The 144,179-nt window shown below is 37.6% G+C and overlaps 1 protein-coding gene across 1 annotated transcript; it reads right to left on the bottom strand.

Moving 5' to 3' along the window:
- Nucleotides 1-42,095: 42,095 nt before the first annotated feature.
- On the bottom strand, nt 42,096-138,373 carry LOC131031670 (ABC transporter I family member 21). Its single transcript, XM_057962793.2, has 6 exons — nt 138,035-138,373; nt 85,011-85,171; nt 81,549-81,600; nt 80,989-81,125; nt 43,012-43,098; nt 42,096-42,921 (listed from the first exon to the last, which is right to left on the bottom strand). The coding sequence occupies exons 1-6, from the start codon at nt 138,195-138,197 to the stop codon at nt 42,634-42,636; spliced, it is 888 nt and encodes a 295-aa protein (XP_057818776.1). The 5' UTR covers nt 138,198-138,373; the 3' UTR covers nt 42,096-42,633.
- Between the last annotated feature and the right edge of the window lie 5,806 nt (nt 138,374-144,179).

Genomic DNA, 144,179 nt, shown 5'->3' with positions numbered 1-144,179 from the left:
AATTAGCAGCATGCACTTACAAGATTTGTAGATGAGAAACAAGGGGATGGAGTCCTCGATTTATAGGAGGAGAGGAGGAGAAATGGAGAGATAGGATTGACCCAAGATGAAGGGTTAGAATTTCTTGTGAGCCCACACATGGCCCAAGAGGAGGTGACAAGACAAGTAAGGAGACCAAGAGATATACTTTAAAGGCATATCTTGTCTCCACACTCCTCAAGGCTCCTTGGGAAGACTTCCCAATGTGCCTAGGGAAGAGAAAGGAATAAAATATTCCTTGAGGGATGGGAATGAGGAATTAAAAATTCTTCAAAAAGGATGATCATAAGGATTGGAGGAATAAGAAAGAATTAAAAATTCCTTGGAGGATGGGATGCCTAGAGAAATGTGAGATTTTAAAAAATCTCACATTCACCTAGGAAAAGAGAATTTAAGGAAGGTGATTGGATGGAAGGGACAAGGAGTTGACTTTGTGGCTAATCTTGATGATTAGCCACTAGCAACTCATTACGAAAGGGATTAGACATGGGATTAGGGTAGATGAGATTTGTAGGAGGATTTGACCAGGAGAGAGAATGAGTGGAGGGAATTAAAAATTAGAAGAGTAATGATAAGTGAGATTAGGGGGTTTCTAGAAGAATTCATTAGGTTAATGATGGATTAGGAAAAAGGTGATTTGTAGAAATCACCTAGATTAATTAATTAATTAAAAGGAGGAATTTGGAGAGAATTGTGGGCTATGAATCACTGGTATCTACGACCATCCTCCTCTATGAATTTTTAGATTTAGGCCATAATTAGGGCTTAGTTAAAGATAAAAGTTTAGCGAGGTGGACGCGCTGACCATCGTTTCAGTGCACGCGCCTCTAGGGTAGTGCCAGAACTCGCGAGTGGAAGGGGAAAAGCAGGGGTTTTGGGGCGAGCACTCACGTTTACCGCAGAGATTCACGCTTTTGCGCGAGCGCTCAAGGTGGAAGGGATTTAGGGTTGGTTTAGGGTTGGGAAAAGGTGATGCGACGCGGGTAGTCGTGCTAGAGAAGGTTAGGGTTAAGTCGGGGATGAGATTGGGATAGTGTGGCGCGTGCGCTCTTGCTAGGGTAGTTTAGGCTAAGGTCGGGTGAGGGGAAAAGTTTTCCCTGCGTGAGCGGTTGCGCTAGTTCGATCCAAGGTCCCTAACAGGGGTCTATCAGCGCGTGCGCTTGTAGAATGGCATGAGCACTGAGTGAATCAATGCGTGTGCTAGGGAAGGAAGGGAATAGAAATAGGCTTAGAATTTTTGAGGCGGGGTAAGGTATGGGTGCATCAGGTGGCAAGATAGGGCTTAAGGATGTGAATTGATGAATTGGATTGTTGAATGCAGGCTGATTTGGGGCCATTAGCATCGAGGAAGCACTGGCCAACTACCATGTGATTATATCGATAGTTGCAGTTGGATGAGTTAGAGATCCTAGTTGTTGTGGGGTTGCATTTTGTGGGTAGGTGGCCAAGGATTCGAGCCCATATTGAGATGATGATGACTTTAGTTGAGAGGTGGGATAGTAGATATAACACCTTCCACCTACCTATCGGCGAGGCCACGGTGGCTCTACTAGATGTATGGAGGATCTTGAAAATCCCCATTAGCGGCGTCATCCCGGAGTACCAATTAGATGCAGCAGACTTTTACCTGTGGGAGGTTTGCGAGTATGAGGCCCTATCAATGTTGGATAGGAGAAGGATGCATTTGGGTAGGGTGATGGGTATCTGGTATATACCTCATGTGGTACTTGTCATTTGTAGATTTTTTAGCGAACGGATTCTACTTGATTTTGGAGGACATGGGCTTCCGGTTGGATGGAGTAGGTGTATTTATTTCATGGTGCATGATTGTGCACAGTATGCCTAGGGAGACTTGATGTTGGCTCAGTTATATCACAATATGCATCTTGTGGTGTACAGGGAGTATGTCATCTTATCTGCTGGAGTGACACTTCTCCATATCTGGGCTTGGGAGCATATTGCGGTTACCTGGCCACTAGGTGTATAGGATAGGCGGGCCCGACGATCATATATAGGCAGGTACAGGGGCCTGCTACATTATACATGAATAGGATCGATATGGTTTTGACGCCTCATTTTTTATGAGCTTATGTAGTTTACATGACGTCCATTTTTGGATAGTGAGACATGGAGGGGGGACTAGCAGCTACACTAGGCTGGAGTAGAGATGTGGTTGTTTGGCAGGTCTATATATATTATGGAGTACTATGCCCCTTATAGAGTAGCGAGACAATTCGGCATGGTCGAGGACATAATGGGAGACATACTATTGTATCCTTGAACGACATGCAAGGAGAGATTGTGGGGCCTGACAATGAGTCCATTGGAGGGCAGGACCAGTTTTCAGACAGCATCATACTTGGTTTGGGATGAGTGGCTCGGGGTAGGAGAGGATCCAGGGATGATAGGAGGATACAGGAGTTGGTGGGAGGGGAATTTTCCAGTGCACGTTACCATTCTTGGGGTCCTGGAGGATGATGAGATGCAGCCGGCAGTAGATGAGATAGTCGGCAGAGAGGATGATGGATCAGGTGAGAGGGTTGTGGTTGCAGGACGGAGGGGTGTTGGCGGATAGCAGAGGAGGGTTAGGGTGGTATGGAGGAGAGATCTTGGGGCAGGAGAGGGACAAGAAGGAGCATTACTAGCAGGAGAGGCCTCAGAGGGAGAGGTTGGTGATGGAGAGGAGGTTGTACCCATGGATATTCCAGAAGAATGGGTAGAGGGTACAGGAGGAGTGTCAGAGGCTGACCTTAATATAGTCCAGCAGGAGAGAGATGCCACCCAGGCGAGGCTTCACTCCATCAAGGATGAGATAGAAATAGAGAGAGCTGGGAGGCAGAGCTTGGAGGTAGAGGTGGAGCGGTTGCAGCGGGAGATAGCAGATTTGATAGAGAACCTCCATACAACGAGGACAGAGGTAGATGCTCTGAGAGGGGAGAGGGAGGAGTCTGAGCGGATGCTAGAGGAGGCACGGACATGGACCGCCATTGAGGCTTTATAGGATGTTCTATGCCGGTAGGATGATGAGTTAGAGGAGTTGTGGGGAAGAGTACAGAGGGCAGAGGCACATGTCACACGGTTACATGGGGAGAGGGATGTGGCTCATCAGATGTTGGTCCCCACAGGGCTTGGGCAGATATATTCTGACATGATGCAGCAGAGGGAGAAGGCAGAGAGGGAGGCGGCCTACTATAGGGGGCTATACCACAGAGTAGTACCTACAACACAGTGAGCAGCCTCGTACACTAAGAGTGTGTGATCACATAAGACACAGAGTCAGAGGCCCACAGAGAGCCAACAGACAGGTGGATCGATGGGTTTTAGGCCACCTAGAGGAGAGGGAGCAAGAGGATCAGGGGGAGGAGGTGCGGAGGAGGGGGCTACAGAGAAAAGGGGAGAGAGTTAGCTCCATTTTGGCTTATGTGCTATATTTTGACACTTTAGGGTGATCATTGTATTATGACAAACATATTCATCTTTTGAGCTTATATATATATATGATTTGTGGAGATGGATGATGCATGTACTTTATTACGATGGACTCTATTTATTATTTTGTGATGTGATGCATGGATGATGATTATGGATGTATTGTGCTGACCTATTTGTGATGCAGGGTGGATGTCTATATATGTATGCTTATGATATGTTGCTAACATGTTTATGGATGCAGGATGAGTGATTATGCAGGTCTACATGTTTTGATGTGCATATATGAGGATGTTTAATGTATGATGAGTGTGAGATGCAATAATATATGTAGAGGCAAAATGATTTATGATAAATTATAAACTAACCTAGATGCAATCTATATGAGGAATGGATGATGAATGTAATGCCACTTACATAGATATTGTAACTGATCAATGTTATGCAAATGATGCGATCTAAATGAAAAATGAATAAATAATGTAAAGTAAATATAATCTAAGCGAATGAATTAATACCCTCTAACATGAATGGATAATGCAACTTAAATGACGTATGCAATGCAATCTATGTGGTAAATGCTTGTGAAAAATGATAATCTAAGTGAATAGTGTAATGAAATGAATAGATAATGTAACCTAAATGGATAGATAATGGAATCTATATGAATAGTGAAATTAATGATGCCACCTAAGTGGATAAAATGAATGGATAATGCAATGAGTGAATATGTCGGTAGTAATACAATGATCTTAGATTAAAAAAAATAGAATAATATGGGATAGTGGGGGGGGAAGAATTGAAGACTCCATGGGATTATTAGATTAGGACTTTATGGAATGATGGTGAGAGTTGTGCACAAAAGATGTGGAGAGCCAACCTAGTTTGATATTTCCCTAGGTAACTCGCACCATTGATTATAAGAACCAGGATGCCATGAGAAACCCAAGGCATGGACTAACACAGTCAAACAGGAATTCCTTACACACAACTATGCAAGTATTGAGTAACACTGATACAAAGTTGTGGGTACGTGCAAGGAAACCCTCAAACACATCGATACCTCTTGTACACGAGAAGGTAAGTGTTGATAAACACTAGTACCAAGTCGTCGGTTAATATAAGAGAGATCCAAAACACGCCATGCTATGAAAATATGCCCCAGTATGCACCTATTGTAAACATACCTAGATATGGAAGATTTGGGCAGTCGTAGAGAGATGCAGTTGTAGCGAAAAAAATGCAAGTCTAAATGAAAATCCAAGAAATCAAACAAGTCACCCATTCATGACCAACTAATGCCTCTTTCCAAGAGTAGGATTAGGATGGAGGATTAAACTGCCAAGTGAGGGAAGGATTTTACCCTAGGGCAAAGGATAGGGTTTCGTGGATTTTGAGTTAGGCAAGTGACCAGATGTCCTTGAAGATTAACTTGCAGACTTGGGACTGACCTCAAGACTTGATGAAGCTCACACAGAGGCACAAAAGCTCAGTTTGATGGGACAATCTTTATTCGCGATTTAAGCAAAGATTCATCATCATACACATGATTTATTCCAGTGGGAGTGGACGAATGTCGCGATGGGTGAATTGGATAGTGAGGATGATGGATGTGAGGTGATGGAGTACTTAATTGATAGACAATGGATCTAGATTATTTACCTTAGCACCTACATGCAGGTTTTCACTAAGGTACTTGCCCATAGCGCCACAAAGTGGTTTTCAGTAATGGACGAATTGATTTTTCTTCACTTTTTTTTTTTTTTTTTGTGTCACACAAGGCACCTATTTACCAGGTTTTCACCAGAGTGACAATCTTCTTTTTTTTTTAAGGATCTTTTTCTCATTTTTTTGTATTTTTCTTGATTTTTTGATTTTTTGATTTTTGATTTTTTATTTTTTTTTATTTTTTGACAATTGATGACTTTTTGAGGACTAGGAATAAAATCTTTTTAGGTGCATGATGTTCATTGGATCATCCAAAGGATCTCCTTCGGGAGTAGCCAACTGATATGCCCCTGATCCATATCTTGTTGTGATTACATATGGTCCAAGCCAATTAGGTTCAAACTTGCCTTTCTTTTCTCATTCTTGAAGGTTTTTCTGATTTTCCATGAGGACGAGATCACCAATTTCAAATTCCCGGGATCTAAGCTTCTTGTGGTAACTCATGTGTAGGAGATTCTGATATACCCAAAGATGGTTTAAGGCCTTGAGGCACCTTTCATCCAACAGTTCTAGCTCTTGTAGTCTGCCAATTCTATATTCTTCGTCTGGTAGGATATTCTACAACAACACCCTTAAACAGGGGATCTCGATCTCAAGAGGGAGGACAGCTTCAGAGCCAAAGATAAGGGAATATGGGGTGGCGCCTATGGGTGTGCAGATGGAGGTGCAGTAAGCCCACAAAGAAGGGTGGAGTTGGAGGTGCCAATCACGACCAACTTCATTAACCATCTTTTTGAGGATTTTGATTAGGGTTTTGTTACAAGCCTCAGCTTGACCGTTACCTTGTGGGTAATATGGGGTGTAGAAGTGATGCTGGATGTTGAAGTTTTGGCAAAGTTCTTTAACATCCTGATTTTTGAATTGTTTGTCGTTATCTGTAATGATAACTTTTGGGATTCCATATCGATAAATCAAGTAGTTCAGGATGAATTTGGATATCTGCTTACCAATGGTGAAGGTAAGAGGGATGGCCTCTACCCACGGTGATCTATTTGGTGGCAGTGATAATGAATTTATGACCATTGGAGGATGTAGGGTGGATTCTCCCAATGAGATCGAGCCCCCACTGTGAGAAGGGTCAGGGTGTAATGAACCGTTGTAATTCTTGTGATGGCGCATGGATCTTGTCGCCATGTTGTTGGCAAGGGATGCATTTCTTCACATAATTATATGCATCTACTTCCATTTTAGGCCAGTAATATCTTGTTCTCAAGAGATTTTTAGCCAAGGTGAGCCCACTTGAGTGTGCCTCGCAGATGCCTTCGTGCACTTCACGTAGTGCCCATTCAGCCTCTTGTTTATCTAAACACCTTAGGAGGGATCCATCGAAATGCCTTCTGAATAAGGTGTCTCCAAGGATAGTGCAACAATCACATCAACGGATGAAGATTTGTTGTTGGGTTTTGGTAAGGTGTGGGGGAATGGTGTATTCTTTTAGAAAAGCGAAGGTCTCTTGATACCAAGGGGATTCGGGACCAATGAGTACGCACACCATTTTGGATTATGGTAAATCGTATGTCGGTATGAATAATTGCTCGACCAAGAACTCACACTTCTGACTATGTGCTGGCATCTGAAGGAGGGAGCCATTGGTGGCCATTGCATCTGCAGCTCTGTTGTTTGTTCGTGATATTTGATCAAACTTGATTGTTGTGAAATGCTCCTTAAGATCTTCAACCATACTACGATAGGGAAGAAGTTTGTCATCTTTTGTTTGATATTCATCATTGACTTATTTTATGACAAGTTGGGAATCACCATAGACTTGCAATTCCACTATCTTCCATTGGATAGCCAAGCGTAGTCCGGTAATCAGTGTCTCATATTTTGCAATGTTGTTGGTACATGAAAAGGCTATCTTGTATGACTTTGGGATGCGATCTCCTTGAGGTGTGATCAATAGTATTTCTGTCCCCGATCCATTTTGGGTGCAAGATCCATCAAAGTACAACTGCCATGTGGAGGATGTGGTGACAGTCATTATCAATTCATCTGGCAATTTTGTAAGGATTGGATCGTCACCTAGAAATGGAGCGTTAGCCAGTTGGTCTGCGATAACCTGTCCCTTGATTTATTTTATGTCTACATATTCAATGTCAAACTCGCTTAACAACATGACCCATTTAGTGGTTCTGTCAGTGAGGGTATCTTTTGACAAGAGATATTTAAGAGGGTCAATCTTAGCAATCAGTTTTGTTTTGTTGTTTAGCATGTAGTGTCGGCGTTTCTATGTACTAAATACCAATGCTAAGCATACTCTTTCAATGGGGGTATAATTGAGTTCATACCCCACTAGTGTTTTACTGATGTAGTATATGGCATGTTCCTTTCCTCGATCATCTGTTTGTGCCAATAATGCCCCCAATGCCACTATAGTAGTACTTATGTACAAAATAAGAGGCTTTCTAGGAGTAGGAGGCATAAGGATTGGAGGTGATGCCAGATATTCTTTGAGTTTTTCAAAAGCCTATTGACACAAGCGGTCCCATTTGAATTTTGTGTCTTTGCACAACAGGTGTGCAAATGGATGGCATTTATCTCCAAGCTACGAGATGAAGTGCCTGATAGATTGGAATTTCCCCTGGAGGCTGTGCAGCTATCTGAGGGTCTTTAGGGGAGGCATTTCCATGATGGCTTTCACCTTTGCAGGATAGACCTTGATGCCTCTGTGAGAAACAATGAAACCTAGTATTTTTCCCGATGTGACACCAAAAACAAACTTCTTAGGATTGAGGCACAGTTTGTATTTTTTTCCAATATTTCAAAGATCTACCTTAAAATAGGGATGTGCTCTTGTCTTGTCTTTGATTTGCCTAGAAGATCGTCCACATAGTCCTCCATGATTTTGTGCAAGAGGTCATGAAAAATTATTGTCATTGCACGTTGATATGTAGCTCTGGCATTTTTGAGGCCAAAACGCATGACCCGGTAATAGAAAGTCCCCCATGGTGTTGTGAACATAGTTTTGTGTTGATCTTCCTCCATGATCCTGATCTGATTATATCCAAAAAATTCGTCCATAAGCGATAGCATCTCAGATCCTGTTGTGAGGTTCACAATCATGTCTATGTTGGGGAGCGAGAAATCATCTTTAGGGCAAGCCTTGTTTAGATCTCGAAAATCAGTACAGATGCGGATGCCCCCAGCAGGTTTGCCGACAGGTATAATGTTGGATACCCATTCAGGGTAGTCTATTGGTTTGATGAATTCTGCATCCAACATCTTTCGGAGTTCCGCTTTGACCAGGAGTGCAATATGTGGATGCATCTTGCGCAACTTCTATTTTATGAGTTTTGCATCTTGGGTGCACAGCAAGATTATGAACCACCAAGTCAGGATCTAGACCTAGTATGTCATCATAGGACCATGCAAAGTTGATTTTTGTCTCTATGAAGAAATTGATGAAGTCTTGTTTCTATTGATCCGTGAGGGACTTGGCAATGAGCACATTTTTTGGAATGTCTTCGGTGCCCATATTGAAACTATTTGTTTCCTCTATTAGCAAATTTAACCTATCCCATGGAAGATGACCAATGGTAGGGAGGTCAAGTCCCTCATCCTCAAGTGCCTTTTCTAGGTTTTCACTTTCGGATACGCCCTTTGTTTTTACTTTTTTCTCATCCAAAGGTGCTTCGGAGAGGTTTTCACCTAGGGAATCATGTTTTTTCTTTTTATTATCTTTTTGGTGACTAAGGGCATTGACCTGACTACCAAAGTATCCATTTTCATGCAATTGAATCTCGTGTACTCTATTGCAGTTTTCCAAATTTTGTATAGTCAAGAGAGTAACGAGAGCGTTATCATCAGCGCAGATATCTAAAGTGGATTTGTTTTGTTGGCCCCGGTCTATGAGTTCAGGGTGGACAAGATGTAGCTCGTGTGAAATGGGAGGGGTTATGGGAGTGATGATCTTGATGTGGGTGTCAAAGAATATGTTGTCTTCGTATTCAAAAGGAATTTCATGGAACTCCTCTTTGTTAGAGTCTTCGATATCCAAAGAAGGACTTGAAGGGGCACCAATGATAGTGATCTTAGGCATTGGAGTGTACCCCAAGCCCCTGTTATACTTGTAAGAGATAGGATGTATTGGTGTTTTTATTCCTTTCTCCTCTGGTCCCAAGTCGTGTCCTTTGTAACCCATTTTTTCTACTATAGTTGATGCTTTTGGATACATTTTTTTAGGTATTTTTGTTGGTTCTTCATCTTCTTCCCGGTACAACCATGAAGAGACATTTGTGTCAAGGCTCTCCTCATCAAGTGGGCCCCATTGCTGAAAGATGGTATCTTTGCATTGTATAACTGGTTTTTGATCTTTTTTTAGTTATTTTGGTTTGTCGAATGACTTGGGAGATAAGGGGAGATTGCCTATTAATAAGACATCCTCCATTTTTTATTCTTTGTAGCCATTATCCAGGATCTTGATTTTTGGGTCTACTTGGGATGAGGTGGAGACAACATTTGATGTGTCAGATGGAGGAGTTGGAGAGGGTCTATTTAGTGGGAAATGATATGGATGCTTCCCCTCTAAGATCTTGAAATATTGAAAGGGTTGTGGATCACCTTTGATAGTGATCTATCTTCCATTGAAGGGGAATTTGATGCATTGATGATAAGTGGAGGGTACGACCTGCAAAGAGTGAATCCATGGGCGACCGAGAAGAATGTTGTAAGGGAGATCAAGATCTAGTACTTGGCAAGGATTTTAAATTGTAATAGGCCCCACTTGAAGAGGCAAGGTGATCATGCCTTTAGAAACTCTTTTTGCATCATCATATGCTTTTATTGTGATTCTTCCTCATGTACCTACCAGGTCCTTAGAAAGTCCCAATTGTTTTATTAACTTGTATGTACACAAATTGAGTTTGGATCCACCATCTATCAAGATACGTTTGACCTTGTGCTTTTGGATAAGGTCTTCGATGTGCAAAGGTTTATTATGGTCTTCATATGCAGGAGTATCATTGGAAGTGAACACAAGGTGTTGTTGGTTGGCAAGGTTTCCAATGAGAGCTTGAAATTGGGTAGCATTGATATTATCGGGAACACGAGACTCAAGGAGGGCTTGTTCCAAAATTTCCTTGTGGACAGGGGAAGTCCTCAGAAGTTCTAGGATGGAGATCTGTGCGGGGGTCTTCCCAAGTTGGTCAAGGAGGTCATATCGGCACGTGGAAGACATGGGGGGAGGGTTTGGTGGGGGAGGGGATCCTTGAATAGTGACTCTGCCTCGATGGTTGGTTATATTGCAATCATTCTGAGAGTGGGAAGCAGAAGGTGTAGCACCTTGATGACTATCTTAGCAGGATTAGGTCTTCTTTGGGAAGGGGGAGGGTTAGCTCCTTGGATAGTTATGGCGTTGACATGGTTGTTTGTAGGCTCAATGTGACCTACTAAAAATTCAAAGCCTGTTATATGATTAGTGTAGTCATAGTTCACAGTGTTAGATGATGAGCCTTTTCCTTTATCATGTTTTGGGAAGGGTTCCTGGTATATTTTGAGTTTGTCATTGTTGTTACCAGGTTTTGAATTTGCTACCTCAATCTCACCTCTATCAATGAGATCTTGTATGTAGTTTTTAAGCTTCATGCACTTCTGTGTATCATGCCCCTTGATACGATGATACTCACAATACTCATTCTCATTATACCACCTAGGTTTGGGTTGAGTGGGGTCAAATGGGCAAGTAATCAAGAAGACCATTGCACCTGCTTGGACAAGCTTTTGAAACACCACTTCAATGGGCTCGGCAAGAGGAGTAAAATCTCTTGGAGTCTTTTTATTGGATCAGGGTGGTCGCCCTTGCACTGAGACATTTTTATGAGGCTTTTGAAATTGATTTTGATTATTTTGATTGTTGAATTGGTGGTTGGTGGTGGTGGGCTTTGGAAGAGCGGCCATGGTCTAGACCCGTTTTGCATTAGTCACATCATCATTGACTATGTTCTTGTTTTTGGACCAAAATTTTGGTTTATCATTATGATAAGAGGAAGAATTTTGACTTGATTTTTGGTAATGTTTCAAGGTTCCTTCCTCTAACAAGACACGTTTGAGTGCTAGGCCCTTATCAGTCAATTTTTGGAAAGATTTAATATATTGAGATGTCAAAGGTCTTGATAGTTTGGGCACCAGATTCTTTTGAAATAATTCAATTTGGTGTTGTTCTGGCATGTCCCATTGGAATTTTTTATAATATGTCACCATCTTTGTAAGAAGTTAGCAAAAGTCTCTCCAAGGCTTTGTTTTGTGTTACAAAGGTCCATCATGGAAACATTATTAGCCATGTTGTAGGCATAGTGAGCCACAAACTTCTCTGCTAAGTCCAGAAAGGAGGTAATAGAACCTCGAGGTAAGGACAAGAACCATGCAAGAGCATCCCCATGAGACTCTTAGGGAAGAGCCTTCGAAGGTGTAAGTCGTTATAGGAGACTTCTTGACATAAGATGTGAAACTCACGAACATGGTCTTGGGGGTCCCCTTTTCCCTCATACTTCATGACCTTAGGGATCTCAAACCCTGGTGGGTATGGTGCAACCAATATAGATGGGTCATAAGGAAAAGGATAGAATTCCTCAAACAAGTAAGGTTTCCTTTTGTTAGTCCCTTCCTTCATGTCTTTGATAATGTTTTTCATGTTCTGGATTTCTTTAATGAGGTCTTGTTGTGGATTTTGGACATGATGAATTATGTTCACCCCTAGAATCGGATGAGTCATGGAAGGTCCACCACCAATAATGTATTGATATGATGAGGAAACGGGGATGTGAGATATGATGAATGATGTCACATGGACTTAAGTGACAGTCGGTTGCAACCCACAAATTGTTGTGACAGGAGGAAGTGAGGCTCGAATGAAGTTAGCAAAATTGTTGAGAGGAATGGAGGATTGTTGAATAGAAACATATGGTCACGTAGAAGAAGATGGCATAGAGGCATGTTGGAGAATAGATGAGATCGGATTTGATCATGGCATAGATGCTAAGAAGGAAGAAGGTGGAATGGAGACCACGGGGACAGATATTGCGGGTGCTATTGATTGAGGTTGAATGATAGGCGAGGGCACAATTGATTGAGTTTGAATAACGGGTGCGACGGTATGAGTAGAAAGGTCTCCTTGTGGTTGTTGACCAAGAGTGTATCTATCAAAACCAGGGCGGAGTTGAGCTCCATTTTCAAGGAGAGTCTTTAGAAGAGCACTAGGATTGTGTTGGATAAATTTCTCCAACATTTCTTGATTATAAGAATCTTCTAAGAAAGTTCGCACTTCCAGAGAGAGTTCATCTTGATCAACCATATTAGGATCTTGTGGTTGATTTTGAATGCTGGGTTGCACACTTTGTGTAGGATCTTGTGTAGGGTCTTCATATAGCACACTAATGTTCGGCATACCATATTGTTGTCCGACCATCTTTTTCTTTTGAGATTGAGTTGTGACCATGAAAAGATTGATTGGAGGGGGAAGAAATTTGATGAAAGGACTTAGCAAGGATCTTGTATTTTGGGATTTGAATTTGATGAAATTGGATTTGGTTGATTGGTAGAGTCCTTGGATTAGGACATGGGTTTGATTAGGATTGCACCTTAGTCCTTAGATAAGGATTTTAGGTGGGAAATGTTGATGAAACCACAAGAAAGGTAATGACCAAGTTGGGTAAAATTTAGACCTTGGGATGATGATCAAAGTCTTTCTTCTACTAAGGGTTGACTAATGACCCTAAGAAAAATAAAGACGTGAGATAAGAGTCTTGATTGACTCAAAGGATAAGGCAAAGGTACTTGGAGAGGATTCTTCTTCAAGCACAAAGCCTAGGGATCAATTGATTAAGGATGAGATCTAAATGAAACTTCACAAGGCATAAAACCTTAACATGAGGTTAAATTGGATTAAAGGATGATTTGATTTGGATTTGAGAATTGATTTGATAATTGAAGTGTATTTAATTGTGGTCAATTGATGTGCTAAGTCCTTAGGAAAAGATTGAGGATGATTGATCAAAGAGAGATGATAGTGATGATTAGAAGAAATTTGATGACTAGGCTATCCTTGGCATGAACATGACTCAATAGATGATTGGTTCGGATGGCAAGTTGTATGAAGGGATACGACCACCCCGATTCTAACAATAGTTGGTGTTAAAAGAAAAACCAGAATCTTGATGGAGGCCACAGACTCTTAATTCATAACTAGCATCAAACTCATTGCTATGACCATGGACTTATCATGGTAATGATGTAAGAAGGTCCTATGTTTAAGCAAGAGTTTGCGGTTTGTGTACCAAAACTTCCAACGTCTAATAAGTTGCGCTTGTGTGAGCTTCTTCTTCTTGTTAGGTCGGTGGATTGACTTCTTAGGATGCTTATACAACTTGGGTTTATGAAACATGAGACAGATGGAGTTTTGACGCAATTGGGACTTTGTGTGGAAGACTACTAGGACGTGACTTGGGTATGACTATGATTGGAACTGTGACTAGGACTTTGACTTGGATGATTGTTTGTTTTTAGACAAGTGTTTTGCAAAGTGTTTGAGGATAATGATGTGTTTAGCCTACTCTTGGCAAGCAAGTGTCAAGCAAAGCAAACACAATAATCAAATGAATTTGAACTCAAAGACACTCAGGCTCATATACAACATTCCTAGGGCTAGCAAGGACAATAGTCACTGGATCCCAATTAGTTTCCCAGCGACGCTTACCCAGAGCGGACACTTAGATGCTTGACCCCACTGGCTCCCCTCCATGACACTCACTTCTTTGGGGCAACCGAGCATCAATTCCCATGAAAACTCCTCATGGTGAACTTTGTGTCTCTACTAAGGGCCGTAAAAATATGGGCGGCTTCGAAGGTCCAACCTCCTACACCAATGACTAGAAGGTTTTGGCCACCATGCACAAGGTGTTTAGTATGGCTTCCCATTAGGAGCTACCCTTCATAGTTGTGCAAGCACAATTGAGGCCTATAGCCCAACGAAGCACCAAGAACTTAGTAGTCACACAAGCATGATTGAGATCTCTAGGATCCTACTAAGCACCCAATATGAGAGTGAACTTTCAAATAGCCCCAACCATTGAGTCTTTCGATCTCAATGGCCTATTTATTATAGTGAGTTGGGAACCCCAGGTCCGGGTGTACTCACTTGGGTCGTTCCCCTCTCATCAGCTCTAAGAGAAACTCGGGAGGGCAGGCCCGCTAAGGGTAAGCATGCAATAAACACGAAAAGCTTGGAGGGTCAGGATTTATGATCGTCTAGATACACGAGAGCATACTCTCCTACCATTACACTTTTCACAAAAATGAGAAAAAATGATATGTTTACCCTCTAATTAAGTCTAAGTTCCTAAAAAATGAAAACACAAGGTTTAGTTGAATCTCCACGGCAACCTACAGAAAATCAGATCAGTAGATTTTTTTGGTTTTTTGTTTTTTTGCCTTGGACAATCGGATAAAGCTGCAAAACTCACAAAAATGTGATTAGTAGACACAGGTCTACAAAAATAGTGCACGTGCTGATCTGTAGACAACCACATTGAAGTGCCTTTGTAGGAGCTAAAACACCTATGTACGCGCTAAAGTAAGTCGAAAGTATTAAAAAAAAGGAAATGTAGGAAGAAATACAGAGACCAAAAGAAATGTCAATATATACCTAAGCGATCGTGCTGTTTTGATTCAGTCGCGCTCATGCTAAAATAGAAAGAAATCCAAAACAAGTTAGCGGTTAGAAAATTCAAATTTTCAAATTCAAAAATGAGCAGGATTTTGTCAGAAACGATTGCACTAATATAGGTCTGATCGCGCTGAAGTACAATCATACGCACTGAATCAGGTTAGCACATACAACAGAAATTTAAAATTCAAAAATTTAAAATTAAGCGGGAAACCCGGTAGAGCGCCCGTGCTATTCGCAGTGTGCTTGCGCTGAAACAAGACTACTGAAAAAGAAATACTAGTTATAGCAAAATTAACTAAATTTTTCTTTTTGTTTTTTTGGATTTTTGTCTTTTTAGTATTTTTTAGGTTTTAATGATAAAATAGAAAGAAGAATAAGAAAGAGGGAATTTTGTTAAACTAAATGAGTAAATCCTGAGAACGGATGCAATGTTCCCACGGCACCCGCGCTGATTTGTAGGCCTGCAAAGAAGCGGAAAAAAGAAATTCAAATTTCTAGCACTCGCATTAAAGTGCATGTGCACGCACTGAAAACCCTGTCACTCGTGTTGAACCTGAGTCAGTCGTGCCGATTTGTAGACGCTCGCGTTGTTCCAGTTCCTGCGATTAAAAACTCACAAAAACTTGAAAAACTTTAAATTCCAGGGACGTCGATCCCACCTGGCATGCCAAAATGAAGTAAAGGAAATATCTTGATGCAAGGTTAGATTGTCAATTCAAATCAAAGCACAAAACATACAAATAAAATACATAAACAACAATCTATTATACCTTCACAAAAGAGTTCTCTTGTTCCTCCGATTTGGACTCTTGATGAAGCCAAAAATCGCCACTCCTTGGCTTGATTGGATTGGTCCAATGTAGATATTTGGTTGGCTCTCCAATGTGTGCACAAATGACGATGGAGATGGATAGATAGATGGAAGAGTGAAGTTGTGGATGATGATCAAAATGGCTAAGTATGCAAGTCAGGATGATTTGGCTAGAGTTTGGGTATCTAGATGGATTTCACTAAACAAATTAGCAGCATGCACTTGCAAGATTTAGAGATGAGAAACAAGGGGATGGAGTCCTCAATTTATAAGAGGAGAGGAGGAGAAGTGGAGGGCTAGGATTAACCCAAGATGAAGGTCATAATTTCTTGGGAGCCCACACATGGCCCAAGACGAGGTGACAAGACAAGTGTGGAGACCAAGAGATATGCCTTAAAGGCATTTCTTGTCTCCACACTCCTCAAGGCTCCTTGGGAAGACTTCCCAATGTGCCTAGGGAAGAGAAAGGAATAAAATATTCCTTGAGGGATGGGGATGAGGAATTAAAAATTCTTCAAAAAGGATGATCATAGGGATTGGAGGAATAAGGAGGAATTAAAAATTCCTTGGAGGATGGGATGCCTAGAGGAATGTGAGATTTTGAAATTCTCACATTCACCTAGGAAAAGAGCATTTAAGGAAGGTGGTTGGATGGAAGGGACAAGGAGTTGACTGTGTGGCTAATCATGATGATTAACCACTAGCAACTCATTGGGAGAGGGATTAGAAGTGGGATTAGGGTAGATGATATTTGTAGGAGTATTTGACCAGGAGAGAGAATGAGTGGAGGGAATTAAAAATTAGATGAATAATGATAACTGATATTAGCGGGTTTCTAGAAGAATTCATTACGTTAATGATGGATTAGGAAAAAGGTGATTTGTAGGAATCACCTAGATTAATTAATTAATTGAAATTAATTAATTAAAAGGAGGAATTTGGAGAGAATTAATATTAGGGATTTTTAGAATAATAAAGGTAGATTAAATAAATCAATCAACAAACTATAGTGACAACATTAATTATATTTAATTAATATTGAGAAGGAATAGGAATTGGCACAATTAATAAATTAATTATGCGAGAAACTTAAATAAATTAAAATAATTAATTTAAGTGTCTACATTTTGCCCCTGTTTTACGCAGCAGTAAAATTGGCGATGGGTAAAAGACAGAAGAGGAAGAAAAAAGAAAAAGATGCCCCAGCGTAAAACGTGGGTGGTGTATTCCCCCTCGAGAGTTTTTTCGAAAATTGTTTTAAAAAAAAAAATTGACGAAAAATTCTCAAAATGAAGAAGGAAGAAGAAGGGGGAAAAAAGAACGATAAATAAAGATAGAGCGGATTGACAAAAATAGAAGAGGAGATAGAAGGAGCGATAGCATGAAGGAAATGGGCCCACAAAGGGGTCCATATAAGCCACAAAGGGCCCAATCAGGAGTCATTGTTACACACAAGCCTCAGAGCAACTTAGAGCCTAGAAGAAGAGCAGGAGAGATGGGTTCGCGTTCCCACACATGAGCACCGCACTAAGAGGATCCGATGGTACGAGAGACCTGCGGGCTATGGACCACTGGTATGCACGACTATCCTCTATGAATTTTTAGGTTTAGGTTAGAATTAGGGATTAGTTAGGACCAAAATTTTAGCGAGGCGGGCACTCGCGTTTACCGCAGGTAGTCGCGCTATTGCACGGGCACTCGCGATGGAGTGCATTTAGGGTTAGGTTTACGGTTAGGAAAAGGTGACGCGATGTGGGCGGTCATGTTAGAGTAGGTTAGGGTTAGCTCAGGGATGAGATTGGGATATCGTGGCACGGGCGATCGCGCTAGGGTGGTTTAGGCTAAGGTCGATTGGGGGAAAAAGCTTGCCCTGTGCAAGCGGTCGCGCTAGTTCGGTCCAGGGTCCATAATGGGGGTCTGTCAATGCGTGCACTTGTAGAATGGTGCGAGCGCTAAGTGAATCAGCGTGTGTGCTAGGGAAGGAAGGGATTAGAAATAGGCCTAGAATTTTTAAGGTGGGGTAAGGTATGGGTGCATCAGGTGGCAGGATAGGGCTTAAGGATGTGAACTGATGAATTAGATTGTTGAATGTAGGTTGATTTGGGGTCATTAGCATCGAGGGAGAATTGGTCAGCTACCATGAGATTATATCGACGATTGCGGTTGGATGAGTTAGACATCCTAGTTGTTGTGGGGTTGCGTTTTATGGGTAGGTGGTCGAGGATTCGAGCCCATACTGCGATGATGATGGCTTTAGTTGAGAGGTGGGATAGTAGATATAACACCTTCCACCTACCTATCGGCGAGGCGATGGTGACTCTACTAGATGTATGGAGGATCTTGAAGATCCCCATTCGCGGCATCATCCCAGAGTACCGATTAGATGCAAAAAATTTTTACCTGCGGGAGGTTTGCGAGTATGAAGCCATGTCGATGCTGGATAGGAGAAGGATGCATTTGGGTAGGGCGATGGGTATCTGGCAGATACCTCATGTGGTACTTGTGATTTGCGGATTTTTGAGCGGACGGATTCTACCAGATCTTGGAGGACATGGGTTTCTGGTTGGATGGAGCAGGTGTCTTTATTTCATGGTACATGATTGTGCGCAGTATGCCTGGGGAGCCGCGATGTTGGCTTAGTTATATCACGATATGAATCTTATGGTGTACAGGGAGTATGCCAGCTTATCTGCAGGAGTGACACTTCTCCATATATAGGCTTGGAAGCATATTAAGGATAGGTGAGCCTAATGGCCATATATAGACAGGTATAGGGGCCTACTACATTATACACAAATAGGATCGATATGGTTTTGATGCCACATTTTTTATGAGCTTATGCAGTTTACATGACGACCATTTTTGGATAGTGAGACATGGAAGGGGGACTAGCAGCTACACTGGGCTGGAGTGGAGATGTGGTTGTTTGGCAAGTCTATATATATTATGGGGTACTATGCCCCTTACAGAGTAGCGAGATAGTTCAGCCTGGTCCAGGTGATAGTGGGAGATATACCATTGTATCCTCGAACGACATGCGAGGAGATATTTTGGGGTCCGATAGCAAGTCCATTGGAGGGCAAGACCAATTTTCAAACAACATCATACTTGGTTTGGGATGAGCGGCTTGGGGAAGGAGAGGATCCAGTGAGGACAGGAGGATACAGAAGCTAGTGGGAGGGGCATTTTCGAGTGCACCTCACCATTCTTGGGGTTCTAGAGGATGATGAGCTATAGTCAGGAGTAGATGAGATAGTCGACGGAGGGGATGATGGATTGGGTGAGAGTGTTGTGGTTGCAGGAGGGAGGGGTGTTGGCAGATAGCAGAGGAGGGTTAGGGTGGTATGGAGGAGAGATCTTGAGGTAGGAGAGGGACAGGCAAGAGCATTGCTAGCAAGAGAGGCCCCAGAGGGAGGGTTGGTGGGGGAGAGGAGGTTGTACCCATGGATATTCCAGAGGCATGGGTAGAAGGTGAGGGAGGAGTGTCACAGGCTGACCTTGATAGAGTCCAGTAGGAGAGAGACGCCACCCAGGCGAGGATTCATTCCCTCAAGGATGAGGTATAGATAGAGAGAGCTGGGAGGCAGAGCCTGGAGGCAGAGGTGGAGTGGTTGCAGTGGGAGATAGCAGATTTGACAAAGAGCCTCCATACAGCAAGGACAGAGGTAGATGCTCTGAGAGAAGAGAGGGAGGAGTCTGAGCGGATGCTAGAGGAGGCACGGACAGGGACCGCCATTCAGGATTAACAAGATGTTCTCTGTTGGTGGGATGATGAGTTAGAGGAGTTGTGGGGCCGAGTGCAAAGGGCAGAGGCAGATGTCACACGGCTGTGGGGGACAGGGATGCAGCCCGTCAGATTTTGGTCCCTGCAACACAGGGCTTGGGCAGATCTATTCTAACATGATGCAGCAGAGGGAGAGGGTAGAGAGGGAGGCGGCCTACTATAGGGTGCTATACCACAAAGCAGTACTTGCGGCGCAGCGAGAAGCCTCGTACACTAAGAGTGTACAATCCCATAGGACACAAAGTCAGCGGCCCACATAGAGCCAACAGACAGGTGGATCGGTGGGTTTTAGGTCACCTAAAGGAGGGGGAGCAGGAGGATCAGGGGGAGGAGGTACAGAGGAGTGGGATGGAGAGACAGGGGAGAGAGCTAGCTCCATTTTGGCTTATGTGTTATATTTTGACCCTTCAGGGTGATCATTGTATTAATGTTTTGATGTGCATATATGAGGATGTTTCAGAGGGGTTTTGGACCTCCAAGAGTTATAATACAAAATCTAGTTTTTGGAGGATCTTCCCAATTTCAGACTTTGTCAAATTTCAGGGAATTTTAGGATCAGGAGTGAAAAAAAATTGTAACTGAGATTTGAAATTAGGTTTGTGCAAGCCCACCGAGAGATTTGATATTTCACTAACTTTTTTTTCTTGCGGGTTTTAACAATTTGATACAGGTTTGAAGGAGTTAAATTAGTATTTGATTTTAGTTTTTCTAAAAATTTTCCTAAAGTTGGTTAAAATTGAACTCATTTTATTTTCAAGGTAAAAAGAACCTCACAATCTTCAATTGGTTTTCTAAAAAGAACCACATCTTTTCTTTTGGGAAATTAAAAAGAACCACACTTGCAAGGATAAAATTTACAACAAACTTCAAACATTTCTTTTGCATGTTAAAGTTCACATTTCAATTTGGGTTCTAAAAATAACAAGACAAACTTTCTACTTTCTTACAAAGGTTAAAATTCACAATCAACATTTACTTGCAAGATTAAAAAGAACAATCCACATTGTGCTTGTTTGGAGCAACATATCCAATTAGAGGTTAGCAAACAATTGACTTGAAGGATAAAATGAACTTTTGAGTGCTTTTTCTTAAGTGGTAGGTATATGCTCTCCCCTTAATTGGGTGACCAAAAAGCCAAACCCACTCTTTTTCATTGCTTTATTTTACTTCAATAATTTTACAACTTTTACAGGGCCTATCTTCCCGAACGCTTTGAGGGGGCTAGTGAGAAGAGAACGACCCAAGTGAGTACGGCTAAAGCTAAGTATTCTAACTCACTATAATCAAATCGCCTTTTGAGATGAAAATCTCGGGGGATAGAGCATATTTGAGTTATCTCATATTGAGCACTTTGTAGGGCCTTGAGATCCCAATCACGCTTGTGTGACTACATCTTGTTTGGTACTTTGTTGGGCTATAGGCCTCAATCACACTTGCACGACTTAAAAGGATATCTTCGAACATAAGCCTTTACTAAAAGCCATAGCGATAGAGACTTTGAGTTGAGTCAATTGCCAAACATAGCCAATATCATAGTGCAAGGGTGGGGAAGAATCCACCCCCAAGATTACTCACCATATATCTCCCAAGATAACTACCCAATGGTGAAGATATTCACTTTGGGTTAATTTCTAGAAAAAAGGCAAAAAAATGAGCACCCTTTAGGGGGTGACAAGGTTGTTTAAGCTGACGGAGTATCGAGACTAGTGGGATATGATATTGTTAATGACCTTTGAATAAAGAATATATCTAATGTGTATTTATTGTGATCCAAACCAGTGAAAACATCGGGGATTTGAACACATCCTCAAAAGAACATACACTCAATGCTTAGCATTAGGATGGCCATTGTTTTCAGGCGTGCTATGTATTCTTGTCATAAATGCTAAAATATCTTGCAAAAACATCCAAAATAAAACCCAAAAATCAGTTCAAAAACAAGGAAAAGTCATATGTGAGAAATTTTTGAATCCAACCAAGCACCTTTGGAGGTGGTTATCAACATTTAAACAATCTTTAGGTAAGATTTCCATCCAATCAACATAGAGGAGTATCAAAAGCAAGTCATCAAGAGTTTATCATCCAACTATCTCAATGACAACAATACCTAGCTAGGCATTCAAGTTAGTCAAATCAAGTTTCCATATCGAGAGACTTTATCCATATCATTTGACATGCTTTGTCATAGGGGAACTCATGTGACCATCCCTTGTCGCTTGAAAAAGAAGAAGTTTATTCAATGGAAATGAGTCCTAGCCTAAATCAAGATCAAGATATCATGGCTCTCCAATCTAATCCCATTTTTTATCAAGATCCCACCTATCAAGAATCTTATGATGATCCCCTAAGATTTTGGTATTCCATCCACTATGATCTCCTTTTATCTCAAGAACAGAATCCCATTCAACATCCACCTCCTAAGCAAGAGCATGATATCCCTTCTATCTCCTTCACTAGTCTAATTCAAAATCAAGAGAAAAGAACAAACTCAAATGATCCTACTCCAAGTCAAGATCAAGATCAAGGAATCCTTTCATCCTCCAAATCCATTTTAGGTCCTTTCATTCCAAAGTTAGACTCTCCATCCCTTCCATCCATCTTGGGTTTTTACCTCCCTCCATCCACCAATCCATCACCTCAAATGATCCATAAGAAAGATCAACAAAGGCACCATCTTTGAACTTGTTTCAACCATCTATCTAAACACTTGTCCAAAACTATTCTTCCATCATTTACTTTATCTATTGTGGGTACTTATGTCCCAAAATTCAATTTTCCTCCATCACTTCTCGAGTTATGTACCAACACTCATCGTGAATACATTTCCTTCTATTCTTGCACAAATCTTCAAACATTCTATCTATTATCCAACACCTCTTTTCTATCATTCCATCCCTTTCATTCAATCCTTTGCATAAATCCTTCATTTGTGAGAGGCATTTGTGTCATTTTGTCACATGCTTGCCCATGCTCGAATCTCATGTTCAGTCCTTTTCCTAGATATCTATTCATGAAACACTTCAAAATATGAGGTTGTTCCTCTTTAACATTTTATTTTGGTTGGGATACACACTCAATCTAGAAAAGAACCACTTATCGTATCTTGGTACAGACATCTTTTGATTACTATATCTCATACACTTAATCAGTTGCTCTAAATCATTGTGATCTCTTAGTCGAAGACATGGCTAGTGAAAAATCAAAAATCTTACTTCATTGTCACTATAATTATCAAACCCATGTAAGTTTCATCAATTACAAGCCAATGCAAGAAAAATAAAGAGCAAAAAGACAATATCAAAAGATCAAAAGCATGATCAAGAAAAGAAATATGCAATGAAATGCAATATCAAAATGCTTGGCTATGGGAACATGCAAATAACTCCATCGGGGCTATGGACGTCTGGCTGGTAATGGAGCAATATTTGTGAGATTAGAGCGATAACCTCGTCGGAGCTATGGACGTTCGATGACAGCGAGGCCCTATCTAGGATGCTTTTGAAGTCAGGGTAACTCATGCAGCTAGCCATGTTGGATTCTGAAGATTGCAATGATCATATGAGCTGAAATGAACCCACTTGCACACACATGGGTAATCAGATACTAAATACCTTGATCTAGTTTGGGATTCTTCTTCCCTTTTGAGTATGCTTCCTAGTCACTAGATATGTTTGGTTTAATTTTTCGAAGGTTCTAAGTGTGGGTTGGGTCTCTATCTTTAAAAAGTTCAAGAACACTTATTCAGATGGTGCTAGGTGTTGTGACAATCTTACATATCACCTCTTTGCAAATGGAGACCTCTATGCTTGGGGGAAAAGTTTCATCCACTCTATTCTTCATACCACATCTCCCATTATCCTTCCTCCAATATCCATTACCCTATATAAATTCATTCAATGCTATCTATGATCTTGCTTCGCTTTATCCATACCATCTATCCTATCTATTCATTGCTTCCATCATCTAGTGCTATCTACGATCTTGCTTCACTATCTATGATCTTGTTTCTCCTATCCATATCCATACCCTCTAGTCCATATCCCTTATCCTACCTATTCATTGCTTCCATCATCCCTCACTATCTATGATCTTGTTTCTCCTATCCATATCCTATCTCTATCCATATCCCCTTTTCCATCCTTTATCTTGATCAAAATTAAGGACAAAACATTATTTCGAAAAGCTCTTGACATGTCTCCTCATAAGCTACCTTCATCTTTCTCCTATACATTTCCACCTCAACGGTTCAGTCATCCATTCATAATATTCCTTGTCTTGCTATACATTGGGGCAACCAAATACATCTTTCTTCTAATCCAAAAAGGCTCCAAAAATCACAAAATTCCAAATACTAAAAATCAAAAAAATCAACAAAATCAAATCAAATTAAAAATCAAAGCATGAACACATGGCCCATCCATCAAATCAACAACAGAAAAACTCTCGATGTCTACAATCAAACTGATCACATTTCTTGTTAATCAATTCATCACTCGAAATAAATCAACATCAACATGCCTTATACATGGATAGGTACACTCGAAACCAAACAGATCGGTCTTATACGGGGTACTCACTCTTTGAAACCAGACATTCCTATCAATCATCGAGTCTTGTTAATCAATCCATCTATCAACATCAACATCAACATTCAACATGTCTTATACAGGGATGGGTACACTCGAAACCAGATAGATCAGTCTTATACGGGGTACTCACTCTTTGAAACCAAACATTCCTATCCATCATCGAGTAATCAAAACAATGGCATAGATCAGTATGACTGCTAGATTTTGTTCTAGTTAGTCTTAGCTTTATCAATTGATGGCAGGACATGTTTCATCTTTCAAAAAATGAAAATCAAATAAAAAAGTGCAATAAAAACAAGTGGTGAAAACCTGGCAACAGGTGCCATTTGTGAGAGAGCGGCTCCTCTATCTATCAATACTTATAACATATCTTTGGCTCCATCTGATCTAAGCCAATAGCCATCATAGAATACTTATACACGCAGCATTATCCCGGGCATACTTAGCGTAGTCACTGTCCTTGATTATCTAAATCAATTATCTGACTCATTATCCCACCATGGCTTGGTGATCAATGTACATATCCATATCGAAGTTGTATCAACAGCAAGGGGCAATATCTTGACCTCGCTGCGGGCATTTTGTGTCGAGGGTTTTAGGCATCAGACCAAACACGTAGCAAGACAACAAGTATTAGAACAACCAATAGTAACCACAACAAAGAAAGAAGGCTAGACATCAAGGAATTGAATTGAATTGATTTGAACTGAACAAAAGATCTATTTTCAAGATGTTTTACTTCATAAGAATACATTTCAAATAATATGCATGCTTACTTATGGTTGTTGATTTTTTCCTATCATATCTCGTAAGCGACTCAAGGATGTCTCAACGACTAGAGAAGAAAGGAAGGAATGTGATGTTTTCTTTGTCTATTGTTTGGGAGTGAAGTCTTCTACTATGCAAATTTGTCTTACGACGTGATCAGGTAACATATCACTGAAGACATTTCAGATTTGTATAGGACAAAGGTTAGCTCTTGTCTATTATACGCAAGCAACACTCAGGTCATCTTGATTCAATTATACCTCAACACTTGTGTCATCTTGCAATATCAAAATCCATGTAAGTTATACTCAGGTCATTATGGTTTAATTATACCATGATGCTTGTATCAACTTTCAACAAATCAAGGCCCGATGATGAAAACAAGGGAAGCACTGACACTTTGATCAAAATAGATGGAAACATTTGGGAACGAGAATGCATTAGCATCATTAGTATCATTTCATTATCATTATCATATTAATTTGGAATTAGGTTGCACATCATTATCATGTTAATATTGCATTTAGGTGCATTCGCATTATCATTTTAAAAATTGCATTCGATTGCATTATCATTTTCACATCACATCATACATCTCATTTTCAAGATACATCTCATATCATTTTCAAGATACATTTCATGTTTCAAATCATTATCGCATTTTACATCACTATCATAGTGCATATCATATCAAGAACATTTGGCATTCTAGATCGCATTGTCCAAAGCACATAAAAGAACAAAAACATGTTGGAAACATTTGCACAATCATAATCATCTGCAATCATCATTGCATCCATCACATGTAGATATATCGTGTCATCATGGAATCTTTCTTCACTTTCATATCTTCACCATTCATCCAACTCTCATCTATCATGTCTTATACAGGATGTATCTTTCCCGAAACCAGACGTTTTGATCAAGTCTTATACAAGATATATTGTGCCTAAAACCAGACATTTTGATCATCTATGTCTTATACATGAGGTGTCATTCCTGAAACCGGACTTGATCTCAATCTTATCAATTCTATCAATCAATTTCATCTGATCCATTCTATCATGTCTTATAAAGGATGTATCTTTCCTGAAATCAAACATTTTGATCAAGTCTTATACAGGATATATCATTCCTGAAACTAGACATTTTGATGATCTTTGTCTTATACAGAAGGTGTCATTCCTGAAACCAGACTTGATCTCAATCTTATCAATTCTATCAATCCATTTCATCTGATCCATTCTATCATGTCTTATACAGGATGTATCTTTCCTGAAACTAGACATTTTGATCATGTCTTATATAGGATATATCGTTCTTGAAACCAAACGTTTTGATCATCTTTGTCTTATACATGAGGTGTCATTCCTGAAACCAGACTTAATCTCAATTTGATCAATCTTATCAATCCAATAAATCTAATCAATCTTGTCAAACCCATGCATGTCATCAACTATCCACTCTTTTATCTTTCAAATAGCTTTCTTCTTCTTTCGAGAGATCATCCATGCCTTTAGTGCATGAACGATCTCCCAAGGGGGCATTATCATATCCAAACTCCATATCAATTTCATATCAGTTTTATATCGACACCAACTTTATATCGACTTTTCATATCAAATCAATTCTTCAAATCTGGGGCATCATATCAAATCTTGACATCAATTTCATATCAGTCTCATATCGACACCAGCTTCATATTAACTTTTTATATCAAATCAATTCTTCATATCTGGGGCATCATATCGAATCTCGACATCAATCTCATATCAGTCTCATATTGACATTAGTCTCATGTCAACTTTTCATATCGAATCAATTCTTCATATCTGGGGCATCATATTTGACAATTTTGATGACAACATTATCATATCGAATCTCCATATCAATCTCATATCAGCTTCATATCGACAAAATCACATCAGCGCTTCATATTGAAATCAACTTTTCATATCCAGAGAATCATATCGACAACTTTGGCGACAACATGATATCGAAAAATTTTGGCAACAAATTGAGTGTTTTCTTTGAATCAACATGTGGTCACACGTTAACTCAAAGAGGGGCAAAATGTTGACACCTAAAAGTTGCACAATGAATTAGGTCAATTTTATTCATTTAATTATCCCTAATTCTTCCAATTAATTAAATTAAGATTTAATTAATATCCCTATTCTTCTAATTAGTCTATTAATCAAATTAAAGATTTGATTTAATCCATTTCCTCTAGCCTAACCTATTAATTAAACAAAGGTTTGATTAAGTACCCTTAGCCATTTAATTGAATAAATCTTATTTATTTAATTAAAATCCTCTTTTCCCCTTTTTTATTAAATTCACATTTAATTAAAATCCATTTTGCATTTAGATAAATCAAAATTTATTTCAAAATCCCCCCACTTGCAAAATCCTACATTCCCCTAATCATTCTTCTAGAAGCCTTCTAATCCTATCCTAATCATGTCCTATTCTCCTAATCATGTCCCATCCCTAAAATTGGGGGAGTCACTTCTCCAAATTTGGGGAAAGTCTTCAAAATGTGTTGAAGACTCTACCTTATTCAACAAGATAACTTGTTGAGTTCCCCAAATTTGTAAGAGCCTTACAAATTAGCCCCAAAAGCCTTCTAAGGCATTTAATGCCTCTTACAAGCCCACACCCCTTAGCAATGATGGTTTTCCCTTTAACCATTTTCCCAGGTTGCACAAGAGTTTACCTCTTGGGTAATAGAATGCATCCCTAGTTAATGACATTATCCATGATGTCACTCCTTGAGGTTATCCCTGATTGCTTGATTAGCATCTAATGCTTGTTTAGCATCCCCTCAAGCCCTCTCAAGGTGACATTTGTCAACTTGGGATTGGATTGAATCTATCCCATGGATTGATAACTTTCAATCCTATCCCTTGTTAAGATTACTCAATCTCAACCATCCATTTCTCTATTTTCCCTATAAATAGAGCCCTTTCCTTCTTCAATTCATTAAATCCTCTTGTGCATCCAAATTATAGTCATTTTGCAGGTTAAGGAGCTCAATCAAGTCATCTTCAAGCATCCAAGCATTAGCATCATATAATTTTAGCTTTATTTAGCATGTTTTAGGACATTATCTAGCTTAAATGCATATCTTATCATAGCATCTTTTCTTCATCTAGCTTAAATGCATCATCTTAACTTTCAATTTGCAATCAACATAATTTCATATCATCTTCATCATCTTGAGAATTTAGTCTTGCATCTTGCATCCTAACTTGCATCCTTAATCTTCATCTTCATCTCTTAGCACTCACTAGAATCCTAGTTGCATCCATTTCGATTCTAGTAGCATTTTTCATATAGCTCATTCTCTAGGTTGTCATCTTGAGGATCAAGTGCTCTTCCAAGTGAGGGCCACCTTGAATCTTAGAGATCTTTAGAGATAGAGGAAAATGAGGCGATTTTAGAGTTTTTAATCTATTCTTGTGTTTTGATTTCTAACATCTAATGCAATGCTTCATTGGTGTGTTTGAAGTGTTTTCCCTCTTGCAGGTGGAAGACCACATTTCCAGCATACACTAATCAATACAGAAGTGGAAATGAGGAGAAATCTGCTGAGAAGAGTGTGATGAAGTATGGTAAATCAAAGAAGAAATTAAATTTGGTGTAGGAAAGAAAATTGAGAACAAAGGAAGCGAGCCTGATGTATCAGAATCCAATGCAGGCACCTATTCTTCCGGTAACTAAGTATAGAGCTTTGGGTCAAGGGGAGTTTGTTCTGAAAGAAAAATCTTCTATCCTCCTCGTCTGAGTGGATCATGTCATTGATCTGGCATGATAGTGTTTTAAGTGTTATCCGGTAATCAAAATAATTTTTGCTGACATCATCGACAAGACAGTTCTTGGCAGCAAGATAAGTATTGGCTTTTTGAATTCATTCTTTCATATTAGCTATTTGAACTGTTTTGGCAAGATAAGTATTGGCTTTCTGAATTCATTCTTTCATATCAATTATTTGTGTTTGAGATTATTGCGAACAGTATAGGAGTAGCAAAGTGAGTAGTGCAAGCAATCATAGAAGGAAAATTTATCATCGGACAATCTAACAGCAAGGAATTTCAGATTTTGGACAAGGTGCTCCTGGATGAATTTAACCCGAAGAAAATCAGAGATGTTAAAGTTGGTCTGAGTGATGTTGAGTTGCAAAGGGTAAAAGGATTGGAAAGGAAAGTTTTGAATCTCTAGACAAAATTCCCTTGGTTTGATAATTCGGAAGTTATCAGGATGATCCTTAGCCATGTGCGGTATGACAGCATCATGTTGGATAAACCCTATCCAATCATGAAGGAAGTTATTTATCTAATCATCGGCTTGTGCGACAATGGAGAAGTTCCGGCAACGAAGTCAATCTTGAATAGAGAAGTGGAAGCCCTAACCAGTGTAAAGGGTGATCAGCGAGCTTTAATCATTAACACAATCATCAACCCTATGGTGAGGTATGTTGCCCATTGCATCTCTTATAAAATCTATTTTAGGAATAGGGAAGGTGTCACCTCGGCAATTGCAGTATATATGGCACATATGCTTGCAATGGAAAACAAATCATTTGACTTGTGTGAATTATTGAAAAAATTGTTGTTAGAGAATATCAAGATGACAAAAGAGAAGAGTTATGCTTTCTGGTTTGGGTCATTGCTTGTAAATTTAGCTATGTACTGTTTGGGATCACTTTCGACAAAAGATAATGTCGTATGGAAGTTTGGTGTTCTAATTGCAAGGCAGATATTTAGATATTTGAATAGTCTAAATAATAAAGAGGAAGCTTGTGATACCTATTTCAAAGTGTTTCTGGACAAGTATTTTGAAGCAAAAGAGAAGCAAGACAAAAGATTTTGTGATTGATGATTTGGATTCCCTTGTAACTGGAGAAGCTTCGGTTGTTGCAGATTGAGAATCAAATGATAAATATAATTTGCTGAAATTTGTTGACAGTATGAATGGAATCAAGAAGATTGGTGTGATATGGCTGACTTCAATTGAGTCAGATAGAATCGTAATCATTATGTTGAATCATTTGATCTGGAACAACATGAGCCTTGAAGATATCAGTAATTTGCTTCTGGAATCTTTGAATGAAGTTCTAAAGCAAAAGTTCTCAAAGTAGTCAGTTGAAGAAAAATATTTGGATATGCAAAATTTGATGAATGAATGTGTTAATGTGCCAAAGATATTATCCACATGTATTGAGGAATTGAAGAACTATATCTGCAGTGCTAGCAGATTCTATAGGTGTCATTTCTCTTGGTCGACTGCTGCAGTGAAGCACAAAAGAAAAATCGATGCTATTGAAGATGAGTTGACAACACTAGGCAAATCTTTTCATTTTCTGAATGATAAGGATGGTGAATAGAGGAAAAGAATCAATTCTCTTCAAGTTGAACTCTTATTGCTACAAAGTCAGAGAGAAGACTTTGTGAACATGTTTTGGAAGGTTAAGGAGATTTTTAAGGCCAAATTGGAGCATTTTTCAGCATTGCTTGGGAATGCAGTTGAGTATGAGTAGAACCCATCTACTCTGGATAGTTTTTCCCATGCAGTTGATATGTTAGTAGAGTGCAGAACCCTTTCAGTTAGCATTAAACTAGCCATACATTCTTGGGAAGTTCTTCTTTCAGATCTAAAGGAGAAAATCAAGTTAATCTTTTTGAAGAAGAGTTGTTGAAGGTTCTTGTGTGGTGTTCCGATTCTGACATTTTTGCAATTGTATATATTATGTTTTTCTTCCTTTTTTTCATTCTTTTTTCGTCAAAGGAATCCTTTGTCCTTGATGTTAAAAGGGGGAGAAAGGAATGTGGTTTCTTGGATTTCAGGAGTTGCATGAGTAAGAGGGAGTTGTACGCAGTTATGTTTTGGATATGTTTTGTCATCAATGATAAAGGGGGGATTGTTAGACTTGTGTGAAAATTGTTGATATTGTTGTCATTGATGTCAAACCAGCTATTTGGTTTGGATTGGACAATATATGTAGCCTGGATAGGTCTGGATATTAGTCCAGATGTTGTATACAATCGGTATGTGCAGTTGTTTTGTTATGGATAGATTTTGTTATGGACAGATGTTATGGTGCAGTTTGATGGAGGTAATATAATCTGGTAATCTCTGGAAGATCCTTGTTCCAAAATTTTGAGTTCTCATTGATCGTGGTATCAGTTATGTGTCCCTGTATTAGTTGTTTTGGTCATATCAGTAGTATCTCTTCGACTTTTTTGTTGCAGTATCCTTGGTATGTGTGGAGTATAGTTTGGAGATATTGTGTTAAATTTTGTTATGATGGGTCAGTATTCTTGGGTCCGAATGATCCAGCCCCATTTCGATAATCTCGGCATATGCATTAGCAAATGAGGTATATAAAGGGAACCGTGTAGAGATCTTGCGGAGGCTGACATGAGTGTCTTGCTAGCGTTTTGGGCTTGGTCGAGACACTACTTTGTATTTGTGCCCTTTGGTATATATATACATTTGTAGTAGAATGATGCAATGTTATTGTATGAAGGTGTGCGTGAGAAAGAGATTGAGGAAGTTCATGAGATATGTGAAAGAGAGTTAGCAACGAAGGTAGATGTGTGTGAAGTGTGAGTTGCAGTTGGCAAAGATAGATAGTGTTGTGTAGTGCAGTAGTCCTTCACCGGATCTGCTGCAGGATAGTTGTACAAAGATCTCTAACGAAATCTATTGTAAGAGTTTGTAAATTGTAATATGAGTTTAATCTCAAACTAATCATATGCATTTAAGATGCAATCCTTTTTAGTTCAACATTTTATGTTGCAGTGAGCATTCAGGCAGTAAGTCGTTCCTTTGTATCTTTGCAGTGAGTAGTTCAACAGTGAGTCGCTTTTGTAATCTGGCAGTGAGCCACCCCTTTTGTAAACACCATATAACTAGTTATATTCTCCTGAGAGTTAACACTCTGTGGTTTTTTCCACTTGGGTTTTCCACATATAAAATTCAGTGTTTGTCTTGTGGTTGTGTTCTTCATGTTTATTCTTCATTTGTTTTTGATAAATAAAGCAGCGATAACAAGGGCACTAACCCTTTACAAAGTTGAACGACTAACTGGAAAAAATGAACCAAGAAAGGGTGAAAACCCCAAACAATCAAGGTTAGCCAAGGCAAACAAACCCACTATCAAACCATCGACAAACCAACCCAACTCAAGAGTGGGGAGAGTCCACACCTTGACGAAGGGGGGGCTGGGGAAACGGGGTAGATTTTTCTTTCCGCCTGTGACAAACAATCATCCAGGCAACACTATCATTAGGAATATTCAAAGACAAATCAGGCGGGGGAGATCCCACAGATACACTGTCAGACTGCTGCAACAATACACCAGCAGCCTGATGCTGCAGAAACATAGCAGACTGTTGCTGAAGAAGGACAGAATTGCTAGGGGAAGAGCGAAGCTGAGGATCAAGAGTAACGGGTGTAGGAGCCAAGGGGACGGAAGAGTCTACAACAGTAGTAGCCTCAGCAAAGGCATCATCAGTAGTAAGGGGCACCTCATCTCGAGAGGATTCAACCGAGACAGAGTCAGAAGCATTAATTATCAAGTGATCTTCAGTAGCGTCCTTCCACCAAGTAGCAATGCCTCTATGGTGGGAGAGAGAGCAGGTTGAAGCCAAGTGTCCCGTTGAGAAGCATCATCGACAGCGAAAGGGGAGGCCCTCATAATCCAGCGGTTGAGCCCAAGGCTTATCCCCAACCATAAGCACCACATCCCTGGGGAAGGCTAGAGATGTGTCAATATCAATCAATAGGCGAGCAAAGGTAGAGTGACCCATGGAGGTCATTGCATCATCAACCTTTAGGAAACTGCCAATGGAGTTACCAATAGCCTCAAAGCAAGAAGGCTCCCAGAAATGGAGGGGGAGATAGGGGAGGCGAACCCAAACCGGATGAATAGATAGAGATTCAGTAAGGGGGTTGAAGGAAGGAGACAAGGGCTTAATGGAGAGAGAGTGATCCCCCCAAGACCACAACTTTCCCAGCACCAAATCATGGTCAAGAGTAGAGGTAAAAGAAGCAATGAAAAAACCTTTAGCACATGGGAAAAGCTCAATGCCATAAGCAACTAAAGGCTTCCAAGAAACACTCACCTAATGATGAAGGTCTGGAAGGGAAGGCCAAAACCCAGCAAATCTGCAGACCAAAGCACTGTGTTGGTAGAAATCGATATTCTCCACAACCTCCTGGCCACAGACCACAACAGGAGAAGTCTTGGCACAAGGAAGAGGACGAACCCCCTTGGAAGGATGGGAAGCAAATCTGGCCACATGAGCAAAGCTACGGTTCCCAGCAAAAGAAGGTATAGGCAGAGCATTAGCAGCCGCAGGAGTGTCATCAGGAGCCCCATCAGTATGAGGAGAGTCACCATTGACCTGAGCATTAGTAGTAGCAGCATGGCCGTCCAAGTCCAAAACTAGAACAGAGGCACCAATCAAGGGGGAAGCAGCCGCAGAAAGAAGAGGGAGGCAACGATAGATGGTGCAAAGTAACCCCCACCGCTACCCACAGCAGCGACAAAGCCAGCAGAAGCGTCATTCGCATTGCTCACAGGAGTCGCAGATGCAGAGCAGTTTGAAAACACCTGGACAGGAACTGCAGGGACTGCGGGAGTCATCATTATCAAGGGTAGTATTTTTTTTATTCTTCATTTGTTATTTTATATCTGTTGAGTTTGTTTGATGAATATTGTTATCTTTGTGGAAGATTAAAGTTTGAGAAAAGTTTTCATATCTGTGGGAATACTGATTCACCCCCCCCTCTCAGTATTTCGGTTATTTCAACATCATTAACATATATGTACCTTCATGATGAGAGGAAATCAACACCATTGCACCACCAACCAATCACCAATAGCAATGATAGGAGCAGGATACCACCACCACAAGAGGTTGTGACCACCAAGGCAATGAACCCCAATCACACCACCTATCAAAACCAAAGTTCTCCAATATGCTTTCACATCCAATCTAAGTGATTTCGATTTTGCAATATTCCACTTTCAACGAGAGATGACAAATTTGCAAAATCCAAAGGCAATATTGGAATCTTCCAAACAATTTGATATATTCATGCAACTTTGATTTTTCAAGTGACGCCACCATCTTCTTCACCTTGAAGTTAATCTCCCTCCAATGCAATTTTGGTTTTGGCAATTAAACTTTAGAAGCTCAATTCTTGCTCTTTTTTTCGGGCAATTTTAATATGGGATTTTTTTTGTGAAGTGATGCTAAACAGATCTTATTTTGAGTACTTCTAAGGCTCTACAAAATTTATTCAAAATAATTTTGGGTGCAATATGTTTGGAAGTACGTAATTTTTTATATACTTTTCATTATTGTGATTTGTATTATCCCCTTCTATATCAAATCTTATATGTCAATTTACTAGCCTACCTTTTTACAAAATTGAGATCAAGAGCACTTTGTTGATTTGGCAAGTGACAACTATACAACAATAATTATAATGTGTTATCATATTTTGTTAGGGGGATTACTGTTTGAATTAATTGTGGAGAGTAATCCTTAGTAGTTTTTTTCTATATTTTCTTGTTATATGTTCTTGCAATAGAGAAAACCTAAGTTGAACTCTTAAGTCCATATAACTACTCCTCATGGAAACAATACCTAATGGGAAAAGGTTGCACTCACTATATAAATTAAAATATTGTTATACTTATTGATGTTGCAAAGACAAATTGGCAGATAAATTATGAGAAAACTCTTGGTTACATTTTCTCTTTAGTATCTTTTGATTTGCAATTTCATCTTGAAACATTTAAAACTCCTATAGAGGCTTGGGATATTGTTGAAAAATTGTATGAAAAAATTAGGCAATACCAAATTGATAATGATATTGTTAAATCATTATCATTAAAAAATTAACCACATCCAAGACCACATCTCAAAGATAAAGAAAATAAAAAACTAAAGAACTATTTTTTTTAAATTACAATTAATTTTGATTGTATTATGCACATTTGGTCTTGAGTATTCAATTTGTTGATCCTACATTTAATATTATCAAGTATAATAATCCAAGATGAAGCAAAGTTAATTCAAATGAACCTCAAGTCTTTTAAGCCGCAAGCATTGGTGGCTAGTGAGCCTAAAGTACAAAAAAAATCAAAGAATTTTTAAAAGAAGCAAAAGAAGATAAAGACAAACAAAGATTAAGTGCTATTAGATTTTGAATTCTCTCCCTCAAAAAGGAATCATCTAAAAAAAAAAAATCACAAATATGCATATTGCAAGCAACTAGGACATGATGAACATCAATGTTATTTAAAAAAAAATGATAAGTTGAAGCATCTACAAAAGAATGCAATTAGGTTGCCCTAAGTCAAAGGGTCAACTTCTTCAATAAAACAAAAGGTGCAAGTACCTCTTATCATTGCAAATTTTGAGTCGAGACAACTCCTTGATTTAGGAGCTTCACATTATGTGGCTAATTCACATAGTATATTTTTTTCCTTTGATACTTATTCTACACCAAATATCTTGATAAGTAACAACACATTGATGCTTGTCTGTGGCAAAGGGTCTAGTGAGGGATCCCTTAATGATGTCCTTTACATAACATCACTATCAACCAATCTCCTTTCTATCAAATCATGCATAGTGCAACAAGGAAGAGTGTTGAGTTCACATTAGATTCCATGATAATTCTAGATTTGTAGAGCAGAAATTCAATTGGGGAGTTAAATGGCCAATCAAGATTGTACACCTCACATTTCACTCCTAATGTTACTTCAAATCACACTAAAGCATTTAGTGTACATTTTTAGGAGGTAACGTATCGTCATTTAAACCTTCAAGTCCTTAGCGACTAAGGTTCTAAAGACATGTATTGATTATCCATCTCCTCCTTCTCCCACTTCTCTAAAGTTTAATGTTACTTTAGACAAGGTTTCTAACGCTTTACTATAGCCAAAGGTTTTCCATTGTCTTTTAGATATCACTACTTTGCATGAGTACTTGACAAACATTATAGGTTTATTTTGTGAGTCTTATATGTTGGTTGAAAATTTTGTACACTTGGGGAAATATACAACATTGTGGTTTCAACCACGTGTGAGTAAAACTCTCCTAATTAAGGGAAGGCTCCCCCTATCTAACTACAGCATTGAAAATAAAATAGGATGGGATAGCAATCTTTCTTCTTCTTTCAAGAAAAACAATATCCTTTTCTCTTCACAGAAAAGTGATAGCGATTTGATATAAAACAGCAATAAAAACTTTCAAAATGAAATGAGAGAAAGGAAATGAAGTTTCCTGAAAGCTCAAAGACTTTCGTCACTTCCTTCGGGACGGGACAGCAATATCAAGCTCAAAGACTTGATTATGTGAAGTCCTATCTACCCTTTTCTATATTAATGCTATCAAGAACAAATTATAACAGCTCAAAGACTGCAATATCTTATTCTTTTCTACATAAAACAATGGGAAGTAGTATAAGCTCAAAGACTCAGCTATTTCTCGCAAAATCTACTTTTAAATTCTCTTAAGAACAAGTGAAAGCATAAAGACTTACAGCTTCTCTCAACAAAATATTTATTTTAATCTATATTAACCTCAAATACTTGCAGCACAAAGACTGCAAATCAAATGTGATTAAGCTCTTTAAGAAACACTTGCAAGAAAGATAGTATAGAACACAAACTCAAGTATGTAGCACAAAGACTCAAAGCTTGAGCAATTTCCTTCTATTCCTTTCAATTCTTGAATTTACACATGAAAGCTCAAAGACTTCCTTGATGTAAATTTGGTAGAATTTTTGCTTGCTTTCCAAAAGATAAAAATTGCAATAGACCCCCTCAAGTATTTATAGAAGAGGAGCCTTGAGAAAAAGGTGGGAGGATCCTAACTAACTTGAGAGATTCTCTCAACCACCAAGACTTATTCAATAACTAACTAAGACTTATTCCAACTACAGCCCTAATTGAACACAACTTGTAGTTGCCATACATGTAATTACAAAAATGCAAGTAATGAGTTAACTTGCAATTACAAAGTTATTTTTTTTACATGTAACTTGTCAAAACAAAATTACAAATGCATAACTAAAAGTATTCCACGTGTCTAAAGACACAACTCTAACTGCATCATCCTTTGTCTATGATGATCTTCATGTCGCTTCAGGATGCTAGAGCTTGAAGTATTCTAGATTGGTAAAGACATCTTGAAACGAAATGAGAACTTGCATCCTTATCTTCTTGCTTTGTGTAGTATTAGCTTTTCAAGAGGGAAAGGGTTGCCTTCCTCTTTTTATGTCATGACCATCTTTGTCTTGAAAGCATTCTATGCTCTCAACCATGAATTGTTATTGTATGTCTTCTTTGTATCATCCTCCATTCTTGAAATCTGCTTGCAAAATAAGGCACATGCCTTAATCCATTGATTTGGTAGATCGTGTGTGCAAACCAAACTGACAAGGGAAGGGATAAATTGATTGCAAAAATGGGCTCACAAGTGAATTTCGGGTTTTGGAAGTTGCATTACATGTGTGGGAAAAACAAGAGCATTAACTTGCAATTGTGAAGAACAAACATGCAACTTCAGGTGTAATGGGTAACTACAAGTTTGCACTTGTAATTGGACCTTTAGAACTCATTTTCAAGTGTTTTTTGAGTGCATTTTGGACCAATTTCGGGTTTTGGATGGCTGACTGCAAGTAGACTTTAAATGGGGAAAATGAATGAAGGTGTGAAATGAGTGGATGAAATGGTGGGAATAGGGATCTTGATATGAGAGAAATGAAGCTTATGACCAAAAACAACAAGTGCAAATGGTTATGAATGGATTTTTGAAGAACTTTTCCATATTGATCACATGAAAAATGGGAAGAACTTTTACTTGTAATCAAGTTTTAAAAACCCGATTTTGAAAGGATGAATATTTTCCAATTTAGAAACTTGGAGTTTCACCAAAAGATGATTAAAATATTTCAGCCAAAGGGGAAGATCAATTATTTTCATCCTACTTGTAATCGGGATTTAAAATCCCGAATACAATTAAAGAGGGAAAATGGGGAAGAACAATGCAATTCACAAATTGCTATCAAAGGGGAAAATCTCTCTCACAAAACCGATTCTAGGCAAGAACAAAACAAAATATATAACTATCTTGAAGAGAGAGAATCTCTTATAGACAAAAGAAGAAGATTCAAACCCTAGCCATGTTTTTGAAAAAAAATGCCATAGTATTAAAATGCCCATTAAAAGCATGAAGAATCGGTCAAGTAAAGCACCCAACCTCCACGCCTAGGCAAGACAAGCCAAAATGATTTAGGAAAGACAAGATTCGTGGCACTTGAATGAGGCAAATCATGGCATTTTTCAAAAACGATTTTGTTGTTAAAACCCCATAAAACCAGCGATAATGTCTTCCAAATGGCATGAAGAGAGTTGGAAAATGCATGAAAATAGCAAGGAATCCAAAACGCCTTCCTCCTCCTAAGATTTCTCCACAAAAATCGGTGGAAATTGTCAACAAAATCCACCAATATTGTTGGTCGGGTTTTTGGGAAAGAACAACAAGTTTAAAATTGCATGCAATAAGGAAAATCGGGTTTTTGAGAGCAAACAACAAGTTTAAAATGTTACTTTTCTCTCAACAAGGCAAAATCAGGTTTTAGAAATCCAATTACAAGTTTAAAATTTCACTTTTTCCATCAACAAGGCAAAATCAGGTTTTAAAAATGCAATTACAAGTTTAAAATTCCCCAATTTGCACTTTATGGAGAAAATCGGGTTTTTTGGGCAAAATAGCAAGTTTAAAATGTCACTTTATTTCAATTCTAGGCAAAATCGGGTTTTGGAGAGAGATGTGCAAGTTACAAATTACTTGTAAAAGGAAAATAAATCCCTACAAGAAGTTTTAATAACTTGCACATATGTAATAGAGGTTTAAAATCCCTATTACAAGTAAAAGACATTAAAGTAGGGGTTTTAGAAAAGAATTACAAGTTTACTTGTAACTTACCAAAAAAATCCTTATTTTAACTTAAAAAACCAAAAAGCATCAAGGAGGAAATAAAAAGCAAATTACAAGTTCTTATTTTTCAATAAAATGCACTTGTAATTAGCCAAAAATTTCCCTACAAAGACCAAAACAATGGAAATCATTAAAACTTGCAATTCAAGAGAAATTTCCCACTTGCAGTCAAGGAGAAAAAACCCGAAATTGAAAGAAAGACATAGCAAGCGAATCCAGAATGCGACGAAATTTGAAACGTGGTTCGAGGATGGACTGAGGATTAAGCCGGTCCAAGGATTAGTCAAAAGTATGCCTCGGGAAGCATGCCATAGAGTAAAATTTTCATTGTTTTCACAAAAATGTCATGTAATGGTCCTTCATTTTTGAAAACAAAAATGAGGACAACACTATCTTGTTAACTTGGAGGACACTATTGAAGATATTCATTTCTTCTTTGATATTAGCTCCTATGAAGTTGCAAAACATTTTTTCAAACATCATGAGGCCACCGTCAAACATTCTTGTTCTTTGTTCACATGGTCATTCGTCACAATTTGGCATTGGCTTGTTAATCACTGAGCAACATTAGGAGGATATTTTTTCATCTTTGGATCATGATCTACATCTTTCTCTAAAGTTTTGAAAGGTCACTTAGTTAAGCCTAGAACTCTTATTTGATTTTGGTACCTTTCGGAATTAACATAGCATCACTTCAACAAAATTCATGACATCATACATTTTGATCTCCCTTCCCACATATTCCTTCCAAGAATGGGAAGATAATTTTGCATACTTCTTTAGCATCATTTCTTCCCAAAGGAAGGAACATTCAACAATCACAAACTATCTTCAACATTTTATATTAAGAATCTACTTTTGGCACAAGAGACTACTTAAAGTTGGGGTTGTATGGTCTCTCTCCACATCTCTTGAGGGAGTTTTATCCTACAATTTTTTCCTTCTCATCTTTTTTAGGGGCATAATCATTATACATGGATACCTAAGTAGTCCTAGTTATTGGGACCCATTTCATATTTTTCACTTCTCCTAAATTGCACTTAAGCAAGGATATGGTGTAATGGTTTAATTACACTTTATTATTTAAATTCACTTAGATAATTGTTTTTTGTTTAAGAAAGGATAAACAAGTACAAGTCTTTTCTCTTCCTTCTTTTGTATAATTTTTTTATCGTCCTAATTTGGAAATTTAGCTATAGCATCCCTTGTTTTTTTTGTCTTATGCATTATCATCATCCTCATTGAATTTAAAAACTGTAAGGCTATATGTTTTAACTCTTTTCTACCATTGAGTAATCAATTTCATATATCCATCTCCATATTCTCAATATTAGATTTTAGTTGACATTTACATTCTACATAATCTATAAATGTGTATCTAACTTTTGTAATCTTCTATGATCACTTGGAGCTAATATTGTATTGGATTTTTATTAAATCCTACAACCTTTTCCCAAGATCACCCCTAACTACCCCATCTAGGGACTTTAAAGGACTAAGAAAACAACAAATTCTTCCTTTTTAGACCCTCATTTGGTGACATTTCATTCAAATTTACAAGAGTTCCATAGGCAAATACCAAGCACAACTAACCTTTTAAAACAAAACAATTTAATCACAAGCTTCCACAACAACATTCTTATATGCCAAATTGGTGGTTGTCTTTGCTATAATCTAGATAACAAATGAACAATTATCATATTTACATTTTGATAGTAACTGACATGTTAGAGTGAAGCTAAAACTAACTCATATTAGGGTGTTATAGGAATCTACCTCATCAAATTTCTGTCACCTTGAACCTCCATATTATACTGGTGTACTTAGAAATTCCATTTAGCATCACTAGGAAACAAGGAATTCTAAATTCTTTATATTCAATATTATTTTTCTTACAACCATTGCTCTTAAATCTTATTCTATTTAACACCCTTGTTGAATTTTCTCATAATACCACTTTAATGCTGAAAGCAACCCACCTACCTCCTTCCATGAGGAGAATAAATAAGGTATACTACAAATTTTGAAGTTACATGAATAAATACTTCCTATAACCTTCTCCAAATCCACTCTATATAGGAACGAATAAATACTTCCCAAAACCTTTTAAAGGACCCCTCTTCAATAATAGAAAGAAATTCTCTTCCACATCATGTAACACCAACAAGACAACCACCATGATGTTGTTGCAAACAATGCTCTCCTTTAGCTGGCTGGTTTCATCTCATAAGCACATAACAATAAAATTAATTTTTATCATTAATTTTCATGTAAATGATAAAAGCCTCGAGTCTAAGGAAAGCAATCACCTTAATACTAATCTATAAATAACTGCCTTTCTTCGTATTGCTATGTGCATGGCTGAAAAGTTCATCCAGACGCAACTTTCCCCTTTGTTTTACACCACCTTATGTGGGTGTCCTAAGTATTTTGCCCTAACACATGATTTCAATTGATTTACAAGTCTAATTGAACTAGACTTAAGACCACTCAAAAATACTATTTTACCCCTACTTGGATCAATCTCAACTCTCCCATCAATAATTTCTCCTCAATTCAAAAATGCAAAAAAAAGATCAAAAATTCAACTGCGAGATTGACCATAACAAATTTTGAGAGTTACCTGATTCAGATTTCATCATCGAACACATCCAGGTTTAAATAAAATACAATAAAAAATTTATGCTCAAAACAACCAACCACCATCTATCTGTAAACCATCGAAATCAACTAAGTCCTTTCACTCTTAATTTCCAGGTTTCTAAATTTTATTATCTAGTTTGCCACAACTCTTAATTGCATTAATTGAATTGTATTGCCTGTTATGTTCATGAAACCTGATTTCTATAAAGAACCGTCTTTTTATTTCTTTTCAAAGTGATTCAATAAATATTATTTTGGAATTAGATTCTACAGCTCTGAATCTATAAAATTAAATGTTCAAGGAAAGCTGTTCATGTTCAATGCATGAAAACCGTGTGCAAGTGGATGCTCCATCGACAACAGATATTAATGGAAAAATTAATAGAATCCAGTAAAAGAAAGGCCTCTCTAGAAAAAGTTTGCAGGTTGGATAGTTTCATGGCACATTCAAAAGTGTTCAGTGATTATGCTTCATTCCAAGTACACTTTTTTTACCTTCGTTATTTCATAAGCATTCCAAATAGACTTTTATAACCTTAGTAATTTCATGAGCATGAGAAGATAAGGAACAGCATCCATGCAAACAAGCAAAAAGGATGACAACTGTAAAGACATTGTACTACCAAGCCAACTGTAACAGACAAAAAATTGGAACTTACATATATCCCACACGTTGGGGATTAAATTTTAACTGAAACGTGTATTGGAATGCACAAGGCATTCACCAAACACACTTCAAATTCAAGGTTGAGGTAAAACGGATGGTGAGAGAAACTTGAGTATAGCCAAGATAAGATGCTTAACACTACAAATATTCAAATGGGTAACAGGGTGCTGAGAGCCACTTATATATTGGGTGTAGCCAAGTATAAGATGCTTGAAACTACAAAGATACCAATGACCACACAATAGTAAGTAAGGCAAACTTAGGGAAGGTTGGCATAATATGCATTACAACTCCTTCCTCTTTATTTGCAGTGTTCACATATATTTTATTTTCAAATTTCATCACATTTGAGAATTTCAATGTGGACGCCTAAAACTCTTTAACAATAGAACTAGGTTTCTGAACTTTCAATCAATCAAGTTTTAAAAATTGTACATGAATTGAAGATAACAATTATAATTATAATATATTCCCCAACTATTCAACGATAATAAGCCATATGCCTACTTGATGTAAATGGTGAGAGATCTAATGGGCGAGTAATATTGCTCTGGATAGCTGGAGAAGTAACTTCACTATCATTGTCATTGCTTTCAGCCCGAAGCCATGACTCAACGACTTCAAACATGTTTCTAGCATTTTTCATTTCATCCAGCTTTGATAAGCTTTCAAAGCGTTTCAGTTTGCCATCTTTGATATATGCAATATGAGTAGCCCATGACTCTAAACCATCAAAAATATGTGTTGCATACACGATGCTTGCACCTCTCTGTAAGATAATCAATTCCACTCTTTAAAAATTTCACAAGATTATGAAATTTCTGCAACAAAGCCAATAAGGGAAATTACATAAGTTTACCTGTTCACACTCTTCTCTAAGGAAATCAAGCAAGTCCAGTCTTGCCACAACATCCAGATCAACTGTGACCTCATCTAACAGTAAAACCTGTCATCATTAAATTTCCTTTGAGCAAATGTTGAAATCAAAGAACAATACAAATGCATACCTAACTCAAAAATGTATATGTCAACTCTGATTCCATTGCTTGAGATCCCAGACCAATAAATATTGGTCCATATAGCTTAATAACATGATAAACTTACCCTCAAGAGTTTATAGCTTCTAAAATCCAAAATTTCTTCTCTCAGATACAAAAGTGATAAAAGTGCAGCAGTTTGAACTTAGCAGTGCATGCTTTCACTAATCCTGGCTTGCATTATTAAGGTAAAGATAGCAAAAGATGACTACAGCAAATGGGCATACTAAATATACTTACACAGATTTTTTGCACTATAAATTTAAATGAAATTCTATACCGAATAAAATTATTTATTTTCTGATTGGGGTATACTCTGACTGAATTGAGCAGTCTTCTACCAAATCTTGTCATGGCTACATTGCTAAATACTAAAATCTTGGAACTTAGCAAAGTTGACACTTGCTCCATCTCTAATAAGAAAGCATCAACCTAATCTGATTGTTACTGGTTCTTTTGATACGAGGATGCATGATCATCCAATTTATAGCTAAAATCCCTATGTTGGTTAAATATCCCCTTAAAACCATAGGACTTCCAACTCTCGCGACATTATTGTAAAGATTACTAAGGTTTTGACCAATGAAATTAATCCCTTGTTTAAAATGTACATTATAACCAATGTGAAGCTCAAAGTATTGCATACTTCCCAGCCATATTTGAATCCTTGCTTTCAGCCATCACATATGACAAACTGAAAAGAAATACTAAGGCCTACACTTACAACTGACACCCTACACAATGAAATGGAGATACTAAAACCAATTTTGGGAGCTAGTCAAATGCCCAAAATTCGCACAACCAGATGCCCCACTATGTTATATGATTGAATACAACGTTTTTATGTGATTGCAATAAAGTCACACAGCATGTCTATTGATTCTTAGTAGTGCTCAAATCATACTTATTTGTCAATGTTATAAATTCTTTGAGGTGTGGAAATTAATTAGGGCTATAATCCTGTAATAATCAACAATTGAAATTCATATAACAGATCTGGTCTCTAAAAGAATATATGTGGAGACTTTTGTTCCAAGATAATAAAATAAATGAAGCAAGGACACACTGCGGGGAATAACAAGAACCAGACGAGAAAATACAGTGAAGGAAAATCAGACCACCAAAAAGGCTTGCTTAATCTTGCTCAAAAATAATGTTTTCCTCTCCAACTCTTTTGTTCCCAGGGAAAAATCAGAGTTGTTCAATGATTTTCAATCAATTTTCCCAAGAGGCATAGAGACTACATTTATATCTTTCACAGGATTGGAATTACCTGGTCAATCCTTTTATGGACAACAATCCCACCAAACGTGGACTCTCTCAAGTCTAAATGACATTAATTAATTCCATAATTTCAAAAGAGGGGACATGACAATGAACCTTTTGTTTTTTGAACTTGTGTTCTCCTTTGGGGAAGCACACTCCTCTCCATATGACTGCAACCTTTCAAGTTTTACTCAAGTTTGTACCTTCTCAATCAAACACGTGCTCATACATATCAAAACACATTTTTGCATTTTGCCACTTGAAATTATTGCATCCCCTTGCAAAGACATGCTCTCATGGTCTGCTCTATAACTTTTTGACGTTTGAATTTAACTTATTTTCCTTCACACAGGCATGTGCCCATACATAGAGAAGCATTTTTTCACTTTTTCACTTTTGATATTTGTTGCATCCCTTCAGTAGGCATGCACCCTTCCATTGGGCTAAAAATTTTCATGCCTTAATACGTTTTGCCTTTTTTAATCTGTAGTGTCCCACCCCAGTCTGCCACTAGATTTTTTACTCTTTCCAACTACTCAGCTGATGCTCATTTTCTCAAATAGTGTGCATATATTTTGGTTTAATGATTTGCATATGATGTTTAATTTCAGTGTTCTCAAAAAGATTTTCATTCATCAGCAAAATAAGTTAACTGTTCTCACTCAGATTGAATGATTGAGACTAAGCTATGAACATTCAGATATAAGAAGAGTGCACATGTGTTACAAATAAAACACAGCCTTTAATCATGGTAGTTGTTCATTGATTGATAAACAGTAATTCATGGCATCCATATATGATAGTTTCACTATCAAAATCTCTTCCAGCATACATGGAAATAATTGCAGAGAAATCTGACCTTAATATTGAGCAGATAACAACATACCCAGTGCAGCAAATGAATGAAGAAATACTTAGATTTATGCATATGTACTTAGAATGTGAACACCAACAACAAGAATCATTATATCTGCTATCATCTTCCAACCAAGAGCAGTTTCATATTTCTCCGCTCCACTCTTCTTGAGAGTAGATTGTCTGAAAGACTGAAGTCTAAAATAGACCATGTCACCAACCTCAAAAGTGTATTCCATACGCTGCTGATCAGCATATAACTTCTGTTGATTTTGTGCATGTTGAAGCTTATTTTTCATAAACCTCGAAATGTCTTGACTTTGTTGCAACATATCCCTCACTTGAGGGGCCCTACTATCACCAAAGATCAAATTAACAAGGCTTGATGCCTCATATCCATACAAAGCCATGAAAGGTGACATTTTGAATGACATGTAGAAGGAAGAGTTATAGCAATGCTCTCCCAAATGAAGCCATCTTTCCCCAACCTTCTGCTACTCTGAAACATATTTTTTGAAATAGCCCTCCAACCATTTGTTCACAATCTCCGTTTGCCCAATTAAGTAACAAACATCAACAGCCATACTAAAATTTTGAAACAACTGAAATCAATGCCATGTAACATATCATGCCAAGGCAACTCTATAAAATCCACATCAGCAAACTCACTGACAATCACGATCTTGGGTAAAAGAAAGAATAATCCACTCAACCATAAAACATAAACCCAAGCATCACTTCTCATGATGTCCTCAAAATGAAAAAGATCAATCATTGTTACTACTCTAAAATCTACCAACCAAGGAATGCCTCTGTTGTCACCAATCGAAATCATATCACCAACCCTTAACCTCCATGTCTCAAAGGAAGAAACTCGAGTATCCCAACAAGACAAACTCACTGTAGTCAGCCAATCATCATTGAGAAGTATGCATACTATCATCATGAAGTGACTGCAGTGACCCAAACTTTCCCATGTAGAAGTGGGGAATAACAAAACTATACCCAGAGGATCTCCCGCAGCTGGTTGCATAATCGTCTGCAAGTGCTCAAAATCAAACTTCCCAAAGTCAAAGGTCACCATAAACAGTGTGGAACAACTTGGATAGCTATAAACGATCTGAAATCTCACTAAATGCATAGGAGATATGAGTGTGGGAGTAGCTGAAAGGCCAACTCCTCTAATCAATTCATCTCTACCATCAATCCTCAACCATGAACCGCTCATCTGCTGCCCTGAAGGAACCATCCAACACATCTACTAATCAGAATCTGAAATCACGCGTAAGCTAATCAGATTGTGGACAGTAGTGCTAACGCTCATTGTCACAATTCCAAGGCTCTATGAAATATGAGCCATAGCATAAAGAGGTTCACTGTCTTGGACCAACATTGGAGGTAAACTATTAAAGATTACAACACAAACCTTCATAAAGAGAACTCCTTGAGTTTGGAAGGTCTGAAATAAACAATAACTACTGTTGTAAATGATTGAAATCACTGAAGTGCAATCTGATTGAAGTGCTCTACATAATGGACAACAGTAGTGCCAATGAAATTTCCAAGTATAAGCATGAAAGTTGAGCATTTTAATGCTAAAAAATAAATCAAAAGTGGCTGGAAAACACCTCCAAGCAATCTCCAAAACCATTACTTGCATGACCAAAGAAATTGAACCTACTCCCTTGAATAAGAGCAAACCATAAAGTGAATTGACCAATCTGCAACCAATCAGCAAGCCCAAATCTGAAATCTGAGCCATTTTTTCCAAAGAAGATGCCCAAGAGTATGCATTTGATCAATGCTTCAATTTTGAAATAATATCTCATGGTTGCAAATTGCACCTAGGTCCCAAACTCTGCAATGTGATCCACCCTCATCACTGAAGTCAAAAGGAATTCCCACATCAAACTTGAAAAGTGGATTAACAAATGTCCAATCAGCATCTGAATCAAACAACAGGTTATCAACCTACTGATTACTATCATAGTCATGCTCCACCCAAACATTCTGCTGCTCCAAAATCACTTTTTCTGATCTTAGGGGACAAAGAGCAAGATCATACTCCTCCTGAATGCAATCAAGATCCTCCATTACCTAATTGATCTCCTTGGCCATTTCTTTATTCTCTTGCTCTCTTAAATGTTTGGCCTCATAGAGCTGATCATTTGCTTCAAGTGTCTCTTGGACACTTTGAAAGAAAGCCTAGTGGAATCAAGATCAATGGTGAACTCACTAACCTCTCCCCTCAATTGCTTATTCAAAGACTAATTCTAATCTGCAAACTTGGTGGCAACATCTCTATCATGCATCATGTGCAAGAAAACTAATTTTATTCCTTCCATTGTGTTCTTAATCATGTGCAAATCAGCAAGGAGAACATTTTGTTCATATTGCTCTCTTGGTGTCATGAAGATGAATTTTTCAACTAGGCTTCTAATATCATCCAATCTAGATAAAGTGTGTATTTCATTTTCAACAGAAACCAACAATTCATTCTTACAATCATAATCATGCAAGGTAAATGTATTGCTATTATAATGAATACCAAAATCACAACTGTCATACTTGATGTCAAAGTCTTCTAGGCTGTTCCAAATCACCTGTGCCTCTTCTTTATCACCCTCAAAAATGAACTGTGAATCTAGATCAACAAGGTCACTATGTCTATGCTCACGATCAACAACATGCATTGATAAATAAGTCATGTCATCAACACTATCAATGCCATCTTCCATGTAAACATTGTTCTTTAAAACCAATACAATATTAGGATCCAAAGTAAATTCATTCCATATTGGATCCTCTTCATACTTAGTTTCTATCACACCTGGATCTAAGTTAGAGGTAGGTATGTAGATTTCAGGTTCTATGAAGTTCTGAGCTCTTTTGAAAGCTAGGTCTTCTTCAAATATTACATCCCTACTTAGTTCAATATTTCTTTGACCAGGTACATAGATTTTGTATGCTTTGGAAGTTTCACTATATCCTACAAGCAATCCTCTTTTTCCAGAAGGTTCTAGTTTTAATCTCTTTTCTTTAGGTATATGGATATAGACAGGACATCCAAATATCCTAAGGTGACTAATATCAGGCTTAATCTTAGTGAATACTTCCTCAGGAGTTTTATCCTCAAGATGGGAGTGAGGGCACCTGTTTTGTATATATACAGCAGTGCTGGAAGCTTTAGCCTAGAGATTAGTGTTAAGGTTTTGATCTAGTATCATGGCTTTGGCAGCTTCAACTATAGTCCTATTTTTCCTTTCTGCTACCCCATTTTGTGGAGGGTTATAAGGTATGGTAAGCTCCCTCTTAATCCCATTATCTATACAAAATTCTTTAAATGAATCTGATGTGTATTCTCCCCCATTGTCGATTCTTAGGTTTTTAACTTTGTTTCCTGAGTGGTTTTCAGTTAGTGATTTAAATTCTTTAAACCTGGAGAGGATCTCTTCTGATTCTTTACTTTTCAGAAAGTAGATCCAAGTCTTCCTAGAGTAGTCATCAACAAATATTACCTAATATAAGAATCCCCCTAGAGAGGATATGGACATAGGTCCACATACATCAGAATGAACTAACTCTAGAATTTTGCTAGTTTTCCTAGTACTATTTTGGAATGCACCTTTGGTATTCTTACCTAGGGCACATCCTTTGCATGCCCCTGAATGATCTTGCTTTAATTTGGGTAGACCTGTGATAAGGTTTCCCATTGAAGATAAAGCCCTAAAATTCAAATGGCCTAATCTTCTATGCCAAACTTCATTTGCATTAGTGGCTTCATGGATTAGAGCTAGATTGGTTTCCGTACACAGCTCATACAAATAGCCTTGTCTCTGTCCAATGGTCTTTGCCTTCTTGATGGAGGAGTTCCTTGGCCAAGCCAATACTTTGTTGTCCATGAACGTTACTCTGTATCCTTTATCTTCCAGTGCTAATGTAGAAACTAGGTTTCTTTTGATGCCGGGGACATATAGCACTCCTTCAAGCTGTAAGGTTATGCCTGTCTTCAATTTGATGGTGCAGGTTCCTACTCCTCTGACTGGATATGTGGAGTCATCTCCGATGGTTACGTCATCATCACTCTCTTCTGTCATGGAATCAAGTGCTTCTCTAAACCCAGTGATGTGCCTGGATGAATCTGATAGTGCTGGCCATTAGAAGAAATGTGATGTAGTATATAACCTTGTTCTTAAATTTGTTTCACGAAATTAAATAGCCTCAAGTTCGATCAACTTGGCTCTGATACCATGTAAATGTATTGTAATTTCCAATTTAATGGACAGGTTATATGCAAGCTGGTGTATTTGAATTTAATATTATGTCAATGATACTAATATTGTAATCTTTCACTTTTACTGTAGGTAAGGAGAATGAACATTTATTGATTTCGATGTCATCTCCTTTGATTGGAATGATGTATAAGTAGTAGGGTGGCCACGACCAAGTGACATCTTGGTCGGACATGTCTTATCTCCTTTGATTGGAATGATGTATAAGTAGTAGGGTGGCCACGATCAAGTGGCACCTTGATCGGACATGTCTTTTAGACATGTCCGACCAAGATGTCACTTGGTCGTGACCCCTGCTAACAACAACCGATTCATAACTAATCGGTGCTTCATACATACCCGATAATGAATTGGTATCTTTAATGATAATAGCGTTTATACCATGCCCGATAATGAATCGGCATCATTAATGATAACAATGTTTATACCATGCCCGATAATGAATCGGTATCATTGCTGATGATAATAGTGCTTAATCATATCCGATCGATATGTTATGTAAATTGTTAATTGTTACAGATAAAACATACCCGATTATGAATCGGTATCAAAGCATATGGATTATAAACAATAACAATAGTTGTTAGTATTGCATGCTATCGGGTTAATACCCCGATAGCATATTAATGCCAATATGGATCGACATTAATATGCTATCGGGTTAATAGCCCGATAGCATTATAGATTGACGCTTAACATAGTTAAGCAGGTCGTCAATCTAATCCATTATTAATATCATGATTGTGATCAAAACATAAAGCATGAAATGAGTAAACAGAATATAGGAGATTACTGAGTTAGAAGGTTCTTATCTTGCAGAGGCTACTAATGCATTAACAGTAATGACTCCTATGTTTTTGTCTACTATAATTTGATTCTCAGAAAGATTTTTCTGCACATACCTTGGGGTTTTTGATACAGTTGCCGGAGCAACCTAAGTTTCTTTCTGCTTCTCTTCATCCCTGTTCTTTTCTTCTTCTTCAATTGATTCATACCCTTCTTGAATGTCAGTTTCTTTTGAAAAGTTCTTATCAACCTTCACATTTGCACTTTCAATGATTTTATTAAACCTCTTGTTATAACATTTGTAAGCCTTGCTCTTTGTAGAATAACCTAGAAATATACCTTCATCTGCTCTTCTATCAAACTTTCTAAGATTTTTTTCATCTCTCCTATTCTAGCATGTACTTCCAAAAACTTTGAAATACTTCATAGATGAGATCCTTCCATACCATAACTCATATGATGTCTTCCCATGCTTCTTCCTAAATAAAACTTTGTTAAGGGTATACACAACAGTGTGTATAGCTTCTTTCCAGTAAACTTCCAGTAGGTTTGCCTCTTTGATCATAGTTCATGCCGCCACTTGAATAGTCTTATTCATCCTTTCAACTATGTGTTGACGTGTCTAAAATCACTAAACTTGCAACTTCATCCTGCCAACGCATAATAGAATGTACTCGCTGAGTATCCTATCCTCTCTTGAGATAAGGAAATCCCTAATGCTGGTTTTGTTGATCAAAGGAGACGACCTCAAGGTTTTGATTGTCAGGTCTTGACCGCGGGATTGCTCGGTGGTTTGATGTGTTTTGCTGGGAACACAAAGGGGACTTACGGTGATATGGATAATTGTTGGATGAGTTCCCTAAAACTTTAACAGTCTCGTTATCGATTGGTTCCAGTTAGATGATACTATTTCAGCAGGACTGTGGGTCCTTCTTGGTAAAAAAGGGAAAAAGGGGGATAGGGAAAGAGAGGTACAGAAAGTCTAAATTATTAAGAAATCATATTCAAGAAAAGAAGACAGACACCTCCAAATAACTAGATTAAACACTATCAGCCATTTAAGCACAATATTTGTATGAATCTAGTGCGATCTTCAAGGAAAATAGAGTTTTCATGCTATTAAACACAACTTCAAAACTTTAACATTCATTCAATGAGTATTCAATAACCGAACTAAGCATGTGAAAGGGTTCAGATTAACCATGCAGAAGGAATGACAATCAGTCAGTCCCTAATGGTATGAACAGCGAGGATTCTATCAGATGTTTATCTAGAAAATGCTATAGAAATGAAAGAAACATAACAGAATAATTTAAATTGGTGAAGAAGGAGACCATGCACTCACAATGAAATTGAAACAATCTTAACTTTGCATTAAATCCTGTAAATTTCGCCAGAGCTTCAGCAACAATCCATGAACTTACAAAATGAGAGAAAACCAATCCCCTTTAAATAGGCTTCCAAAAACAGATGAATGGCCAAGATCTAATCTAAACAAGTGGCCCAGATTCATCCCTACAAAAGGTACCCATACCCATAAATGGAGGGTAAATATCAGCAACTACCCCAAAGGGAGTAAAAATTACCTAAAAAGGTAATTAAAACTTATCCAAAATAATTCAAAAAGTGCACATACACAGTTTTAAGTTTACAGTTGACTTGGAAGTCAAATATGACCCTTCGGCCAAAAAGTGCACTTTTCAAAATTTAAAAGGAAAAAGCACTTTAGGAAAGCACTTTCTCTTTTCCAGTTTCATATCCTTTTACCAGGAATTCATCTTTGCCATGCAAATATTCTTTCCAAAGGTCCCAACCTGCTGCACATTCTTCGTGAACATACTCCTGGAACCTGATGCATAATTGGAATAGTAAACGGAACAGAGGCGTAGGGGGATGACGAATTTTATATTGCATGCCCTCTAGATAACGGTCTACGTGCGTCAAACCATCCTGCCAGCTGGACCGATTACGCTCAAAACACAATATGTCTGGATGCAGTTGACTGGCAAAACCAAGGTCCTCTGCCGAGTAGGCGATCCTGTCTGTTCTTAATCTTTTCTCCCAGTTTGGTGGCATCACGTCATCAGACAGATCATTCTTCCACCCCAAAACCATTGATCGGAGGATTGTCTTGCCAAGCTCTTGCATGTTCAGAATTCCATCGCATGCATCCTGCTCTTTGTCAATGATTTCCCTTGTCTCATTCCTCATAGTGATAATCCAGTACCATTCTTTAAAAATGTTGATATCATGGGGGTCCAGGATGGCGGAGAGTGTGGGGATCTATGCTTGGGTCCAGAAAAGGGCCCTTACAAGAGGCAGGGTTGTAGCAGCTACCTCATGGATTCCGAGGCATTCTCATTTTACCTCGAGCAGCTTGACCAAAATGGTCTCTCGATGGTGGGCCATTTCTTTTACCTCCTCAATAATTTGCTCTCCTTTTTCCTTAAGGTCTCGCATCCATTCCTTGACGGCCTTGGCCGTATCCCGTACTCCTTCAAATTCTGTCGTGGTCCTCTGTGTCAATGTTGTTGGGGGAATGTGGGATTCAGAAGCATTATGCAATGGTCTCAGGAGTTGATCAATGTACCCCTCAGCCTATTCAACATGAGCTTGATACACGTTCCTTTCAGCTGTTATTTCTTCGAGTTATCTGAGCACGTTTTTGTACGAAATCCTTGAATTCCTCCCTTTCCTGTTCCTTAGTGGCTCGTCCGATGGGGACAGTCGCAATGCTATAATCAGCCAGTGTAATCTGATCTGCTGGCTTGTCTACAGGCAAGGTGGCGATATGAAGGGTACGGTTCCTTTGCTCATCTTTGGTTATTCTGGAATATGCCTTGGGCTTTTTCTTCTCCTTGGCCTTGGCTTGGTCTATGTGTGAGAAGATGTCCTCCAAATCGATGGGTGGCTTGGTGGCGGCCTTGCGCTGAGCTCGAGCATTAACCATTCTTGAGGTACAGTCTAGGTTGATGCTATGGTTAAATTGGCACTCTGTTCTTTAATGTTTTCAGCCGGCTCATCGCATATTTGCAGTTGTTTCGTTACAAGAGGAGTAGAGGAAGTGTCAAGTTCCTTGCTCGCACCCGAATTCTCTCCCACTTCACTGAACAACTACCTAGTATTTTCGTGTGATGGTTGTTCTTCAGTCTTTTTAGGCTCGCGGGTATCATCTATCCTTTGCTCTCCTTCAACAGTGGAGTCATCCTTGGTAGTATTATGGAGCAGCAATTCATGGCGGCTCTGTTGGGTGGGTTCATGCAATTCAATCCCCTGAGTGTCTCCTTCCTTAACCTGATTATCAAGTTCGGCTGATTCAATGGCTCTTAGCTCGGCATCCGACATGTTGGGTGCAGGAGGATCATCAGCTCCAAATGCATCAATATCACTCTGGGAAGGTGGAGCAAGTATATAATCTAGTTCAACTACATCATCAGACGAACTAGGGTCTTTTGATGATGAAGTGACCTCTAGTCTCCTAATAGGGATCTTTTCCCTTCTTGTTCTTTTGGATGTCCGAGTTCCTCTGCTGGCCTTAGCCTTCTTCCTTTTCTCAGGTTTTTCGATCTCTTCCTTAAGTGCACTGGAAGTTCCCTCATCTTCAGAGGACTGAGAATCAAGGTTACCCATCAAGTGGTAGGTGATCTGGACTCCCTCATGAATCAATCGCTCAATTTGTTGGTGCAACCATTGGTCAGTATATCTTCCTGGGGCTTCCATAACCACCTCAAAATCAGTGATTGGATCTTGCGACCAATCGATGCCTGGCAAAAGATGTCTTACCGCCTCAAATTCTCGGACTTGTAGGCAATTTCCTGAATCTGTTAGTTGATCTGGGACCCGGCGGTATTCATAGAGTCGCATTTGCTGCACACTTGGCCTTGAATATTCGCGCCTTCGGACCTCATAGTCATCAGAGCAGTTCTTCCAATAATCTTCAACTGATTCTTTTGCTCTGTATCGCCTGCCATAGGCCCTCTTTGCCAGATTGTCGTGATCAAAGCATTTCCTTGGAAAATGCTCTTGTAGACCGTAGGAGGCCAGTTCTACAAAGGATTCCTCTACCTGGGATGGGTTCTTTAGATGGACATCCAGGTTACCTATAATCATAGGGAATGTGAATCCAGACTGCTTCCTGTCTCTGAGTAAGCTGCTCGCCGGACGTGACTGCCTTGCGACTTCCAAGAGAACTATCTTGTCGGTTGGGTACCGCGGAAGTCGGAAAGGAGCACCCTCAAAGCCAGCTATCCGGATGTAGGAGAACCTTGGGAACTGGATGAACCAGGCCCCATACCTCTGTACTAGAATAGTAGCTTGCTCTGAGAGCCTTATGTGTAGTCCTCCCTGCATCAGCCTGACCAAACGCATTGTGAAGGCGTCATTGACGCGCTCATACTGACCAACTGCATAGGCAGGGCTATTCTTTTCCCTTTGAGCTATGTCTTGATAGTGTAGTTGTGGATAACAATCGTATACCTTCACCTGATCAGGCCCATTCCCGATTTCACCCTTCATGATTAAACCTGGCAGTGGCTGGTTCCTGGCGAACATGTAGACTAAATAGGATGTCATAGTGAAGTACTTCTTTGCCTCAAGTTCGATCAGTTGGGTGTGGATGTTGTCGCTTATGATCTAGGCCCAGTCAAACTTGGATTTCCCAGCGAAGACTTATTCTGTGAAGTAGAACATCCATTCTTCAAAGTAGTTGGATTGGGGAAGTCCCATAATCCTGCTAAGCCATGTGACCATGTCCCCATGCTCGTTGTGAAAGTCGCTTCTAGGGGTCTTTTCCCAATCCTGACGCTTGGAGGTCTTCTCTCCTTGTACCACTCTTCATTTATCAGTGTTCTGCATTTGGCAGGGTTTACATCATACACTTCTTGCGCTTCATCTATATTTGTTGCTATGGGGTTGTTCGGAAAGGGAAAGTCAAATGCATCGCCAATGGCTTCAGGAGTGAAGTTAGTGAGGACCATGTTCTCGAGGAGCACCAATCTGGAGCTTGGTTGGTAGTGTCGGGCAGCCTCTACTACTAGCTCATAGTTTTGCACTGTCGGGGGAAATCCTGCTACCTGGGCAATGCCACTTTCCATCATCTGCCTAGGCCTGCCATAGGCATTAGGGGAGAAAACTCAGTTTATGAAATCTTGAATATCAATATGGCCCAGGTCGATATCACCGACGTTCTCCCAGACACTCTGAACTTTTGATTCCCTCAGTCCTCCTCTCTGATGCTGATACTTCATCTTTTCGACTCTGCAAGGGATATCTGATTTGGACGCTCGTGATGTCTCGGCTGCAGTAGGTGTCTTTGATGATTCTACCGCCGATTTAGGCATTTATTCTGCACAGCCGGATGCGGATTACGAGGCAATATAAAGGAAACGAAGCGAGTTAGATAAAGGATATGCCAGCATGCAAGGATCAATTTGAAAACCGAATTTAATGAACAGCATGACACTTTTAGCTAAAAAGCTTAATTAATTTAAACATGAATATTTATGAAGCTTTTCAATTGTGAATTTATACTTAGGCATTTTAGGATCAATTTTCAAAATGGACAATGCTTTAAATTTTCCTAAGTCTGAAAATGCGTTTTCTAGCTGATTCTTAGGAACAGACTCTGATTTCAATTGCTCCTGACATCTTATACATGGGGAAAAGAGGCGTTTTGAGATTTAATCAATTTAATTTATTTTGCACATACATCTATTCGATTTTGCATATATTTAGAATGATTTCAAGAGAGGTGAAGCACACTTACCTAGCGAAAATGAATGGCGTGGATCCATACGACTTGCAAATTTGAATGGGAGAGTTCTACAATTTGAATTTTTAAACGGTTAACTCCCTATTTCAAATTTTCGCGCCTAAAATTTGGAGAGAGAAATGCAGTTTTAGGAACCTAGATTTTAGCAACTTACCTTGGGTGGATTTTCCGGTGATTTACTTCAGCGTGATTTTACCTTGGGAGTTTTTCCAAATTCTAGCTTCGGAATTTTAATCCTATGCGAACTCTAGTGAATGAAGGGGGATTTTACAAACTTTGAAATTCACGATTTTGCCCTATGGCAAGCTATTTCGGGGTTTTGAAGAGCCTTGCAAGGTTTGTAAACAAATCACAATTCTCCTCTCACGCGAACTTTGGTGGAAAAGAGAACTTCAAAATCTCCTTTAAAAACACTTCGCAATTTACCCTTCGGCAGCGAAAATCGGGATTTGGAAGGTTTATGCAAACACATAAACTTCCACGATTTCCCTATGGTGCGAAATTCGGAGAATGAGGGAGTTTTTAAAATTTCGAACATTGTGATTTTGCCTCAGATCAAACCACGGCGATTGGGGGGGGGGGTTTCGCAAGTTTGCAAGCCCACAATACATTGCGGTTTTGCCTAACTTTGGGACCTGAAGATGGTTTTAAACTTACAACCTTTATATTTGCTCTGTTAGTTGCCGAACTTCGGCGTTTGGGAGTGTTTTGAAAACCCTTTTACACTTTTCGCACTTCACCCTCTAAATGCGAACTTCAGTGCTTTGATGTACTTTTCAAACTTTTAACTTTCATCGCTTATCCTCCAAATCGCGATTTTCGGCATTTCAAGTGGCTTTTGCCAACTTTTTAACTTTTTGCATTTTCACTTAGAAGTGTGAATTTCGACACTTTGGTGGCTTTTGCCAACTTTTCAACTTTTTGCATTTGCACCTTAAAGTGCGATTTTCGGCGTTTTGACTCATTTTGAAAACTTCGGCGTTTGGAGCCATTTTGCCAATTTCAGCACTTTTGGGCGCTCTGCAAACTTCGCACTTTGAAGGCTTTTTGCGAATTTTCACTTCTTGAATATTGTCCAATGTTGGCGAATTTCGGGATTTTGGCCCATTCTGCAAACTTAAAAAAAACCTCATGTAATTTCTCCCCCTAAAAGCGAATCTTAGGATCTTGGGAGGTTTTGAAACTTCGACATTCTACCAGTTTCTATCATCCTACGCCTATCTTAGGCGATTTTCAGGTTTAAACTGTCCCTTGGAATTTTCATGCCTGAAGGCTCAACTGATCTCACGGATTCACAGGCTCCTCCGTTCATAACATCATCATCTCATGGACTGATTACAGGCTCGCTCAAAAGGATGTGAGACACTCTATGCGGAACTCAACAGGGCGAAGGCGAAAAGGCCAAAAAAAGGAAAGGGGACCCTGTCGGCAACAGGGAGCGCATGCAACGTACAACACTATGCCATTCTGCTGAGGTGTCCTAGGAGCTGACAAATGTCTTATAATTCCATATTTCTCATAGTAAGTATCAAATTCATTAGATATAAATCATTCTCCTCTATCAGATCTTAGACACTTAATTATTCTATCAACTTCATTCTCAACTCTAGCTTTGAATATCTTAAATTTTTCTAATGCTTCTGACTTCTCTCTTAGAAATGCAAGCCAAGTCATTCTACAATGATCATCAATTAAGAGCATGAAATATCTCTCACCTTGCAAACTCCTTGTTCTGGTCGAACCGCATAAATCTGTGTATCAAATCCAGTAATCTCGTAGAATATTGTTCCTTTTCTCTGAATGTTCCTTTTGTTTTCTTTCCCACTTGACACTTTCCAAATATTGTTATCTAGTTTAGTCAATCTTGGTAAGTCTCTCACAACTTTTATCATACTAATCTTCACCAAATTATCAAAACTGATATGACACATCCTCTGGTGCCATAGCCAACTCTCATTGATCTGTGATAATAAGCAATGTCATGTAGCAACTTCCAATTGATATATGTTTCCACATATATTTTTCTCTGTAGCAATAACATTCTGAATCTCACAACCACCATCCTGAAAGACAACATTGTAAACATTTTCGCACATCTGTCCAACACTCAAGAGATTATGATGTAATTCTTTCATATAGTAAAAATTGTCAGTGATATGCTTTCCATCAAAGGTAATAGAACCAATTCCAACAATTGAGCAATCTGATCATCTCCAAATCTTACAGAACCATCATCATACTTTTCAAGCTTTACAAACTAGCTTTTGTCACCAGCCATATGATTTGAATATCCTCTATCAATCAACCATTCATTTCTATCTCTCCTAATATGCAATGTTGAAGCAATAGTCTCAACAATCTTAGAATTATTAGATTTAGGTGCATCTTTCTCTACCATGAATAAACAATCACCATCCTCATAATCCAACTCATCATCTAAAATACCAACATCATCTCTAACATGGTAGGCTTTCTTATTGAACTTTCCTTTGTTTTCCTTAAACTTTTGTTTAAATCCTCTTTCCAGACATCTAGATGCATAATGACCAATCTTTCCACATTTAAAACATTTAAGAGGTAACATAACTTTATACTTGTCAATTCCTCTCTTCAGCTTTCTTACAAAGTTTGCTTCCATTTCATCCAAGCTCTCCTCATCATTTGAATCTTCTTCTGCAACTTTTGATGCTTTAAAGGTCGTTTCATATTTTGCTTTGTCTCTGCCAAACTTCCTCATCTCAAATGCGATCAAAGTCCCAAACACCTGTTTTCTAGTGAATTTTGATGCATCATAGGTTTCCTCAATAGCTGAAATCTTGTCACTGTAACACTCGAGTGAAGTCCTCATGATCTTTTGTATCACATCCTTCTCATCCAAGACACCACCAAGATCTCTAATCTCATTTACAGCATTGTCAGCCTTTTGAAAATAGCTTGCAACTCCTTCACCTTCTTCTATTCTCAAATTCTCACATGTGCCTTTAGCAGTCTACATCTTTGATAGCTTGACTCTTTCATTTCCTTCATAGATACTTTTCAATCTTTCCCAAACTTCATAAGCAGTATCTAATGCAACAACCTTCGCCAATTCAGTTTTAGATAAAGCACTAAAGATAGCATACCTTGCTCGCTTATTTTCTTCATAGGCTTCAATCTCATCTGGCGTAGTAGGTCCATTTGTCGGTAGCATATACTTGGTCTCCACAACTTTCTAGGTCTTGTAACTCATAAAAATCAAATATACTCGCATCTTTACTCTCCAAAACCTGTAGTCAGCTCCTTCACAGGTAAGAATAGTCAATTTATGTGCCATCGGATCTCCTTGAGCGGTTAGCCTCACTTTCTAGGAACCAAAGCTCCGATACCAATTGTTGAATATTTCGGACAACTAAGAGGGGGGGTGAATCAGTTGTATATTAGAAAATATATTTCTTTTCCCACAAGAACAGATCCAGTAACATAAAAACTCAGATTGCAAACAGATAAGAACGTGAAAGAACACACACATGAAACACCAAATATGACGTGGAAAACCCAAGGAGGAAAAAACCACGAAAAAATGTTAGTTCTCAATATGAAACACCTGCTAGGGTGACACCGGTTAAGGTGATTTTTACAAAGGTGGCTCGTTGCCAGAATGCTCACTGCAGGTGGGCTCATTGTCCTGCTAAAACCGCTAGAAAAAGGAGGGCTCACTGCCCGAAGGAAGAAAGAAAGAATCCACCACTAGGGCACAACTACCACACTGCTGCAATGCCGCAAGAAACCTTAGGCTCACTACCACCGGTACCAAACAACATCAACAAACAACCATACTAATCAACCACTTCGCATTAACAAATATAGATCTTCCTTATACAATCAACTTCCTTTTATATATCCTTCTCATATTTATTTCATTACAACAGTTCTTTATATATGTTGATCTCCAAAATACATTTTCCAAATCGGCCAAGGAGATAACAAAACGCAATTCAAAATAGGTCTTCACTAAGCATTTCCGCTATGGAAAGGAATGAGAAGTGGACCACACCACAATGCAACAACACGTTATCCAAACGCTGCAATCGTCGGACCAAAAGATAGAGCATTCAAGGTCAACCAAACCAAAAAAGAACATAGCCAAAAACACATTTTCAGAGCACAACACATGCGGAATCAGAATAACAAAGATACATGCATGACTAGCATAAATCCAAAAACGCAACAGGATGCAGAGCAATGCGGAGCTCTGCAAACTCTACCAAACAATAATTATCATCACTCCATAGACTTCCAGAGCACAACTTCCTGACCACCAAAACATGAGAGTAGAATCTCAAGGCAATATCCAATAACACGGCAACACATCATGAATATATTTGCAACAAGTCAAAGAATTCTGAGCAAAACCAAACGCAGAAACACAAGATCAGTACGTTGACATCAATGACAACCATACCGATACATCAATCAGCTTCACATTTGCAACAATGTGCATATGAGAAGAATGAGGATAGCAGCTATGAAATGAAGTCTAAGTTCAACAAAAAGAAAAACAAGGGAAAAAAAAAGAAGACTCAAAATTTCAAAAGGAGTCTATTCAAAACAGGAAAGTTGTTCATCATATGTTAAAGGATGAAATTTTCTTCATGGCCCTAGAAGAAGCTCACGCTGAAAATCAAGAAGATGAAGATTATTTTGATGAAGGTGAAGGAGAAGTGGATCTAAAACAAGAGCTAATAAGTGCTCTTAGTGAAATCAAGAGGCTTAAAAAGAAAAATCGGAACTTGAAGTTGCTGCTACAAGAAGGGAATGAAGAAAAAAAACAAGAAATTTCAAGCCTTAGAGGATGTAGAAAAATTGATAGCTGATTTGAAGATTCAAATTGAAGAAACAAAGAAAATAGAAGAAGAAATTAGAAGTCAGCTCAAGCTGAAAGAAGAAAACTATGAGAGAATTCAAGCTAAAGTTGTTTCACTTAGGAAGTTGGATAAATCTTTGACATAGCTGAATCATAAGAAGATTGATCAAAAAAGTTACATGCCCTTGGACAAGATCTTAAGCTTACAAAAACAATCTACTGATCAAGATGGAGTTGGTATTGAAGAGGGTCAAAGTTCCAAGTCCACAAATGAAGAACAATGATAACAACACAAAGGATTCACCTTGAAAAGTCAACAATAATACTTTCAAAAGGCCTTTCATCTCAAGGCAAGCACATATGACCAAGTTTAACAATTCTTTCTTTTATGGTTATTGTTTCTCTTACAATTACTTTGGACACAAAGCAATCAACTGTGGAATGTTTGGAAGAAATGATTTCAAATTCATGAATGGGAATTCTTTTGCTCCTCTAAGAAATTACAATGTTATATTGCTATAAATGTAATAACTTTGGTCACACTGCAAAAGTTTGCAAAAGTGGTAAGACAAATTTCTCTAAGAAGAACAAGAAGGTTGAGACTGAGGACAAAGCAAAGGAGGCTACAAAGGTTTGGAGGAAGAAGGAGAAAGAAGTCTCAGAAGAATCGTTGATTGTGCAAAGTTTGCAAATAAGCTTTCTTGCACAAAATGAAAAGGACATTTGTTGCTCTAGGCATATGACTAGAGATAAAAGTAAGTTTTTGACTCTCAAGAAGACAAATGGAGGCAAAGTGAAATTTGGTGGTAACTCATCAACAAAAGTGGCAGGTAAAGGCACACTTGTTTTGAATGATGGTGAGACAAAAGTTGAAAATGTTTTATATGTAGAAGGTATGAAACACAATTTGTTAAGTGTAAGTCAGTTATGTGATCAAGGACATAGCTTGGTTTTCAATTCAGATTGTTGTGAAACTAGTAAAGATGGTAAACATATTGCTGATGCAAGTAAGGCAGCTAACAATCTGTACATTCTTGATGATATCAAGAGTGAAAAATGTTGTTTGAATCATCTGGATGAAACTTGGCTATGGAACAGGAGGTTGGGACACATGAACTTTGATAGTCTTATTCAGATCAATAGAAAGGAAGCTGTCAGAGATATGTCATAGCTTACTAAACCTTCAGACACGGTGTATAAAAAGTGTCAACTTGGCAAACAAACAAAGAAGAGCTTCAAGTCAAAGGAGTATTCAAGCACAAAACCGCTTGAGCTGATTCACATTGATTTGTGTGGACCTACAAGAACCACAACCTTGCAAGGTGAGAAGTATTTTATGCTCTTAATTGATGATTTTTCACGTATGACTTGGGTTACATTTTTTAAGGAGAAATCAGAGGCACTTGAGAAGTTAAGGCTTTTAAAGCCTTAGTTGAAAATGAGAAAGGTCTGAAAATCAAATGTTTGTGTTTAGACAATGGAGGAGAGTTCACATCTAATGAGTTTATAAACTTTCGTGAGAAACATGGTATAAAGAGATGGTACTTAGCTACTAGAACACCTTAACAAAATGGTTTTGTTGAAAGGAAGAATAGTTCAATCCAAGAAATGGCTTGTAGCATGATGAATGAATCTAAGGAGAAAGATCATTTTTGGAGAGAGGCAGTCCACACTGCTGTTTATATTCATAATAGAGGGCTGATTAGACCAAAGCATAACAAAACACCATACGAACTGTGGAAAGGTAAGGCTACTTCAATTAAGTATTAGAGTTTTTGGCAGTCCTTGTTAAGGGATGAAGCCAATCTTGGGCAATTTGATCCCAGGGCCGATGAAGATATCTTCTTAGGATACTATTCCAAAAGTAAAACTTATAGATGTTTTAACATTAAACAAGATTGTTGACAGTGATAATGTAAATGTTCATGAAAACACTAACATGCGGTAAGTTGCAAAATGGCGATGATGGCTCTTAAGAAGATGAAGAAGAAAGTGTTGTTCAACAATCTTCATCAAATGTACAAGCTCTGATAGCAAATGGAAATTCTGAAAATACATCTCAAAGTGTTCAACATGAGGCAGCAAATGTACATCATGATAATGCACCTTCAAATATTCAATTTGGTACAACAGGTTGAACTATTGAAAATACACCCTACAATTGATCAAAGTAAGACCACACTCAAAACATCTTTGAAGACTTCATCCAAATTTGTTCAAAGGAAAAACCCTATCAATCACATTTTGCAAGAGGACAGACCTAGAGCTACAAGAAGAAATGTAAATTACCTTGAGGATGAAGATATCTCCTTGTTGTCCATGATAGAGCCTACGAATTTTGAGGAGGTAGCAAAAGATTAACATTGGGTGGCTACTATGAAAGAGGAGCTTGATTAGATTCAAACGAGTGAAACTTGGGAACATGTCCCAAGGCCTAAAGACAAGAATGTGATAGGTACAAAGTGGGTCTACAAAAACAAATTGAATAAAGATGGCCAAGTGGTAAGAAACAAAACAAGACTTGTGTGCAAAGTTTATGCATAGGTAGAAAGTATTGACTTTGATGAAAATTTTGCTCCTGTTGCACATTTAGAAGCAATTAGAAGGTTCTTAGCCTTTTTTTTTTTTTAAAGGAATTAAGATTTTTCAAAAGGATGTTAAATTTGCCTTTCTAAATGGTAACTTGAATGAAAAAGTGTATGTAGAGCAGCTTGATGGGTTTGTGTTAACAAAAAATCAGAACTATGTTTGCAAGTTGAAAAAGACTCTTTATGGTCTTAAACAAGCCCCACATGCTTGGTATGATAGACTTAATAGTTACCTACAACAAGAAGGATTTAGAAGAGGAGTAGTGAACAACAATCTATATATCAAGGAAGAAGGTAATCATATGTTGATTGTTGTAGTTTATATTGATGATCTGATTTTTGGTAGTGATTGTGAAGAGATGTGTCAAGTTTTTGCTACCAATATGAAGGAGTTTGAAATGTCTATGTTGGGTGAATTATCTTTCTTCCTTGGTTTACAAATTCATCAATCAGATAAAGGTATTTTTATTTCTCAAACAAAGTATATTAGAGAAATGTTAAAAAGGTTCAAAATAGAGGATTGCAATCCAATAAGCACTCCTATGGTGATAGGTTGTAAATGTAGTAAAGATGATGATTCTCCAAATGCTAATCAAACATTTTACAGATCTATGATAGAAAATTTATAATATGTTACAGCTACTAGAGCTGACATTATGCAAGTTGTTGGCTATGTTGCTAGATTTAAGGCTACTCCTAAAGATACTCGTGTTCATGCAATTAAAAGGATTTTTCAGTATCTTAAGGGTACTATGGATTACGGATTATGGTATCCTAAAGGTAATCATTTAACACTTAAAGCTTATACGGATACAAATCGGGGTGGCTCAGATGATAATAGAAAGAGCACGCATTCTTTCTAGGGGGCTGTCTTGTATCTTGGCTGAGTAAAAAACAAGCTTCTACTTCATTATCTACAGCTAGAGTGGAGTATATTGCAACAATGTCTTGTTGTACACAAGTTCTATGGATGAAGCAAACATTGAAGGATATTAAGGTAGAGTATGATCATCCCATATCTATCTTTTGTGACAACACAAGTGCGATTAACATTTCTAAAAATTCAGTTATGCACTCTAGGACTACACATATTCCTACTAAGTATCATTTTTTGAGAGAACAGGTTAGTAATCAGCAGGTTAAGCTTGAATATTTTTCTACTAGAGAGCAAATTGCAAATTTGTTCACTAAGCCTTTGCCAAGGGATACTTTTGAATGCTCAAGGAAGAAGTTGGGAGTGATTTCACTCCATTTTTTAAGTGTTGTTATAAGTGCTTCATTGTCACATTCTTTCAAACCCATTTCAGTTTTGCAAGTTGGTTTCAGTCATTGATGTCAAACGGGGAGTAGTAAGTCGGGGAGAAACATTGTATCAGATCTATTTTGGTTTCAGGTTGGGTTGCCAATGATAAAGGGGGAGATTGTTGGATATTTTGTCATTGATGTCAAATATTAATGATCAAGGTTGTTATATGAGTGCTTGTTAAGTTGTTGATTATTCATTAGATTTTCATCAATTGTTTAGTTGAGCTACGCAGGCTGTCTAGTTGGGCTTCTTAGTTGTATGCTTGAGCTGGTTGTTCATTTGCTTAAGTTGGTTACTTGTGAACTTGTGTATGCCAAATTAGATTATATGCCTTGTCACCATTGAATATTCAAAAGGGCTGATTTCTTCAAAATTTTAAATGTGACGGCAGTGTTGTAAAAGTTTGTTTGTGATTGGCTACAAAAAATTAAAGGCTAGCGTTTTTCATTTGAAAGGAGATGTTTTTATACCTTTATCCTTTTTAGTGCGTTGGCAGTTTTGTGACACCTTTTTTTTTCAGGCGGTTTCAAATCTTATTCCTAGAGATTATTTTAGCTGTTGAGAGTTGTGGCAAGTCACATGTTGTCCATATTTCTTTTGGCACGATTGTATCTCCTTATGCGGGTGTTACTGTTTGGCGTTCAGCAATCTTGAAAAACGTTTTTTTTATTAGAGGTGTTGACTTTGTGGTGCCATATATGAAGGTAATCGTGTGTATTATTTGATGCTAATTTATTTTTTGCAGAGAGGGGATGATACAAGATGACTGGGATGCTTTATCTTCTACAATGTTGGGTATATTTAGTGTTGTACGTTAATTACTCTAGAGATTCCTGAGCGGTGTGAAATAAAAATAGCAGAAAATCGTAGGTATGTACAGAAATGATACCATGCTTCAGAATCAATGTGAGAATTTTATGCTATAGCCATAAAAGTGTGAGTAGAAAATAAAATTTGAGAGACTATGGACTTGTCTGTAGTTTTTCTATCGAGTATGTGATTTCTATTTCTATGTGGTATAAGATTGTAAGAGCTGCGTATGTGAGGGTTTCCGCATGAATTGAGCCGCGCCCGGTGATTAAGACATACAGATTTGAATTAAAAGCATAGCAGCCATCTCTCGTTTTTGTTAGAGTTTTCTAGAGTATTTGCAAAGTTATTAAGTCAAGCATGGGTTTTGAATAAAAAAGAGAATGCTCAGTCAATAGAAAAGGAGGTTCTATGATGGTGTGGCTGTTAGTTGTGTGTGTTGTGTTTAAAAAGGAGGCAAAAGTAAGATATATAGAAATAAGAAGATCATTGCAGTCCAGTTACGTAGAACAAAAAATTCTCTGAGACCTTGAAGCTACATTTGAGCATGAAGTGTGTGATAATGTTGGAAATCGTAGGAATGAACATTGGAGTATATTGCTTGAGTTGGTGATTCGAGCGACAATGATTTCAAGAGAATTGATCTGAATTATTTCAGGTTTCAGTATTTTTGAGTTGGTTCTCAAACTGAAGTTAGTGCCTTAGCTAATCGGGATTGGTGCTTCAAGGAGATTTGGTTCTCTGCGAATTGGTGCTCTTTATGTAATCTAGGTTGGTGCTCATTTTGTTAATAAATCTTTCGGTGTGTCGTGGTTTTATACTCGAAATTAAAAGCATGGTTCCTTATGATATTATGTTGGACGAAACTGGGGCTTCTCCTATTGAAGCTATTGCTATGGCATGTCTCTTATGCTATCTAAAAAGAATTGAGCAAATGAATGAAGGTAGATGGTCTAATGTTAATTTCAGATACATATAGTGTAAAAGAAAGCAAACTTGGATGTAGCAAAACAAAATATGGAAGAGTAAATGGAATGAATTTTTTAATGTGTGCCTCACGACTAGCAAGGAGATAAAAGGCTTTTGTGATGGAAAAGTTCCACAAGCATGTTTGGGGTAAAGGGCTAAGGGCTAGGGAGAAAAACGTATTATATCAATGAGTTTAATCCCACTTTTGACCATCATCAAAAAGTGTACATAGGGGTTGATATTCCATGGAGTGCCAAAATTCTCATTGGTCAATTAAGAACTATCTCTCATCAAATCCATTGTGAAACCAGATGTTGGAAAAGACCAAAAGGAGTTTGAGAATAAAGAGTGTGTACTTTTTTGCACTTTCGGGCATGTGGAAATAGAAAAGCATTTCATTTTAGAGTGCGATGCCTTCAAGAATAGTAGAGATAGTTATGTGCATATCTTGACAGCTGGACCCTTGTATAACTTATTCAATGAGGGGTTTGTTGAGAAGTTGGGGGCGTTCATCATCACCTTGCATAGGAATAGGATGTAATTGCAAAGTCGGTTTGATCAAGCGGCCAGTCCCATGGATTATTTTTAGCCTCGTGGATGTTAAAATTTCTTATTCTTCTGCTTCTTTGTTAGGATATCATATCTCAATAAAGTTCAAGATAACACAATACTTTTACACTTCAATGTTCTTGTAACAATTGTGCAAAATTTAAAGAGGAAAAACAAAGTCTAGTAGGTGGTTCAAGGTATACACCACAAGAGTCCAAAATCTAATAGAAAATCTAAACAAAAAATAAATTAAAAAAAATCTAAACAAATGATGAAAATCTAATGAATAATCAGCAACTTAACAAGCACTCACCCCTGCTTCCTATTGGTCCTCACCCTTGGAATGTAATTTTCTAATTGGCTAAGGAAGTTTGTTGTAACAAACCCTAATTAGGGTTTCTATCTTGTAATCCTAGCCATTGATTCTAAATCAATCAGAGTCGTCTGTTTGTAAAGGGCTCCCTATATAAAGCCTTGGCTCCTCATTTGTAAAGGTTAATAGTTGGCTAATAGTTAAAAGTTGGTGAATAGTTAAAAATAGTGAATAATCAGCTGATAGAATAGCTATTAGAGTAGATTAGGAGGACAAGGCAAGAAATTGTTGCCATTGATTGTAAATAAACTCCATTTTCAATGAAGTTATGGTGAAGTGTGTTGTTTCTTTGCAATATGCATGGTCTCTTGTTGAATCTTCATTTTAGATGATAGATAATTAAATTAAATGAAAGAAGTTATTGAATGCACTCACGTGGAATCCACCTAGTCCAAACCACTAGCCTTTTGCTGACTGTAAGAGCGCCTTGCGTGGTCAACTAGCATAGAACGAGTTTAATCCCGAGTCATAACACCTCTCTTGTTCACGCATTATCTTGAATGGTGATCAGTATCTGATGGTGTACGATTTGGACACATTTGAAACATCCCTTAGAAGATTGCACTGAGTTGGTGTTGAATCGTTCAACCTGATGATGAGACCCAGCCCAGTATCTAGTCATTCATCCATCTTCTCGCATTCTAGGTCTTAGAGTAGACAACCTGAACCTTGTATCTTTTGCCATTTCTTTATCTACCAGTTAGTAAATAGGACTTGTGATTCCAGCAAATCAGACGTTCAGGTTGTCAAAAGTAAGTCCCCTTGTGATTCCAGCAAAATCACATCGTACTGCAAAGAGCTTATCCACGAGTAGAGAACCTACATAACAAAACCTTGAAGCTTCTCCGATTGATCCTTCTACGATATCTTCAGCATTCGGGAGCTTTATTCAAGAGAGGATAAGGTACCTTTAGGTATTTTATTCTGTATTTGATCGTGTACAAAAAACACATCAAGAGAATTGGCGCTAGAAGGAGGGTTGATCATTGTCAAGCCGCGATCAGTGGAACTTATCAAGTCATATTTAGAGAAGATATCCGTAGCTTTTTACCCTCTTCACACTCAACAAAATTGAAGCAGAAGAAAGGTGAGCGAATGCGAACTCTTGAATCCAAGGAAGATCAGTGGAAAGCCTTTTTTTCAAACACTCAGTAGAGCTGGTATAAAGAAAGGAGGTGATTGTTGGGTCGTCAGTTGGACTTGTGAAAACAAGGAAGCAAGCTGGAACCTGTTGAACATTCAAGTTGAATTTGAGATATTCAAGATCTCTCTTATTCCAAAAAATCCAAAAAAAAAAAAAGTAAAAAACCAAAGATCCAAAAAAAGTAAAAAACCAAAAAATCCAAAAAAAAAAAGTGAAAATAGAAAATCAAAAAAAAAAAAAAAAAAAATCAGAAGGAAAGATTTCTCGATGGAGCGACAACAGTTTCACGAAGAGCAACAAGTTAATTTTCCTCAACTTTGGTGGAGATTGAACACACAGCTTTATCCACACAGATTGTCCGAGTTTGCAAGGCCAGGGCAGTGTCGAGTCCACGAGACAGAGGAACATGATGAAATGCATTGCTTGAAGTACTTATCAAGGATAGAATCGGCAACGCAAGGAAAAATCTTCTTTTGGGATGTCCCCAGGCCAGAAATAGAAGAAGGCAGCTTCAATGTACCAGAGAGCAAGGATCCTCTTCTAAGCTTCTTGTGGATGATCGAGAGTCAGCTCATTTTGAATGGTGAAATGCGTTTAGAAAACATATTGCTACCATTGTGGTGTAGAATTCATAATGCACCTCACTCTGAATTTACTTGCTCAGTATGTGAAATGGCTATCAATCAAGTCAGAAACCAGTTTGGAATGCCAACTTTATCTGAGGAAGAATGTATTGTGAACAGATCTTGGGGTACACATCTCGCAGCTGAATTCAGGAGAACCTATGAACAAGACATTGCTCCAGCATCTGATTGTGAGAAGGATCAGTTGTACGTTTATGATATAAATGCACCTGATGATCAATGTATTACAGTGGATAGATCCCCATGCCTTGCACCTGAAAAAGAATACCATGAGACAAAAGTTGAAGAAGCAGTTGAGAATACTCAAGCAGTGATAAAGGAAGATCCAAGAGTTGAATAAGCAATCAAAGAAGAAGATGACTCATTCCTTGAGGAATTCTCACTTATGCTACAAAGGGAGATCCTTGAGAGTGAATTGCAAAAGGTCTCAAATGGCATTCTTAAAGAGGACAATCAAGTTGACATATTGAACAAAGAGCTGCAAATTATCATAAGTGAGCTCAGATATGAAGAACAATTTGAGAGGGCGCTCAAGGACGTCCTCACTCTCATGATATTTGAAGGGGTGTTGAAAGATCTTGTAGAGGAAACACAAGTGGAATCGCTGCCCAAATTTTTTCAAGATAGGCAAGTTACTGTGAGTGATATGATCCATCATCAGCTCCGACCTCCTGAGACTATGCTTGAAGAAGAAATGTCACCAGAGATTATATTTGATCAACTAGAGGAGATATTTGAAAATCAATCCCTCAAGGAGACTCTCATTTTTGAAGATATGCTCACAAAATTTCATGAAGATGCTTGGTTTATGCAAGATGCCTCAATGAAAACAAAGAATGTTGAGCTATTCGAAGGGGCACTGAGCTTGTTTCAAGAGGAACTTCCTAATCAAGATCAACACACTGTGAATGCTCGTGGAATAGTTCATCATTAATAGCGACCTCCTGAAGCAGCTGGTGACCTCGCTTCCGACAATGCAATGCCATCTAAGCCTGAAATATGCCAGATTGTCTCTTTCCTTAATCCTAGCCTTGAAAGTTATTATAATTTTGATTATGGGGATTTTGGGAAAACAACTTGCATCTTGATTGATCATGGTCCTAACGAATTACCCCAGTTGATCATTTTAAGTAAAAACTTGCTTGAGTATGAGAGATGCATGGTGAGAGCTTGCTTTTCTATGTTTAAGGATGAATTTGCTCGACTGAGAACCATCACTTTTGCCACGCTCTTGTTGCACAAACTAAGAAATCATGTAAAGACATGTACATATTTTGCTTCTTTGAGTCGTGTTGAGTCTTGTATATAGCTTTTAGAGTAGGTTTTCCTTTCATGTGTTTTAGCTTAGAGGTCTTTTGAGCCTTGTTCTTAATTTGTCTTGAATCGTTTGACTCATGATCTTGAGTGGCTCAGGTAGTTCAGTTGTTTGCTTTCTTTAGATAGTTTGCCTTTTGGTGTGCGCTTTAGCTTAGTTTGCTTTGAGTTGGTTGTCGATCGGTCAGTCCGTTGGTCGTTTGTTTTGTTTAGGTGTCCTGAGTAGGAGCCTTCATTTCGTGAGAAAGGCGACTGTGTTGTTTTGTTCACACACTGGCAATATCTTGGATCTTATCTCAGATTCATTTCTTAGATATCTATTCATGAAGTGCTTGGGATCCGAGGTTGTTCCTCTTCAACTTTACCATCTGATCAGGACTTGTTCTTGAATTGGAAGGGAATCACTTTCTGTGTCTTAATGTCGACATCTGTTGATTACTATATCTTTACACATTAATAGACTCCGAGTCATTATGGTTTTCAAGCAAAGCTATGATTAGTGAAAAATCCAAAGTCTAGCTTCAGTGCCACCGCAATCCTCAAACCCTAGTAAGCTTCACTGCTTACGAGCCAAAGGAATTGATGGAAAAAAAAAGCAATATCAAAAGGATAAAATGAGAAAATGAAAGAGAAAATCAAGAAAAAAATGAAATGAAATGAAATATCAAAATTGGCTATGGACGCCCGGCTGGCAATGGAGCAATGTTCGTGAGATTGCGGCGATAACCTCGTCGGGACTATAGACGTCTGACTGGCAGCAAGGCTCTATCCATGATGCTTATGAAGTTTAGATATACTACGTAACCGATCACAGGAGAACCTCAAGGTCATAATTGTCTTGTCGAGAGGAATGAATACACTTGCACACACCTGGGTAATCAAAGACTAAGTGTCTAGATCTGGTTAAGGGTTTTCCTTCCACTTTGAGTGCATTTTCCAATCTCTTGATAAACTAGGTTGAATTTTCCGGAGGTTCTAAGTGTCAATTGAATCTTTATCTCTGAAATGTTCAGGAACATTTATTCAAGGTGGCGCTAGATGTTGTGATGTATTCACACATCGCCCCATTGCAAATGGGGACCCCTACTTTTTGCTTTCTAGGGTTTGTTTTCTAGGTCTTTTAGGGTTTTGTCTATTAGCCTTTGCATGCTGAGTGTTGCCAGAGGGATCACTAAGATAGCAGGCTCTGCTTGAGCCAAGGTGAGTCCACAGGGCCCCAAAATTAGGGTTTCTTTGAAAGTCTTCCTTAGGACAAAGTTTTTCTCTTGTTGCTAGTTGTGTCTTGTTTGAGGAGGTCAATGAGGCTTGGTGAGTGAATATCATACTTGAAGGTTTGAGTTAAGTCAAATTGGTGAGTGATGAAGTCTGGAATGTCATCCTGATCTTCAAATGCCCTGAAAATTGGCTAAGTCTGGAATGTCATCTTGATCCTGAAATTTGACTGTCTGGAAAATTGAAGAATCCTCCAAAAACTAGATTTTGCATTATAACTCCTGGAGGTCCAAAACCACTCTCAAACATCCTGACAGTATATATGGAATATAACTTAAAGTATAAGTGACATTTCTTTCTTATACTTAAATGTTATATTCCATATATGAATCCTGATGGAGAGACCAAAATGTCAAATTTTGCTCCTAACCCTTCCAAAGGGTCCAGAGCAAAAATCTTCATGGACCTCATTTTCTTCTTTGTTTGGCCAAGTTCTTAGTGTCCAAGGCATGTTTGAAGAAGGATAGACATGTTCTTGCCTTGGGGAATGATGGAAAGCAATAAAAGATGAAATATCAAGCCTAGAATGGGAATTTCGCTCCTGACCCTTCCAAAGGGTCCAGAGCGAAATTCTCCAAGCCTCTCTTTTCTCTCAAGTTTATGCTAAGTCAAGTGTGGATCGGAGTGAGTTGAGATTGGAGATGTCCTCAGGAATGACTTTGAGTTGCTAGTAATCAATGAATTGGAAGGAATTAAGCAAAAACAAGAATTTCGCTCCTGACCCTTCCAAAGGGTCCAGAGCAAAATTCTTCAAATCCATCATTTTCTCCTTGGATCAAATCAAACTTTTGGTTTTTATGGCGTGGATGGGAGTGAGAAGGTGTGTCCTTGCCTTTTGAAGTTGATTGAGGTTGAAAGAATGAAGAAATAAGCTCAAAACAAGATTTTCGCTCCTGACCCTTCCAAAGGGTCCAGAGCGAAAATCCTAAAACCCATCCTATCTTCCAAAATTTGTGCCAAGCCAAGCCTAGACCTAGGTAAGATAAGCCCTTAAGATTGCCCTTGAATGGATTTTGGTCACCAAAAATGTAGATTTTGAGCTAGGACAAGGATTTCGCTCCTGACCCTTCCAAAGGGTCCAGAGCGAAATCCTAGATAGGTCCCGTCCCTAGCCATGATTTTGAGCGAATTTTCCCTTTTAGGCCTTCTAGGGATCAAGCAAATGTTGTCAAGTTGAGAGATGGATCCAATTGAGGGAGTCAAGGGGAAACAAAGTGAGAAGAATGGAATTGAGTGAGGGAAGACAAGCTAGGAATGAATTTCGCTCCTGACCCTTCCAAAGGGTCCAGAGAGAAATTCTTCAAATCAACTATTTTTCCCTTGTATGAGGCCAAGACTTTGATTCTTAGGGCGTGATTGAGGATGGAATGATGTTATTTAGCCTTGCAAGATAGATTGGAGTGAAGAAGATGAAGGATCAAGCTTAAAACTTGAATTTCGCTCCTGACCCTTCCAAAGGGTCTAGAGCGAAATTCTCAAAATGTCATTTTTCCTTCAAGGTTGTGCTAGGCCAGGACAGTGATCAAGGCAAATTGGACTTAAAGATGGCCATAGGCATGTGTTTCAATAGGTTTTGAGTCCAAGAGGTAAGGATTTTAAGCTAAAGAGTGAATTTCGCTCCTGACCCTTCCAAAGGGTCTAGAGCGAAATTCCCAATTTCACCTAAATTGCTCATGATGAAGATCAGGAGATGGATTCCCAGGCCTTGGTGGAGAGAAGATTAGTGTATTCTTGCCTTGGAAGACATTTCGGAGTGGAGGAGTGATAGAACTTGAGCCTAAACTAGATTTTCGCTCCTGACCCTTCCAAAGGGTCCAGGGCGAAAATCCCAAATAGGTCCTGTCCTTGGCCAGGGTCCAGGGCGAAATTTTATGGGGCCTGTCCCTGGGAAGGATTTCAAGAGAGCTTCATTTTGATGTCTTCTTGTTGATGATTTAAGGTAGAAAATGCTATGTTAAAATGAATTTATTATGTGTCCTTAATCATCTTTTGGTTTGTTTTGCAAATGAAAGAAGACCAGGCCAGCACAAGGACGACCTCCTCCAGTCCATCATCATCAAGGACATTCCAAAAGCACAAAGATGGACTCAAGATGCTTTGAAGCATTGGAAGACTAGGGGCGTTCAAGGAATTCAAGTTAGCCTCAAGACCTCATTCTACCAAAAGATGACAAAGAAAGGCTTCGCCAGCACTCCCAGGCGGAGCTGTACTTCCGAAGAAAGATGACTTGAAAATCAGGAAACTTCATTAGACACATAGGAGTCAAGGAGAGATACTCCATTCATCAAACACATCAAAGACAGAGGAGAATCAACTAAGGTCAGTGCAAGGGTCCGTTGAAGAAGTAGATAGTCTCAGAAGAGTTAATCAAAGTTATCTTCTCAGCATCATCAAATTCAACATCAACCAAGTTACAAGTGTCAGACAAGGTGGCATCCCAGTCATCATTCCTCTAGTTGGATTGGTCCACCTCAGCATGTCCAAATTCAATGTACCAAACTCATCGGGGACGACACAAACTTTGAGGCACCTACCCCTGCTTTCTATTGGTCCTCACCCTTGGAATGTAATTTTCTAATTGGCTAAGGAAGTTTGTTGTAACAAACCCTAATTAGGGTTTTTGTCTTGTAATCCTAGCCATTGATTCTAAAACAATCGGAGTCGTCTGTTTGTAAAGGGCTCCCTATATAAAGCCTTGGCTCCTCATTTGTAAAGGTTAATAGTTGGCTAATAGTTAAAAGTCGGTGAATAGTTAGAAATAGTGAATAGTCAGCTGATAGAATAGCAATTAGAGTAGATTAGGAGGACAAGGCAAGAAATTGTTGCCATTGATTGTAAATAAACTCCATTTTCATTTAAGTTATGGTGAAGTGTGTTGTTTCTTTGCAATATGCATGGTCTCTTGTTGAATCTTCATTTTAGATGATAGATAATTAAATTAAATGAAAGAAGTTATTGAATGCACTCGCGTGGAATCCACCTAGTCCAAACCACTAGCCTTTTGCTGACTGTAAGAGCGCCTTGAGTGGTCAACTGGCATAGAACGAGCTTAATCCCGAGTCATAACACCTCTGTTGTTCACGCATTATCTTGAATGGTGATCAGTATCTGATGGTGTACGATTTGGACAAATTTGAAACATCCCTTAGAAGATCGCACTGAGTTGGTGTTGAATCGTTCAACCTGATGATGAGACCCAGCCCAGTAGGACTCCATCTAGTCATTCATCCATCTTCTCGCATTCTAGGTCTTAGAGTAGACTCTTGAACCTTGTATCTTTTGCCATTTCTTTATCTACCAGTTAGTAAATAGGACTTGTGATTCCAGCAAATCAAACGTTCAGGTTGTCGAAAGTAAGTCCTCTTGTGATTCCAGCAAAATCACATTGTACCGCAAAGAGCTTATCCACGAGTAGAGAACCTACATAACAGAACCTTGAAGCTTCTCCGATTGATCCTTCTGCGATATCTTCAGCATTCGGGAGCTTTATTCAAGAGAGGATAAGGTACCTTTAGGTATTTTATTCTGTGTTTGATCGTGTACAAAAAACACATCAACACATATCTTAATAAAGTTCAAGATAACACAATACTTTTACACTTCAATGTTCTTGTAACAATTGTGCAAAATTTAAAGAGGAAAAACAAAGTCTAGCAGGTGGTTCAAGGTATACACCACAAGAGTCCAAAATGGGTGGAAGAAAAGAGATTTTAAATAAGCTGCTATAGTAGATTCTTACATGATTTTCTGCAACAATTTTAATCATAACCATATATGCCATATGTTAGCTTAGAAGGATTGACTTAGTAATTGTATCAAAGCTATGTCAATCCTTCTAGCTAGCATATGGGCATAATTAAAAAAATATGGTTATAATTAAAGTTGTTGCACAAACGTGCACACACACAGAGCTCATGCAGATAAATTATATTCAAGGAATAAGGGAATAAGAGCATTTATAATTTTCCGAACCATTAGAGTGAAGGTTGGTGCAAGGCCATCAAAAATCCAATAACTAAACATTGATATGTACCATTTGATGTTTATCCCTTTATACCAAAAACATCTTACAATGTACAACCCAAAAACACAAAAAGATTTCTTCACATTCTACACTCTACATAAACAAATTAAGATCACTTCACAAACTATATCACATACTTCAATGTTCTAGAAAATCAAGCAATTGTATTATTCTTTGCTTGACATGAATTATTGTTTCTTATTGCTGTTTCTAGATTTTATAGTGTGTGTAATTTTGCACCAATGTTTCAGATCACACCCTATGATCCATCATCAAGATATTAGAGAGTACAAGGAATAGAAAGTAGATGGTTGCAGACCAAGGAAGACTTAAAAAGAGGAAGGACGGGGAGGAATTGGTTCAAAGAACGAAGAGCTACCTAAGATTGAAAAAAAAAAAAAAATCAAACAAATTAGATTGTTTGATAAATGCAAAGTTACCAAAAAATAAATCTAATGATTGTCATAAAAAATAAACAAAATAGAAAAATAGAAAAGTACGAATATATCATGTACTGGATATGAGATAAAGTGCATAAATAATTATCTAAAATAAAAAGCTATTTAATCCTAGAAAGGATTAAAAAGAAAAGAAAACATGACAAAATTATCAACTGGAAAGGAGGAGGAAAAAGAAGAGGGACCTAACAAAGAAGAAAAGAATAAAGAAAGAGAAGAGAACTAAAGAAAAATAGAAGAGAATAAAAAAGCTAATACAAAATTATAATAGAGGAAATCCAAGATTGGAAAAAAAATTAGGAATAGAAAATTGAAGCTAAGGAAAAGATAAAAACAAAATTCAAAGAAGAAAGCATAATATAATAAACTACCAAAAAGAAAGCACAAAGATAAAAGAGCAATAAGCAAGAAAAAACCTAAAAAGTTGAAAAGAATAAATTAAGGATAGATAAGAAAAGAAGTCAAAAGTCAACGTAAAAAATTAATAAAGAAAACAATGAAAAAAACCAATCAAGGAGAGAGGGATAAGAAAATATAATACAAATATCAAGGAACAAAAACATTAAAGGACCAAAGATCACTATACAAGAAAGAGGACATAATGAGTATAAAAAAAGAAGAAAGGAGCTGACTATTAATAAAAAGAACAGGAAAAAATAAAAATAAAAAACCTCAAAAGGAAAGAAAAAAAAACCAAAAAAGAAAGAAATTAGAAGGTATAAAGAGAGAGAAAAAGAAAAAGAACAAAAAGGAAATAAATAAAATAAAATAAGAGGCAAGTAAAAAAAATATAGAGAAAATAGAAATATAAAGCAAAAGAACAAAATGAAAGAAAAGAGCGAAAAGGTGGAGCCAAACAAAAGGAGGAAGAATAGTAGAGAGTGAGTGGGAAGACACAAGGAAAAAACTAAAGGGAACATGGGGGTGCACAAATGGATGGGTTTTGGGAGACAAAGGAAAAACGACCAAGGAGATGGCAAGAGAGGAGAGGTAAAAGAATAAACAAAGAGGGGCCAAAAGATAAAAGGAAAAGGCAAACGAATGGTTGAGGGCACGGAACGAAAGAAAAACAAGATGAAAGAGCAAAAGGGGGAAAAAGTCAAAAAAGGAGAGAAGTCAAGGACAAGAGAGTTGATTTCTAAGGGATGATAAAAGGGGTTGCCAAGAGTGACTAAGACTACATCTCTCATCACAATAAGGTTTGAAGGGTGATTACTAATTTCAATGGCTTACTTGAGTTTACGCTTAAGGGAGGGGGTCCTTAGTTTCAAAGTGGAGATGGGTTTGAAGGCACATCAAAAACCTTTTTTTGGAAAGGATCTTGGAGAATTTTTGGGAAATCCCATCCACAAAGGGTAAGGAGGCTATTGGGGGTTGGAGGAGGTTGGATGGTTTGGAATTGGAATAGAAACAAAGTTTGGTTTGGTTCAAGGCCCTAGAGATGGGTCTCTTTTATTCTATATTTTGCCTATTTATCTTATTGTCTTTTCATTTTTTTAATTTTTTCTCTTTTCTCATTCCTCAATTTTTCGTTTATCTCTCTTATATTATTTTAGCTTTCTTAGTTCTTTTATTCTTTTCCTTTCATTTTTTTTCTTTCTTTGACTTTTGTTTTCGTTCATCTTTTTCATTTATTAATTTAACTTTATTGGTTTCCTTTCATTCTACTAGCATTCATTAGGTTCTTTAATTTTTAATCTTTTTCATATTAATATTAATTTTTCTTTTCTCTCTTTTTATACCTTCTAATTTTCTTTTTGTTTTTCTTTTTTCATTTCTTTTGAGGTTTTTTTATTTTTATTATTTCCTCTTCTTTTTATTAATATTCAGCACCTTTCTTCTTTTTTGTATTCCCATTAAGTCGTCTTTCTTGTATAGTGATCTTTGGTCCTTTAATATTTTTGTTCCTTAGCATTTTTATTATATTTTCTTATCCCTCTCTCCTTGATTGATTACTTTCATTGTTTTCTTTATTAATTCTTTTCTTTAGACTTTTGACTTCTTTTCTTATCTATCCTTAATTTATTATTTTCAACTTTTTAGGATTTTTTCTTGCTTATTACTCTTTTATCTTTGTGCTTTCTTTTTGGTAGTTTATTATGTTATCCTTTCTTCATTGAATTTTTTTTTTATCTTTTCCTTAGTTTCAATTTCCTCTTCCTAGTTTTTTTTTTCCTTTCATCTTTTATAATTTTGTATTAATTTTTTTATTCTCTTCTATTTTTTTTTAGTTCTCCTCTTTATTCTTTTCATCTTTGTTATGTGCTTTCTTGCCTATTCTTTTCCCCCCTTTCTTTTCAGTTGATAATTTTGTCATGTTTTCTTTTCTTTTTGGTGCTTTCTAGGAATAAATAGCTTTTTATTTTAGATAATATTTTATGCACTTTATCTCATATCCAGTACATGATATATTTGTACTTTCTCAATTTTTCTATTTTTGGTTATTTTCAATGACAATCATTAGATTTCCTTTTAGATTCCTTTGCATTTATCAAGCAATCTAATTTGTTTGATTTTATTTATTTATTTTTTCAATCTTAGGTAGCCCTTCGTTCTTTGAACCAATTCCCCCACCCCCCACTTTTTCCCCTGTCCTTCCTCTTTTTAGGTCTTCCTTTGTAATGGACACCCTAGAATGCCCAAAAACTAACCCCACTGCTGATAGGAATTTAGTCAAACAGTTTGCAGCCAACTCCTTATTCCTCCGTTTAATGTTTCAATGTTTTTTTTGTTTTTAAGTCTTTGCACAAGTATGAAACCACATAACATGAACTAAAAAGAATCTACAATAATAGGCAAGCTGGAAATTGAACTACTGCTGTTATAATATTATTTCCAGAATTAACAAAAATCAAATACATAGCAGGTTATTTTCAACTCACTAAATACTCCAGCATTTTGACATAATGTTCCAACCAAAATTTATAATTCTGCTGCTACAGTAACATGAATAGTGCTGCATGAATAGTGCCATGTGAATAGTGCCGCGTGAATAGTGCCAGGTGAATAGTACCCGCGTGAATAGTGCCGCGTGAATAGTACCCACGTGAATAGTGTCGAGTGAATAGTACCCGCGTGAATAGTGTCGCGGCCTGTAGCTGGAAATGCAACTAAATAATACTGCTGCTTGTAGCTGGAAAAACACCCAATCTGCCTGTAAATGAAGCTGATAGCAAAGGATTCCAAAGGCCAAACCCCAAGGGAATGACGTTTAGAATGTCACAAGAGAGGATAGACGTCCTCTAATGCCAAGAACGGATCTGCAACTCACACACCAAATTCTTCTCATATTCCCCCCCCTCAATGAAGCCACAAAAGCTCCTTTTTATTCTTTCTCCAAGGGGCGACCCAACTCACTCAAACAATGTGGGATAAAACATGTTCAATATAAAACATATTAAAATATTCACTTATGTCTCCCTTGGTTGCCCCTTTGATTTACACATATCTCCATAAAATAAATATTAAAGTAACACTTTAATATTTTACAATTAAATTAAATGTTACTTTAATAAAACTTCAGGCATTAAAATATATTAGCAATCGGACTCCGAATAGCGTGAGTGATAGCTCGTTGGAAAGCTCTCGCCAAGGAGTATCAAATCCAATCACCAAAACTAGCCTCCGTTGTGTCCTGTTGACTTACTAAAAATAGTAAGTATGACTGAAACTAAGTAAATCAACTTCGTTTTGGCCCAAACTGGAAATGACTAGGCCAAAACACTCCAGGATCCCTTTAAACCCTTCGTTAGCCCTCGGGACCATGTAGAGCTAGGCTAACGCACATATGCTTGGTCAATCTGCTAGAGTGGGGACATTACATCCTTGCTCTCTCTATTTTTCTATTTTGGTTATTTTCAATGACAATCATTAGATTTCCTTTTTGATTCCTTTGCATTTATCAAGCAATCTAATTTGTTTGATTTTATTTATTTATTTTTTCAATCTTAGGTAGCCCTTTGTTCTTTGAACCAATTCCTCCCCCCCCAACTTTTTCCCGTCCTTGCTCTGCAACCATCTACTTGCTACTCCTTGAGCTCTCTAATATCCTGAAGATGGATCACAGAGTATGATCCGAAACGTTCATGTCAAAATATACACACAATCGAATCCAGAAACAGCAACAAGAATTGTTTCTCATGAAGTATGGGAAAACCTCAAGAGAAGCTTGCCCTTCCATCAATATGCAGGGTTACTGGTTTTTATGCTTCTCGGAGCAACTTACATGAAGAAGCTCATTTTATAAATAGTTTGATTGCCTTTTAATTTTCATTTCTTTTTGAACAATCTAGAACAAAAAGTAAAACATGGCTAACACGAAGGAAACAGATAGCAATCTGCAGGTGTTTTAAGTCGCCTTTCAAGATGCACCACATGCCAAAAAGATTAGGAAAACATGCTCTACCTCAATTCATAATATCATTGAAGAAATGTAAATTAAAAATCACTGATACAAGCATGTATATTTCACATGGATTCATGGTTGCATCATTCTCACTTCACACTTTCAAAACAAATATCAAACTTAATAATTACCTTAAATGGATGAAGAATACCCATGCATATCTGTACACGTCGACGCTGACCATCAGACACTTTGTGCATTCTCCAATGAAGATCAATATCAAGAAGTTCAATTAGTTTATCTCTTCTAGCAGGATCTACCCCTTCCACTGCACAATACCAAGAACATATGAATCCACACATTTCTAAATATTATAGTTTTCCAAGGATAATTTGATAAAAATGGATACTATATAATGTTTTCCAGCAATTTCTGGCTTCATTGGGCAATCAAATGATAGCTCCACCCAAGTTAACAGAGCCAAGTACCAAACATAAATAGTTACAATATGTGTTACACATATGTGTCAACAACACAGGCTATTTTACAAATAAAGGTTGAATAATTTAGTTTAGTTTCTTGCTCTCAAAAAATTGAAATCTCTTTTCATTGGAGTCCATGTCACTACTACTGGTTTATACCTTTCAAAATTCAACGTTGAAAACAAATAGTAGCCAAAGTGCATCCACAAATTGAGTGCTAACTGAAGTTGAATTAATTTCCATAGATTAAAAATCTAAGAATTTCTTACCTCCAAAAATCATGTCTTTTGCAGAAAAATCACCTTGGAGTGGAATATCCCCCTGTTGACATATAAAACCATCTCATAATTTATTTATCTTGGTAACAATCACAAAAGTACTAGAAATATATAAGAGCCAAACTGAGATTAGAGATTTAGAAATACAAGGAGAATATTTATAAATGCAATCGGCCTAAGATACCGGTTCTTAGCAAAATGGGCTGGGTCCGGGTCCTAGTTCTTGCTCGGTCCTGGTTCTCCCCGGGTTCTCCCTGGGTTCCTCCCGAGTCCTGCCCAGGTGGCTGGGTTCTCTGTGGGTCCTGCCCAAGTGGTTGGGTTCTCTGTGGGTCCTGCCACAAAGGACCCATAGAGAACCCAGCCACCTGGGCAGGACCCGGGAGGAACCTAGGGAGAACCTGGGCGGACCTAGGAGAACCAAGGCCCGTGGGTTCCCAAAAACGAGGCCCACGGGTCATAAAAACACAAAAAACAATAAAAAAACATCTTTTTTTTAATATTTTTTTAACATCTAAACCCTAATTTTGCCCCTTATATCAAAACATATATATAATTTTGATGTTTGAACATATATATAATATATGTATACATATATATATAATTAATATATATATATGTGTGTGTGTGTGTGTGCACGAACGTACCCGTACCCAAGAAAAAAAAATTTGTCGAATCCGTACCCGAATCAGTAACTTAGTGCAATCCAACTAATATATATGTGAAAGAAACAACCCATGAAATTTTATGCTGTTCTAACTTCATAAGGGCATCATGAATCTTAAATAGAAAAATATTTTTGAATAAGATCTTTGTATCCATGCAACAACTAAATGGTTTAGAATTTTGAATGATGACTCCTGCCTTCCTAACAATATGTTTGTATTTCAAAAGAAACTGAATGCACTTCATGCATTTTACTTGTATGTAACAATATACATTAAGCATGTACTGTTCTACCTTTGCCACTCAATGTTAATGAAGCAGAAGCCAATTTTGAATAATGACTCCTGCCTTAATAACAATATGTTTGTATTTCAAAAGAAACTGAATGCATTTCATGCATTTTACTTGTATGTAACAATATGCATTAAGCATGTACTGTTCTGCCTTTGCCACTCAATGTTAATGAAGCAAAAGCCAATACTAGTTTCCCAAATTCTATATTTTAGATGCCCCTCTTTCAAGGTATATTTTCTACAAATATATTACCCATCCAAATGGTAAAACGTTCTCTTTTTCTCAAAACCTCAACTGGATATGATTTGTATAATAGTCAAAATATATATATATATATACTTATTATTTTAATTAATAGTATTAATATCATAGTTCTGCGAAATTTCAAATATAGATGGACACGGATGTGGAGACAAGCTTCAAGGGGACTTCTTTTCCAAAATTTGGGGGCATCAAGGGGTGATGTCATAAATATAATATAGTACTTGAAAAATTAATTATAAGAATAGATAAAAGTAAATACCTTTTATGCAAAGTTAAACTATAAACACAAAGAATCAATCAACCAAGTCAACAATGCATTGAAAAATCCAACTAGTAGAGTACTACAATAGTCAATATCATGATTACAATGGACCAATGCCTCAATGATCAAATCATCCTCCCCGAAACCATGTTGTTGAACTGTGTCCCTAGGATTAAGAAAAACCATGTTGTTAAGGGGGAACACGCTAGGGCATAAGTTGTGAGAAATGTCATCTTGAAGGTCTATTTGCACCTATGTGCAAAGTACTGGCATCCAAGGGCCATTTAAAGCCATTGATCTCTTAGAGGTCCTTGTAAAAATCCACGTCAAAGGGTGGATGGCCTCCCATAGATAGAGGGTCAAGCACCACTGGTCCTAATATCTAAAGAAAGTGAAGAGAATGTTACCCAAGTCCCTATAGAGGCAATGGTATCTCCCCTGAATATTATAGTTAATGTGGCATTTGAAGATGAACCACTCCTCAGCCTTCACCTCCTAGAGGAAGCAACAATGGTAAATTTGGTCCTGGCGAAGAATATAATGGCATGTCCCAACATATAGTTAGTGGGAACACAACCTCAACTAGCCAAGAGGAAACCTCAAGCCGTGTAGTGGCTAATGATTCTGGAGATAATGAGGATGACATAAGATACCATCTTCCACCTTTGAGAAATGCTCTACATAAAAAGCAATCTTTGGGCTGAGTGACACAAGATGGGAGGTCCAAGTGAACTGGATGTACTCCCTTTAGAGATATGAGGAACGAGAGTCCATTAGTACCCTAATAAAAAATGCAATAAGTTCCAAGACTGGTTTCCTCAAAGAATGAATCAACAATCAACTTATTCCTAGAGTTGCCAAATAAAGAAATTGGAAACTCTTCTTGGATAGTGCCAAGTGTAAGAATGGTATTGAGGCTAGCATGGACCTATACTATTCTAAAGAAAAGAAGTCACTGTATTAATATTGATTGCAATTCAATTGCGCCAACAGTTTAGCAAAATATAAAGCAGTGGCATTAGGACAAGTTACAACACCTTGCTGAAAAAAAAGGTATTAAATATTTACGTGTATGGGGATAATGGCAATATCACTAGGCAGATCAGATCACTCCACACTGCAAAGAACCCTCTGCTAAGAGCTTATAGACATAGAATTTGGGATTTGCTGGAATCTTTAGAAGCATTCAATATTCAGACTGTTTCAAGGAAAACGAATAAAGAAGCTGATAAAATGGCAGTTGTTGGCTCATAATTCTGGCCACACAAGGACTGACGAACCAAGGGCAGGTAAAGGTCACAATTAGACCATCACTACCAGATAACTCCACTCACTAGCAAGTATTTGAAGGCAATGAACAGATTGAAAGAGCCTATGGAGGTTAGATTGTTCAAGTAAAAGGGCATAAATTCTTGAAGGGATCATCACTACGGAGAAAAAATTTAATACTGATGATCAATCAAAAAGAGTAAATCTATGGTAATTCTACCTAAAGACTGTTCACATGTTAAGTACCAAGTCAGTTCTTACTCTTCAACTCATCAAGTACTCATCCAGTTCAAATCTGATGGCCATGATCTCTAGTGGAAGAATAAGAACTATTTAAAGATGTAATCTATTTACAACCAATTCCATTAACACGTTTGTATTCACAAGTCAAAAAATTTGGTTAAAGGCTTCCGGGATGTATTGAAAACTAGATTTCTTCATTACCGATTTAATAGAAGATAACTACGCACAATGCAATTCAGCTTGCAAAACATAAATGTCACTTACCCTATATGTTATGCTTAAGCATCTCTAAATCCTGCTAACTAATTGTGATCTTCCAAAACAACATAACAAAGCTTCCCCTGTTAGCTTTAATGTATATTGCTAACTAAAATGACTTTTTATTTTCTTATATGAGGTTTAACATAATAAAATACAAGATATATTCAAAAATTTCACAGGGAAAGGAATACATATACCGCACACCCAACAGCTTTGCTCCAAGAACCTCCTAGGTAGGCAAGCTCACCACTGCACACCAAAGAAGTATCATGAAATGCTGAACGACCTAGCACTTGAACCACATCTTTGCCTCCCACCATGTGCTTGCCCGCCAAAATTTTTAGTAAAGTCGTCTTGCCTGTATATTCCAGAAAAAATCATATATTCAACCCCTTTTAATATTTAAGTTCCCTCTGATGTTAAGGGCATCACGTGCAAGTCAAAACAACTGAAGACCATATGGACCAGTCCTGTAGCTGAAAGCCCCTTTTAATATCTTTTATGCAAGATATTAAGATTTATTTTACGATAAAGGACAGGACAATGTAAAGAGCCCGGCAGAGCTTTATTTCACCTCCCAACATTAGCACAGAGGGAGAACATCCAGTTCAGCTTCTAAATCCTCGTTGTAAGATAACTGAATTGCTAACCAATCCATGAAACAATGAGAAATTATTTGACAAAGATCTCATTTGTTATCAACAAAATTCGTTGACAATATTTACAACCAGTTTTATGCACCAGGAAATATGAGCATACACATACAAGTATTTCTTTAGTGAACCATATCCACAAAAGGAAAAAGAAAATGGAAAGATTGCATCAGAATGTATATCACTAGAAATTACAAAGCTGAATTGTTGGAGGATAGATGATACTTCAAGGATTCAGTTCCACTGCTTTATATGGAACTTTTTTGTTTTTTGCAGTCCCAAGTAGTCCTTCCTTTCAAAGAGCTGTGGTCAACTTTATATTCTAACAAATGCAGATCTAAGACATAATATTGCAGCAAGAAATGCCAAAAGGTGCACAAAGGTTGAGAAATATAATTATTACCATTTAGTCTAAATTTAACACTTGTTCTAGAACCATTCTATTTCTCATGCATTTCCTAAATTTATAGTTGTAAACTCATCTATTTTCTCTCTTGATTGACTGGTAATTGAATGCCAAAATTTATTATGGTTTAAATGCTAAATATAGTAACTAGTGACAACTCAATCCTAACAGTTTGCAACCTATTCATATAAATATCAATAAATAGCCTTTGTTATTACAACATTTACTGAACATTTGTCCTCTACCACTTCTTCAGACAGAAAGAAACTTAAGATGCATGCATGATCCTCACATCAGCATTGACACCAGAACAAGGATCTTGACTAAAGGGTTTCTTCAATGTTTGACCCTCTGTTGACTTTGGCAATTCTGCATTGGAGCAATGGAATATTATTTTGACCTACATAACTGCTGCATCGACAAGAAAATTTATTTTACTTAGCTGATTTGAATAGATTTCTTCTATACTTACTGCATTGATCAAAATTCTCTGTTTTTGATTAATCTATTGTTTGATAAAGAAAACTAAAGGTCTTCTAAATATTTTGCCTCGATGAGGAGTAATATACTCTCATTTGATAGTTAGGATTGTTGTTTACATTTTATCATTGTGACTGATGTTTACCATTATAGTTAATATGAGATGTTACTCATATTCATTGATAAAAAATTCTTCTAATTTTATGACAATTTCTTGATAGCAAACCTTCTTATTTGAAAAGCCTCCTCCCTTCTCAAATGAGGGCTTCCCTCCACCCAAGAGGGCACTTGACAATTGTCTAAGAGATCTCAACAAATTTGAAGATGTGAACTAAAAAGGCTCTTCGCTTCCTTTGCCTAGAAGGAGAACTCATCAAGCTTCCTTGAGAAATTTGTCTTTCTAAGTTCTTTGCTCTATAATCTATGACAATCTTCTAATACCCATTGCCTTATTAGGGACTCTGAATTTTCAGTAATAAACCATCTTGACTCATTCCAGACCACAACCCAAACCACATTGGCATCTACCCTCCAATCACTCTTGCTCTTCCTAAAGAGACCACCCAAATATCTCCATCGAATGACAATGCACCATAAATCATGTTTTAGCTCTTCACACAAATATTGCATTAAGTAGATGACAATGAGACTGCCAATGCAAATTGGTCAACAACCTGTCCACATGCTTGTTCCACACCAAATTGTTCCAAACAAAGTCAGACATTCATTAGATTTCCAAGGAATCCTTTTTGATGTGTTTTTCACTTTCAACTGTAACCTAAGATGAGTCCTCGACATACTTAGTGACTTTGACTATAGACAGTGATTGGATCATATCCCTTCTTAAGTATAGCAAAGTTTTGCATTGAGGTTGGGATAATAGCACTAATCATATACCATATGGATCATGATTGAGAGGTATCGAAACACCTTGTTGATACTGAAATTGGATACCTGTGAGTTTATTTATGTTATGTCTCCTTTCCAAGCATAAGTTATTGGAAGACCCACAGCCTATTATTTTTTATTTCCCATAGGTGTAATGTTCCCATTTTTTGTTACTTCAGCATCATAGTTAACTCTGGCTTTCTCAATGAATGTCAGCCGTATCAAAAGGGGTTTTTGTTGTCAACAATGAGCTCAGTTGGTTTTGAAGACTCCTATGGCTTTCCAAAGTGAATTCTGGCTTTTGGTGTGTTCTCCAAGATTCCTGGAGAGAGCATCTATTTATAGAAAGTCATCCGGTCAACTTCGATTTTCATTATTCATCATCAGAATCATTCTAGTATACTCAGATCTTGATTCGGATGCTATTTGGCAATTTTCGTGACTCGGGTGAATTACTTAGCTGTAATTTAATTATTTCACTAAGGTTGCTTAATTTTATCGAAACATTAAGAAAAGCAACCTAGTGTAATAACTCATTGGAAAGAGAATTAAAAATTTGAAATCATGGACAATTAACTGAAGTGCCAGAGATATTAAATAATGACATAAATCACTTTTGTGAGCAATATTATTTAATTATAAAGTAATTTTAAATTGTCGTTTTAAAAAGTTTCCTAAGAAAGATTTTAAAAGTGGCTCTGGGGTCTCATTTGAAGCATTCAAAAATTTGTTTATTTTTCTTTGAAAATTGGACATTTGTGCTTGTGGCCAAACTCTGACTAGCAAGATGAAAATCCCAATGGTTTCTTGAAGCTGAGGACAAAAACCTTTTGTCTTCCATTGAGTGGTTCCATCTAGAGATCAACAAGGCACTGCAAAGATTTTGAAATGAGGACAAAAACCCTCATTTCAATTGTGTGGTCCATTTAGGATCATGGATTTTTAGAAGTGCAGCTTTGTGGGTGAAAAGGAAAGTTAATGGTTTACAATCTGAAGTTGGTGTGAGATTTATGATAGCTAGGCATTTTTCTCCTTTCCAAACGCCATTCCTTGTATGTTGTGTTACCGAGTTTGTAAACCCTGGTGCTCGAGCTCGAACAAAGTCTGCCTGGGTCTAGGTTCGCAACAGGTGTGACTTGGGTGCACCCCAAGGGCCCTGGGTTTGTTGTGCATCCGTGTTTGCAGACCCACAACAAACCTAGGGCCCCTGGCTGCACCCAGGTTTGCCAGTTGGGTTAAGTCACAAAAAGTGACTTTAAGACAATAAAAAATTATTTTTTTTGCCTTTTTCAGCCAAAGACCTAATCCACCGCTTGATATATACATTTCAAACCTGAAAAAACTTCATTTGCTCATCTGTTCTCTCTTGGTTTCATTTTGGCATTTTGAAGGGCAAGTGATTATTTTCAAAGGAGATTATTCGTGGAAGGCTTGACAAAGGTAAGATTCAAGCACTTAAGGTAGGCATTTATTCCTAATCTTTGATCTTTCAAGGTTTTTTTTTGGTTTTTTGTTTTTTTTTTAAGAAAAAGATAAACAAGTTCTACTATTTTTTATAATGTTTTTCATACTTCCATTAGCTTTTATATTGTGTAATCTTGCATTTTTTTTTTAATTTCTAATTTAAAAATGTTTAATTTCTTATAATAGCAAAAAAAAAAGGGTAACAAGTTTGAATTCAGTGGGTGGGGGTTACAAGACTGAAAAACCAAAAATTTAAAGTTGATAGAGGATCTCCTTTATGGAATTATACTATAATGCATCAACAACTTCCAGGAGGTGAGGGATATGAATGGACTTGTAATTTTTGTAAAACCAATTATAGGTGCTTGTATTATCGAGTGAGACGTCACTTTTGTGGCCCTGCTGAGAAAGGGATTAAAATGTGTGTAGGGCCAGATGAGAAGAGTTGCTTGCAACACAAATAGCAGAATTCATTGGTGAACAAGAAGACGTTGATCAAGCTATAGCAAGAGAAAAACTAAGAGCTAATCCATCTGCAAGCAAAACACCAATGACTTTACCTAAAGATCGTATACTACCGAAATAGGCCCCCCATAATCCTTTCTTGGAGATACCTGCTATGCAAGATGAAGTTCAAGTAAAAAAACCCTTTCTTTCCCGCAAAAGAGGCCCATTGGACAAAGCATTCAAAATGGAAGCAAGAGATATTGTAGAGCAAAAAATTGCATGTTGCCTCTATGCCAATGGTCTTCCTTTCAACTTGGTAAGATCACCATATTGGCGGGAGATGGTGACGGCAATCAATAATGCACCTATAGGTTTCACAAGTCCTCGGTATGAAAAGGTGTGCACCACTTTATTGGCAAGAGAGAATAATTTTGTAGACACATCATTGAAACCGATTAGAGATTCTTGGGTTGAATCAGGTGTTTCTATTGTTTCTAATGGATGGAAGGATTGCGAAAACCGTCCATTGATAAATGTTATTGCAATGTCCCCCAAAGGGACAATGTTTTTGAAAGCAATTGATTGTGAGGGGCAGCTCAAAAATCCGGAGCTCATTTCCAGAATCCTCTTTGAATCCATAAATATGGTGGGACATGAAAATGTTGTCCAAGTCATCACAGACAATGCAAAGGTTTGTAGGGCTGCAAGTGCTTTGGTTGAACAAAGATATTCACACATTTTTTGTACACCATGCACCATACACCCCCTGAACTTGGTCATGCAAGCAATTAGCACGCAAATAGAGTGGGTGAAGGATATCTACCCAAGAGGGTGAGGAGATCCAAATATTTGTGACAAACCACGATATGTCACAAGCCATTTTAAGGAGCTTCTTGAGGTTGGAATTGCTGAAGGTAAATTTAATTTATCTATTTAATTTTATTTATGCCATGTTTAATTTTATTTCATATTTTTTAAAATGTGTTATTGACATATTTTTTACATGAACCTAGGTTGCTAAGACCCAATTTGCATCACATACAATAGTGATGAGGACTTTTGAAGGTGAAAGAGGCATTGGGTGCCATGGTTATTAGTAACCAATGGAGTATTTGGAAGCAGTCAAATTCAATGAGGGCCCAAAAGGTTAGGTCATTGATCCTGGATCTCACTTGGTGGGATCGTGTGCAATATGTATTGAATTTCACCGAGCCTATCTTGAGTATGATCAGGTATACTGATACAGATGCAGCATGTTTGGGGTAAGTCTATGATGGCATGGACACCATGATTGAAAAAATCAAAGAAATAATAGCAAAGAGAGAGAATGACCCCAAACAAGTATTTTTCAAAAAGGTGGAACAAATCATTCTTCATCGGTGAAACAAGATGACCACATAGTCCTTGTGCCATTAATGACCAATCCAAAATGGATGGTACTACATGGCGGTACCTCCATGGTCAAGCTTATATGTTCCTCCAACCTCTTGCAATCAAGATACTATCACAAGTAAGATTTTTTACTTTTAAATTTTAACATTTGTATTGTAGACTTTAGCATTTAACATTCTTTAATTTATTTTGCATTTTTTTAATTTTAAGTTTTGTTGGTTTTCTCTCCAATTTCAACAGGTTGCAAGTTCTTTTGTTGCTAAATGGAACTAGAGTACATACTCTTTTATCCACTCGGTTAAGTGTAACCGGTTGGCCTCAAAAAGAGCAAAAGACTTGGTTTATATTCATTCCAATTTGCATCTTCTAACACATAAGGAACAACAATACAAGGGTCAATGAAGCATTGGGATGTAACCCCTGAGTGTACCAACTTGGATGCAATTGTTGATGATCTGGTTAGAAACACTTTGGATGATGATGATGAGATACCTAGAGCTAATGCACCTAGTGAGAGTTGGAGTGGCACTGGTTTGGGTTCGAATGATTTTGAATTTGAACTTGAAGCAAATGATGATGATCTTGATCTAGACCCTTTTGATGATTGATGAAGATAGAAGACAAATATTATTTTTGATTGTCAATTTTGTAATTGTAATGATTTTCATTTGAATCGTGAACCTAGACATATATGAATCTATAGTATATTGATATATATTATATGGCATATGACATAATATGATATTATTGAAATTTTGAACTATCAATTGGCATTTGGCATTGATCAATGATGAAGTAGCATACTATTAAATGTATTTAGATTTGTAATTTTTATATTTCTTTAAATTATTGCATATAATACACACACACACACACATACACGGACGAACCCGACCCACGAACCAGGTTCACATCCCTGAACCTGAGCCCGAACCCGAACCGGTAACTTAGCATGTATGTCAACATTGACTGTGCTAATGCAGATTTGAGGCAAGTTTGTAGCCTATTTAATACCTGCATAGGAGTGAGTAAAGGCTAAGCATTAAGGATTCCTTCCTGGTCGTGGAGTTTGGGGGGGAGTTTGGGGTGAATATGATTATGTTTGTGGCTGGAAGTCAACATTCCTATAGTGGCATAAGATTGTGCCTTGCTTAAGGAGGCTTTTGGCAGCAATTTTTTGGTCACTTCTATTTGCATACAGTGATGTGAGTTTGTGAGAACAGTTTGTGCATTAATTACAGCCTCTTTCAAAAGGCATCAAAGTCTTCTCATAGTGGCATGGACCTGTTGGTGTCTATTTTATCATCTACCAAACATTAGAATAAAATACCACAAGGATACTCTATCCTCTCCTGAAAAACCACCACTTATGCTAAGATTGCGAGAAGGTCATATGGCGATTCCAAGGTCTATATGTGCGAACAAGCGACTTTAGTGGGATAGCTTATTGGGTAGTGTATGCTGAAAATCTCAAGGGGGACTTACGCTTATCAACTGGTATCATTCACAAACCGGACTTAGGCAGGTTTAACAATTTATGCTCCATGTTTTTTTGGATTTTCTGATTTACGATTTCAAAAAAAAAAGGATAAAAGAGAATAAGGTTTAGGAATTCTAACTAATTCTAGGAACTCAAGAGACAATATAGACTGGGTGAAACTAATAACAATACTCTATTTCGCCACACTTGGGACAACTACGCAAAGTACGTGCAATCTTCTAGGATTGTACTTATGATTTTCACACTTAGGAATGGTACCAACAATTGAACAATATTATTCCAAGTAGAAGTTAAACATCCACATTAAAAGCTCAAGCTAACTTTACACATTGAATGAAAATCATCCATCCAAAAAAAGTATGAGCAAAGTCTCACCAATCTATACTATCAAATCTATCATTCATTTAACAACTTCAAAGCAAATAACTTAAGCAAATTTAATCTAAGCCTTGAAGGGAATATGCAACCATGCAACCATTTAGCAATAAAAAGAATTCAAGACAATACTGATAATGAACTTTTATTACTCAAATAGCTCTAAGCAACAATTTCATAAATCTCTCCACACTGAAATGAAATGAGAAAATGAGTTTATATAGAGTTTCTGAAAACAAATGAATGGCCGCGATTGATCCAAGATCAACGATCAAGATCAAGACAACCTAACCCTAATCAAAGTTTCCCAAAATAAGATCCAAGATCAACTGCAAATGAGACAAGTGGCACAAGATACTATCTTTTAGGATTGCACCCCCTTCTTCTGATATTCGATGAACCTGGACACAATTTGGTCAACTTCCTCTAGTGTGACATGTGGCAACATCTTGATCCTGAATTCTAGTCCTTCCAAGTCATCTGCACTTAGAGCAAAAGTGATTTCCCAGTCTAGTTCTTGCTTATGAAAAGCATCTCTGATGGACAAGAGGTTTGATGCCTTAGCCAAATTGCTCTTCAAGACAGGTCCTATGATGGCAAAGAAGATGTCTTGTGTTCTGACCTTCAGATTCTCCAACTACATATCCCTTTCTCGGATAGTTTCTTTCCCAAGTATCTCTGCACCTATAAGGAAAATCTTGTCTTGAATTGCCTTTATTTGTTCTTCTACTCTATCAACATCAACCTTTACCCTTTCCAAATCTTCATTTCGTGCAACCAGCGTCCAGTGCCAACTATTGAAGTCATAGGGAGCCCCTGCTTCAATTATTTTTCCATTAACCAATTCTTGTGGTGGGATTCTTTCCAGCTCTCTAAGGCACGGGATAATTCTATCTTGGATATCCTGGAAGTCAACCCACACTTCTGCCATGTTCACAATCCTGGAAAGTAAAGAAGAAGTTTGTTCATATGCTAATGATATTCCTTCCATAAATGTGGCTGCTTCTTTTCTTGTACTTTCCATTCAACCTATAGTCTCTCCGGCTGTCACTGTTTCTTCCTCAGAACCTCTGACTACCTACTTGTTGTGACGTTTTCACACATCGCCCCATTGCAAATGGGGACCCATGTTTTTTGCTTTTTAGGGTTTGTTCTTTAGGTTTTTTAGGGTTTTGTTAGCTAGCCTTTGCATTTTGAACGTCGCCCAGGGGATCAGATGGATAAGTAAGTCCGGCTTAAGTGAGGTCCTGATCCTGAAATTTGGCTAAGTCTGGAATGTCCTGATCCTGAATTTGACTAAGTCTGGAAACTAAAAAAACCTCAAAAAGCTAGATTTTGTAATATAACTCCTGGAGGTCTGAAACCACTCTCAAACATCCTGAAAGTATATATGGAATATAACTTAAAGTATAAGAAAGAAGAAACATAGAAGGAAATGTCACTTATACTTAAATGTTATATTCCATTAAAATTGTCCTGATAGAGAGATCGAAAAGTCAAATTTCGCTCGTGTCCTTCTCCAAGGGTCCAGAGCGAAAAGCGCTCCTGTCCCTCTCCAAGGGACCAAGGCGAATCGCTCGTGTCCCTCACCAAGGGACCAGAGCGAAAATGCTTAGTTGAGCCATTCCTGACCTTGTTTGGACGAATCGAGACATCAAAGGCATGGTGAAGGACGAAATGAGCATGATAGAGCATCCAGACTTGATCAAAAACAATGAAATGATGAAGTTTTTGCCTAGAGGGTCAAATTCGCTCCTGTCCCTCACTGAAGGACCAGAGCGAAATTCTTCATAAGGTACGATCTGGGCAAAGATCAAGTCAAGTTTATGTTTGAAGGCAAGGAAGGAGGTGAAATGAACTCATTGAAGATAAATTGAAGATTACCAAATGCCATCAAAGGACCAAAATGCTTAAGTTCGCTCCTGTCCCTCAGGAAGGGACCAGAGCGATTTTTGTTATAGATGATTTTCTCGCCAAGTTACGACCGATCTCAAGGCATGAATGAATGAAATGAAGTATGGCGAGACCATTGAAGATAAATTTTGAAGGTGATAAAGTAAAATGAAGCCCACAAGAGCAGGATCGCTCCTGTCCCTCTCCAAGGGACCAGGGCGATATAATGGTTATATTGTCGTTCCTCCAAATTCAAGGCACTCCAAGACGAAGAACAAGGTGGTGAAGACATTTTAAGACATCTCCATCAAGCGCAAAGCATCAAAAATTGCCAAAGATGAAGGATTTGCACCAAGACATCTAATTCGCTCCTGTCCCTCAGGAAGGGACCAGAGCGAAATTCCTATAAAGGCCAAGATTTTGAAAGTTTATCAAGTGTTAAGTGATTAAGGAGAATCAAGGGACTTCATTTTACGTATCGAAAGCAATGGCAAGTTGAAGAACGCAAGAACAAGCTCAAAATCTTGAAGTTCGCTCCTGTCCCTCTCCAAGGGACCAGAGCAATGTTTATCATATTGGCCAAATCTCTCAAAGATCACGTGAAGTTAAGGTTTTGCAAGGTGGTAAAAGGTCCGAGGCATGATTAGAAGATGATATACAAAGGCTTCAAACGTTAAACGATCACCAATTTGTATAAAGAGCCTATATCGCTCCTGTCCCTCAGGAAGGGACCAGGGCGATATTTGCCAAAACACTCATGCTCCTTCAAAATCAAGACAAGGCAAGTTCACACAAGATCAAGGATGTCTTTTGAGAGGTAATGGACGAAGAATTGGTACCAAGAACGAAGAATGTCAAGTAAAAACGTAGGGATCGCTCCTGTCCCTCTCCAAGGGACCAGGGCGATATCACACCTAAAGGACATTTGTTTGCAGGACAAGCCGCTCAAGTTTAAAAAAACCTAGCGAACATGCCAAATCCAACGTGGAGATAGAGATTTTGGACGTAAAAAATGCAAGAATCAAGGCCAACATGATGGATCGCTCCTGTCCCTCAGTCAGGGACCAGGGCGATGAGGTACGTATCTTTCATCTTCAAAATTTGGCGTTCAAACAAGTTTTTTTTGAATTTATTTTAAATGCTAAAATTCGATATGTTTTGAAAATTCAATTAAATGGCATTTAAATATTGCGCTTGATATTATTAATTATTTTTTGCCTTGTGAAAATAGAATTTGATTAAATTAATTTAGAACGATGGCATTTAATAATTAATAATTAATTTTTTTTAAAAAAAATCAAAGGAAGCGCTTGGTTTATAAAAGTCGGCCTTGTTATTTATCAAAAAATCGTTTAATTTGCTTTATTTTCACAAAGTCGGCCTACATAATGATGAGAAGTAAGCGCCTATAAAGGGAAGGTGGTTTATTCATTTCAAATCATCATTTAACATCCTTCATTAGCATGCGATTTGGAGAATACAAAGGAGGTGCGAAATTGTCATTCAAGAAGAGGGCGCAGACATCATCAAAGGAGTGCGAGCTTAGTCTCAAGTTGGGCGAACTTGCCAAAGACCGCGTCAAAGATATCCTCAAGGGTGATGAATTGATAAAGGGATCATTCATTTAAAGGAGATCACGTTGAAGCCATCTAATTTTGATTTTGCCTAGGCAAATTCCTTGTTTTGCATTCTAGAGTTAGCTCTCAAGTAAGGTATGGCAAGATCTCTTGTTTTAATTTCGAATTTTGATCGTCATTGCCTTAAGCTTGAATTTGAATTTTGAATCCTTAGCTCAATCTTTTTTAGGAAATGATTAATAAAGGACTTATCATTAAGTTTCCTAAAATTTGCTCTCTAATTTATGTTATGTATTGCTAAATCATGGTACTAATTTTGAAATGTTGTGTAGGCATCAAATGAAGATCTCTTCAAGGAAAATCAAGCCGGATCCAGGACGGTCTTCGCCAGGACGGTCTTCGCCAGGACGATCAAGTAAGGACATGGGCAACCTCTTTCAATCCAACGTTCCAAGGCGAGGTACATCATCATCCTGCACATCAAGGACACAAGGAGTTAGAACAAGGGCTCGTTGAAGAAGCAAATAATTCCAGATGAATTAATTAAAGCAAGCTTCTCAACAACATCAAGTTGAATATTTACCAAAGTTACAAGTGTCAGATGAGGTGGCATCCTAGTCATCACGTCTCCAATCAGTGAGGTCCATCTCAGCATGTCCAGATTCAATGTACTTAACTCATGGAAGGTGGCACAAACTCCGATGTACCTACCTCGGCTATCCATTGGTCGATTTTTCTAGAAGGGACATGTGTCCAAGCAATACAATTTTATCATTGGTCAAGCATTAAATGTTATGTAATGGTTGTAACAAACCCTAATTAGGGTTTTCATTGTTGAATCTTGGCCATTGATCTTGAATTGATCTAAGCCATCAAATTGTATTGTGGGCACTATATAAGCCCAGACATTTCATTTGTAAAGGCTAATTAGCAATTGTTAGAGATAGTATGTAAATAGTTAGAATAGTTAGAGAATAGTTGGAAGCAATTAGAGTAGAATAGGAGGACAAGGCAAGAAATTGTTGCCATTGATTGTAAACAAACTCCATTTTCATTGAAGTAATGGTGAAATATGTCGTTTTCTTGCAATTTGCATGGTTTCTTGTTGAGTCTTCAATCTTAGATGGTAGATGATTAGATGAATGGAGGAAATGTGATTGATTGATGGTGGAATTCGTATATCCATACTACTAGCAGTTTGTTGATTGCAGACTTGCCTTGTGTAGTCAACTGGAATCGTTCAGCTTAAGCTCAATTTCAATTTGTTGCCTCTTCATTGATATGCATCAACTTGGATGGTATCTATGCCTGCGGCGATGATTTGAACATCATAAAGCTTTCCTTAGAAGATCGCACTAGTCTTGTGTAGATGTTCCATTGATGTCAAAACAAGATCTAGTTAGAGTTTCATCAAAAAATCAAGTCATTGCTCCTACATTCTTAGTATTAGGATTAGATCCTCTCTTCGCCCTTATCCTTTTTTCATTTTTTTCAAATCCAAGTTAGTAAGAGCCTGTGTCCAGCAAAGCAGATCGGAAGTTCAATTATCACATGTAAGTCCCCTTGTGATCCCAGCAAATCACATCATACCACTGGAGCTTGTCCACACGTAGAGACCCTACATCAAAGAACCTTGAAGTTTCTCCGATTGATCCTTTTCGCGATATCTTCAGCATTCGGAAACTTTATTCAAGAGAGGATAAGATGCCTTTAGGTATTTTATTCTGTGTATGATAGTGTACAAAATACACGTCAACACTACTGTGAATTCAAAAGTGGGAGAGCCTCTGGATTTGCTTGATCAAGTGGCTAAGTAGTCAAATGTTGAATATATTCTTTTAAGAGCTCAACTTCTCTCTTATATTTTTTCTTCTTTTCTGTTTCTTTGACTAGCTTTGCCTTCATGGAAATAACCGAATTGTCTAAGTCCTCTTTTACTTGGGTTTTTGTGCTTGGACCCAAGTCAAAAGTGGTAATCTCATATTCATAGGGACCAACATCTCTCTTTGCCTTGTCTACCTTTGTGTTGTGACCATTTCACACATCGCCCCATTAGAATGGGGACCCCCTCTTTTCGCTTTTGTTTTTACTTTCTCTCTGCTTGTTCTTCTCTCTGTTTTTAGGGTTTTGAGTAAGTGAGTGGTATGTCTGGGCTAGGGCTAAACCTTAGGGGTTCCTTTTTGGCATCATTCAAGCTAAGTCCAATCAAATTTTGGAGAATTGTTAAGTGTCCTCTCGAAGAATTGAGATGATTGAAATAAGGTAAGCCTTTCAGGGGAGTCAAATAGGTCTTAGGTTAGAACTTAGGACAAATAAGGGTTTTTAGGGTAAAATCCAATTTTGACTAAGTGTTAGGGTAAAATCCAATTTTGACTAAGTGTTAGCATTTTTGAAGGAGAAATTGTATGTTTTTCCCTGGGGAAGTTTTGATCATTTTTTGGAAAGCAAGATGATGCCTGAAACAGAGAAATCGCTCCTAACCCTTGCTAAGGGTCCAGGGCGAATTTTATCCTAGGTACAATTTCTTGTTTTTGATGGACTTGCTAACCGGTTCCTGGCCTTAAAGTGACCTAATTTTGCCTGGTGAAGTGGTTTGAGACCTAAATTCTGGGCAGTTTAGCCAAGAAAGGTAAAATCGCTACTGACCCTTGCTGAGGGTCCAGGGCGAAAATATTGTTTAAGTCATATTTGTCACTGACTTTTCTAAATTGTTTTGTGCAGGGTCTCCCGAAAGGATGATTGGACGTTACTTAAGGCAATTGAAGTTTTGAAGACAAGAAAAGTGATGATTTTGGAGACTAAAAGGGAAAATTGCTCTTGACCCTTGCTGAGGGTCCAGGGTGAAATTTTGATTTCCCTCATTTTGCAGTGAAAAGAGACCAAGCTTTGAGCGTGAAAGGGAAATGAATGACTTTCTCCACCCACCTGAAGGAGTTTTGACTTGAAATGATGGAGGACCTTGTTGAAAACAGGAAAATCGCTCTTGAACCTTGCTGAGGGTCCAAGGCAAAAAATCTTATGGAGATCATTTCTAGCCTTGTTTGGTCGATTTGAGATGTCAAAGGCATGGTGGAGGATGAAATGAGCATGATGAAGTGTCCAGACTTGATTGAAGATGATGAGATGAAGGAATTTTGCCCAAGAAAGGTAAAATCGCTCCTAACCCTCAGAGAGGGTCAGAGCGAAATTCTTTGCAAACATATGTTTTGACTTTTCTTGGACATAAAAACTTATTCATAGCATGGAACAAGATGACATCTTCCTTAGCAAGGAAATTTTGAGATGAAAAGTGAAGCATTTTGGTCCAGATAGCAAAAATCGCTCTTGACCCTTGCTAAGGGTCCAGAGCGAAATTTTCAAATGTGCATTTTTTTGCAAGGTCAAAGTGATTTTTATGATTGGAATGGATAAAGGAAATCATGTTTTACCCATTGAATATAATTTGGATGATCAACAAAAGAGGCAATCAAGCCAAAATTGGAAAATCGCTCCTGACCCTCAGAGAGGGCCCAGGGCAAAAAACCTAATATAGGATCTTTTCATCCAAGTTTGGACAAATCTAAGCCAAGGCACGAGTTTGAAATAATGTTTAAATTGCCTTGAAGTGAAAAAGGATCATTGAGAGTGGAGATTTTGAAGGCAATTGCAAAAGTCGCTCCTGACCCTTGCCAAGGGTCCAGAGCGAATTTTCATGATTCTCTCCTTTGTTTGTGGAATTGAGATAAAATCTTGTGTGGATAGGAAGAGGATGTGATGTTCTAGGCCTTAGAGGTAATTTGGAGTCCAAAAGATGAAGAAATATGCCTAAAACCAAAAAGTTGCTCCTGACCCTTGCTAAGGGTCCAGGGCGAAAATCACAGAAACTGCATATTTTCTTCAAAATTGTGCTAAGGCAAGGTTAGGTTAAGGCGAAGAGACATCCAAAAGCATGATGAATGATGTTTTGCCTTTGAAACTTGATGATTTTGGGTCACAAAATGAAAAAATCGCTCCTGACCCTCAGAGAGGGTCCAGAGCGAAAATGTTGAAAATTCTCGTTTTGCCTTACAACAACGAAGCAAATTTGGATGGAGTGGTCAAAACAAGGTCATTGCCTAGTGGCGAATAAAGTTTTAATGAAAAATGATTGAGAATTAAGCCCAATTTGCAAAAATCGCTCCTGACCCTTGCTAAGGGTCCAGGGCGAAAAATTTGGAAGGGTGATTTTCTTGCTTATTTTGGAGGCCTGAACGTGATCTAGCTTGGTGAGAAAGTGTTTTGATGAGGAAGTGAAGATTTGTAGTCAAAATTAAAAAATCGCTCCTGACCCTTGCTGAGGGTCCAGGGCGAAAAACATCAAACTTGCACTTTTTCTCTCAAATTGGATGGAGCAAAGTTTGGAAGTCAGTGAGAAAGCCTATTTGAAATGTCTTGAAGAGATTTTGGACGTTGAAAAATGCTAATTTTGAGCAAAAAATAGAAAATCGCTCCTGGCCCTAAGAGAGAGTCTAGGGCGAAATTGCCTTTAAGGACATTATTTCCTTCAAAATTGTTGATGAATTAACTCCATAGTGCAAGGAAATGGATCTTAGAAGTGATATTGAAGGGTCAACAATCAAGTTAAGGTGGATTATAATTTAAAATTGAAAAATCGATCCCGACTCTCAGAGAGGGTCCAGGGCGAAATTGACATTTCCACCTATTTTTCCTCATGAAAAATGTCAAAATTTGAAGTGCAACGCCTTAATTGGATATCAACTTACCCTCCAAGAGATTTTCAAGTCAGGATGTGAAGTATTCAAGACTAAAATTGCAAAATCGCTCCTGACCCTCAGAGAGGGTCCAGGGTGAAATCATCATGAAGGTTTATTAAGCCTTGTTCTAAAAATTGATATTCTCCAATTTGCATTTGATCGCCAAAATTGCTAATTTTGAGGCATTTGGAAAATTAAAATTAAATTCACATTAAATTCAAAGCATTTTGGCATTTAATAAATTGATTTTAAGCCTTGACAAAATCGAAATATTACTTTGGAGGCATTTAAAATTAATTTTTTATTAAATTAAAATTTAAAATAAAGCGCTCAAGGCCTTATTTTGTTTTTATTAGCCAAGTCGGCCCCCTTTTTTGAGATTTTATTTATTTTTTTACCTCCTTTTTGCCAAGTCGGCCTAGAGGAAGCAAAGGGGTGAGCGCTCTATATATTGGAGGAGTATTTACACATTTCAAATCATTCAATCATTGCCTTAAGTGCGAAATTGGAGAGCTAATTGGAGGAGCGAAATCTGGTTTGCTTGGAGCGAATTTCTTTCAATTGTTGAAGGCTAGAAGGAAGTGGAGTTTATTCTTTTCCGAGCTAGAAGTGGAGCAATTCATTTAAGAGAAGGCTTTGATCTACACTTTGCCTAGCGAAATCTATTTTTACATCATTTCTTAGAGTTTAATACTCAAGAGGAGGTATGGCGAAATCATCTTGACACCCTTGTTTAAGGTTTGACTTTTAGATTTTTTTTTAGAAAACTCTAAGTATTGCATGGTTAATTGGGAAATGATAACTCAAGATTTATCATGAAGTTTCCTAATTAAAATCTTAAATCTTCCTTTTAAGTCTAGATTTCTACACTTCAGGATATATTACTAATTGTGAAATGTTGTGTAGGTGTCAAGATGGCGACTCCAAAGGCGGGAGCATCTACTAGTCGCTCGGCTCTCATCAAAGAAGATCAGAAGAACGACGAATTGGAGACCAGGATCGTGTCCAAATGGAGCAGTATCGGAGATACCAACTTGAGAAACTTCAATGTGAAGAAGTTTTGAGAGGTCCCCTACATTGGCAAGCCATCACCTGTTGCGAAGAAGATAATTGAAAATGGCATCATCAAGGCGGCAGGTTTCCCTCCAACAATCAAGTGTCATGAGTTGATGATCGAGTGTGCCCGCCACTATGACTCACAATCAAGGTCGATCGTATCCAAGGAAGGGAACACCTTAGCTTACCTTTCAGAGGAGGCTATAAGTGAAGCTCTCCATCTTCCAGAGCATAAAGATATAATTTACAAAAGCCTAGAAGGAGCCAAGTCAATGTACGAAGATGATCCTGACACCTGTCTGAACCTCATCAACAAGAATTGGTTGCTCAAAAGTCGTCCTCGCCTGAACAAGATTCCCAACACACCACATAGGATCGATTTCCAGGAAGAGTACAGAGATTTGATAACTTTACTCAATCGAGTCACAGGGGCTCCTCAAGCCTTCTACTTCGAAAAGTGGATGTTCTTCTTCATTCAAGTGATAGTCCAAGAAAAAGGAACGCTTCATTGGGCCAGAATTATTAGCAATAGTCTGGATGTGCAGTTGAGGAGACTAAGGCCTACCAAATCATTCCATATGAGCTCATATGTTATATATGCCTTGATCAGGAGTTTCAAGTATGCAGGGCTACCTCACAGAGGAGTGATCGGAAGAGGACCCGGAGAAGTGAGAGTTTGTGACTCTTATGTTCATCTACATCATCCGCCTAGAAGTGACTACAAGTTAGTCAATGATACCTTCACGATGAACATCACTAGGATATTGCAAGGCGGGATTCACAATCGACTATCTCTGGATGCACAAGAGCTTGTGAAGAGGTATGGTGCATGGGTCATCCAGTTTCAAAAGTTTACATACATCAGAGTTCATGGGTGTCCTTCACCTCCCTACATGTTGCCGAGATATCTGACAAACAGGATAGTGCTACTTGAGGTAACCAGACAGTTGGCAGCTTGTGCAAAGGTATCCAGACACAAGCATGGAAATGGAGCTCCCATACCTATCATATTGGGGAATTCAGTTGAGGTATGTCCTAATACTCAAGCTTCGGAGGATGCAAAGAAGGAATTAGCCTTGTATTCATTCACCTTCTTTGCCCCCGGGAGAATTTTGATCCTTATGGTTATATGGAGGAGACAGTTGCTAGGAAGTACGGACATGAGTTTCAGGTAGAATACTTTTGGATGAATCTCTCAAGTGATTTAGAAGTTAAAAGAAAGATGCATTCCAGATTACCTTTAGATTTCATCAGGAAATGCAAAGTTTATAGAGTGGCTGATCAAGCCCAGGACAATGGCAGATACCTCCAGTCGTCCTATGACAAAGAAGATAAAAGAGTGAAGATAGATTGGAGCGAGCCTGAGATTTTTGACTTGAGAGCTTTGATGGCTCCGGTTTTATCATGTACTCGCAGATGGGTGGATGTACAACATCAGAAGCTGAGAGAGCAGAACGTACCAATGACTTTTACTTTGGAGGCAAGACCAGAAGAAGGAGAAGCAAGCGTAAATGAGGACACTTCTCATCCTAGAGGCGCAAAGAGGAAAGAAAGACCTGAGAAAAGAGAATCTTCCAAGAAGAAGCAAGAGGCCAATCGAGATCGCCCATCAAGCACATCTTCTCGATGTGAAAAGAAGGCAAGTCAAACTAAAGGTCAAGAGAAGATAGTACCTGAGGTTGATGAATCTATGGAATCCATGGTGCAAAATGATAAGCCAGACAAGGGACAGACACCTCAACATTCATCAAGTCAATCTCCCCGAATTGTTGAGCTACAGGAAGATCAGGGAAATGATGATGAAGTGACATCTCCCCTCCGAGAGGATGAACCACTGCCGAAGGAAATACAAGTTAGAGAAACAAGATCCGCCATCCCGGATTGGTTGAAAGAGAGACTGACAAGGGTGATTGTGATTGAAGAAGAAGAGAATGTAATTGATTTAGAGAGCCTTATAGGAAATTCTCAAAAGATAACGGAAAAGAAGAAGGCCACCAAGATGTCCAAGGTGATAAGAGATGAAGCAGAATCCAAGAAATTGCAAATAGCTACACCAATGGTGGACAAGTATGAAGGTGAAATTCTTGCAGATGAGTATGACGTAGAAACATTTGAGCTTGGTCCACTCACTACTGAACAGGCAATGGATGAGGTAACCGATTCGTTTGAAACACTTAAGGACAAACTCAAGGAAGAGGTGGAAAAGAATAGGAAGCTTGAGAGAGAGAGAGGTGCTTGGAGAGGCTACTTTAGTCATCTCAATCAGCCCTTGAGACGTCAGGATCCAGCAGTATCTCCTTTGCAGGAACTTCCTCTTGAATCAGTTGGCAAAGCAGAACGGGTCAAAAGCTTGGTTCAGCTTAGGAGCTCTTGGATTGATAAATCCCACACGGTAGTTGTTGAGTTTGCAACAAGAATGATGAAGACAATTCATCGAGCTATCCAAGTCCTTGAGATTATCCATAATCTATTGATAACTGTAGCCGCTTTCGCTCATACTAGAGATGTTATCATTCCTATCCTGCAAGTAATAAGGCAAACACCAAGACGGATCCTGACACAAGAAAAGATAATGGATGGAGGAACTCATAACCTCCTACAGTGGTCAGCTCTGCTCCAGATGAAAGGGGTCCTTTTTGAAGACATCAGCACCAAATGCAGTCAAGTTGAAGGTGTCATCCATCCAATTCAGGATAAAGTGTTTGAGGTATTGTGTACCATCCTTGGCCGACGGATCAAGATTGAGACAGATGTGGACATCCAAGAGTTGGAGGATAGAGTCAAGGTCATCTTTTGCAAAGAGGAAAATGTCATCACAGATGAGCAACGAGACCTGATGTTCACTACCATGCTCCTAATTGAGAAGATCAAAGAACTCGAACCTGGATGGGAAACGGCTCTTCTCACTGCTTTTGATCAGGTCATTCACTTGGAGGAACGAATGAAGAATCTTCCTGAGATTCCCATTGCGGAGATTGAAGGAATTGTGTCCAAATTCGTTGGATTTGCTAAGAAAGAACATAGGAAAGGGAACAAAGTTCTAGAAGAAAGGTTGTTATAGGATGATGTGGCATCTTAATTCTCATTGGTCTATGTTTCCTCTACTTTTGTGCCAATTAAATATTTGGCTATGCATTTAATAATGTTCATCTAAAAGGGGAACTTTTTGTAACAAACCCTAATTAGGGTTTAGGTGTCAGAAACTCAGCCATTGATCTTCTTTCGATCTGGGCCATTCATTGTAATTGAGGATGCTATATATACCCTCACTCATTTTCATTTTGTCATTAGATCATTAGAAATTAGAAGAAGATATTAGATATTAGAGAGAGATTAGAAGAGCTTAGAGAGAAAGTTATTGTGTAGCAAGATTGAGTAGTGAAGAAAGAATTTTGAACAATTGTTGTCCATTTGGCTTTGATATCAATAAAATATTGAAGTTATGGTGTTTTATTGCAATACTTGTGGCTATCTTCATGGTTGTTTATCTTCTTGAATCATTCTCAGTCGAAGTAGTATTTAAGTTTGAAGGACTAAGTGTTGTGCTTGATCTTTGGTGAGATTCATATCCAAACCACTAGCTTCTTACTGATTGTAAGAACGCCTTGTGTGGTCAACTGGAGATATTGAAATTGCTTGAACATTCAATCATCATTGAAATATTGTTATGTATCTTTGTGATAGTATCTATAATCCCTGATGATTTGAAAATCACTAATCACCTTAGAAGATCGCATCAATTCCAGTAAAGTTGTAATTCCTTGGCAATACTGAAATTGGTAGAATCTTACCAAGTCTAGCCTACATTGAGTCATTCTTAGGATTAGATTAGAATTCATCTCTTGAAACCCCTATCTTTTGATCTTTTTGGAAATTGTTAGTGTTAGGAGATTCCTGTTCCTGCAGTCGAGTGAGAGCAACACGGACCAGCTTTCTTAGAAAGTGCGTAAGACCCCTTGAAGAAACAGCATTTACAACGACCACTGGTGCTTATCCACACATAGAAATCCTACAGCGAAGAACCTTGAAGTCACCCTAATTGATCCTTTTCGCAATATCTTCAGCATTCAGAGGCTTTAATTAAGAGAGGATAAGGTACCATTTGGGTATTTTATTCTGTGTTTGATAGTGTACAAAATACACGTCAACACTTTGGCATTGCAATTTGTATTGTCCTGCATCCTGTTTCATCTCTCTGGATGGTGGAGAATTTTATGGTTGGCTTCTTCACTACAGTTAGCTAATAACCGAATTGTCTAAGTCCTCTTTTACTTGGGTTTTTGTGCTTGGACCCAAGTCAAAAGTGGTAATCTCATATTCATGGGGACCAATATCTCTCTTTGCCTTGTCTACCTTTGGCACTGCAATTTGTATTGTCCTGCATCCTGTTTCATCTCTCTGGATGGTGGAGAATTTTATGGCTGGCTTCTTCACTATAGTTTGCTCTAATCTGGCCAAGAAATCAGTCATGTGGTCTTCTTCTTGTTCTTCTACTACTTGTGTGTTTATTTTTAACCTTTCCTTCAACCAATCAGGAACAGTGGGTTGCTCAATGCCTTCTACTTCTTGGTTGCCTTCCATTTCTTGGTTGTATGCAACACCCCGGAGAGCAGAAATCATTCCCTCTTGAAACTCTCCTTCATCATCCATTTCATTTTTTGATTCTAGAATTTATGTTCCAGTAGGAGACAGTGGTTGTTCAACTTCTTGATGGATTGATTCTACATTCTCCTCATGAACTACGGAAGGAATCTCCATCTCTACCAATGACTAATCAATGGCCAACATATCTATGTTTGCAGATGTCACAGAACGAGATGGTTCCACCCTTTGTTTCTTTTGAACAAGTCCTTCAGTCATAATTGCCTTTCCTTAAGTTTTCGAAGAACTTCCCACTTCTTTTCGTTTTGCTCCTTCAATTTGTCTGGAACTTTGAGAAGCTTCAGCATTTGAGGAACATTCCTCTTGCTTCTCCCATAAAGTCATAAATCAAGTTCACTTTTCTTCTTCTCAGCCTTTGGATTCCCACCACCTAGAATAGTTTTCTACTGGTCGCATCAAGGTAGCTAGGTCAGCATGTTCAGGTTCTAACCATTTGATAGGAGGGAGAGGTGCATCCCCATCAAAGTGTGGCTGAGTACATTCTTCACTTTCCTCCACTTGATCTGGCACAGGGAAAAGTTTAGTGATCTTGATTAAACAAATTGGCAACCTAGACCACATCTTTTTCCTAACAACATGCTCATCAACAGCATCTGCCCAATAGTCTTCTATATCCACCCTATGCCTAAGTCTTTCTCTATTCATTGATTCAATATTGCTGCGGGGATCAAAGTTTGCCCTGGATTGGTAAAAGGTAAAAGAGTACCATTGCATACCCAATCTAGCTGTTTCAGCTGCTTGTGCTAAAGGACAAGATTCTAACATGTTTCCAATAAAGAATGGAAAGAAATAGCAGCCTTATGTCTTATTCTCTTGAAGCTCTGATATGATTCTAATTGTCTGAGAACTTCCAACAGGACCATCTTGTCGGTTGGATAGATTGGCAATCGGTAAGGACAGCCAGTGAAACCTTGGATTCTGATATAAGTGAACTTTGGAAACTAGATAAACCAGGATCCGTACTTGCTGATTAGACTTTTTGATTCAGGGGAAAGTCTTTTACGAGTACCTCCTTGCAATGTTCTTGTGATATACATGAGGAACACATCATTCGCCCGTTTGAAATGACTTTTCTCCTTGAGTTGTAGCTGAGGATAACAATCATATGACCGGAATTCATTCTCACCACCTCCAATTGTGCCTTTGCAAATCAGTCCTGAATATCTATATGTTGCAACCAGTAGATAGACTATGTAAGAACTCATGTAAAATGTCTTCGTCCTTTCCAAGTTCATCAACTATTCATCAAGGTTGTCGTTGATTATGCGGGACCAATTGAATAACTTGGTTCCTTAGGTGATTTCATCTATGAAATAATACATCCATGTGTGGAATAGTGCACCTTCAGGGCTGCCCATTATCTGGTTCAGTAGCCGGATGATATCACCATATTCTTCCTTGAAGTAAGGACACGGCAAATGCTTTGGCACTTTCCCTTGAGGTCTTTTATTCTCTAACCAAGACTTGTTAATATTCACAGCACAGAGTTCAGACTGGCTATCATAGACCCTCTTGGTTTGCTCCTTAGTCTTGTATGTGGCCTTACTATGGATTGGTATGACAAATGTCTCTTGAATAGATAGTTCTGAAAGATTAGCCAGGACTCTTCCATCTGGTGCAATTATCTCTCTTGATTGTGCGTTATAGTGCAAGGCACATTCAACTATCAGCTCAGCACACTTCTTGGCTGGTGGGAATCCAATTGCCTGGACAATTTCATTGTGCATCATTTTGCGAGCAATAGGTGTAGGAATGTGTCCATCATGCCCGTACATTCTTTTCTTAAATTCTTCCAGATCAACATGTCTGAGGTCTGTGTCAGTGATGTTCTTCCCTTTGGATTTGATCTTGGATTTCAACTGTGCTCCCTTGCTAGCGAACTTCATTGGTGCTTCTTTGGTCATACACCTGAAAAACGCATGAAAACTTAATGTTATTTTCAGATTTTCAATCTTTTTTTCTAAAAATTTCACTTTCAGTCTGTTAAAAGGTTAAGTTTCTGTGAAAAAGCAGATTGAAAATAAGATAGAAAGGTAAGAAAATTCAGTCAAATTCAATCTTTGAATGACTGAAATTTACCTTTTACTCTGAAAATCTGTCTTAAAATCAAAGAAAGCACTCAATTTCTTGACCTCTAACACATAGAAGATTTTCACTTCTTAAAAATTTCTCTTCAAAAATTCAAAATCATAAATTTTGAGAGAAAACCTCTCTTCAGTGCTCTCCAAATTCTCAACCTAAGTAGTGAATTGTGAAATGAATTGATTGAAAATATATAGAGTTTAGGGTTCTTAAACTTACAAGTTTTATTTTTTGCTTTTTTGTTTTTTTTGAGTTATTTTATTTATTTTTTGTGTTTTTTTTTGTTTTAAGTCTTTCCAAAATGGAAAGTTTTATTTTCTCTCAAAATTTTATCTTTATCAAGGAATCTTCTAGAACATTCTTTTAATTTCCAAAATTCTTGAATTTTGGAGAATATATCTAAGTGTTGAAAAAATAATCCTTGAAAAATGATCTTAATTTTGGAAAATAATTAAAAATTTATTTCATGTGACAAATTTATTTTCCAACTTGCTAGTCTGATTTCATGTGGATTTATGAAAATTTGTCTTCTTTTGGGTATGGTGAATTTTTATCTTTTGTCAGGCCTCTTCACATATTCCATTTATGTTTTAACGAATGAATTTGTGTCTGTGGTTGATTAAATTTGTTTGGACAAGGGTTTAGACAATTTTTTAGTTTTATCTTATGCCTTGATTGATAATATGTCATGTTTTAGGGTTTGTGTCTGGAAGGAATTTGTTTCAATCTTCACTTCCCATGCCTTGGCATGCTTCATGCCAATATGTGTTTTCTCTTGGGCTTGGAATATTCTTGGACAATCATCTTTGGCGAATCTTCATCCTTTATAGGCAAACTTTCAATATGCTTTCTTAAATCCTAGGTAGGAGTTTGATTAACTGATGCCATCTTTATTAACTGCAAGTCAGAGTTTAGTAGTGTTTGGACATCATTCCTCATGTCTTGGCGAATTTGGAAAGAGTTTGGACAGTCATATGTGATAGTTCTGATACTTAATGTAAGTACAGATGCCAAGCTAATAAGATGAGAGGGGGGGGTGAATCATACAAACTTAATCTTCCATAAAAACATCAGATTCAACCTCAGTAACATATATTTCAGTAATATATCCAAAATTGCTAAACATGCAAACTCAAAAGCATATAAACATCATACCACTCATAACACCAGATTTAACATGGAAACCCAAATAAGGAAAAACCACTGTGGGATTTCGGACCCACTAAGAAATATACTCTTCTAGAGTATGTTCGGTTAAAAGCAAATCCTGTTAAAGATTACAAACACATTGCTAGATGTGACCCGGTTAAGGGATTTCCCTTAGATCTGTTAGGATCTTCACCTTGTTAGAAGTGACCTTGTTAAAGGATTTCAAACACTCAATCAGAATGTCACCTTGCTAGAGGGTTTTACAAATAATACTGTTAAGTCCACTTGGTTAAGAGATTTTCTGTCAATTCACAAAATAACAGTAATAAAATCTATCTGCAACTTCACATCTAAAATGTTAAAGCAGATTCTTATTTGCTCAATACAATATAGGACTCATCTTGTCCATCTGCTGGGCTTTATACTCTGTTATACAAAACAGGTCTTCAAGCTTCAGTGCTCAGTAATCACTATGTAGCATCCCTGTGCATACACTTGCCCGCATACATTGTTTATCAACAGTTCCTTATTTATAAACAATAGCTAACCGCTTAATCTCCTTGATCACATTTCCCATGATCAATCATAGCCATCAAATCTTCAAACTTTGTCCAGGTTCAATGTATTCGCCGATCTGAAAACGTGTTACCCCGCCTTGGAACTTGCATACATTTTTTGGAACTTGTGCTAGGGTATTGCGGTTCAATCTAAGCTGTAGATCTTCCTGCCAATTTTCCTTTGCCATAGATTTTTTAACAAACTTCATTCACGGCATACCAATCATTTAATCATAGCTAGCTCATCAGCTTCCTTCATTAAATAATGCTTTTATTCATTCAATGCATTTTGTTACTACTCGGTTACAACTTGGTAAATACTAAACTTCACTCGATAGACATTCCGCCTTCATTAACCGATAGCGATAACCTTAGGGTTTACCGACTAGGTTCTTTGCTCGGTAACAATGTATAGTATTAACCTTACAATCAATAACATATGTATGATATCAAAACAATCTAAACATCATGATCTCATCATTGTCTAACTCGGTAATAGTTGCCCATTGAATAACTTATTTCTCCCCTTATTCATCATATTCTTTCTGTGTCTTTTACCGACATCTTTATACTCATCAAATCATACTTCTTAAGATATGGCAACATCATACTGAATTAGAAAATCAATTTCTTGACATCAATGACAAAATAATAATATTAAGACAGTAATCATCCTTAATCAGTTGTATCCATAATCATCAACAACCTTCTCAATATCCTTATTGAAATGCCAACAATCTCCACTTGTCTGTTATAATGCCAACAATCTCCCCCTTTGGCATTGATGGCAAAACCAATTGATTTGACCTAATTGATTCGGATTGCTGTGAGATTCTGAAATGCTGAAATGCTCTCCTTCTGTCTTCAGAATTCTCCCCCATACATTAGTCTTCTCTTCTTTTCTCTTCAGTCTTGTTTTTCTTCAGTCTTCTCCCCCTTTGACAACAATCCCAAAAAGTAAAGAACTAAAACATAATTTCTTCCTGTATAAAGTGAATTCTTGTTGTTATGTATCAACTTAGTCTCAGTCAGAGCATTTTGTCTTCAATTCCTGTTCCCTGTATTTGTTTCCTGCACACCTTTAGAAAACATCCTAAAGTGTGTAAATCAGCATCAACTCCTAAAGATATTCTGTAGAGTCATCGAATTGATGCCTTCACCGAACTCGGTCAGTGAGTAGAAGATAGCTTACCCCTAGCTTACTTCTGAGATACTCAAAAGTGTCCCTTGGCAGTGGCTTGGTGAAGATATCTGTTATTTGTTCCTTTGTGCTAACATACTCTAACACCACTTTCTTCTCTTGGGCTTCTTCTCTAAGATAATGATATTTGATAGAGATGTGCTTTGTCTTAGAGTGCATAACAGGATTCTTTGAAATGTTAATGGCACTAGTATTGTCACAGAATATAGTTACTGGCTTGGTAACTTTCTCATTTATACCTTCCAACAGTTGTTTGATCCATGCTATGTTGGTACAATTCAATGCTGCAGCAACGTATTCAGCTTCTGCTGTTGACTGTGAAACACATCCTTGTTTCTTGCTAAGCCAACTCACTAGTCTTTCTCCTAAAAAGAAAGCTCCTCCACTTGTGCTTTTCCTGTCATCAACGTTGCCTGCCCAATCAGCATCAGTATAAACTTTTAAATCAAAGTCATTTCCTTTCTGATATACTATGCCATAATCCTCAGTGCCTTTCAAGTATCTGAAAATTCTCTTGATTGCTATCATGTGTGTTTCCTTAGGATCTGCAGAGAATCTTGCAACTATACCTACTGCATGTGCTATGTCTAGTCTGTTGTGAACAACATATTGTAGCTTTCCAATCATGGATCGGTAAAGTGTCTCATCAACAGATGCAGATTCATCATTCTTTGATAATTTACAGTTGGTAGTCATAGGAGTACTTACTGGTTTTGAATCCTCCATTCCAAATTTCTTCAAGATTTCCTTTATGTACTTGGATTGAGTAATGAAAATCTCATTTTTCATTTGCAGTATCTGTAAACCTATAAAATACTTTATCTCACCGATTAATGACATCTCAAATTCTTTGCTCATTTCATTTCCAAAGTTCTTGCATAAAGAGTCATTTCCACAAAAGATAATATCATCAACAAATATGGCTGAGATCAGTATTCCATTTTCATCATTCTTCATGTACATATTGTTGTTTTCACTTGTTCTTATAAAACCAATCTTGATTAAATAAGAGTGTAATCTTTCATACCATGCTCTAAGTGCTTGTTTCAAACCATATAAAGCTTTGTTCAATTTACATACCTGATCTTCATTCTTGTTTTCAACAAATCCTTCAGGTTGTTCAATAAAAACTTCTTCTTCTAATATACCATTCAGAAATGCAGATTTGACATCCATTTGATATACCTTGAAATTTTTGTAAGCAGCATATGCCAACAATGTTCTTACTCCTTCAAGTCTAGCCACAGGTGCAAAAGTTTCACCATAATCAATTCTTTTTTCTTGAGCATAACCTTTGCAAACTAGTCTAGCTTTATTTCGAATGACCTCTCCTTTTTCATTCAACTTGTTTTTGAAAATCCACTTTGTACCGATTACATTTTTGTCCTTCGGTCTTGGGATTAGTGTCCATGTGTCATTCTTCTTGATTTGATCAATCTCTTCTGTCATAGCATTTATCCAATCTTCAATGTTAAATGCCTCTTTCACTATTCTCAGTTCAAATTCAGATATCAGACATGTGTTCTGTCTCAGTTTGTTCCTTGTCATCACTGGATCATCCTTATCTCCTATAATCTGACTTGGTGCATGATGTCTTCTGACATACTTGGCTAATACAAGCTCGGTAGGCTCTGTATGATTTTCTTCATCACTCGGTAACTGGATATTCTCTTCATTTTCTTCAACAGTTCTCTCGGTAAGACTTGTCGGTTGAACATAGACAAATTCATCATAATCTTCTGATTCTTTGGAATTTCCTTCATCATTTCTTTCTGCAAATTCATCAATTTTCACATTTGCACTTTCTACTATTTTGTTAGATGATTTGATCAGACATTTAAATGCTTTACTTCTAGAAGAATAACCAAGAAATGTTCCTTCTTCACTTTTCTGATCAAACTTGCCATTTCTATCATCTTTGTGTACATAGCATCTACTTCCAAAGATTTTAAGATAACTTACATTAGGTTTCTTGTCATACCAAATTTCATATGGTGTCTTCAAAGTACCTTTCTTTAGTTGTACTCGGTTCAGGGTGTAAACTGCTGTGCTTATTGCTTCTCTCCAAAATGTTTGTGGCACTTTCTTTTCAATCATCAGGGTTCTGGCACAATCCACAATAAATCTGTTTCTTCTCTCAGCAATTCCATTTTGTTGTGGAGTTCTTGGTGCAGAGACTTGTCTTTTAATACCATGATCATTGCAGAATAAGTTGAACTCATCAAATGTGAACTCTCCTCCTCTATCTGATCTAAGACATTTCAGTTGTCTTCCTGTTTCATTTTCAACTCTTGCCTTGTACCATTTAAATATTTGAAAAACTTCTGATTTTTCTTTTAAAAACATAACTGACATCATCCTTGAGTAATCATCCACAAATAATATGAAATATTTATCACCATAATAACTTTGAACTTTCATAGGACCACAAAGATCAGTGTGCACAAGATCTAAAATTCCCTTAGAAGTGTAAGACTTACTTGTAAAGCTTGATCTTGTCATTTTACCCATCTGGCATCCTCGGCACATAGCATTCTCAGGTTTTTCAAGACTCGGTAGACCTCTTACTCGGTGCTTCTTGCTTATTTTGATCAGATTATCAAAGTTTACATGACAAAACCTTTTATGCCATAACCAGGTATCATCTATCTTTGCATATAGACACTGATCATTTGCCATTTCTTCAACTTAGGCAAAATTTTCGATGTGCCATCTCCCGATGTTACCTTTATACTTGATCAGCAATTTATCTAGAACAAAACCCTAATTAGGGTTTCCACTTTTCTTTTTGCACTTGGAGACCTAATTTTCGAAATTTGAGAATATGGGTAGTAATAATTTGGTATGGAGATCAAAACCCTAATCTCGGAAAAAAAGAAAAAAAAAGAAAGCCCTTGCTTTTTATAATTAGAAGCAAAATTTCTCAAATTTGAAGACATGTGCAGGACTAATATGACCTAAAAAAACAAAACCCTAATCTCAGAAAAAAGAAAAAAATTTGAAGCCCTGCTTTTTATACCTAGAGGCAAGATTTTCAAATTCCAACAACATGAGCAGTAATGAAATGACCCGAGGAACAAAACCCATATGCCACTTTCAAAAAAGCAAAAAAGCAAAAATTTCTAAAAATAACAAGTTGTCAGAAATGACCCAAAGCAATTGTGATCCTCGTCCTTCAGACCTTCTAAGCACTTCGACAACAATCCTACATGACTCTGAGCATGATTTCTCAACTTGGCTCGGGATAACCTCAAAAACTCTAACTCCTAGGACAAAACCCTAAAAAGCCAAAAACAAGGGGTCCCCATTTGCGGTGGGGCGATGTGTGAAATAGGTCACAACATGACCTCCTAGGATAAGTGACTAAAAGCTTGGGCGATTCTTTGTTGTGTGTTGGCAGAAAAAAAATAGCCGCTGAAGGATTTATGCCCATTTCTAGAGGAAATGGAATAGTTTATGCCAGCCATCCCTTGCTAGGAGCTAACCACTAGATTTAAAGGCAGTCGCATGGGTTGTATGATGAGCATTTGGAAAGTAAGAAATCATTCAATGCTGTTGTGAGTGTATCTTCTGCAGACGTAAGGGTTTTATGACTACCTCCATACTTAGTGTGTGGACTGAAGGTGCTGAAAACATCATTTGCACAGTTCAGAAAATCATTTTCAGACCATTTCCTGTTGGAACAACGGATTCAAGAGTGTTTAACCATCTAAAGAAGTATGTTATGATATTGTTTCTGTAATGTCCCCTTCTCAGTGGTGTGCATTCAGTGGTCCATTAGCCTATTCCAGAGACCCGTAGGCTATTTGGAAAGGAAACTTAGGGTTTCCAACTTTTGTGGAGTTCTGCATGAGCTTTTTAGGGTTTGTCAAGAGGGAATTCTTCAATTCTGCTTATGGTTTCCTTCTAGGTTTTCCATGAACTCCAAGGTGGCTTAACATGCATTTGATTCTTTGGTGAAGTCAAAACTTACTATTTTTAGTAAGTTAGCATTTGGTTGTTTGGATGATGCAGTTCTACTAAGCTTTCCAAGCTCTTTCTCTAGGTGCAAAGATTATGTTTTTCGGAGCAGTATTTCTTGACTTACTATTTTTAGTAAGTGGCTGTGTTGAGCGTTTCTATTTTTAGCAGTCTCGGACAGGGTCTTGACTCAGCACAATTCAGTGGTCTTCATCGCACAGCTTCATCTTTGATTTTGGTATTAATCAATATTGGAGTTATAAGTTATTTAATTAAATATTAATTCCTTATCCTAAGGTTTGATATTTAATTATTTTTATTACTGATTAATTGTGTTATGGGCAACTTAGGAAAAATATCTATCTGCCAGCAATATTGTTATTTTCCTAAGTCAGTGGCATTAAAAAGGTGGCATTGAGAAAGATGAAATATTTCATGTTTATATTGTTTTATATTGCAAAATTGTCACCTAGGAAAAAGTTCGAACTTTTCCTAGGGAGTTTGGGAAAATTAACGCCATGTCTAGGGGAGGCTATGACATGAAATGAAATTGAATTTCAATGGTATTGGGCGCCATTTGCATTTGAATTTGAGAGGGAAAAATCTATAAATAAAAGTGTTTGGCCTCTCATTTGGTATCAAAAGAAAATATAATGTTATGTTGTCGGATTGATTCCAGACAATCTTCGAGGGTGAATACCTCCTAGGGCTCTTGACAGACTTCGAGTGTGAGACATCACTCCTAGCTGTGGTTGGATCTTCTGAATGTGTGGTTTGATTTCAATGTGCATTTTCAAATTTCCAATGTAGTGTGGTTTTCAGTGTGGTGCGGATTTCAGTGTTGCTGGTTTTTGGTGTGGCTGTAGCACGTTATAGTTCATAACTCTCAGTTCGTGTGTCAGATCATTCTAGGTAGTGGCTCGTTCTCTTCCTATACCACAAGCGATCAAGTTTGTAAGTTTGTAGAGCTTAATGTTGAGTATTTAATTTTTAAATGCAAATCGTAATTCTTTCCTAGCAGTACTATGCTGGGCTGCTTGGGAATGCGTGCATAAATTCATTTGGGGGTTTTGGGTGCATTTTGTTGGTTCTAATCTCATCGCCTGTCTTGTATCTCTCATTTGCATCCATTTGGGGGTCATTTTGTTGAGTGTGAATAGAGTTGCGAGCATTTTTGTGAGTTTCTAGGCTGCTGGTCTGTGTGTTTCCAGCGCATGGGTTGCATATCAAAATCTGAAAAATTGTTAGTTTGGAGTGTTTCCTTGTGTGGAGTTGGTTTTAGAGTGTGTGGGTTCTTTGGAGTGTGTTTAGAGATAATTTGAGTGTGCAGGGAGTGATTTAGAAGTGTTTGTGAGGATTTTAATGTTGTTGATCTGTATTTCCAGTCTGTTGTTCATTCATATCAGATTTAGTTTTTGAGGGTTGAAGCTAGTTTTCAGGTGTGTGAGTCTATGGGTGTCGTGTGAAAAGTCTTGGTAATAAGTTGCAACTGTTAGTTTGAGTTTTGGCATTTGAATATTCATGATGAATCATATTGTAATGCTTGTTAGTAGTACTAACAGCAATTTATTTGAACTCTCTTAGTCCCGCTACATAAGTGGAAGAGGCTGGCCTTGCCGCCTAATTTGGACAATGATTCTAGTAATTTTGTAATCCATGTTTGCATTGTAAAGTTGATTAGTAGTACTAACAGCTATATACTTGGATTGTTGTTCTTTGGCCCATTGCATAAGTGGAAGAGGTTGGCTTGTCGCCTTCTTATCTATTGTAATTATGTCCTCTCGCTGAATAAGCGGTTGAGTTGATTGTAATCTCATTTTCAGTCCTCCCGCTGACTAAGCGGTGGAGTTGATTGCTATTTCATTTCTAGTCCTCCCGCTGCGTGTTGTCCTAATTTTTGTTTTCAAAAATGAAGGACCATTACATAAAAATTTTGTGAAAAAATGAAAATTTTACTCTATGGCACGCTTCCTGAGACAGAATTTCGACTAATCCTTGGACTGACTTAATCCTCAGTCCATCCTTGAACTACGTTTCGAATTTCATCGCATTCTAGATTCGTTTGCTATGTCTTTCCTTCAATTTCGGGTTTTTTCTCCCTGACTGCAGGTGGAGAATTTTCCTTGAACTACAAGTTTTAATGATTTCCATTGTTTTCGTCTTTGTAGGGAAATTTTTGGCTAATTACAACTGCACTTTATTGAAAAATAAAAACTTGTAATTTGCTTTTTATTTCCCCCTTGATGCTTTTTGTCTTTTTCAGTTAAAATAGAGATTTTTTGGTTAAGTTACAAGTAAACTTGTAATTCTTTTCTAAAACCCCTACTTTAATGGTTCTTGCTTGTAATAGGATTTTAAACCCCTATTACATGTGTGCAACTGAATTATAACTTGTTGCAGGGATTTTATTTTCCCTTTACAAGTGATTTTAAACTTGCACATCTCTCTCCAAAACCCGATTTTGCCTAGGAATGAGAAAAGTGACATTTAAAACTTGCTATTTTGCCCAAAAAACACGATTTTCTCTATAAAGTGCATTTTTGAGGATTTTAAACATGTAATTGCATTTTAAAAACCCGATTTTTGCCTTATTGATGAAAAAGTGCAATTTTAAACTTGTTATTGCATCCCAAAAACCCGATTTTCTCCAATTCATGCTATTTCGAACTTGTCATTCTCTCAAAAAAACCCGATCAGCAAGGAAAAAAGTTTTTTGAGGATTTTAAGCAAGTTTTTGTGGAGAAATTTTTGGAGGTAGAAGGCGTTTAGGATTCCTTCCTATTCTCATGCATTTGTAGACATCTTTCACACCATTTGGAGGTTAAGATTGTTGGTTTCTTGGTTTATAACAGCAAACACGTTTTTGGTAAAAACCACGCTTTTCTCCTTCAAAGATGCCACAAATCAGCAATCTCCTAAATCGTTTTGGCTTGGTATGCTAAGGCGTTGAGGTTAGAAAGAGTTTTTGCCAATTTCCACGCCATTTCCCTTGCATTTGACACCACGTTTTTATGCAAATAGCGTTTTTATAAAACGTGGCTAGGGTTTGGCATTGTGGATTGTCTCTATTCAATGGATTGTCTTCTTCATTCCAAGATTGTTGCATCTTTTGGAGAGGCATTTTCAGTTTGAAACAAGGTATGATTTCTTTTCTTTTCTTGTTTCATTTTCTTATTTTCTTGTTTTCTTAGTTTTCCTTTCTAGTTGTAAATTTGTAAATATGTTGTTCTTGCCCCAAAAATCGGTTTTGTGACAGAGACTTTTCTCCTTGATATGCAATTTTTGAATTGCATTGATCTTCCCCATTTTCCCTCTTTACTTGTATTCGGGATTTTAAATCCCGATTACAAGTTGGCTGGAAATCTTTGTTCTTCCCTTACGGTTAAAGAATTTAACCATTTTTGGTTAAAATTCCAAGTTGAAAAGATGTGAAATACCCTTCCTTTCAAAATCGGGTTTTAAGAACTGGATTACATGTTGAAAAGTTCTTCCCATTTTCATGAAAATGACATTCCCGGATTTTCCCATTTTTATCCATTCATGTCACCCATATCCGTACTTTCCATTTTCGTCATTTTCCGCAAGTCTAATTCTCATTTTCCATCCATTTCTCCATTTGCAAATTTTCAAGTGTACTTGCATTCGGGTTTTAAAAATCCGATTGCATGTATACCCTTTCCAACTTGTATACTTGCGAAAAGTTCCTCAAGATCCGAAATTGGTCAAAGTCAAGATTCCCCCATTTCCATTTATTTCCCCTCTTTCTCTCACAAAGTCATGAAGTTCAAGAGTCGAAGTTTTTCCCATTAAAAGAAGGAAAAATGTTAGTTGCAGCTAAATATGATGTTGCCTTAACACTTTTAAGTCTTCATCACAATATTCCAAGTTGTCCATCAATGTCAGATTTGCCGTCATCACCAATTCCAAAAAAGATTAAGTACAAATATGACAAGTACCAAAACGAAGTTGCACATTCCCAAGTTTCCTCTCCTTTGGATTGCATAAGAGATACAGAAATAGGGCATGTGGATATGTCAGAATTTGTCAAGAGGGTTGAGGATCCACAAGATAGCAATATGCAGCGGTTGTTGGACAGCCATATCCATCACGCATCTTCTTTCTCGATGGCTGCCCTAGAACCTCAATTTGTTCTCGCTTGCGCCCATCACTTTGACAAGGAGACAAGAATTATTAAAAATGACGATGGTGAAGCAATAATCCGCCTTGATGCAGACACAATTGAGAAGGTCTTCAGAATACCTCCCGCACCTGTTTACATGGAAATCTCCAAAGAGAGTGCAGTTGAATATTAAGTGAAAAGGGAAAAAGACTGTAAACGACATATCAACAAGTGGATCCATGAGCCACGAGCCGCCTTCTCAAGGTGGGCTAAGTTGTACCGCTGTGACTTCAAATGGGAAATAAGAGACGTCGTAACCCTCCTCAGCAAGATAATGAGCCTTGAACATTCTAATGTTTTTGAGCCCTGGATGTACCAGTTCATCATGTTCATAAGGCAGTCCCATCATATATCATGGGGAGAAGTTATCAGCGATGCCTTGTGTGAACAACTTTCAACAGTCTCTTCCACCATGACTTTCTACATGAACTCATATTTGGTGTACTTGGCAGCATCGCTTAGACATTTTTCAGGTCTTTCTACTAGGGGTGATCGCTCGCTTATACCGGTATGGGAATATTATGATCAATTGCCTTTGAGACCCAACAGATTGCATTTCAAAAGAGTCCAAGATGCATTCTTCAGTTACTTCATGTGTCAGTTTGACAGAACTCTGAAAAACAAAAGGGTATCAGATGAGGCATGGAAAAGGGTGAGTGAGTATGGATGCTTGTTTCTACAGTTCCCGACCTTCACCTATATGAGAATCGGATGCTATAGTGGGTAGCCATACATGCTTCCTAGATACCCAACTGATAAGATCATTCTTATGGAGTTGGGAAGACAAATCATGGCTGTCCACACTCATCAGTCTGTCAGACATAGGGTTGGAATGGGGATCTCTACAATAAAGCCATTAAAAATTGGCCGGTATTCTCTTGTCACATCTGTTAAAGCCAAGGCCATGGAGACTGAAATGCAGGAAATTAAGCTCAAAAGTTTTAAGTCTAGAGTTGCTTTTGATTACCGGGGTATGAAGGAGAAGATCAAAAAATCTTTCGTGCATGTGCATCGCATTGAGGATATCTGGGTAGATCTTCGTACAGAGGTAGAGGTTCTGAAGATGGATTACTGCAGGCTCACTGTTGAGCAAGTTGTTGATTTGAACTTGGTGGATATTCCACAAGGGATGATTGACGATGGGCACGTACTTGATCCTGAATATATTTCACGAAGGGTTGAGGAAGCTCCACTTCCTTTAATCCGATGGTCACACAAGGAGTGCATATCCATTCTTGAGAGATTTCAGCCTATCTTGGCTGAAAAGTAATGCTATTAGACTCATAAAAATCAAGATTGGAAAAGAAGATGATTCTACGGGGCCTCTTGGACGTAAGTCTGAGATTGAGGTTGACAACAAGGAAGGTGCATCATCTTCGGACACAAGGATCAAATTGCGAGTTAGTCGAGCTGTAGTGCTTCCTCCTGAGGAAGCGACAGTTCGTGGGAAGGAAAAGTCACGGTTTTGTGTCCAGGTGATCGATCTGGATAATCCAGAAGAAGGGCAACAATCTAATGATGCTCCCAAGTCTCCAACATCGGACTCGCCTCATGAGATTATTCCCCCAGTTTCCATTGAGACGCCCTTTTCTCCTCCTGACTTGCTTGTGGATGAATCTCCTCAGAATGCCATTCCTATTTCGGCATACGAGCCACCTCCTGATCATCAACAAGAGAAGGTGCAGGAAGTTCTTGAAGATACTCCTGCTTGTATCCAGCTGTCAAAAATTGATACCTCCACTTCTGGTTTTGAAGAATTTGTGAGGCAATCTTCATGCCCATTAGTTACTGAGCAAACCGTGGTCGCCATCCAAACAAATATTCCTCCCAAGATGACCACAGTTATTCAAACAGAAACTGCTTCTTCTTTGCCTATAGCTGCTACTAAAGGAGAGTTGATGGCTTTACCTCCATGGCTTAGTTCTTTTACTCCAAAAAGGAAGAAGCAAGAAATCTCACCTGATGACTTTGATTATCAGCAACTAAAACAGTCTAGATCCAAGGTTGCTAAAAAGGCCAAGACTATCTCCAGAGTAACTGTTGACAGAAACAGGATGAAGGTAGCTGAAATCGTTGAACCCATTGTAGATAAGGCACTTGAAGAGATGTCAACTGCTGATTACAAAGTTACAAGGATAGAATTGGGTAAGCAAACGCATGAGGTGATTAAACATGATGCTCAGTTTTCTGTAGCTTCACTGGTACAGCGGTGTGATGAACTTCTAGCAAAAAAAAACAAGCTAGAAGAGGAAAACCGGCAACTTATGGCAGCTATTCATAAAATCACAAAACCTGCTGCTGAACGGAGTAACTCCATAGGTTCTTCCGGTTCCCAAGAATCAATTCGTGGAGTGGAAAGGGCTGCTCAGAAGGTACAAGCATTGGATTCTTGGGTTGATCAGCTTCATGATCTATGTGCACAAGTGATGAAAGACATTTTTCAGATGATGTCTAAGTTGGAAACCGTTGAAGAGAAACTGAATCAAACTTCCGACACTTTCAAAACGAATCTGGAAAGTGTTGAAGATAGTTTGACGATCTGGCGTACCATGCCCCAACAACAGTTGAGTGTTCTACAGGAGCATGCCATCATCTCTTCCAAGGTCATGTACTTGGAATTTGAAGAGCTTCTGGAAAATAAGGCCCTTGTTCTTGAATCCCTCATTGAGGAGATTGGTGATACAATGAGATTACGAGGTGAAGTTTTCCAAGATATTGTCTCTCATTGTGAAAAGGCCTCTTGCAACATATTAAGTCAGGATGGAGAGCTGATTCCAGAAGAAGTTCTTGCTGATTTACAGATGAGGATTCATAATGAATGGAGGAGCGAACAATTCTCAGCCGCTTCAATTCAAATGTTGATGAAACACCAAATCTTTTTGCATGAAATCCAATCCATCCTGGATAAAAACAATTTTGCGCTCCTCCGATGTCATGATACTATCGTGAAGACCATGGTTGCTGCCAAGAACACCATGAACAGGATCCCGAGGAACTACAAATGATCATCGAGAAGTTTGAAGGATTCGTGTCTTCACATGCTACAGCTTAAGTGTTTTTCAACACTTAGTTGAATTTTCCCTCTTTTGTAATCTTTAGTTGTAGTTTTTCTTTTGACAAGTTACATGTAAAAGTCTATTTGTAAAATGCAAGTTAACTCATTACTTGCACTTTTATAATTACATGTAAAGCAACTACAAGTTGTGTTCAATTAGGACTGTAGTTGGAATAAATCTTAGTTAGTTATTGAAGTATTAGTTAGTTATTGAATAAGTCTTGGTGGTTGAGAGAATCTCTCAAGTTAGTTAGGATCCTCCCACCTTTTTCTCAAGGCTCCTCTTCTATAAATACTTGAGGGGTCTATTGTAATTTTTATCTTTTGGAAAGCAAGCAAAAACTCTGCCAAATTTACAGCAAAGAAGTCTTTGAGCTTTCATGTGTGAATTCAAGAATTGAAAGGAATAGAAGGAAATTGCTCAAGCTTTGAGTCTTTGTGCTACATACTTGAGTTCGTGTTCTACATTATCTTTCTTACAAGTGTTTCTTAAAGAGCTTAATCACATCTGATTTGCAGTCTTTGTGCTGCAAGTAGTTGAGGTTAATATAGATTAAAATAACTATTTTGTTGAGAGAAGTTGTAAGTCTTTGTGCTTTCACTTGTTCTTAGGAAAATTTAGGAGTAGATATTGTGAGAAATAGTTGTGAGTCTTTGAGCTTATACAACTTCCCATTGTTTTAAGTAGAAAAGAATAAGATATTCCAGTCTTTGAGCTGTTATAATTTGTTCTTTATAGCATTAGTATAGAAAATGGTAGATAGGACTTCACATAATCAAGTCTTTGAGCTTGATATTGCTGTCCCGTCCCGAAGGAAGTGACAGAAGTCTTTGCGCTTTCAGGAAACTTCATTTCCTTTCTCTCATTTCATTTTGAAAGTGGTTACTGCTGTTTATATCAAATCGCTATCATTTTCTGTGAAGAGAAAAGGATATTGTCTTTCTTGAAAGAAGAAGAAAGATTGCTGTCCCATCCTATTTTATTTTCAGAGTTGTAGTTAGATAGTGGGAGTCTTCCCTTAATTAGGAGAGTTTTACTCACACGCTGTGGTTGAAACCACAATTTTGTATATTTCCCCAGGTGTACAAAATATTCAACCAACACTGCGTAAGCGGTAGAGTGATTGTTCTTCAATTTCTTGCATCATCCTTGGTTGGTTTACCACCAAGTGATTTTTAATATTCTCCATATCCCGCTGAAAAGTGGAAGGGGTTGGCTTGCCGCCCAAGCATTGTATTATTTCCAGTTATTTGAAGCTAACGATCCCCTCAACACCGTATGCTCTCACCTTCCCATATTGGGCACTTGATGATCAGAAAGTGGAAGGGTTACAATTTCAGCATTATTGTATCTTCGTTTCCTAACCTTAACAGGTTCTTGTTGTGATTGTAACAAGAAATAAATTGAAAAAAATTGTGGGGATATTATAGTTTCCAAGGTCAAAAATTTAGTTAATTATCTATATAATTTTGTAGTTGTTTTCTATTCAATATAGCACTGTAATTTGAAAGATAACAGCGGGTACTATTCAGACATATAATCAATTATCTGTTGAATAAATCTTTGAAATTTATTTCATATGAAGATTCCTTGCATTGTGAATGTTGTATAAAACCATTGCAAACTTGGAACACATAAATTTGCAAACAAAAACCTTACGATTCTCAAAAGCAAGCAAATTGTTTGACAATATATTCATCGAATAAAATTGTAAAAACTTGGTGAAAAATCGATAGGAAATTTTACAGCAGGCTATTGGGATGATGCTATGGAACTAATTCAAAAAAAAAATTATTTTTTTGGACTGCAAGAATCAGGTAGCCCCCCTATAAACTGCAATGCATTGGGTAAATAATTTAACATCCCGATGACATTAACACAACATGCCCTCTGGTACCACGTGGGTTGGAGGGAGACTGGACCTCATGACCTCGTGCCTACCACAAGAAGCCAATAAAGGTTACCAGGAGATGGGGGTACTTGGAGACTCCGAAGACTAGTATCGGTACTGGTATGACTAATTTTCAAAAATAGGAGACGGAGGTACTTGGAGATGCCAGTTTTTTTAAAATATAATTTAAAAATTTCCAAAAGATATCATGACAGAAGTTTGAAAACAATAACAGTGGTAAAGTTTAACATTAACTTTAAAATTGAAATTAAAATTGCTTATATTGCTGATACCATAGCTAGTCTACATTGTTTAGTGAGAGTAAGGTAATATAGATGTTGAGCACACTCAATATTGTCAACTAAATAGTACAGGCAATTTCTCTTTAGACTATTACAATGATAAGAAATCAATCCTCTCAAAAAGTCTACATTGTCAATAGATCCAATCACTATAACTTTGCATGAATTTTTGTCTTCCTGTGAAATGGTTTCCTTATTAGTCATTTCCCTACGACTTTGCTTTGCTGCAAGCTTATCTTATTTGTTTGCTTTTTTTTTTTGCCTTTTTAGTGCATTTTGCCCTAAGTTTTCTAGCAATAGATGTCAATTTCTAATCAGGAGACTTCAAAGAGGACAAGAGACAGCAGCCAAAACCACCCTATGTGTCAAGAAGTTTCCAAAGACACGTCTCCGTCTCCGGGTAGGAGACGGGTCTCCTGGTAACTATGCCAATAATTCAATAATTTAAATTATCATAAAACATAACTTTTTATGTTATATTCATAAATGGCAACTTGCGTTTTATTATTTAAATGTTATTTAATATCACTAGGAATGGGGTCCAAAAGTAATGTTAATAAAGGACTCTCTTGACACTTCTAAAAATGTTTTGGTGAAAAAAGGGGAAAAATAATATTAAAATTCCTTCAAATGCCAATATAAGGAGTTGAGTGTTGACCAAATTTACCAATTTCATAATATCTGACCCCATCTCTCTTGAGGTCAGATGTATGTTTATCTTTTTGCCTAAGAACACAAACTCTTTTGGCAAATCGATTTGAGGATGAAAACCCTTCTCTTCATATGATCACAATTGTAAACCCCTACAATTACTCAACAAAATGATATTCTTGGACTAGCTTGGTTGATAGTGGTGGAATAGGATTAACAGATGGTTGATGAATTGCAAGTTGCACATTAGAAGCTAGCTATGTTTGAAAACAATAGCATGGGGGAGCAAGGTGCCAACCTTCCTATTTGAATAAGATCATTTTCAGCGGCAATAGCAATATCATAGGCATCTAGGAGAGCATTTCCTCCCTTTGACTTGACAATCATGGCACCTTCATAATATATTGCTTTTGGATAATAGATGTAGACCATACCTATTGGTAGTCAACCTTCAAGTGGAATCAAGTGCCAACCTTCCTATTTGAAATAGATTATTTTCAGCAGCAATAGCAATATCATAGGCTTTTGGGAGAGTGTTTCCTCCTTTTAACTTGCCCATCATGGCAATTTCAAAATCTATTGTAAGCCATACCTATTAGTGGTCAAACTTCAAGTGGAATCCTTAGCCATGTCTTCTAGAATCTATTGTTGAAAACATCCAGTATCTCAGTGGGAACCCTCTCTATGTTTGTATGTTGTTATAGTAATGTTGTTTAATCTCCCTTCTCCTTGAACTTATTGATCAATGTCTTACCCAACTAATCCCAAACACTAATTAATAGAGGCATTCGAGATTGGTTCTGTTAGAGAATTTTGCCTTTAAATGATGCAGTAAGGATCCTAATAAGGGTGATACTTTCCTTGACGATGTTGTGGCCCATGTAATGATTCACTAAATCGTGCAAGTGTTATGTGGGAGTGATTGAATCCTCCCTAGTGAAGTGTTGAAGTGAGCACAACACAGCATTTAGAATAGCTCCCCACACAACAAGCAAGATTGGACGTATAAGAGGACCTCTAATGTTTCATGTAGGGAAAAATCTTGGTGATGGTGGAGCAACCAGTAGAGGATTAGCTTGTTGGGCTTGTGAATATCTCCTTGGAAAAAAAACAAGGCTTCAATAGGATCATAGGCCTTTGGTTGTGAATGTGTTAGTAGAAGTTCCAAGAATCATAGACCTCTAAGTTATCTCAAACAGAATCATAGGTGATGATAGAAGGCTTCAATAAGTAAAAGGACCAAGAGCTCACCATTCTAGAAAGTACTAATGATCTATATATCTATTCAAGATAAATGTCCCATGCAAGACCACCAAACATGGAAAGGAGCCTCACAAACATGGGACAAATATGTGGGTCAATCTCCGAGATTATAAGGGTAGCTCCTTATCTATTTCACCTAAGCCTATTTTTTGGGGGGTGAAAAGAGAAACAGATGTGGAAGACAAAATGACACAAATGAAAAACTCACACCAAATAGATTCCCTCTTGTAACCACATCAGAACTTTGCAACACACAATGTAATAGTCTATAGAAAAGATCATAAATAGAACACATGTGCATCAAACAAGTCATACACATATTCAACAAGAATCAAAACTTCTAGAGTACCTTATATTAATGCTTTTGGGGATTATGAATACATTCTTACAATGCCATATGATTGATGTAGAACACATACAGGGATATTTTGTGTACTTACAAAGAAGAGAGACAAATCTTTACACGTCAAGCTCAATAGCTCAGCTATATGAAACAAATTCTAAACTAGGAGACATGTAGGCCCATATTTTTAGCAAAATACCCGACCTACAATCAAGATTTGCCCCCAAGGTTTTTTAACTACAAGTTATAAATCAACAAGAGATAAAACATTTGCTCTATGAATTCAACGACTTCGATGCCCCTATTGGTGGTTGGGTTGCTTTGGGAAGAGCCAATAGTACCTAGATCAACAAGTTTCATCACTTAGTATTGTCTTAGTCATCTCCATGTACGTGAAATTTTTATCTGTCGACAGTGCCTTTGGAAAAGTAATTGGAAATAAATGCGGTGGTATTTATGAGGCAGATTTTTTTTAGTTTTATAAGCAATGATCCTGCCTAAATTCAATTACACTATGGAGTTGACTAGGATGTTGTGATGAGACCACAGATATCAAAATTGTGTTAATGAGAGGCACCATAGCAAAGGAATGTTAGACAATGGCCTCATATCCCTATTGTCCTCATTTTTTGACCATTACATAATTTTTTTATCAAAAAATAAAAATAAAAAAATTACTCTATGGCATGCTTCCCGAGGCAAAATTTCGCCTTATCTTTTAGACTAGACTAATCCTTGGTCCAGTCTCGAACCACGTTTCGAATTTCATCGCATTCTGGGTTCGTTTGCTATGTTTTTCCTTCAATTTCAGGTTTTTTCTCCCTAACTGCAGGTGGGAAATTTTCCTTAAGTTGCAAGTTTTAATGTTTTCCTTTGTTATAGTCTTTGTAGGGAAATTTTAAGTTAATTACAAGTGCACTTTAAGAAATTAGAACTTGTAACTTACTTTTTATTTCCCCCTTGATGCTTTTTGTCTTTTTAAGTCATAATAGGACCTTTTTGGATAAGTTACAAGTTAATTTTAAATTATAAATTTAAAAGTCACTTGTAATTCTTTTATAAAGTTCATATTTAAGTGATTTTACTTGTAATAGGGATTTTATTTCCCTATTACATGTTTTATTTTTCTAAGTCACTTGTAAAGGGAACTTTGAATCTCCATTACAAGTTCTTTTTTAAAGTTAAGTTATTAAAACTTGTTGAGGGAATTTTATTTTCCTCTTACAAGTTATAGGCAAATGAAAAGTGACATTTTAAACTTGTCAATGAGTTTTCAAAACCCGATTTGCTCTAGAATGGAGATAAAGTAACATTTTAAACTTGTAATATAAATAAAGGACCCGATTTTCACTATTACATGTAAAATTGAAACTTGTTGCATTTCTCCAAGAACCCAACCAGCTTCTTAGGCGAATTTGTTGAGAGTTTCCAACGATTTTTGTGGATATTTTTTAGGAGGAAAAAGGCGTTCTGAATTCTTATGCTATTTTCATGCATCTTGAAACTCTTTCCATGCCATTTGGCGGATTTATTTGCTGGTTTGAAGGTGTTATAACAGCAACACGTGTTTGCCAAAATACCAAGATTTTGTCCTCCAAAATGCCACGAATCTCTTCTCTCCCATATCGTTTTGCCTTCTCAACCCTAGGCGTGGAGATTTAGGGGAGATTTGACCAATTTTTGTGCCATTTTGCAAAGTGTTTTTGCTGCTAAAGACGTTTTCAAAAATGTTGCTAGGGTTTTGAAGTTCAATTTGTTGCTTATTTAAAGGTTTTAAGTCTTCATCACAAGGATTGTTGCATTTCCTTGGAAGAGCATTTGGATTGAAGCAAGGTATGTTTTCTTTTCATTTTGTTTTTATTTCTTGTCTTCTTGTTTTATCTTTCTAGTTGTAATTTGTGTATATGTTGGTTTTGCCCTAAAATCAGTTTTGTGAGAGAGATTTTCCCCCTTGGCAAAGCAAATTTTACATTGCATTGATCTTCCCCATTTTCCCTCTTCACTTGCATTCAGGATTTTAAATCCCGATTACAAGTAGGATGAAAATAATTGATCTTCCCATGTGATTAGAATATTTTAATCATCTTTTGATAAAATTCGAATTTTCTAAGTGGAAAAATACCCATTCTTTCAAAATCGGGTTTTTAGAATCGGATTACATGTTGAAAGTTCTTCCCATTTTCTTGAACATGACATTCCCAAAACCCTTCCATTTTTTTCATACTCATTGCATTTATCCTTACATTCCATTCACGCCATTTCCCACATGTCAAAATCTCATTTTTCACTCATTTCTCCATTTTCCATTTTACAAGTATACTTGCATTCGGGTTTCAAAATCCGATTGCATGTTTGTTCTTCCCCACTTGTATACTTGTAAAACTTTCCCCAAGATCCGAAATTGGTCAAAGTCAAGTTTCAAACATTCCCATTTATTTCCCATCTTTCTCTCACAAAGTTGTGAAGTGCAAGGGCTGGAGTTATTCCCATTTGAAGAAAGAAAAATGTTAGTTGCAGCTGATTATGATGTTGCTTTAACACTTTTAAGTCTTCATCGCAGCATACCGGGTTGTTCTTCAATGTCAGATTTACCATCATCTCCCATTCCAAAGAAGATGAAGTATAAATATGACAAGTACCAGAATGAAGTTTCCCCTTCACAAGTTTCCTCTCCTTTGGATCATATCAAGGATATGGAGATAGGGCATGTTGACATGTCAGAATTCATTAAAAGGGTGGAGGATCCGCAGGATAGTAATATGCAGCGGTTGTTGGACAGCCACATTCATCATGCATCTTCTTTTCCAGTGGCTTCCCTAGAACCTGAATTTGTTCTCGCTTGCGCTCACCACTTTGACAAGGAGACGAGAACCATTAGAAATGATGATGAGGCAATAATCCGCCTTGACGCGGATACTATTTAGAAAGTCTTCAAAATACCATCAGCACCTGTGTATATGGAGATTTCAAAGGATAGTGCAGCTAAGTACTATGTCAAAAGGGAAAAAGACTGCAAACACCACATTAACAGATGGATTCATGAGCTACGAACTGCTTACACAAGGTGGGCTAAGTTGTACCATTGTGACTTCAAGTGGGAAATTGGAGACATCATTACTCTCCTCAGCAGGATAATGGGTCTTGAGCACTCTAATGTTTTTGAGCCCTAGATGTATCAATTATCATGTTCATAAGGCAGTCCCATCATATATCATGGGGAGAGGTTGAGAGTGGAGGAGTGAACAGTTTTCAGCTGCCTTAATTCAAGTTTTGATGAAACATCAATTCTTCTTGCATGAAATCCAGTCTACTTTGGAGAAGAACAACTCTGTGGTTTTTCAATGCCATGATACCATTGTGAAGACCATGATTGTTGCCAAGAACACCCACGAGCCGAATCCTATTGAACTACAAACGATCATCCAGAAGTTCGAAGGATTCATGTCTTCACATGTTGCAACTTAAGTGTTTTTCAACACTTAGTTGCATTTTTTAGAATTGTAATCTCTTAGTTGTAGTTTTTCTTTTGACATGTTTACTTGTAAAAATATTTTGTAAATTGCAAGTCAAATCATTACTTACACTTTTGTAATTACAAGTAGACGAGTAACAAATCAATTTAGAATAGGACTTGTAACTTTGAATAAGTCATAGTTAGTTATTGAATAAGTCTTGGTGGTTGACAGAATTTCTCTAGTTAGGATCCTCCCACCTTTTTCTCAAGACTCCTCTCCTATAAATACTTGAGGGGGTCTATTGTAATCTTTATCTTATGGAAAGCAAGCAAAAACTCTTCCAAATTTGTAGCAAAGAAGTCTTTGAGCTTTATGTGTAAATTGAAGGATTGAAAGGAATAGGAAAAAATTACTCAAGTATTGAGACTTTGAGCTATATTCTTGAGTTTATGTTCAACTTCACCTTTCTTGCAAGTGTTTCTTAAAGGGCTTAATCAAATTTGATTTGCAGACTTTGTGCTGCAAGTATTGGAGATTAATTTAGTGAAAATAGAAATTCTATTGAGAAAAGTTGGAAGACTTTGTGCTTACACTCATTCTTAAGAGAGATTAGAAGTAAATTTTATAATAAGAAATAGCTGTGAAACTTTGAGCTCACACTAGTTCTTGCTGTCTTGTGTAGAAAGAAATAAACTATTTCAGACTTTTGTGCTGTCATAATTTGTTTTTGGCATCATTAGAATAGAAAAGGGTAGATAGGACTTCAGATATTCAAGACTTTGAGCTTGATATTGCTGTCCCGTCCCGAAGGAAGTGACGGAAGTCTTTGAACTTTCAGGGAACTTCATTTCCTTTCTCTCATTTCATTTCAAAAAATTGTTATTGTTGTTTTATGTTAAATTGCTATCACTTTTCTGTGAAGAGAAAAAGATATTGGCTTTCTTGAAAAAAGAAGAAAGACTGTTGTTCCATCCTATTTTAGTTTTAGTATTAGATAGATAGGGGGAGCCTTCGCTAAATTAGGAGAGTTTTACTCACACACAGTGGTTGAAGCCACAATTTTGTATATTTCCCCAAGTGTACAAAATTTTCAACCAACAATCCCATAATCCATCAAATGGCATTCTTCGTGGAAGATCAAACAGCTCCCACTATCTTAAGGAGGAATTGCTTCACCTTTTCCTAAAAAGTCTCAGGAGCTCACCACATGGTACCTAACTTGCAAATCACAAATAAAACCAGAGGATGGAAAAGAGGTGAATCCCTATGTGGATATATGATTCCTCCACAAACAATATGTGCTACTTAGATGACATGGATCAGATGATAAACTTCATCTTATTATGCTAGAAATCCCCATGCTTGGTTGAATCAAATTTGTTGTGGCATCATTCAATAGCATGCGCTCATTGTGACTTGGAAAACATGCAGAATACTATTGCACGTCTCAAAACTCAAAATCTTCAAAGGGATTTCAAATCACCAAAGCCATAGGCCACCTTGCAAATAATTGAAACAAGGCAAAAGGAAATTTTGCCACTTGTAGTGGAGAACTCACTACAACAAGCAGCTCTTCCACCCACATTTTTGCTTCTATAAAAAATTTCTTAGCCTTCCCATACCTTGTAACTAATGTTATGTTTAGAATGAGCTCCACCTTTATCACCTTGTGTTCTTCACTCATCTTGGACATTCTGAGAAATTGAGAATCTGCCATTTGGGAATGACATTTTAAATCATCATATCTTGTAAAGTTTGTTAACAACCCATATGGAATGTGAACAACGTTCTATTGTTGAAGTTGTTTTGTCTAAGGATTCAATGATCCGAAATTAAGGTATGTTGTTCTGTAGTGGACTATATATCTAACTATTGCTTGCTTTCCATGATGGATAACAAACTCCTAGTCACATTGCCTCTTTTTTTTTAAATAATGTGTCTTTTTTCCTGATTTTATCTATGCCCATGTCCTTACATGGTATTTGCACCATCCATGTATTCCCAAGATTTACTTCAGAAAGAAGCTTGTCAGTCCACTTAGTGTATATCTATCATGCACTTTTTGTTTAGTCAATTGCAAAGCTGCCATTTTGCACAAAGATATCATTTTCCTTTTGATGGTAATTTGAATCCTTTTTTCCCGATTTTACCTTTGCCTATGTCCTTGCATGGTTCTTGCACCATCCATGTATTCGCAAGATTTACTTCAAAAAGAAGAAGCTTGTTGGTCCACTTAGTGTACATCTATCGTGCACTTATTGTTGAGTCAATTGCAAAATGGCATCTTTGCACAAACAAATCACTTTCCTTTTGATGGTAATTTGAATCATTTGTCTGTGATACTCTTTCTAGCATAGTTGAACAACTTGCCAAAAACAAAAACTCACCAAGGCCCGAAAAAAACTCGGCAACTTAAAAATTTGCTTAAATTTAATTAAAAATGCATTTTGTTTGCAAAATTCAATGAGGAGATGCATCCAATGAGTCAATAAATGAGTACACAAAAGAAACAAGTTGAGTCTAGATATATTTGATTGATTTAAATACAAATTGGGTACAAAATGGCATCCTCTTGTGGAATGTTGATGGCTAATAGACTGAAACAAATAAAAATAGCAAATTTGGTAAAACTAAAAGTAAATACTACATCTAAACATTTTACATCTTCCTCTTCCCAGCTCTAGTGAAAACCAGGGGAGGGATAGAACTAGAAAGTCTAGTTCTAGGAGTTCGATGTGGCTCCTCCACCTTGCCAAAATGAGGATGAGGGTAGCACCCCTCGCAGGGATCTAAGGGTGAGAGAGAGACAGAGGTAGAGAGATAGGTCTAGATCTTAAGGGAGAGAGGAGAGAGTGAGATAGAGAATCGTAGAAAGAGGGGATAGAGGAAGAGTGATAGGGAGATAAATAGGTCTAGAATTCGGGGCAAATAAAGTGAGTGAGATAGAGAAAGCTTGAGAATGTTGATAGCACTGATTACTGAAATTTGACTGTCTGAAAATTTAAAAGATCTTCTAAAACCTAGAATTTGCATTATAACTCCTAGAAATCTAAAACCACTCTCAAACATCTTGCCAATATATACATGAAATATAACTTAAAGTATAAGAAAGGAAAAAGACATATTAAATGTTATATTCCATGTATATATTCTAACGAAGAGAATGAGACTGACTTGAAAAAAAAATTAGATAATTTTTTGATGTGTTTGGACCTCATTTTTAATGCAGCAGAGTTTTTGCCAAAGACTTGCCAAGTTTTTGTGAAAAACTCGCCAAAAACTCAACGATTTTTTGTGCGAGTTAATGGCATAAATACTCAATGAACAAAAAAACTCGCGAGTTTTTCAAAACAAACTCGCCGAATTCTCTGCGAGTATTCCATCTATGCTTTACAGCATTATCACCAATTCCACAGAAGAAAAGCTACCCAAGTCAATTGAGATTGACAAGATCCCTCTGAGCTTCAAGAAACTCAATATCCTTATCAGATTTCAAAACGCTTTCAATTTGTGTTGCTAACAAAAAAATACCATGGCTGAGCTTCAAGAAACTCAATATCCTTATCAGATTTCAATACGCTTTCAATTTGTGTTGCTATCAAAAAAATACCATGTCTGGGTTGTATAAATTTTTCTGTTAGATCCATGACCTATAAGTGTTCTGCTGCAATATCTCCTACCTTGTTCAGTTCTTTGCAAATCAACATTTGACCTTTTTTTGTGATTTTAATCTCTTGATTTCTTCCTCTAGTCCTTGCATTTTAAGATTACTTTGCAATATTGCTTGTTCTCATTCTATTGCTGCTTCAATTTTGGCCATTTTTCGGCATGCCAGTCACACTTTTGAAAACACATTAAGGTGCATGACGCCCATGTTTCCACAACCTACCACATACTTCCTCACACTCCAGCATTGTATCCTTGTCCCAGCACTTACACAACTCGATATGAAGCCACTCAGGAAACTTGAAGATTACCTCTTGCTGGCACCTAAGAGTTTCTCCATCTTCAGAGCATTCCTTTGTGATCCTATGACCAAATATTTTGAGTACAAATTCTACTTTACCAATGCAGCTAGGATGTTTTCCATGATGACAAAAGTTTTGGCACTTATAGACACAATAAGGTGCAGTATTGCAAGGTAGTTTACCTATCGAATGAGACAACTTCTTGACAGTCTATCATAAGTGATGGATCATCAGGATACTGTGAGCATAAATATATGAAGTTACCAATACATTCTTGCTCCTTGAAGTGACTAAACAAAGTCTTCCAATCATCTGGTGTGGCTAATGTGGCATCATTTCCACATAAATACAGTCCACCATGTCTTCTAGAGCCAGGAATACATAAATTATTACACTCTGCCGAGTGCCCATTCCTTTCTTCCATGTTTGGAGAGAACAAGGGACACTATAATTATTTGATTTTCAGAACCCTGGTACTTTGTCAATTTTGTATGAACCTGTATTATCTGAATGCTGGGAATTGCTGCTAATTTTCCCTGTAATAATGATTCCTTTGCTTGTGCTAATAATTTTGGGTGTGGCTGTGACACTGGATCAAAGTTGGAAAACTCGGACTCGCCATGGACTCGGCAGCCCAATTTGGAATCGGACTCAAACTCGGCAAAAACTCGGGAAAGGACTCGGCAAAAAAAAAACAGTAGTTTTACAAAAAAAACAAAAGAAATTAATGCATTAAGAGAACATATTTAATGCATTTAGAGAACATAAGAGCCATGAGTGAAAAAAAAAACACTTTTTAACGTGGCTGCACATCTTTATGTGCATCGTGAGTCTTTAAGTTGGACTCACGAGTCCCGACTTAGGACTCGCGCGAGTCCTTGGCACAGACTCACGAGTCTTGTGCCAGAACTCGGCTCGCGAGTCTTTGGCGAGTCGACTCAGCCCGCCAATAGACTCACTAGTCTTGGCAAGTCCGTGGCGATTCCCACGAGTATTCCAACTTCTGAATGGTCCCCACGACCAAAGCTGATTAATCCTGATGAAATTGGTTGGGTTTCTTTCTTAACTGCTGTACAAAGTTTGGCAGGTAGGAAATTTATGGGCCATACAGAGAAGAAAGATTTATAGAAAATGCATTCACCAATAAGAACAAAAATTCTGAATGACCAAAAGAAGGTTCAGGCACTACTTCTGACGCACAAAAATTAAAGATTCTTCCAAAAATCTTAGGATCTTGACAGGATTTCCATGTACGCTTCTTTTCTACTTGAGGAGCACATTGTGGGAATGGCTTGATGCCTCCATAAGCAATAATTGGAAAGCTTAAAATTTATTGTCTGGGGATCAACTTAAAATCTAAATGCAACATTCTTAATAGCATAAGCATTCACTCTTCTTAGAGCAACCTTCTACCTGAAAAAATGAAAATTAATAGGTTATGCTGGAATATGTATCTCTGTTATCACCTTCCCATTCATGTCCATGCCAAAAAATTGCTCAAGATTAACAAATTCAGGCAATCCATTGTAGTAAACAGAAATATTTTCAATCCTGTTTCAGCAGCCATCAGAATTGTTGCAACATCTGAAACAAAATCTGGATTGTCATCTGCCATCATCAATTTCCCAAAACACTTCCATTATTGCATGCTTGGGGAGAGGCAACAGATGGAAAAGCAATGAACTCCTTTGAATGAGACGGAACCAATGCAGAAACTGAAACTATACCTTCAATTGGCATCCCTAGTTTTGAAACAGGAAAAGTTCTTTGACAAGTATTGTGGTCACAAACTCTATAATCTTTTATTTCAGGCCACGTCTTTAACTGAGAAATCCACATTGTCCAGCGAGCGAAGAGAAGGGGGCATACATGCCATCACTTATCTGCTGAGCTGCTATAGCAAATGTTTCTTGTGTCTTTGGAGGCTCACTTTTTTGTTGTTTGGTAGCCTTCGAGTGCCTCATAATGTCTTCTATTTTGAGTTCCTAGGATATAACCCAATCAACATGACCAAGATTCCAAACCACCATACTAGAGGAATCATTTTGGCCTTGAAAGAAAGGATCTCTAAACCATTTTCCACAAATCACACCCTCAGCCCATTTACCATAGTGATCAGATGAAGTCTGCATGAACCTATGTTTTTCTGACTTGCTTGGGCTAGTATATCTAGCTGATCGGAGCTTGGAATCTTTGTCAACTAGTACCTGCCTCCTTTCCATAGAGGATGTTTGGATTCTCTTGTAAACTTCTTTTGCAACATTTTACCTTCTTGAATGCTTGTATTGTATGACACAGTGTAAGACTGTTGCAACAGAGCTATGTCACGACCATCTTCCTTATTTTTTGAAGTGTAATCCAATGGGCAATCAAAGTGTTTACCTTCCATTGCTAACTTGAGAAATTTTGAAAGATTTGTAGCAGCACTGCCATTCTTGTAATTCAGTTCTCAAAATGAAGATTATCAATGAAAAAAGAGCCAACTGAAGCACCATTCACAAATCCAATCCCATCAACATAGCTACTTTGTAAACCAAACTCATCTAGCAATGGTTCCGTCTTTTCAAGGCTTGAAATCTTAACAAATGTTTCTTGTATACTGCTAGACACTGCTGGAGTATCTCTTTCGAATAGTTGATCTTTGCATTCAACATGCACTGCTAGTTTCTCATTGTGTCATTGAGGAAAACAGTTCCCTAGAACGAGGACTCATTGATATTGCTACTGCCGTCAAAAGTAGGAGCATTTAAGTTTCTTCACTTTCTGTTGCAAATCTCTCATGTCATCCTTTTAATTGTTACCATGGGCTTCTGCCCTGGTACTACTTCCCAATTGTTTCCAATAAATTGTCAAAACTTGCCGTAGCTCTGAAGTCTTATCATTCCCCTTGATACTTCATAGAGAGTGTGTCTAACTCCTCTGGCCTAACAGGTTTATGAATGGGACCTGTTTGACTGACCAATGGCCAGCTATATTTCTAAAGTACTGGTTTTTACACAACAATATTGAAGAACTGAATAATACAACAGTTCCCCCTTAAGGCATCACAAAAATTGAAAGGACTGCAAAATGTAGACGGTACAGTGTTGACTAAATAAGGATTATTATATTTTCCCAGTCAAATAAAGTAAATTTTTAAACACAATTTAAATACCAATGTTACTGATCACAGTCCGTGCGTAGGATTGTTGGAATACATAAGTTACATTCGGCTGGAGATGGGTTTTGGAAATTTGACGCGTTTGGTGCAATAAAACAAAACCTCGATATTCAGGAATTCGTAAGGTGGAGTGGATTGCATCCTAGCTGCATTTGTTTCGTTTCGTGAGTATACTCTGTAGACACTTGAAAAATTGGATTGGATTTTCTAATGAAAGTTGTAACTGTGGATCAACATGATGTGCTACAAGATCCTCGACCTAAATGGGGCAAAAGGCAAGTGAAGGAAACCACGTAGAGAGGGGTCTATAGGCTTCTTCTTGCCGAGAAACTTCCCCTGAGGTCATATCGTTGAACGAATGGATCTCTATATCCTTGGCGGATCTGACAGTGTCCTCTATAACAGTGAATGGGAGTTTACAAAATGGGATGTCTCAATCATAATTGAATAAAGTGTCAAGATGAAAAAGGCCTCACCTGAGCCATTGGCACCAACGAGGATTTGCCTAGATCCCTTGGGGAGATCCAGATTGAAATTAGTAATAAACCATGGTTGCCCCTCTCCACCGTAAGAGAAATTCAATCCTCTTACTTGTATGCTTTGCCACCGCTGCTCCTTCTCCTCCATTGTTTTCTCCATTCAGAATAAGATGTGAAAGTGAAGATGGCACGTAGCCTCCTCTGACCATTTTAAAGCTTCTCACACCAACCCTCCTATAAATGCTCCCCATCATTCTCTCTTACTATGACCCCTCCACATCAGTTCCACTTTGTTTACTCACTATACGTTCTGGTGAGGTTGGAAGCAAACAGCTGGCTGACTGACAGACACATCCGAAATTTTAAGATGAAATGAAAGTTTTAAATGACATTCACAAGGTAATGTAGTTCGACACAGTGGAGCTAATTTTTTAAAACAAAGTTCCATCCAATCATTCACAACTCAGATTGTGGATATTTTCTAGGTATTTTGATGAAGTAATTTGTTACTTTTATATACATTCTATTTCAAAAATATTTATTAAAGATTCAATTTTTAAAGCAATTATATATTTGATCTAAATGTTTTCATATACTACACTTTGTGATATAATGTCATAATGTTTTGACTAATTCTAATGTGGAAAGACAAGGAACTTTGCTTGTGCATTCCCTTTTTAGCTGTTTTCCACCATCCTTTTCACACCTAAGATGATAGGAGATAGTTCTTATTAGTTTTTCATTTTATTTCTATTCTTATATGGTGTGTTTGTTTGTGGTTTCACATAACATTCTCTTTTCCATTCATATTGTTTTGTTCATATGACTACTTTGATTTTCTCTCTCATTTATTTTTTTATTCTCACATTATTGTTTGGGCACTCTCATATATTAATTTCTCATTTACTCACTCCGGTATTTTGCTTCATCCATATGTTCTTCCTTCTATTTAACTTTTCCTTTGATGCTATTTTGGACTAGTTATGTCCTTCCATGTTCTCTATTCTCTTCCAACCTTGGCTAAGACAATCTCATATAGAATCACGACTTTTATTTTGAAATTGTTTGTAATTACATGTCTTTGTAACTCTTCTATTTGTCTCCACTTTAATGCTAACATGTTGCCCCAAACTTTGCATCTATACAACACCACATACATAGCAAGCAACCCAAATAATGTCTTATTTGTTTTCCAATCTCATAACTCAGTTGATATGTATCTATTTTGTAGCATCTATCTGATCTCAAAAAGGAAGTGGTATTTTGTCTACTAACAAGGTTGAAAGTAAATAACTTGTTATTTGAAATTTAAGTGGTCTCGTTCAAGATCTATAATTATTAAGAGCTTTTATGATGTGAGGAGAAAAAATATGTTACTTGATAAATTGGAATTTTGTTATGAAAAAAAAAGTGAATGTTGGACTACTTTTTGTTCCTATTTTTAGCTCTCATTTGCATTGGAGTGAGACTAGTATTGTTCACATGGCATCATTAGAAGGCACCCACTATTTATTTTAAGTGAATTTTCGAAGAACAATTTGTTTTGTATATTGATGAGATCAACATGCAATATTACACATTTTAAAAAAATACTATTAGTTGTGCATAAAAATGCATAAGACTACCTAATTGTACAAGATCCTAATTGTTTCTTAGCAATACCCTCTAAGAAATCTTCGGTAACCCCCCCTCTATGAGACCATAACTAAAATGTTTCAAATAATAAATGTCTTGATTGTTCAAGTTCTTTTTGGTTTGGTAAGGGTGTTAATTGATAGGATTTAGGTGTCATCAACCTTGTAAATCCTTGAATTATTTGTTCCCCTGATGTTATTTGTACTTTACCCATAAGGAATGACAACGATGATGAAAGAAGTCATGTAAAGACAAAGTTACAATTACTATATGGACTTGACTTTAGGAAAAGTACAAAATAGCTAGGCATCTCCTTTGGAATCTTCTAATTTCGGGTTGTTGGACACGGTTGTTGGAGACATGTAAGGAGTTGTAAGTGCATGTTTGATGGTTTTGACATATGTCATAAGTTATTATGAGTGCATTTATGATATAATATTGCTATCTTGGTCTAGTTTCATGAAATTCCTTATGACAGCTATAAGAGCATTTGTAAGTGGATATTTTAGGCTACATCCAATGATTCCAAGAAGGTAGACGTGGGATTTTTCCAAGTCATTTTGTTGTTTATTATATTGTGATACCACAATGGTATTCACTCTAATGAAATTCTATAAACTAGGGCCTTGAGATGGTATTAAGAGTCAAGTTTTCTTCAGCTGTGCAAGTAATAAGGTGTTGTCAAATTCTATAGAGTAATTTAGAGAAGTATATTGGTGCTCGACCCCAAGAGGCCACAACAAGGCACTCACAACACACAGGTCCAAACAATTATTAACAACAACAACGAAAAGGTTGTAGAAGGAACAAGGCATCACAATAAGGCATACATCCCAAAGGCCAACAAGGCCAAAAACAACACAAATTCATAGGACTACTTGCAGATCAGAACAATGAGAAAACCACCCACAAGAGTGGGGCAACCTAACAAGGGGGATATGAGAGGCTCCCCAAGCCTACCAGAAGAACACAGCAGCAACATCCTAGCAAAGAGTCGACCCCCTTTAATAAAACCCTTTCCACCTCAATAGAAAAGAAGCCCACCTCAAAAGGAGCAGAAAAAGAGAAGACCATAAAACTAGGGAACCAACAGTGAACCCAAATCATAGCCAAGTAGCCAGTGAGGAGAGAAGACCACATAGAGATGTAGCAGCCATAGAAAAGAGAAGACTCCAAAGAGTTACAATCATCCTCAATCACGAAGCAAGCCACCACCTCCATAGGGGACGCTCCCACCTCTATAGTTTTTGCAAAGGAATAAGAAAGGAACATAAAGGGTCAAACTCTCACCATGGCCAAAAGAACATGAGAGGAGAGCACAACCTTGATCCCAGTGCGAATCCATAACCAAAAAGAATCAAAGGCAAGGGCGTGCCCTTGAAAACTATCAACAAATGCCCAACCATCAGAGAAAGTAAGACAATTGCCCAGCAAACCAAAAAAGGACAATCTAGTTGAAACAACACAAAACAAGCTAGCAATGATGGCAACATCCACCGCAATCCAACCCCAAGGGGTTGTTGGTGTAAATTATGTCTCATAATTACACTTTACTTAAGTTGACTTAGGGTAATGCATTTCATTGTAGTTTGGATATGAGACACTTAAGAAAGTGTGCACATAGGGATGATGTACATAGGAGAAATTCCACCTTTTGTGGTCTTATCTTGTCAATACATTCCACATTCAGTGGGTGTTCTACCTCTTGTGGAATATTATATTATTTCTCCTACCTACCCTTGTTTCACATTGAGCCACATGTCATGATTATCTTCTCACATATCCATATGGTCTTGCCTTTATAAGCAGGTTTATCTACATTGTATGTAATTTTTATTGATCCAGTTGATCAATATTTTGCATATTGATTAGAATATAGTTTATTCTTATCAAATCTATTTGTCTCTCTCTTGTGCTATTCATTGTGCCCTAGATCTTGGCTATATTTGACAAATTCTTACATGGTATCAGAACCATTGGGGCTTCATTGAGTAGTCTTTGTTGAGACATTTTGAAGAATTCAATTTTTGAATCTAGGGAGTTGCGCATTTTGGGGGAATCCTATGGCAATTTCGATCTCACCGTTGAGTCTAGGAGGTTGTTTCCATGAATTTTGAGTATAAATTCACCTATATTTGGTGAAAAGTGCATTTTTGGCTTTGGAGGAAAAATTCAGCCTATTAGGCTGTACGATACAATTTTTTGTTAAAAAAATAATAATAACAAAAAAAAATTCTCCGAAAATTTAAATTAACTCCATATCTTATTTCATAGTTTTATTTTTTTATTTTTTTAACGTTTTTTTAATTAAAAATAAAAAAGAAATATATTTTTTTGGGGGGGTTTAACCCCCCCTCCGACACCATACTTGCAGTGATTTCTGCAAGCTTGTACCTGTCGAGCCCGCCACCGATCAACCACTAGTCATCGTTTATATTATTGTGAGTCCCTCTGGCTACCCTGTGAATCTCTTCAACTACTCTTTTTTCGTCATGCTCCACTCACGACCGTCGCAGTCCCGGTGACCCTTCTTCCTTTCACTCGGCAGCATCATTTATGTCGGCCCCCTGCGCGTTGACAATTAGTTGTATAGTCAACAGGACACGCAGAGTTCGTACCGCTACATCATCAAATACTTTAGCTGCCACATCAGTGTACGATTGTCACATCTACTGCCATGTGGATTGCCACGCCACACAAAACCGTACAACACGTGTTGCAAAGCTATTAGTTTGCTTCACCTAGTCCGTACTGTACGGATACCATACAGGCATAAGAGTGAATTTTTGTGACGGTCAAACAACCGTCAAATTTATTTGGGTGGAATGATGACATCAATACCTTTTTGAAAATTTTCAGCCCCTCTCCAATTAGTGTTTTGGTTTTGCTGGCCAACTTTGGAGGCCCATAACTTGCTCATTTTAGCTCCTTTTTTAGTGCATTTTTTTTTAATTTGGGCTAATTTTTTCATGGACTTCGCAATGATGGTGGATTTCTCTAATTTTAGTGGACAAATTTTTTAGAATTTTTAGTTTTTCATAACTGTATGTGTCCATTCCTCAATTTTGCAACTTCAGAGGCTTTGTTTGGGTTCATATGACCTCCTTTTTAGGTGTCATTTTTTTTAAAGTGCATAATTTTTCATCTACTTTTACGTGGTGCTATCAGACTTTCACAATTTTGAGTAGAAATTGTACTTTCAGTATTTGGTCATTTTTTGCCTATTTAGTACTTGTATTTTGCTTGGATCTTAGTTTAAATCACTTGCAGTATTTTTTTGGAGTCTCTTTTAGCCTATTTGGGGTAGTTGTAAAGTTGGAATCAGAAGTCCACTTTGCCATTTTTTGCAAGTGGCCCATTGTACACGCTCTAAGTATAAAGTGACAAATCATCATTTTGAGGAGGGTTCTTTTATTGAGTGAAATTGGGGGGGTGTCTTGTGTGATTGTGCCTCTCTCTATCTTGTGTTTATTTTTTGTGCTATGGGTTCTCCCAAATTTCCACTTTTAACTCCACATAATTATGCAACATGAAAAATTAAAGCATGGAGTAAGTAAATGGAAAAATGACTAATTCATTATGTAAATAGAACAATAATAACACCACTTGATCCTAAGTCTGATCCTAATGCTCAAGTTGAATGGCTCACTAAAAATTCTATGGCACTTGGAACCTTAAGAAAGTATGTATCAGATGACCTCATTTTTCATATTGAGAAATGTACTCCAATCAAAGAGGCTTGGGATATTTATGAGAGGTCAAGTTGATGAGATTAAGGGCTACAAGCTTGATGGTGAACTCACAACATTATATCTCAAGGATTTTGATACAATCCAAGATTATGTCATGAAAGCAAATGAGCTAGGAGAAAAGCTCAAGGATTGTGGCATTGACAAAATGGATGCTCAATTGGTTTACAACTTGTTGGACAATCTTCCATCAAAGTATGCAACATTTGTTTCTAGCTTTCACACCCATCAATTAGCTCAATGATCAGAAATAAATTTGAAATATCGAAAAAATATTTTTCATATTTTTTCTAGTTTTTTCTACATATTAGTAATTGGGATTTTTGAAGGCCTTCGGGGCATTTTCAGCCCTTGAAACTTTGGTCAATCCTTTTGAAGCTCTTTTATGAGTTAACCTTACACTCTTAGAGACCTTTCCAACGAGTTAAATAACTCACAATTTCGAGTCCTGAGTAGAAAGTTAGGTCTAGTCAAAGTTAGGACAAAATTTGATATAGTTTTTTTGAAAATTTCGTAGTTTTTTATTTTATTATGTAATAAACAAATATGACTGTTGAGTTTCGATTCTCAAGGGGTTTTGGTGACCCTTGGAATCTCATGAATTGTTATATGTTGGATTTTCGAATAGAATGGATTACTTTTTGGCTTGCTTCAATTTTGTGTTTACCTTGTTTGTGTAAGCAAATCCACAATACCACAGGTTCTCACTTAGGTGTTGTCATCTGAATCTATAAGTCAGATCAGTGGTATTAGAGAAA

This window comes from Cryptomeria japonica, chromosome 6 (genome assembly GCF_030272615.1).
Source record: "Cryptomeria japonica chromosome 6, Sugi_1.0, whole genome shotgun sequence".
NCBI lineage: Eukaryota > Viridiplantae > Streptophyta > Pinopsida > Cupressales > Cupressaceae > Cryptomeria > Cryptomeria japonica.
Note: the sequence above shows the minus strand (reverse complement) of the source record. Positions and strands in the feature narration are given on the sequence as shown.

Coding starts and splice junctions, on each gene's coding strand:
- LOC131031670 (XM_057962793.2), bottom strand. CDS start 138,197: ATGGAGAAAACAATGGAGGAGAAGGAGCAGCGGTGGCAAAGCATACAA. Junction 85,172..138,034: donor CGTTGGTGCCAATGGCTCAG/GTGAGGCCTTTT, acceptor TGGAATATACAG/GCAAGACGACTTTACTAAAA. Junction 81,601..85,010: donor GCAAAGCTGTTGGGTGTGCG/GTATATGTATTC, acceptor ATATGTCAACAG/GGGGATATTCCACTCCAAGG.